General features: G+C 47.7%; 4 protein-coding genes across 11 annotated transcripts; all 4 read right to left on the bottom strand.

The window, feature by feature from the left end:
- Positions 1 to 11,469: 11,469 nt before the first annotated feature.
- On the bottom strand, positions 11,470 to 16,022 carry LOC102932250 (lymphocyte antigen 6E). Of its 2 annotated transcripts, XR_006288335.1 has the most exons (4): positions 15,916 to 16,022; positions 14,383 to 14,502; positions 11,694 to 12,919; positions 11,470 to 11,634 (listed from the first exon to the last, which is right to left on the bottom strand). XR_006288335.1 is itself a non-coding variant. In XM_043538989.1 (3 exons), exons 1-3 carry the CDS (start codon positions 15,965 to 15,967, stop codon positions 12,711 to 12,713), a joined length of 381 nt encoding a protein of 126 aa, XP_043394924.1. In that variant the 5' UTR covers positions 15,968 to 16,022; the 3' UTR covers positions 11,470 to 12,710. The 2 variants fall into 2 exon arrangements, 1 of the variants encoding a protein (XP_043394924.1); XM_043538989.1 differs by having other exon boundaries at positions 11,470 to 12,919.
- A 7,911-nt stretch (positions 16,023 to 23,933) lies between these two features.
- On the bottom strand, positions 23,934 to 30,136 carry LOC102932472 (lymphocyte antigen 6E). Its single transcript, XM_007069486.4, has 3 exons — positions 29,941 to 30,136; positions 26,051 to 26,170; positions 23,934 to 25,137 (listed from the first exon to the last, which is right to left on the bottom strand). Exons 1-3 carry the CDS (start codon positions 29,990 to 29,992, stop codon positions 24,929 to 24,931), a joined length of 381 nt encoding a protein of 126 aa, XP_007069548.2. The 5' UTR covers positions 29,993 to 30,136; the 3' UTR covers positions 23,934 to 24,928.
- Positions 30,137 to 57,794: 27,658 nt separating this feature from the next.
- On the bottom strand, positions 57,795 to 62,563 carry LOC102933981 (lymphocyte antigen 6E). The gene is made up of 3 exons (XM_007069493.4): positions 62,484 to 62,563; positions 60,364 to 60,483; positions 57,795 to 59,854 (listed from the first exon to the last, which is right to left on the bottom strand). Exons 1-3 carry the CDS (start codon positions 62,533 to 62,535, stop codon positions 59,697 to 59,699), a joined length of 330 nt encoding a protein of 109 aa, XP_007069555.1. The 5' UTR covers positions 62,536 to 62,563; the 3' UTR covers positions 57,795 to 59,696.
- A 23,171-nt stretch (positions 62,564 to 85,734) lies between these two features.
- On the bottom strand, positions 85,735 to 139,043 carry TOP1MT (DNA topoisomerase I mitochondrial). Of its 7 annotated transcripts, XM_043538984.1 has the most exons (22): positions 138,938 to 139,043; positions 136,108 to 136,226; positions 134,222 to 134,324; positions 132,902 to 132,975; positions 131,837 to 131,939; positions 126,747 to 126,805; positions 119,189 to 119,296; positions 117,397 to 117,469; positions 110,493 to 111,982; positions 107,021 to 107,136; positions 106,378 to 106,499; positions 104,510 to 104,632; positions 102,962 to 103,149; positions 101,862 to 102,006; positions 99,655 to 99,798; positions 98,641 to 98,826; positions 96,855 to 96,923; positions 95,342 to 95,456; positions 94,370 to 94,497; positions 93,097 to 93,191; positions 89,159 to 89,308; positions 85,755 to 87,271 (listed from the first exon to the last, which is right to left on the bottom strand). In XM_043538984.1, exons 2-22 carry the CDS (start codon positions 136,209 to 136,211, stop codon positions 87,169 to 87,171), a joined length of 3,798 nt encoding a protein of 1,265 aa, XP_043394919.1. In that variant the 5' UTR covers positions 136,212 to 136,226; positions 138,938 to 139,043; the 3' UTR covers positions 85,755 to 87,168. The 7 variants fall into 7 exon arrangements, with proteins under 7 accessions (XP_027687421.1, XP_043394919.1, XP_043394920.1 ...); XM_043538985.1 differs by lacking the exon at positions 119,189 to 119,296 and having other exon boundaries at positions 134,222 to 134,345; XM_043538987.1 differs by lacking the exon at positions 119,189 to 119,296.
- Positions 139,044 to 142,505: the final 3,462 nt, after the last annotated feature.

The following is a 142,505-nucleotide window of genomic DNA, read 5'->3' as shown; positions in this document are numbered from 1 at the left end:
GAGACCATCTCCTAGAAGCATTTCCCGGTAAGGGCTGTCACAGCGTGACACATACTCTGTCTTTAACAGCTCCCGCAGCTCAGTGTTCTCCCTAACATAGAATCACAGAATCATAGAACTGGCAGGGACCTCGAGAGGTCATCTAGTCCAGTCCCCTGCACTCATGGCAGGACTAAATATTATCTAGACCATCCCTGACAGGTGTTTGTCTAACATGCTCTTTAAAATCTCCAATGATGGAGATTTCACAACCTCCCTAGGCAATTTATTCCAGTGCTTAACCACCCTGACAAGAAGTTTTTCCTGATGTCCAACCTAAACCTCCCCCGCTGCAATTTAAGCCCATTGCTTCTTGTCCTGTCCTCAAAGGTTAAGAAGAACAATTCTTCTCCCTCCTCCTTGTAACAACCTTTTATGTTCTTGAAAACTGTTCTCATGTCCCCTCTCAGTCTTCTCTTCTCCAGACTAAACAAGCCCAATGTTTTCAATCTTCCCTCATGGCTCATGTTTTCTAGATCTTTAATCATTTTTGTCACTCTGGACTCTCTCCAATTTGTCCACATCGTTCCTGAAATGTGGCACCCAGAACTGGACACAGTACTCCAGATGAGGCCTAATCAGCATGGAGTAGAGCAGAAGAATTACTTCTCGTGTCTTGCTTACAACACTCCTGCTAATACAGCCCAGAATGACGTTTGCTTTTTTTGCAACAGCGTTACACTGTTGACTCATATTTAGCTGTGGTCTACTATGACCCCCAGATCCCTTTCTGCAGTACTCCTTCCTAGGCAGTCATTTCCCACTTTGTATGTGTGCAACTGATTGTTCCTTCCTAAGTGGAGTACTTTTGCATTTGTCCTTCTTGAATTTCATCCTATTTACTTCAGACCATTTCTCCAGTTTGTCCAGATCATTTTGAATTCTAATCCTAACCTCCAAAGCACTTGCAACCCCTCCCAGCTTGGTATCATCTGCAGACTTTATAAGTGTACTCTCTATGCCATTATCTAAACCACTGATGAAGATTGATTCACAGGAAAGGGCTGATGTCACTGCTCCCAGCTGTTTGAACTCTGCACCAGCCTCCGCTTTGTACATGCTAGTGCGCACAGCTCCGTCAGACCTGTGATGAGATGCCATTGCTGTTAAGTCAGCCTGGACAGATGGAACCAACCTATTCTCTCTTCCGTTGACTGAGGTCCCATTCTTAGTCAGGCAACAACAGGCAGCTCCAACTCGAAGGTCTGCTTGTATTCAGGGGAAGAGTCCCACTCCTGCAGACCGAGTGGGACACCACAGCTGAGCTCGCGACACCATTTAGCTGTGGCAGCTAATGTACCCCCTGGACAAGTGCGCTTCTGGCCCTTTCCTGTGCATAGATGATCAGCACCTCCAAGGAGCTGAAAATAACGTCCTTGTAGAATGGAAGCATCCTGGGAATGAAAGTCTAACACACGGGGTAAATTCAGGAGTCCATCGCTGCACCTGCCTCCTTGTCTACTTGATCACAGATCCCGGACCAGGCTCAACAGGCTACTCTCTGGCTCATCCAGAGTTGCTGCAGCTATGCGCTAGGTTGGCATGGTTGTCATCGCCATGTTGTGACTATGAAGCAGCATTCCAGACAACGACTCATGGGGTGGAAGAATGTGCAGGAGTGCAGAGCAGGTTACAAGGCCTAGCCGCACTTGCTACAGAGATTGTCCCCTGCCTACAGAGGCTGGACGTCGAGCTCTGATATCTGCATGCAAGAAGATTAGGGTCCAGACACAGCTGCAGGCCCTGTTCCTGTCCACTGCCTCCTCCTCGCCCCTTAGAAAGAACTGTGACCTCCAAGCTTCCATTAAGAAAACATTCAGGAGATCAAGAGACCGCTGGATCCCCCCCACTTGCTGTATCTTCATAGAATCATAGAACATCAGGGTAGGAAGGGACCTCAGGAGGTCATCTAGTCCAACCCCCTGCTCAAAGCAGGACCAATCTCCAATTTTTGCCCCAGATCCCTAAATGCCCCCCTCAAGGGTTGAGCTCAAAACCCTGGGTTTAGTAGGCTAATGCTCAAACCACTGAGCTATCCCTCCCCCATCTTGGCACCCTTTGATCAATCCTGGAGGTTTTCTCCTGCGGGGTCTGAGTTTGGCCACAGACTCCTCCAGCCCCGCTTTGGAGAGGACACTCTACGAAAAGCCCATCTCTGACTCCCATCTCCCCACTCTCATCACTTCAGTCCAGTCCTTGGGTTCACATCCCCTCCTCTGGGATAGCCACGCTGTTAGAAGTTGCGCCCTATAAACAAGGGCCCATAAACTGTATGGCAAGGAACTCTGGCTTCTGTCCACTCTGGGAATATTCTGCAGCCAGGAAATTAAGACACGGATCTTGGCTTTTCCTGAATTTGATACGAAAATGATTTGTGCGGTTTATTGTCCTTCTCATTTTGTTTATTTTGGTAATAAGTTCTCTTTAGTTTAGTCTACCCATAATTATCTATCTTCATTGGGTCTTAAATTCTTTCAGTGGCAATGCACACCATACCACAGCCAGTGTAGATGTTGTAGGGGTTAGGGGAAGGTTTGTCAGCTGTATAAAATGGAATGAGGATTTCTGACTCCAGAAGAGACCCGGGCAGTGGGCAGGGGTTGGGGGATAAGCACATTAGTTGGCTGTTTCTTCTAAAATCACCAGCAGTGAAATAGTTAACAATGTTATCTTTAAAACTGCCCTCATTAAGCTGCAAGAGTTCACACTCAACAGAGATGAATGGGGCAGTTTGAGACATTGTTTCCGGCTGCCTGCAGACTCAGGAAGAATAGACAGGCAGTTCAGGTTTTCAGGGTTATCTGTGGCACAGGAACTAAGACATTAAGGCTTGGATTTTCAACAGCACAAGGCCCGTCAAAAAGCACCGAGGTGGGTTAGGAGCACAATTCCCACGGGAAATCAAAGGCATGCGTGCTCCTCACTCACTCAGGGGCCATGTGCGCCTCACTAAGGTGCTTTTTTTGCACCTTTTTTTAAATGAAAGATTATATTTTGGAGACTAGGAATAGATTCTGTGGCAAATTCCATGGCCAGTGAATATACAGCGCAAGCTAAAAAGCACACGCAACCTCTCCTGGCTGCTTTCCCTTTAAGAAGAGGCACTTCTTCATGCCCCTAATAACTTGTTTGTCACCTAGAGCAACTTCCGTCAGAGGATCGCAAATTACTGTACAGCCGTTACTGAACTGAGCCTTCCCCGTGAGGTACAGATAGGTAATGGGAGGACACCGAGGTTAAGAAGTTTGCAAAGGTTCAAGCAGGATGTGTGTGGAGAGATGGGGACAGAACCAGTCCTGCCTCTTAATTAAAATCATCCTTCCTGTTTCCACCTGTGGCGTGTAGGATCTGAACCGCTGCTGAGTGCAGACACCCTTTTCCATGGATGCTGCTCCTGATCACAGTGATTCAAAGTGGCCTGGGCAAATTTTAGACAATACAGTGGGGTTTGAAAGTATGGGCTCCAGATTTTACATTGTTATGTACTGAGGCTGGAACAAAGGAACCAGAGAGAAATTTTCCTGGAGCTAATAAAAAGAATGTCCCCCTAGGGCATTGATTCAAAGTGGCTTTATTGTTCCCCACCTGGTAGGGCTGGCATCTACAGCTAGTCCTGGAATGGGCACGTTTTGCTCTTACACAATGGAAGACAGTCAAACTTTATTTGTCCAACATCTGTCAAACCAACTGTATCCAAAGGGCTTTCCCGATTTCAGTGCCCCTTTGTTAGTACTCTGCAATTCATCCGACTGGGCACATCCCAGGCCAGGCGGCAGCACTTAGAGGTTGAGCTTCTCTGGTTCTCAGCCCCCCACCCCACCCCCCCGCCCGCCCGAGACAGGAGGCAATGCTGTAAATCAGCTGAGAGCTGGAGGGTTGCACCTAGCAAAGCACAGAACCGCGGCGTGAAAGGCAACAGAGAAACCCTTTGCTAAGGGATCTGAGACGCCTCTTGGAAAAAGGGGTGTTGTAGAACTTTGCCGAGTGGGGCCTGTTCCCCCAATAGGGAAGCCTGAGCAGAAGTCAAGTTCTCTTGTCTCAGCCCAACACAGCCCAGCTCAGAGGACACAGACAAAACTGGCAACCCTCCCCCCACCCCTCCCCCGGGCTACTGCCCTGTGGCTGGGTTCATCCTGATTGCAGACTGAGAGCAGGAAGTGGAAATGGATTCTCCACCTACATTCTCTGGACAATCCCCGGAACATTTTTTGGTGATGAGGATCAGACACTCATCATCTGACCCAGGACCGGAAAACAAAGGGCAGCATTATTACAAAAGTTCCCTATTTTCCGATAACCGAAAGGAGATCATTGTATTGCAGTAGCAAAGCAGCAGGGACTGATGGGGAGGGCATTTCTTAGCAATTAATAACAAAAGAGGGGGAAGTTCTAGCTCAGGTTTCATATTTGCCAGGAAATGCACCAACCGTGCTGTGTTCACTGCTTACATGCAGAGAAGTTAGATAAAAATGTAACTTTATTTCATAGAATTCAGAACACAAGAACCCACAAAACCGAGAGAGGCAAAGCTCCCTAGAATAGAGCTGCACAAGTCACTCCACCTGGCTGGGAGTGTGCCTCTTAGGCCAGGTACCATAGAATACCAGGACTGGAAGGGATCTCAGGAGATCATCTAGTCCAACCCCCTGCTCAAAGCAGGGCCAATCCCCAATTAAATCATCCAACAGATTTTTGCCCCATATCCCTAAATGGCCCCCTCAAGGATTGAGATCACAACCCTGGGTTGAGCAGGCCAATGCTCAAACCACTGAGCTATCCCTCCCCCCCACACAGGTACACAGCTTGGCTTGAGCGACCGCACTAAAGAACAGCAGCATGGACGTTACAGCACGGCAGTGGCTTGGGCTAGCCACCTGAGCTCAGATGCAGGGGGTAGAAAATATGCTACCGGTCCCAGTATCTGCCGTCCTTTTTCCCCATTCCATCGCGCCACCATAATTTTGAATGGACACCATTTGCCATAGGCAGAAAACCCTGGGAGGTTTGTATGGTGAGGTTTTTGCAGTTTGCTGTCTTTCATCTTGTGCTCTCGGTGATTCTGGTCTAAATAAACCAAATCTGGTACGTAGCCGATGTCTTAAAAAGCACTTTGCTGGACTCTTTGAAGTGGCAGACGATGCAGTAAACTTATATGTGAACAGAAACTTTGCAATGCAGCGTGGCAGGGTCTCTCATCATTTCCGATTTAAGCCTGTGTCCGTGTCTACCCAAAACGCTCTGCCGATCCATTTGAGGCTGGGTGGCAAGGAGCCAAGCTCGTATGTTTCACAGAGTTTTGCCATAGTCATGTCTGAAAAGCCTCCCAAATAAATTGTGGGCCGTTACCTGAAACGAATGCCTCAGGTAACCCACAGGTGGCAAACGTACTGTGAAGTACTTCGGCTCTTTCGACAGAAGAGGTTGTTGTCACCTGCACCGCCTCTGCACACCCGGAACAAGCATCAACCACCACTGAACACATTGCCATGGCCCACATCCATGTGTGACCTGGTACCTTTTCTGGCATGTTTCAATGCCTTTTACAGGAGTCACACTGGCTACTTTCCATTTCTATATCTCGATCTAACACTGGCCACCAGAAATAACTTCTGGCCACCCCCTTCATTTTTACTACTCCGGGGTGCTACTCAGGTCATTCTGCTAGCATTCTTCTCTGTAAGCCTTTAGGTACTAGTGCTTATAGTCCCTATAGAAAACCACCATCTTCCATGGAGAACTCCAGATTCCTGTAAGGGCCATGTGGCTTCTTGGTTATGAGAAATGGCCACTCTGGAAGCATAATCAAAGTTGGCTCATTTCTTGTTTCCAGAGCAATTTCCTTAGCTGTAATAGGGAGGTCATCTAGGAAAGAGATTCTATACACAGAATTTCCCTCTCTCTGTTTCCCTGTGTAAAGGGGCAAACCACAAAGCAGTCTCCACAGCTCCACATAATTGCAGTGCCATGTCATGGACACCATTCAAAAGCCTCTCCCATGTATAAGTCCGAAACCAAATTAATCTCTGAGAGCCTCTTTCAGAAAATTCCCAAAGCAAGGAGTGGCAGACAGGTTTTTCAGGCTTGCCAAAAATTCAGAGATTCTTTCTCCTTCTGTTGGCTTTCTTCGATGAAACTTACATCGCTCTGTTAAAAAAAATGGTAGAAGACACATAATGTATCCTTCTAATCTCTGTTACATCCTTAATTTCCATTTTACCATGTTCTTGTGGCAAACCTGTGGCTTTAGGCACTTCCTCTTAGCCTCAGGTGGCAGGTGACCAGGGTTCATCGCCGAATTTGGTCTGATGGTTGGCTCATTAGCTTTCCCGGGCCGGGTATTGCTGGGGAGCGTGACATGAATACTGATCCGTGCTCCCCGCTTTTGGCACTGCAGATGTGGTTTAACCCACCAATGTTAGGAAGCCAGCCCTCTGTGTAGCAGTATCTTCTAGAACATTGGTCTAAAACCACTGGTTAAGTCTTTGAGGACAGAACAGGTTGCAAAATTGTCCTCTGTTTCATTAAATTGGAACTGTGCATCTTTAGTCCATGCAGCCATTTTATCCTTGCTCTCCCTCTTCTTTATTTTTGTATAATCCCGTCCTTGGCACTGGTTTCTTTGTTGTGCTCTCAGCATTCACACAGAGAAGTTAGGTACCAACGCAAATTGATTTCTCAGAAGTCAGAACATGCAAACCCCAAAACAGAGAGAAAACAATGGGCTGCTCCCTAAAACAGAGAGGCACAACTCACCACACTTTGCTTTACACTGGCTGGCTGCAAACAAACTGTTATCTCAGGCTTTGGTGGGGAGCCCCTACCTTGCACTCCGCCAATAGCTTGGAATTCCACCACAGTCCTCAATACACAACCCAGAGGTCATTACTGGTACTAGGAACCCCTGAAACCATTGAGCATGGCATTCACTTTACAGCACTGGCAGGTACCGGGCAGTAGTTAATGTCCAGAGAATCTCTGCTCCCAGATTCCTGGCTAGGATCTTCAAACAGCCAAGCAGGCATGTTAGAGAATCCATTCTGGGTTTTACACTTAGCCCTGTACATAGAAGGATGGGACCATGGCAGTTTGGGGAGTTCAGTGTGGAAACCCATGTGGTACAGATGTGCATTTCTCTACAGGGCTGTTCATGATCGGGGGAAACAACACGGGCCATTAACTAATCCGGGGAGCCGGAATTTGTTCTTGACATGTCAGACCAACTGAAAAAAACATGTTAGCTATAGTTAAGGTTGCTAAGGGGAAATAATGCCCAACTGAAACTGACAAAAGTCAGGCAATATAGAGTAGAGCCATAGCACCACAAGAAATCAACAAGGCACATGGGATTTTGTACCCCACGCAGGCAAGGGATGAGGGCCTGAGAGGCCAATTAAGCCCCCAGGCTGCACCTATGGGGTGCCCCAGATTTAATTACAGATGAAGCCCAGCTAGAGAAGGAGCTGGGTGGTATAAAGGCAGGAGGTCTGGAGCAGAAGGGGGCTGGGCTGGCTTGAGAGAGCTGGGAGGGAAGAGGCTGGCTGGGAGGAGTTGTGACAGGGCTGGGGCTGCTGAAATAGGGTTCAGAAGGCTGCCGGCCTGCTGAGCTGTAGCTGGCTGAGAAGCCAGGCAGAGTGAGATGGAAGAGACAACAAACAACACTGACACCAGGACAGACGCTGAGGCTAGGGAAAGCATGAAGGAAGACTGGAGGCAAACGAGGAAAAAGAAAAGGGTAGATTCTCTGGCACCAGAAGAAGGACCTGCAAGGAGGAGGGCAAGGAAGGGAAATGGCAAAAATTACAGAATTGTAAATTCCTTAGATGAGGACATAAGGACAGGGGATATCAACCCCCTGAGGATGGCAGTGTGGATCAGAACAAGTGCTGGAGATATGGTAAGAGCTAAGAAACTACCTGGAGGAAACTGGTTAGTGGAATGTAAAAACAAAGAATAAGTAGGGAACTCCGTAAGACAAAGGGACTAGGTAAAATGAAAAAAAGCTGTCAGCTTGTCATAAATATAAAGGGAAGGGTAAACCCCTTTAAAATCCCTCCTGGCCAGAGGAAGAATCCTCTCACCTGTAAAGGGTTAAGAAGCTAAAGGTAACCTCGCTGGCACCTGACCAAAATGACCAATGAGGAAACAAGATATTTTCAAAAGCTGGGAGGAGGGAGAGAAACAAAGGGTCTGTGTCTGTCTGTATGCTGCTTTTGCCAGGGACAGAACAGGAATGGAGTCTTAGAACTTTTTGTAAGTAATCTAGCTAGATATGTGTTAGATTACGATTTCTTTAAATGGCTGAGAAAAGAACTGTGCTGAATAGAATGACTATCCCTGTCTGTGTGTCTTTTTTGTAACTTAAGGTTTTGCCTAGAGGGATTCTCTATGTTTTGAATCTAATTACCCTGTAAGGTATCTACCATCCTGATTTTACAGAGGTGATTCCTTTACTTCTATTAAAAGTCTTCTTGTAAGAAAACTGAATGCTTTTTCATTGTTCTAAGATCCAAGGGTTTGGGTCTGTGGTCACCTATGCAAATTGATGAGGATTTTTACCAAACCTTCCCCAGGAAGTGGGGTGCAAGGGTTGGGAGGATTTTGGGGGGAAAGACGTGTCCAAACTACGTTTCCCGGTAAACCCAGTTAACGTTTAGTGGTGGCAGTGGAAATCTAGGGGCAAAGGATAAAATTAATTTGTACCTTGGGGAAGTTTTAACCTAAGCTGGTGAAAGTAAGCTTAGGAGGTTTTCATGCAGAGTACCCTAGAGTTCAGAGTGGGGAAGGAACCTTGACACAGCTACCCAAATTCCTTACAGGAGCAAGAGGGGTAGAATACAGTGTGCCAACTGAACAGTCATCAAAGAGGAAATAAAGCAAGGAAGAGGTGAAGGTCGGGTGGTAACAGCTAAGTGGCTAGTTAGCAGATGTGGGGAGTGATACAGCAAGCCCTGGACAGCTTTGTTGGTCACCTTGAATAGAAGGATGCTACCAGATAGAGTAACTTTAGGGTATCAGCCAACGACTATACTCCAGAGTTCACAGCACACAGCTGCACCAGTGCTGCTGTAACGCTGCTAATGCAGACTCTCTAAACTGCTGGGATAGTGCTCACCCATCGACTGAATTACTCCAGCCCCCACGAGCGGCGGTCGCTGTTGGCTGGAGAATCTCTCCCACTGACATAGCACCGTCCACCCCAGTGCTTAGGTCAGTCTAACGTATGTCACTCAGGGCAATGGCCTATTCACACCCCTGAGCGACATAACTTATACTGACGTAAGCTGTAGTGTGTACATAGCCTCAGAGACACAAGGTGGGAGAGGTAACATCTTTTATTGGACCAACTTCTGTTGATGAAAAAGAGACAAGCTTTTGATGAAGAAGAGCACAGAAGCTCTTCAGGTTTGGGAAAGGGGCTCCCAGAATCTGAGCAAAATGCAAGGTGGAACAGATTGTTTAGCACATATTCTAAGGGACCATTCACGGTAGAGTGGCCCATTAACACCTTTGCAGTCATGGGACAAAACTTGGGGGTTAGTAAATTATAGGATGTAATAAGCCATAAATCCAGTGTCTCTGGTCAGTCCGAGATTTTTGGTGTCTAGCAGAGTGATGAATTCAAGCTCCCAAGGTCATCTTTTGAAAGTATTGTGCAGGTTTCCTTTGAGGATGAGGACTGAGAGGTCAGCTATGGAGTGATCGCTTTGGGAAAAATGCTCACCTACAGGTGATGTCATGGGGTGTTTTCGTCTTTCATCATTTTCCTGTGTGAGTTCACTCTAGAGCGTAGTGATTGTCTGGTTTCACCCACATAGTTATTAGTGGGGCATTTAGTGCACTCGATGAGACATACCACATGTCATGATAGGCATGTGCAGGATCCTGAAAGGTGTGTTGTCAAGGGCATTGGTTATTGTAGCAGTGGAGATATGTCTGCAGGTTTTGCATCTGCTGTTCTGGCAGGGTCTGGTGCCGCTTTGAGTTGGTGGGTCCTGGTCTGTGGGGAGCTCACTTCTGATGATGAGGTTGGGTGGAGGGGGAGGGTTTGAAGGCCAGAAGAGGGGGTTCAGGAAAGATTTCTTTCAGGATGTGGTCCCCATTGAGTATGTGTTGTAGTTTGATGACACCCCAGTTGGGTTCCAATGTGGGGTGGTAGATGACAACTAGCAGTGTGCAGTCAGAGGGGTTTTATTTTGTGTTGAAGCAGGTTCTCTCGGGGTATTTCCATGATGTGATCTACTTCTCTAGTGGAGACTCCTTATTTGGTGAAGGTGGTTTTAAGTGAGTTAAGGTGTAGACCCCTACTTGTCACCTACCACGCAACAGACCAGGACACGTTGTAGTGTAGACATACCCTTTAGGCACTACTGCAATAAGCGTCACTAATAAGTAAGACATCCCTGCCTTACCTTACATTCACTCAGCTGATATTTTCAAGGCTGTCATAGAATCATAGAATATCAGGGTTGGAAGGGACCTCAGGAGGTCATCTAGTCCAACCCCCTGCTCAAAGCAGGACCATCCCCAACTAAATCATCCCAGCCAGGGCCTTGTCAAGCCAGGCCTTAAAAACCTCTAAGGATGGAGATACCACTACCTCCCTAGGGAACCTATTCTAGTGCTTCCCCACCCTCCTGGTGAAATAGTGTTTCCTGATATCCAACCTAGACCTCCCCCAGTGCAACTTGAGACCATTGCTCCTTGTCCTGTCCTCTGCCACCACTGCCACAGCAACCAAGGGGTCTAGAACGTTTAGATTTTATCTGAATGGAAGCTTAGTTTCCAGAAAAAAATTCTGCTGGACAGAGTGGGTTCTGTGGCTGATTGCCTGACCCCAGTATGCACAAGGCACTCAGACATTCCTGACTACTTTCCCTTTAAGTGCAAGAAGGGGCCTTTCTTCCCCTTTATAATAGTCCTTGCTGCTTATAGAGCCCCTTCCACTGGAAGCTCTTAAATCACTTCATACCCCCCGATGATGGATTAAACCTCACTACCCCTGATGACGGGGCAGGGAAGTCTCATTATCCCATTCCTTGCAGATGGGGAGATGGAGGTACAGAAATGCGACATGATTTTCCTGAGCGCGCACCCCTCCCCTCCGTGTGGCATCCCATTGCCACCTGTGGGCTTGTGACACCTTGCTGGGAGCAGCACCCCACTTCTGGGCACCCCTTAAAAGGCCACTTCACCTCATGGCACTGCCTCTGCGGCATGAGATCAAACGGAGGCAGATTTTTATATATAAACACACTAGACAGCCCCAGCTAGTGTGTGCCATGGAATAGAGCAATCTGGAGTAAATACTGGCACCGATAACTATAGTTTCAGTACCATACAGACTCAGACCTCCCGTCTTCTTGTTCCCAATTTGGCAGGGCTGTTTTCTCCAGCTAGCCCAGAGTTGACACATCAGACGCGTACGCAATGGAATAAAATGACACTTTATTTTGTCCAGCATCTGTCCGACAGAGTGTTTCGAAAAGGGCTTTTCACAGAGTGAAACAATACAAGCCAGCAACTGGTATATGGCCAAACTTACTGACCCTCTGAGCTGCATATGATAATCTTCAGAAGTTCGAGAGCCCAGGGTGCCTGCCGGGGCTCGGAGCTTCAGCCCCACTCCTGCTGAAGCCCCGAGCCCCAGCAGGCACCTCCCGTGGGGCTGAAGGCCCAAGACCCCCCTCCCAGCAGGGCAGAAGCCTGTAGCCCGACCACTCTGCCGCAGGACACAAGCCCTGAGCTCCCCCACCCCAGGCTGGTAGGTGGAGAATGGGGTGGGGGTGCTCCCTGAGCCACACTTTAACTGTAAAAGAGCCGCATGTGGGTGACAAGCCATGGTTTGGCCATGCCTGGTATATGGGGAAAAAAGACAGAAATCAGTGGTGGGAACAAAATATAGGTGAATAAACTCAACTCTTCTTTCATTCACCAGGGCTGATGTTAGCGGGGCAGAAGGGGGACAGACCTGGGAGTAAAGGTCTGTTCAGAAACACAGGGAGGCTGCTGGTGAGTGAGCCGGGGAGGAGAAGGCTCTCTTGCTGTCAGTGGTGAAGGGAGGCAGAGAGGAGACTGGCGCCAGGAGAATTACACAGGGCCTGGGGCAGAGGTTGGAACAAGTAACTCTAACAGTGTTAGTACTTTGCGCGATATGGCGCCCTTCTCATCAGGCAGCGCCGTTCAGCTGAGCGTCCCAGGTCACCAACGCCAAGCATGGAGGTGTGGTTGTGTCAGAGACAGAACCACGGTGCGAAAACGGAGAGCGGAATGACTTGCTGATGGAATCTGAAGTGACTCTGAGGCCAAGTCTAGCTAGTGGTATGACTCCCAGCCCATGTAGACGTACTAGCACCAACTCTCATCGAGCAGGATGCTAACAATAGAAGTGTAGTCACGGCAACGCGGGCAGCGGACGCGCACTTGGGGCAACTAGGCCCTGCTGCTGCTTGCTGCGGCTCCATGTTACCATGGCTACACTCGTACTTTTAGCGTGCTCGCTCAGTGAGAGCTAGAGCGCGAGGACATCTATGTGAGCTGGGGTAGACATAGCCTTGACGGGCATAGGGCAGTGTTAACCCGGGTGAAACCTTTGCACAGAGGATGTTTGGTGTCTCACTGGGGAAGCTCAAGCTGGTTCTTTGGGACGTCACGTCCTCCTTTTCCTGGCCCCTTCACAGCCCGGATCTGAGGACATAGATGAGACTGGCCAGGATCCCCACGGCCATCACTGTGTAGCTGGTTTTCACGCTGCTGGCCCCGCTGATGTTGCACAAGGAATGCTGACAGCAGGAAGTAGACATGGCTGCTATGCCTAGGTTCCACTTTGTTTGAGGACACTCAGCAGAACATGCCTTGGTGATGCGGTACTCAGCTTTCTCACCTTCATGGGGAAAGAGAAACAGAGCCAAGAATCCTTATTCAGGAGTCCCCCTGAGTTCTGGCAACTCTGCTTATCAAGGAGATAATGGTACTAAAGCAGCTAATCAACAAGAGCCAAAGGGAAGGGCATTTCTCAGCATTTATGACTGGTTGATTTGCCTCAGGCTTTTAACCCAGCCAGTCCATCTGCTAGGCAGTGCCCGACCTAACACTCATTGTTGCTAATCCATACTCTGGAGACACTCAGCACAGCAATCATGTCACAGCACCGGTCTCTTGATAGCAGTTACGGACCAGTATGCAGCAGCATGGGAATGTTTAGGTATGTTTTCTAATTCCTTTAATCATTATAGTGATAGACTAAAGGAGCTCAATCTATGTATTTAAGTTAGTTGGGGATTGGTCCTGCTTTGAGCAGGGGAGTGGACTAGATGACCTCCTGAGGTCTCTTCCAACCCTAATCTTCTATGATTCTATGTAGTTTAGCAAAGAGACGGTTAAGGGGTGACTTTTGATCACAATCTATAAGAACGTACATGAGGAACAAATATTTGATAATGGGCTCTTCGATCTAGCAGAAAAAGGTCTAATATCATCCAGTGGCTGGAAGCTGAATCTAGACAAATTCCGACCGGAAAGAAGCGTGGTTACATTTTTAACACAGAGGGTAGTTAACCATTGAAAGAATTTAGCAGGGGTCATGGTGGATTCTCCATCACTGGCAATTTTTCGGTCAAGATTGGATGGGTTTTTTCTAAAAAAAATCTGCTCTAGGAATTGTTCTGGGGCAGTTCTCTGGCCTGTGCTATACAGGAGGTCAGACTAGATCACCCCCATGGTCCCTTCTGGCCTTGGAGTCTAGGAAGCGATGAACATCCTCTCCAGATTCCTGACCATGGCTTTGGAACAGCCAAAGGAGAGACCACACCCTAGAGAATCCTTCCCAGGATTCAAACGGAGCCCATGGAATGTGGCGGGAGGAGGATTGGGGAGTTTGAGGCTTTTGCGGAGACCGGTGCAGTGCAGATACTATCGATATGGTTCACAGCTATGCGCCCCACTCCCACTAGGAACCTGGGTCAGTGCCCACACCTCGAGCAGTAGGAGATGCACAGCACAATGCAGATATATTTTTGAGCATCAAGATCAGGTAATGGGATTTTGCACGTAAATTCTATTTCTCCAAATAGGTCCCTCCCTGGAGTGTGATTAGTGAGGATCTATCCCCGGTGAGAAGGGATACAGGTCACTTGAAGTGTCTTACTGCTGTGCAGTTTGCTCTTCATACGCTATGCTCATGACTCCTGAGTAATTATTCATCCTCCCAGGAGAGGGAAGAAAGAGTCCAGCTCCCTGGCACAGGGGTGAGGCAGAGGACCTATTGTGTCGTCAATAAACTGATACCCAGAGATCCTGGTGATCACAGCCTTAGACAAACCTTACTGAGATATTGTGCGTACTCACCAAGCCCTGTTTTCGTGTAGGTTGTTAGACAGTATTTGTCGTTCTCTGCACAGCTAGTTATTTTAATACAATTCCAGTTGGAGGGCTCATCGTTACAAGTGAAGCACTGCAGTGAGTAAACTGCAAAAGGAAGACGCAACACAGTTTAGACCCTGGCAGAACACTCCTCTTTGGAACAGCACTGAGAAAACCGGCTGATCCTACTCGGGAAATAGTGTAAAGTGCTATCAAATGTACGGAGTTGAACAGACTGGAAAAATAGGGACAGATGCTTTTTCTCTAATCTCAGGCACAGTAACCACAGATGTTATGTCTAACAGCAGTAGAAACGTTTCAGACAATGATTGTTGATGTCCTTTTACATGACAATTGAACAGTAATGCTCACTGGTTAATAGCCAGAACTTCTCCATCATAGACGGCTCCAGACAGGGAACAAAAGATAAACATATAGCACACACAGCTTTTCTCTCTGAAGGTCTCCCCACAATGCACTGAGCAAACTCAGACCTATCTTGGCTCCAATGCTTCAAATACTTTGTCTAACCTGACACATGTAAATCGTCCCAGTGAGTTCGACAGGATTACTTATATGCAGACCATGACTCACCTGTGCAGTTGTTTACAAGGTCAGGGAGGTAGTTTTGAAAAGCAGATTGAGATCAGGAATCCTTGGAGAAGAACAACTATCTCCTTGAAAGGATCCAGCCGCTGGCCTTTCAGCTAGAACTTATCGCTCTGATTGCGTATCGTTAGATCCTCTAGCAAATATCTGCTATATCGTTGTACAAATTTATTTTGTATTTGATCACATTTGTTAAACTCTTGCCCAAGGGCTCCACCCAGCATGGTGCTGAGCACGCCGGTCCCCAGCCAGCAAAACACTTTATCACCTGCTGAACTTTCTACATGGGAGTAATCCTATTGACTTCAATGAGAGTATTCACATGCGTACCACTAAGAATGTGATTACGTGCTTTGCTGGATAGGAAGCAGCATGAACAGCACTGGGCAGGATCAAACCCCATGCGACAGGATAGTTATGGAAGGTTATTTCTGTAAGGAAATGGTACTGGCCAGCACTGGTCATCTGAGTAAAAGGCTCAAGATTGCAGAGTGTATAAATGATCTTTGTCCAATGTCTAGGTAGGTCTCCAGAACTAGCTTTGTCCTGTATTGTCCTCTCCCTCGGGCCCTCATAATATGCAGCTGGTAGACCGGGCACCTAGTTTAGGGGCATGGGACTGTGGTCCTTTGTATAGCCCAGTATTCAAGAGTACAAAGCTTTGCACCTGGCATGGCTCTCTGAATGGAATGGAATGAAACTAACTCCCTGAAGGCGCTTTGAAATACCCCAGTCACAAGCTGGGGCTCAAAGACAGCAAAGGGGACAGCACCAGTGTCAATTCACTGTTGACTGTCACATATTCACCACTGAGGCTGTAAAATCTCCCTGTGTCCCTGCCATTTCTAGGCTGGTTCTCTCTCATCTGCACATTCTTTGTCTAGCAGAGAAGAATCATGAGCATCTCACCTTGCTCCGCGCACAGGACTGCAGCCAACAGGGCGAAAAGCAAAGCCTTCATCTTCGCTACGTCTTCGCAGCCTTTGCAATCAGGGCAGTTCCATCCAGGGCAGGTTTTATAGCTGTGTGGTGTTTGCATTTCCTTCCTAGGATGATGGTGATTTGAGGGGGTGGGGTGTGAGCCATAGCATAGGACACAAGATTGATGGGTGTGTGTCTGTGTGAGAGACAGCGAAATAACCTCTCCCTACGGAAAGTTTCTGCCTGATTCTTTCAGTTAGTGTTTGGCTTATGCCCCACGAAAGAGTAGGGAATGCCTGTGAGAAAGTTTCTTCCTTATGCTTTGTTTTAGAAGGTGCCTTTGGGGGAAATGGCTAGTTTTGTTTTTTGCATTTTCTTCAAAGCTTTCTGCTGATAGCATCCACACCACACAGCCAGTGAGGGAAATGCAAGGGGGAAAGAGAGAATTAGGTTTAAAACCACCAGGAAAGAAAACTTTTCTGAAATGTTGTCTGATCTAAAAGCATTTATTGTCCCATGGTCTCACTTTCATCAACAAAATTTTTCAGTTTCAAAACTGGTCATTTTGAAGATACAATTGGTTTGATTTTTAAAGCATCCTGCCATGTGATTAAGCTGACCAATCAACATGAAAATAAAGACAACGTTTAGAAGAATAATTACACAGGAAAAATATTTGTGACAGGGTAAATGGAAGCACCTGACTGACCGTCTATGAGTAGTTCAATATTGTGTTCACCCCTGTTATAGCCCCTCTTGTCTCTCTTCTCTCTAAACTAAAACATCCGAATCTTTCTGGGCCTTTAATGATTTTCTTTGCTTGCCCCTTCACTCTTCTGATTCTCTTATCTCTTCTTTGAGGTGGAGTCATGGCCCCATGGTCGAAATGCCAATGCACATACAACCCAAAACTGCACTGGAAATTTTTCATGCCCTATCCCTTTGCAAAGGACTGTCTAACTTGCTGTTCTCCATCATCCCCAATGTCTCTATTAAGTCTTGACCTCAGGTTTCTCTCTCCCACTGAATATTCATGTTTCTGAATATTTTCCACCTACAGCCATGAGCTCACTTGCAGAATATGTGAGTGAGCCATTTAGCAGTGATGCCCTTTTTCCAGCACACACTCTTACATTAATTAATAATGCCAAATTTGGGCCCTGTGTGACTCAGGCATGGACATCTCTTGTTTCCCAACAGTTCCAACTGTGAAACTTGGAGCAAGGACAGGCACCAATTAAATAACCAAACCTCAAAAGAGTATGTGTGTTGGGAAACTTTCCAGGCCTTCAGGGTGGTACCAGGCACGAGGCAGAAGGTAGCAGAACCTCTGACCCAGCATGCCATGTCCTGTCTTGTTTTGTTGGGATTATAAAACAGCCCCATGTCAATATTATTGGGGGTGGGGATCCAAAAAAAAAAAGAGTCTTTATTGGGTATTTTCCTGATGATCAGTGTTAGGGGGCTTATTCCTTCACCCATTTACTTCCCTGGTCCTTCTCGCATGAACAGAGAGCAACAATACCCGAAGTCCAAAGGTGCAAACAATTCGATGTTTATTGGGGTGAACTTCCAGCAAGCATGATTCCAGTTTCCTTCCTTAGTATCCTCCTTCCCAGCTCTGACACCACAGAGCCTTACACCTGTGTCCCTGTTCCCATTCCTGCCCTTAGCAAAACATGATTCCAATTTCCTTACTCCCATTCCCTGTTCCCATTTCCCCCTTTAGCAAAACATGGTTCCAATTTCCTTACCCCCATTCCCTGTTCCCATCTCCCCCACCCACATACCCATCCCCTCCCACCCACGCCCACTCACTTCCTCATTGACTACAGATTATACAGTAAAACTTGAGTTCTGCTTAGCTATACCTTAACCAATCATTTTCCTGAAATTTAACTAACCAATCCTAACATATTGTAACATGATTATGTAACCAATTATATCCCACCACCTTAATTAGTTTACACCCAGCAAAATTAATTATACAGCAGACAGGAACAATCACAGAACCAGACAGAGATTATACAGACAAACAATAGCAAAGTGGGAACTATAATGACAAAACAATACAGAAGTGAGGATTTCACATCCCAGTATTGATAAGTGAGTTCTTGCCAGACAGGATGCTGTTTCCTTTTACATTTTCTAGGCACTTCCCTTTCTCTGGAGGTGATAGGCATTATCAGGACAGGATTGTATTCCTAACAGCCCAATAGCACCTTCTTTCAATGTGACTAGTTTGGAATGTGAGGAGGTGACCGGCCGCTTCCTAGCTTATGGCTGCCTCTGCTGCTTAGCCAAAGGCCTTAGCCTAAGCACAGGGCCTCAGACTGTCACAGTAAGAAAAGGCCCTTACACCAGCAGACAGTGATTTTGATTCTTTCTTTTATACCTCTAGAACTAGCCAAGTGATAAGAATACACCTAAATTCTTAAAGTACAGACCTTTGCAGACAGGCCTGAATATCTATATCCTAACAATCAGAAACATATTACACCAAGAAAAATAGTTCCCGATGGAAAGCTATTTAAATTAAACTAAATATTCGCTGAAAAATAATAATCGTACTTTTGGTTGGTGAGTGTGAACCAGTGGCTTTTGGGGACATGGCAGCGAGGCTGCTTGTGCTCCTCAGACCCACATCTGTCTCAAGGGAGAAGCATCTATCATACTCCAAAGAATGATGCTTGTGGTTGGCTGTGGCCCAGTGCTGGGCTCTGGGAGGGTTTTCAAGCCTTTCATGCCCATCCATAAGAACATAAGAACAGTCATACTGGGTCAGACCAAAGATCCATCTAGCCCAGTATCCTGTCTTCCGACTGTGGCCAATGCCAGGTGCCCCAGAGGGAATGAACAGAACAGGGAATCATCAAGTGATCCATCCCCTGTCACCCATTCCCAGCTTCTGGCAAACAGAGGCCAGGGACACCATCCCTGCCCATCCTGGCTAATAGCCATTGATGGACCTATCCTCCATGAACTTATCTAGTTCTTTTTTAAACCCTGTTATAGTCTCGGCCTTCACAACATCCTCTGGCAAGGAGTTCCACAGGTTGACTGTGCATTGTGTGAAGAAATACTTCCTTTTGTTTGTTTTAAACCTGCTGCCTATTATTTAATTCCAATCCAAGCTGCCTTCTGCTCCTTTCTAGGCTGTTTCACCTCTTGTTTGGTCAGGCATTTCTTGGGGATAAATGTGTTCAAATTTGCTGCAAGATTGGAGTGGGGAGGAAACACACAAGCGGAAAGAACCAAACTGCACAGTGATCTGGGGACATGAGGGGTGAGGGCTGCAGGTAGCAAAGGGACAGTTAATGTCAATGAATGCAGATTCCTCCACCCAGTGTCGGTATATTTGGGATCACCTAAGACAAAGCCCTCGGGCCTCCACACCGACAACAAATTAAATTCTACTTTTATTGCTCGCTATTCAGAGCAAGAAATCAAAAAAGAAGGTCAAATCGCCACCCACTGCCATTCTCCAGTCCATATGTTGCCCTGCAAAACCAGCCAACACTCTGATGATGGAGCATTTCACATTTCATTCAGTTAGCATCATCCATTGGCAGTTACAGAAATAGCAGGTGCCATTTCGGCAAAAGCGTCTTATTGCCTGACTCAGCTCAGGTGTTAAAACTTAAAATACCCATTAGACAGCTTTTCTCTCCTGCACACTGTGGGAGTTTAGAGATGACAACTTTGCTGTGTGTAAATGATTCTTAGCTGGATTTCGGGCAGACACAGGATATATACAGTTAAATTGGTCTGGACTCATCTGGCAATTCTTGTATGTTTCTGTGATCTTAATATTATCTTCACTTTTCCAACACCAGAACGATGTAGATAAATTGGAAGGCATTCAGAAAAGAGGGACACAAATGATCGGGGGGAGTGGGATTGACCAAGGAAGAAAGATCGAAAAGACTAATGAGGCTAGTTAAAGAGACGAGGGGATCTATGAGCGGAAGGGGTGGGAATGATACCAGTCTACAAATATTTGGAAGATATGTTCGTCCAGGAGTGTGGGATTAATTAGGGAGAAAAACGGGATTTAAATAGGGAAAATGGGAGGAGGTAGAGAAAGGGGGAAGCTATTTATGGATCTGTTTCATTGTAGACACAGTGAGTAGAAAGAAGTGCCCATCACTTGCTCTAGGTGCCCCTTGACTCTAGAGCTGTTTAAAATATATCAGCTGAAACTTTATCAACTGGATTTTTGGATGTATCACCTGTAGGCCACCTGGTCCCTCTCTCTAGCCCATTCTGGTCAGGACACCTCTCAGGATCAGGCTGAGGAAGGCCCAGGAGATGGTGGGGGTGGCAGCCATGATGGTGAATCTGGCTTCAATAGTCTCCATCTCCTCTTCCATATTCCCCCCCTCCATCCCCACCAAAGTCTCTTTCTTTATGGACCCAGAAAGGGAGTGATGGGAGGCAGAGACCACCCCCCCACTATTTTGTCCACCAATTAGGCCTCATATCTGACACAGCTCTTTTGGTTCATTAATTTCCAGTTCCACTTTCTGTTCTGAACAAACGTAATTTCAACATTTCTTGGATTAGATCAATGTGGCCTTTTTGGTTTAGGCTAATCCAGTTTCTCTGCCTGGTTTTCTTGCCCCTGTTCCCATCCACACTTGTTGTTATAGCTTATTGTGATGTTTTGTGCATTTACACTCACTTTTCACAGTTAAGCTCACAATTAGGGTAATATTCATAGGCCCAATTGCCACAACATACCCCTTGTCCTCCTCCTTGAGCCATAGTGTGTCCCTATCAGACTCTTGAGGCCATGTTCTGGGGGCAGGGAGTTGGGGAACTAGCAGGTCACTCCCTGGCTTCAGCCTGGATTGCCCTTTCTGCACCTGGATAAAGGCCTGGACATAGAAACCAGCTCCTCCATTGCCCTGAAACACGCCAAGGAAAGGGCTGTTACAACAGCAGATACCATGGTCCTCTAATGTTTCATTAAGCACTCCTCTGTAGGAATACTGACCCTCATCCTAAAAGATCTTTTGGGGCCTAACTCCCATTGATTTCATCGGACCGTTGTCTCTAGTGCACAGGAAGGTGGAGCTGCGGTGCTCAGTGGCTTTGATGCAAGGGGAGGCTTGATGGTTAAAAGTTTGGGAGCTGCCGCTCTAGACGCTGCATCAGGGCTGAGACGTCTCTTGCTGAAAGCAGAAGTGTCTCCAAAGAGAGCCCGTTTCACCCATCACCGCTAGGGGGCCACATCTAAGCTCCCCCTGCCTCTGAGCCGTGACTCTCACACCAGCTATCACGTTTTTGTTGCTATATTTTATGCATTGCTTAAAACCCCAGCTCCTGGAGTCAGGGGATTACAAGAGAATCTCAGCTCGGGAAGGTTTTCTTTGTCTGTTTGTTGTTCAGGGAAGTTTCCAGCCCTCATGGCTGCGGAGAGAAGTTTGAAAACATAACCCCTACAGACTCAAAACCAGAATATAAATAAAAAGAATCCAACATTTATTATTATTTTTAAGCCCTTTTCATTATCTCGTGGGACTGAGTCATGAGTTTCCAGCGCTTGGGGTTGACAATGCTGCTCACATTGCTCTTGTTTTTGGGGAAGTCTTCTGGTCTGTGTTTTGGGAGTGGAAGGGGGGGTTGTAATGGCTTCTTCTGCCCATCCCCCATGTTGCTGCTGCTGCTTGTGAACTCAAAGAGCCAGTAAGGGCAGCACCAAGAGTAGAACCCATGATGGGAAGCACTCGACCCCTTCTTCTGTTCGTGGGCCACAGCTCCTCCTTCATTAAGGCCCAGAGACTTCTGTAGGCCCAACTCCTGTGCACTGCCTCCAAATACCCGATCTAGGCTTCCAGTAAGAAAACTTCTCATTCAAGAAATCAAGAGACCCCGATCTCTTGCTGCGTCCCCCCTCCCCCGTCCCGATCCACACAGGAGATTTTCTTCGTTGGGGTGAATTTGGCCACAAACTCCTCCCACACCCCCAGTTCGGACAGGATCTCACCTCAGGGGCGCACAAGCATTTGGGGAAACGTGAGGAAGTAACAGAGACCAGCAAAGGAAAAACAGCACTGTGCCCTGTTTACTGTTTTATGAAGCAAAAAGGCGGCCTGAACGGTATGTGTGTGTATATATCCTCTGCAGTAGGAGAGCGTTTACCATCCACTGCTGTATAGAACTGGGGGCCGGTTACCTCCTACCCGGCCCTGTAATAGGAGCTGGGCCATGTCCCTGCAGCGCCTTGGGAGGTTTCCCCAGTGAGAGGCGAGTGAGTCAGCTCTCAGCAAGAAGCTAGGTAGGAGGCAGTTGTCAGGGAACCTGGCACTTGGTGGGGTGGGGGGTGGATAAGCACATTAGCTGGATGTTCCTGGTAAAGTCATCAGCAGTGAAAGCATTAACAGCGTTGACATTTACACAGTGATTCCTACATTTCCGAGTCCACACCCTGAAACTCATATCCTCCACGAGCAGGTTTTTTCAGGCTGTCTGCAGACTCAGGCAGACCTCCCTCCAGCAATTCACATTCACTCAGTTCATGCTTTCAAGACCTTCTCCATCACAATGTAGCCTAGAATGTTAATTATTTTTGATGGAAGCTTAAAGCTCTGGAGCAAACTTCTGCTGCAAGGGATGGGTCCTGTGGGTAATTCCATTGCCACTGAAAACACAGGGCAGCCTACAAGGTGCACTCAAACACTCCGGACTATTTGTCCTTTAAGTGCAAGGACAGGCCCTTCTTCCTCCTTATAATGAGCCTTTCTGTTTATTCAGCAACTTCCACTGGAGGCTCTGAACTCCCTTTACACACAGTGATGAACTAGGCGTCACTGCCCCCTTGTGAGGTAGGGAAGTAGCAATATCCCCATTTTGCAGATGGGGAAACAGAGGCTCGGCGCGGTTCATTGATTTGCCGGAGGTCACAGAGGGAGGTTGTGGCAGAGCCAGGAATAGCGCCTAGATCTGCAGACTCCCAGGCCTGTGCTTCAGTCACAAAGCCATACTTCCACCTGTGACTCTTAGGCCATGGCTTCGCTGCAAGCGAACGTGTGATTGCCGCTCAGCTCGGCAGACCTGCACTAGATTGACTCTAGCCAAGCTAAAAAATAGCAGTGAAGATGTGCTATCCCAGGCATCAGCACAAATTGTACTAGCCTGCCCAGAGCCTGTGGGTACGAACCCATGTGCTGCTGCGTCTTCTCTGCTGTTTTTAGTCCGGCTACCTAGAATCAAGCGGCAATCAGACCTCCCAATGCACTGGAGTCAAACCTATGGAGTCTGAACTCCTTCAGGCCTCAACACTCTACTTCTTGGATGGCTCGGGAAGAGCCTGGGAGGCTGTGTTCCTTCTGACATCACTTTTGAACGGTCAGAAAAACCAGTTTTTAAAAATATAGCTATGCGATACCACCTCAGCTGGCACCCAGGGGCTCACCGAATCCGAGACAAGTCGCTGTTCAGCTAATTCAAAAGAGTTTCAATATAACTAGGCTGGGCGGCACTGGATTTGTGTTTTTTATCATTTGGATGGATGATATCAACGTTTATTTTTAAGCATTTCCCCCCCCCCCCCCGATTTTTATCTATTTACATGTTCACAGTTGCAGGGAATTATGGGGGGAGGGTCAGGTAATGGGACGGGTTCAGAGAACAATTATTTAACGACAGGAGATGCTGAGATTCAAAAACAATTAAAGCTTTATAACCATTAGAACACAAATCGTCAACATCCCCTGTCAAAATATACAACCTAAATAGCCCGAATTCAAAAATTAAGTTCTCAAGCAGCATTTGTCTTGATTTGCCTGTCTGTAAATGTCTATTATTATCAATGGAAATCATTTTTGTCGGTTTGTGTATGGACAGTGCAATAGATGTTTACCCACATTGCTCAATAAAAATGGAATCCTTCCAAGCCTAAATGTCATGCACAGACTTAGACCACGGATCTTTTTGCTCCCAACCGGGCAGGGCTGTTTTCTTCAGCTATCCCAGAGTTAACACAACTGATGCTTCCACGATAGAATAAAAAAAACACTTTATTTTGTCCAGCATTTGTCCTACAAAATGTATCGAAATGGGCTTTCACAGGGTGAAGCAATACAAGACAGTAAATGCTTATATGGGAAAAATTACAGGAACAAGAAATGGGAACAAAGTGTAGGTGAATACAGCCAAGCATGCATTCATTCACTCATTCATTCATTGGGGCTAATATTAGAAGGGTAGTAAGGGGACAGACGTGGGAGTAAAGGTCTGTTCAGAGACACAGAGAGGCTGCTCTGGTGAGTGAGCTGCGGAGGAGAAGGCTCTCGAGCTGTCCGTGGTGTGAGTGTGAGGAGAGGCAGAGAAGAGACAGTGCTGGGGGAATGAGGAGGGGAATGACACAGGGCCTGTGACAGAGGGTGGCACAAGTGTTCGTACTTTGCGCTATATGGTGCCTTTCCCCTGAGCCGGCACATCCATCCAGGCAGCACCATTCTGCTGAGCATCCCAAGTCATCAACACCAAGCGTGTGGGAGGTGACTCTGGCTCTGCTAAACCAAAGGAGGAGGCGGAGCTACTAACTATAGATAGATAGATAAAATCTTCGGTGCGTATCTAGCCTCCATCAGTGTAACCTCTTTAATGCACTTATCCTCACAACCCCCTGGTGAGGGAGGGCAGTGCTCTTATCCCCAGGGTACAGCTCCTGTCCCGCAGAGAAAGAACAACACTGTAGAAAATTAGACAGAAACTACTTGCTGAGGTAGGGTGACCAGATAGCAACTGTGAAAAAACAGGATAGGGGGTGGGGGGTAATAGGCGCCTATATAAGAAAAAGTCCCAAAAAACGGGACTGTCCGTATAAAAACGGGACATCTGGTCACCCTATGCTGAGGGGATCTGAGGTGACACAGAAGAGACAGGGCAGTGTTAACTCGGATGGCAACTTTGCACAGAAGGCTTTTGGTATCTCTCTGAGGAAGCCCAAGTTGGTTCTTTGGGATGGCAAGTCCTCTTTTTTCTGGCCCCATCACAGTCCTGTTCTGAGGACGTAGATGAGACTGGCCAGGATGCCCGTGGCCATCACTGTGTAGCTAGTTTTCACGCTGCTGGCCCCGCTGATGTTGCACAAGGAATGCTCACAGCAGGAGGTAGAGATGGCGGCTACCCCGAGGTTCAGGTTTGTTTGGGGACACACCGGGGAGCATTTCTTGGTGATGCGCTGCCCCTTTTTATCGCCTGAAGGGGGAAAGAAAACCAGAGAAGAGAATTGTTATCAAAGAGCCCCCCCAGAGTTCCAGCAGAGGAGAGAATGGTCTTAAAGTAGCTACGCAACAAGGGCCAATGGAGAGGGCATGATTGGTAGTTTTGCCTCCAGCTTTTAACCCAACCAGTGTTTATCTGCTAGGAAGCGCCTGACCTCGCGCTCATTGTTGCTCTTCCGTGCCCGGGGGCAGTCAGCACAGCAATCACCCCTCTCTGGCTAGCAGTCACAGACCTGCCTGGGAACATCCTCTCCAGAGCCCTGACTCTGGCTGCGGAACAGCCAAAAGAAAGGCCACCCCCAAGGCAGAGACTCCTTCCCGGGATTCAAACTGAGCCCACTGCATGCGGGGGGAGCAGGGGTTTGAGGCCTGTTGTGTGGATACCCGTGTAGGGCAGAGCTGGTCAGTAGAGCTGACCTGTCATGTGCTTCACCCCCATAGGTTTGACCTGTAGCTGAGACAAGGCACAGCACCTGTAGCAGACCAGGGAGCAAGGATTCGTTGGCAACGTCCCAGCCGGATTAAAGGGACACCAGCCCTCAAGGCTTTTGTGCATGCACCATACAGTCACTTCTTTCTCTTGAGCACCAAGATAAGGGGATGGGAGTTTTGCCTGTTCTCCAAATCGGTCCCTCCCCTGAGTGCACGTAAGTGAGAAATTAGCTTCTTGGATCATTTACAGTTTCCTAAGGCCCAGCCCATGTGCTATGCTCATCGCTCCTGAGTGATTATTCATCCTTTCAGAAGGAGGACGAAAGAATCCAGCTCGCTGGCATGGGGGTGAGACAGAGTGACCTGCATCCTAAATAAACTGATAACCTGTCACTCAGACACCGTGGTGAGCAGAGACTGAGGAAAACAGCATTGAGGTAATTCCGGGTACTCACCAATCCCTCCACTTGCGTATATTGTGAGACAGTATTTGTCAGTGTCTGCACACTTAGTCGGTTTAACACAATTCCAGTTGGAGGGCTCGTCATTACATGTGTAGCACAAGAAGGAGGCCGCTGAAAAAGGAGCACACAACCCAGCTTAGCCGCTTGCGGAAACGTCCTCTTCAGAGGAGAGGATCCAAAATGTTTCCATTTTTGGAAAAGGGAAAGAAAAAAGGTGGGGGAAGGAGGAGGGGGGGAGAGGGACCAAAACAGAGCAAACATTTTCTATTTGAAATTAAAAGCACGAGAACTTTTAGTTTTAATTTGTCTGGTCAGGGAATTCTAGGAACAATTTCAACCAGAAGGAAAATTTGCAAATATATGCCGCAATTACTTACCATGTTTCTACCCGCCCTGCCTTCTCCATCTACGTCCTTGACTCACACAAGCCAGTGATCTAACTCTGCATCTCAGGTGACCCTCTTTTCAGACCCATCTCTGCCTCCATCCCACAACAATCTCTCTTTCTCTGCCAGGAACGACTGACCTCCCAAGTGCAGCTCCCAAGTCTGTAGAAAGCAGAGCTCAGTGAGGCCCTTATTTCCCAGCTCCTTGCCGATTATTAATTGTCTTTCCTCGGGGAAAGCTAATTAGCTTTGTCCTCCTGTGAGAGCATCACGGTTAGTATTATATAGGGCGGTGCATCTGCAAAGCATTGTACAGACATGAATGACTCTTAAGACAGCCCAGAAAATTAGATGTGTGATTAGAGAGTCAAACTGAAGGGAGTTCCTTGGGAGAGGTGTCGCTAGAGCAGGGGTGGGCAAACTATGGCCCGTGGGCCAGATCCGGCCCATCAGGGCTTTGGATCCAGTCCCCGGGCCCACCACCCCCTGCGTGCCATGGGCCCCGCGCCGCTCCCTGCGGGCCCTGGGGGAGGAGGGGAGGCAGAGGGCTCTGCACGCTGCCCTCGCCACGGCCAATGGGAACTTTGGGGGAGGTACCCAACCCCTTGCCCTGAGCCCCTTCCTGCACACTGCACCCCCTCCCACACCCCGCACTCCCTCCCGCACCCCAAACCCCTGCCCCAACCCTAAGTTCATGACCTGCATGCAATTTCCCCACTCAGATGTGGCCCTCGGGCCAAAAAGTTTGCCCACCCCTGTGCTAGAGGATAAAAGGAATATTCCTGGTGCTGTCTGGAACAAGGCAGTCTTGCAACACTCCCATTAAAAAGATTAAGGGAGACTTAAAGTGAGGTCAAAGGGCATTTGCAGTGTGTGTGGCCAAGCAAGGGTAACAACCAGGGCTTAAAATTCTCATAGAGCAGCGGTTCTCAAACTTTAGCAACCCAAAGACTCCCATTTTGATTTAAAAATTTTTGGGGACCCCCAAGCTCCCCGCTCAGCCCCAGACCCTACCCCCACCCTACCCTTTCCCCCAAGGTCCCACCCTGCCCCATCTCTTCCCATCCCCCCTCCGCCCCTGTCCCTCCTCTTCCCCGCCTCTTTCCGCCCCCTCCCCTAAGCGCGTCCTCAACCTGCTCCTCCCCCTCCCTCCCAGTGCCTCCTGCATGCTGCTGAACAGCTGTTGCCCGGCATGCAGGAGGCACTGGGAGGGAGGGGGAGGAGTTGATCAGTGGGGCCCACGGGGCCCCTGGAGTAACCTCGTGGACCCCCAGGGGTCCGTCGGCCCCAGTTTGAGAAACGCTGCCATAGCGTATTTTCCGGAGCCCATCATGCCCCCACCCCATTCTCCACAAAGCACGCCGGGGCTTGGGACTTCTGCCCTGTGGGGTGTGCTGGAGCTTGGGGCTCCGGGCTTCAGCCACAGGGCCCCTTCAATCCCCTGAAACTGTCTCACGGACCAGCAGAGGGATGCAGACCTCTGGTTGAGAATCGCAACAGCATCAGGCTGGAGTCAATATTTGAAAATATTTACTGGATCTCTGCTCCGGACAGCTCTGGCTGAATTTAAGCCCTGGTAACAACACATTCAACTCACAGCCTGGCCAGGAATCTGCTGAAATAGACACTGGGGCTTGGTTAAGAGCAACCTGTTTGCCGGCAAGTGAATTCCTACTTGAGAGACACCACCTGGCTTCCTCCCACTGAGGTTCCCAAGAGACTGGAACTGCTCCTGATGTCTGGGCCAGAACCTCAGCTGACTGAGAGCAACTTGAGGGACTGTTTGTCTTAGCCTGTTCTGCTTTCTCATCTCATCAGGTGAAGGGCTGGGGGCAAGAATGGTAAGACGTTTTCTAAACATTTGCTACCATGTGCGAGTAGAGGCATTTGTAGTGATACATCTGTGTGACCCATAGAGGATCATCTGCTATACCTGAGACAATACACATGATGTGCTTAGTAAGTTAGTTTAAGGGGCAATCATTAACCTGAACCTTAGTGGCTTGTCTACATGAGAAAGCTGCACCAGTTTAACTTAAATTGGTTTTAAACTGAATTATTTAAGCCAGTTGCAAACCCCTGAGTGGATGCTTTTATTTTGGTTTAAGAGGGGCTTATTTCAGGGTAGTTTAAACCTGTTCCTAATCAACCTAAGCTGCATTGAAATATAAGTTTTTCTTATACCAAAATGAAGGCAGCCACATAGGGGTTTGCAGCAGTTTAAATAAATTGGTAGAAATTCACACCTTCAATTAAAGCAATGCAGCTTCCTCTGAAGACAAGCCCAGAGTCCATTTTTAAAAGGGAGTTAAAATTCATTTCTGGTCCTATCCCTGTACCTGAATCCAGTCTATCAAAATCTGTGGGTTTATAATGACATTTTGCTACCTTTTCTCTCCCCGTAGATGTGAAAGACTCACAATAGAACAGGGCAAACTGGCTGACCCCAGTAGTGAAAGTGTGAATCTGGCGCTACATAAAGTGCTGTCAAAGGTGCAAAGTAAACAAACTGAAAAACACAGGGACAGTTTTTTTTCTCTCTAATCGCAGCTACAGTAACCCCCGGGGTCACCGATAACAGCTGTAGAAACAGGTCAGACCATTTTCGTTGATGACGTCCCTTTAAATTGCAACACTCTTGGGTTAGCAGCCGCCAGAGCATCTTCTTCACAGGTTGCTCCAGATGGGCTATAACATATAAACATGTTGCAGAGGCCCCTTTCCCCCCTGAGGTCTCCTATCCAGGCATTGAGCAGACTCAGCCCAGCCTTGGTTCCCATTCTGCAAATACACTACGTTGAGGACTCGTGGCACCTTAGAGACTAACAAATTTATTTGAGCATAAGCTTTCGTGGGCTAAAACCCACTTCATTGGAGGCATGCAGTGGAAAATACAGTAGGAAGATAGATATATACACACAGAGAACACGAAAAAGTGAGTGTTGCCATACACACTAGAATGAGAGTGATCAATTACGGTGAGCGATTATCAGCAGGAGAACTAGGTGGAGTAACCTTAGGGTGTAAATAGTCCTGACGATTGCAATGGGTTGACTCACAAGCATACAGCGTCTCACATGTGCACTTGTTTGCAGGGTCAGGGCTTTAGCTTTTAAAAGCAGATGAGATCAGAACAGCTGGTGCAGAACAACGGTCCCCTTGAAAGCATCCAACCTTTAGCCAGGCAGCTAGAACTTATAGCTGATTGTGTAAATTACTCATCTTCAACTGCTTAATCATTGCATGCATTTATTTTTTGGTTTATTAAATTTGATAAGTTACTGTGTAATGGCTCAGTCCTGCAAGCGGGGGAGTGGACGGAACGCCTTGGGATATAGGAGGGATCCAACCCAAGAGATAAGGCAGTGTCAGTGCATTAACTGTAGAATCTTTACCACCGATACTGTAAAATCTCCCTGTGTCCCTGCCATGTCTAAACTGGGTTCTCTCTCATCTGCATATTCTTTCTCTAGCATAGAAGAATGATTAGCTCACCTCGCTCCACGCACAGGACTGCAGCCAGCAGGGTGAAAAGAAAAGCCTTCATCTTCACTACAGTCTTCGCACAAGGGCAGCTGCAGCATCAGCACCAGGGCAGGTTTTATAGCTCGGTGGTGTTTGTTTTAGGTTACTATGGCGATGGTAATTTTAGGGTTTGGGGTGTCACATGGAGCACAACACAAGGCTGATGAGTGTGGGTGTGTGGGAGGGAGTCTGGTCATGTTAAGAATCCAGCTGGAATTTCCCCTCCCTGATTTTCCTGTTTTGCAAAGGAGCATGTGAATTGTCAGACTAGCTCTGCCCCAGTGGTGTAGCCAACATCCTCCTGCGTCCAACAGTGGTCACTTCTCACTGCTTCAGAGGAAAGTGCAAATAAACCTGTAGCAGACAAAAATAACCTCCCCCTAAGGGAAGTTTCTGCCTGATCTCTTCAGTTAGTGTTTGGCTTATGTCCTACAACATGAAAGGTTTGGATCTCAGACTAGGGAAGGCCCATGAGAATTTGTTTTTAATTAGGCAGGAAGTTTAGGGTTTCATTCTTTTGTTACATTTTCTTCAAAACATTCTTGTGTCAGCATGCTCACAGCCATTGAGGGAAATGCAAGGAGTGAAGGAATTAAGTTGAAAATATAGATTTTTTTTTAAAGAAATGTGGACAATTTGAAAGCATGCATTTTCCCATTGGGTATCTGACAATCTGGTTTTTGCATTTTCTGACTTTTCAGTGACTTTTGTTTTTAATGAAAAACTTTGCTTTCACAATCAGACATTTCCAAACACTACCTGTTTCTCTTTCAACTTTTGAAGACTAAATTGTGTTGATTAAAGAAAGAAAAATCCTGCCATGTGACCGAACTGACCAATCAAAACTGAGTGCCAACAATTTGAAATCAAAAGAAAACACTTCTGGAGAACAGTGAATGGATACATTTTTGTTTGCAAATTTCAAAAAAATGAAACGTGTTTGCAGAAAAAAGGACCAAATTTAGACAAAACACATTTTTATTGGCAAAATATTCGCCAGCTCTGAGTATGTCAGACGGTACATAGAAGTTCTTCACTGACCTTCTATGTCTTAGTTATTCTTTTGTATAACTCTGTCATATCAGCTCTTCTCAATGAACTGCAATGCCCAAGGGCCAGATCCTCAATAGGTGTAAATTGTCATAACTTCAGTAAAGTCAGTGGAGCTACCCCCGTTTACGCCAGCTGAGGAGCAGCTACTCAGTCATCACAAGCCTCTAATAATTTTCTTGGCCTGTCCCTTCACTCTTCTGTTTCTGCTCTATCTTTCTGAGATGGAATCATGGTCTCAGCAGTAGTTTCTCCAGATGCCAATGCACATACAGCCCAAAAATGCTCTGGCAAATTTTCATGCCCTATTCCTTTGCAAATGACCATCTAACTTGCTGTTCTCCATCATCGCCTATTTCTCTCTCCCACTGAATATCCATGTTTCTGATGATTTTCCACATAGAGCCATTAGTTCACTTGCAAAAATATGCTTGTCACTTAAAGGCGACTAAAGAGATAAGGTGGGTGAGGTAATATCTTTCATGGGACCAATTTCTTTTTCTGGGTAAATTCTGGTATGGAGTCGTCTCTGAGTTCTTTATAGTCGGTGGTGTTGGAGGGTTGTCGGTTGGCCTCATTAACGTAGTCATCACAATTGAGGATTACAATGGCGCCCCCTTTGTCTGCTGATGTGATGGCTGTCTGGTCCTTAGATTTCCAAGACTGTACAGCTGTCCTCTCGGCAGTGGAGAGATTGTGGTGGATGTGATGTTTGTTAAGGGTTTCACAGTCAATTTTTTCCCTGAAGCAATCAATGTAATGACCAAGAAGAGCATGGTTTTGCATGCTCTGTGGTGTCCAGTCAGATGTCATGCAAAGGCAATGTCATTTTTCCAGCACCCACTCTTCTTAGGCACATAAATCTTGCTAATTTGGAGCCCTGTGTGACTCAAGCATGGGCGTCTCTGCTTTCTCATCGGGTCGAGTGATGAAACTTGAAGCAAACAGCGGCAAGAATTAAACAACCAAACCTCACAAGGGTGTGTCAGTCTGAAAACCTTCCAGGCCTTCAGCGTGATATCAAGTGCAAGGCAGAAGGCAGCAAGTTGATATGGCATGCCATGTCCTGTCTTGTCTTGCTGGGATTACAAAACAGCACCACGTCGATATTATTGGAGGTGTGGGTAGAATCAGAAGAAAGGTGTTCTTTACTGGGTGTCTTACTGCTGATCAGAACATATCATATCAGTGCTGTTCAACATACTCATAAATGATCTAGAAAAAGGTGTAAACAGTGAGGTGGCAAAATTTGCAGATGATACAAAACCACTCAATATAGTTAAGTCTCAGGCAGACTGCGAAGAGCTACAAAAGGATCTCTCAAAACTGGGTGACTGGGCAACAAAATGGCAGCTGAAATTCAATGTTGATAAATGCAAAGTAATGCACATTGGAAAATATAATCCCAACCATACATATTAAATGATGGGATCTAAATTAGCTGCTACCACTCAAGAAAGAGATCTTGGAGTCACTGTGGATAGTTCTCTGAAAACATCTACTCAATGTGCAGTCAAAATAGCAGTCAAAAAGGTGAACAGAATGTTGGGCATCATTAAGAAGGGGATAGATAATCAGACAGAAAATATCATAATGCCTCTATATAAATCCATGGTACGCCCACACCTTGAATATTGCATGCAGATGTGGTCGCCCCATCTCAAACAAGATATATTGGAATTGGAAAAGGTTCAGAAAAGGGCAACAAAAATTATTAGGGATATGGAACGGCTGCCGTATGAGGAGAGAGAAATAAAATTGGGACTTTTCAGTTTGGAAAAGAGACGACTAAGGGGTATATGACTGAGGTCTATAAAATCATGACTGGTGTGGAGAAAGTAAATATGGAAGTGTTATGTACTCCTTCTCAAAACACAAGAACTAGGGGTTACCAAATGAAATTAATAGGCAGCAGGTTTAAAACAAATAAAAGGAAGTATTTCTTCACACAATGCACAGTCAACCTGTGGAACTCCTTGCCAGAGGATGTTGTGAAGGCCAAGACTATAACAGGCTTAAAAAACAAACTGAATAAGTTCATGGAGGATAGGTCCATCAATGGCTATTAGCCAGGATGGGCAGGGACGGTGTCCCTAGCCTCTGTTTGCCAGAAGCTGGGATTGGGCAACAGAGGATGGATCACTTGATAATTCCCTGTTCTGTTCATTCCCTCTAGGGGACCTGGCATTGGCCACTGTTGGAAGACAGGACACTGAGCTAGATAGACCTTTGGTCTGACCCAGTATGGTTGTTCTTATTTTCATATCATTACTCCAAGAAAAATAGTTCCTGACTGAAAGTGGTTTAAATTAAACATGCGCTGAAAAATTATAATCCTACTTTTGGTTGCTGAGTGTGAACCTGTGGGACTGGGCAGTGAGGCTGTTTGTGCTCCCCAGACCTGCATCTGTCTCAAGGGAGAAGCATCTATCATGCTCCAAAGTATGGTGCTTGTGGTTGGCTGTGGCCCAGCGCTGGGCTCTGGGAGGGTTTTCCAGCCTTTCATGCCCATCCAAGCCGCCCTTGGCTCCCTGAGTAGCTGCTTCGCCTCTGGCTTGGTCAGATGTTTCATGGGCAAGAATTCAAACATGATCAGATTTGCTGCTGAAGCCCAGACTGGCATGGGGAGGAACCGTACAAGAGGAGGGAACCGAACGGCGCAGGGACCTGGGGAGATGAGAGTGGAGGGGCAGCGGGGACAATCTGCACCAATGGAAGCAAATCACACCATTCAAGGAGAGGAAGGGAACCACCCAGCACTGGTGGAAGCCCAGCAGCTCTGCTGACGCAAGTGGATTTCATGTAACCGAGCCTCTAATTGCTGCAGGAAGGGAGCTGAGTTGCAGTTGGGATGTGCCCATGAGAGGATCTCCTATTCCCAGCCACTGCTTCTACCAGCCTCCAGGGAAGCCAGCAGACCGCCCCGCTGCCTCCTTTAGGGTGGCCAGATGTTCTGATTTTATAGGGACAGTCCCGATTTTTGGGTCTTTTTCTCACATAGGCATCTCCTGTCCCGATTTTTGACACTTGCTCTCTGGTCAGCCTAGCCTCCTTCCTCCTGCCCCATAGAGGGCTCATCCCTGCTGCTCCCCACTTCCCTTCCTAGGGCCTGCAGGCTGCCCTCCACATCCCTTTGGCTCCTGCCGTGCTCTGGAGGAAAGAGGTGCCCTCCCTGTTGATCCCCTGTTCCCCTCAGTGGCTGTTTGTAGGGGTCAGTGAGGGAGGGTCTGTTGCTCCTGTTCCTTTTCCCTACCTCATTCTAGAAATAAGGGCCGACGGAGGGCTTGGGCCCCACCGTTTCACCCGCATCACCGTGCCCTGCCGCAGTTCTCTCCCCTCCCCCTCTGCCCATCACCCTGGCTTCCTTCCTGCCACGTTCCTCCCAGCCGCCTTCCTTCCTACTGCCTGCCTCCACCCTCGGCCCATGACCAGAGATCTCCCACCTGTTTCCTTCCATCACTCCGTCCCCAGAGACCATGCACCTGCTCCCAGCACCCACACTGCTCTCAGGACTGACCCTCTCACCCACACACATTCCTTCCCAAGCCCACCTCCCCGAGCTTCCAGTTGTGGTGTATTGAAAACTGTGTTAAAATGAGAAGCTACCACTTTAAGAGTAAGAGGTTTCCTGCTCATGCTTGTAGGCTAGGGGCTCTGCAGGGAACCATAGGATCTAACAGCCAGTTTGCAAAGGGACAGATTAGTGCAAAGGGACAGATTAGTGCCTCGCTACTTTATGGAGCACCCTGCTTCATCTCTCTCTCTCTCTTTGTTTGTTTGTCTTTAGTTCTTGTGTGTCAGGGCTTTGGATTCTAAGAAATAAAGTAGTGTTGCACTGAAACAGTCCAGCAAGTGGTTTTGTGGTTTTTAATCTAACTTCTCTCCGGGTATGTCTGCACACAACACCAGAGACCCCTCACAACACCAGAGACATCCCTTCTCCCTGACAGTGGCCTGAACTCTGCCACTGTTTGCCCTCCGGGTGAATCAAGACTCTGGGGATAACTCACATCCCCTGTCTGATCAGTTTAGTTGTCTTGATCCATAACAAAGAGCGTGTGAGCTAAGTTCCCATTCCACCTAAAATCCCATTCAGGATTTTAAGAGACAAACAGGCTCCCCTCTGCAATGAATGCAGTGATCATTCGTCAAAATTACTCTGCAGAAGGGTGGCACTGTCAAAATGAGAACTAGCCCTGCAAGCAGGGCCCTGGCTGCAGTGCACAAACAACCGCGGGCAGGGCGTGTGAGCTGCCAGAGAAATGTGTGAGAAAGCTGTGAACCTTGGCTATTATTTGTTTGGATTGCAAAAATGCCCTAATCAGATCAAGGCCCCGTTGTGCCAGAGGCTTCACTGACACACAGTGACAGAGCCGCCTTGCCCTGAAGACTGGAAAGTGAAACAAACTCCCCAGTGCATCTGAGTCCAAGAAACAAAACTTTAACTTCAGTACAGAACTGAAACTGATTCTCCTGCCAGCTAATCTGAGAAATGAAATTTACTATTAGCGATGAAATAAAACTGACAAAACACAGAGAACAGCCAGAGGAAAACAAAACACAGCTGGGGGTGCAGAGGAGGGGAACCAAAGAATTTTATTGTCTTTAAGCTCCATGCAGTTGTAGGCATCAACGGTGTTGCAAAATTTAAAACAAAAAACAAAAAAACCTAACTAAATAGAGGCTTTAAAACCAGGAAATGAGAGATTGCAAATAGAATGATGAGAACAGATCTTACAAACGTAATAAGAAGGCAAGCAAAGATTAAAATGTCTAAAAATAGATGAGGGAAATTATTAAAAATCAGCCAGGGTTGCTAACCAATGGTGGTCAGAAAGAGAATGGGCAGGAGTTAAGAAATAACAAGGCAAAGGAAAAAATAAATCAAACGAGCCCAACAGGCAAAGTTGTCAAAAAATGAAAAGGGTCCATTGGGTGAGGAATAATCAGATAAGAGGCCTGATTGCCCTCTGCTCGTCACCTTGTGTTCTTGCTTATCCCTGTGCAAGAGGCGTGCAAAGAGGCTGTAGAATACAGTGGTGTTTCACACACACGTCACTCACAAGGCAAGGTTTCGGGGTCCCATTCACCAGGATGCTGCAGCTGCTTTGCACTACTCGGGTGAACCCAGTTAGGTCAGGTTTAAGGTTCATTTGCACCACAGCGAATTTGTCCCTTTGAATCTTAGGATCATGGAAATGCAGGGTTGCAAAGAACCTCGAGAGGTCATCTAGTTCAGCCCGTGGTGCTCAGGCAGGACCAAGTAAACCTAGCCCAGCCCTCACAGGTGTTTGTCCAACCTGTTCTTAAAAACCTCTAGCGATAGGGATTCCCCAACCTCCTTTGGAAGCCTCTTCCAGAGAGTAACTACCTTTAGAATGTCCTACCCCCGGTGGACATGGGGAACAATTGATCACCATCCTCTTTCTGACAGCCTTTTACATAGTGGAAGACTGTTATCATACCTTCTCACGTACATACTCACTTTAACCGTCATTATTGGGTATTCTCATACATTGGAAGGCCTCCAGGCTGCCCACAGAGCTTCTGTTACAGGGGTGAAGCCTGTATTTTCAGGCATCTACCTTCAAACAATGATGCTGGATTACTGCTCATGAATACCGGGCAGATTTTTCAAAAGAGCTCAGCACCCATTGAAACCTGGCCAGTAATTGCATTTCTCGCTCTCTTGCCTTCGGAGTAGGAACAAACGGCCCAGATACAAAATCCAGCCCCTTCAAGGCAGCATATGAAAGGAAGCTCCGATCTATCTTGTGCCCTTAATTATATCCTGAAACTCCTTTTCTCCCTGTGAATCCATGCACTATATTTAATAAGATTTATATTTGAAGGACCAATACAGTTTTATTTTTATTTTTTATTTATAATTTTTATTAATTTTCCAAATACACCAAAATACCAGATTCATCATCATGCACAAAGTAAATAAAGAGGGGTAGGACAAAGGGAGGGGAGGGAAGCGACATATCTATCTTCAGGGCCTATGTTAATCAGAGACCTCTAAAAATTGCTTTGAATTTTTCAGGAATTGCCTTTCTGCAGAACGCCAGTTGTTCGTTAGTGCCGAGGTCAGCCACATCGCTGAGCCAGGCATCAATACTTGGGGGGAATCGACTTGTCCATTTTTCAGAATTAATTTTTTAGCGAGCCCAGTTTTATTTAAATTGCTTTTTTTCATCATTCCATAGATCCCACAGCTGGCAGGTATCATTGGGATAGGGGTGGGAAAACTACGGCCTGCAGACGTTTTAATCCAGCCCTTGAGCTCCCACCAGGGAGCGGGGTTGGGAGCTTTCCCCACTGGGTTGCTTCAGCCGGGGAGCGGCGTCGGGGGCTTGCCTTGCTCTGCTCTGCACATGCAGCAGCTCCACCTGGCTCCTGGAAACAGGGGCCGCTAGGGGGCTCCGCACGCTGCCCCTGCCCCAAGTGCCAGCTCTGCAGCTTCCATTGGCCGGGAATCACGGCCAATGGGAGCTGCAGGGGCGGTGCCTGTGGACAAGGCAGTGCGCACAGTGGCGTGGCCCCGCCTCCGCATGGAAGCCGGAGGGGGGACGGGGCCGCTGATTCCAGGAGCTGCTTCAGGTAAGTGCCGCCTGGATTCTGCACCCCTGAGCTGCCCCCCACGCCCCAACCCTCTACCCCAGCCCTGATCATCCTCCAAACCGTTTGATTCCAGCCCAAAGCACCCTCCTGCTTCCCAAACCCCTCATCCCCAGCCCCACCCCAGAGACTGCACCCCCAGCCGGAGCCCTCATCCCCACCATGTGCCCCAATCCCCTGCCCCAGCCGGCCCTCCATACAATTTCCATACCGAGATGTGGCCCTCAGGCCAAAAAGTTTGCCCACCCCTGCATTGGGATCATCTCACCTTTAACAGAACTGAGCAGATAGCACAAAAAATTGTCCAGCCCTTTTCATTCTAATCTGGCAATGAATTCCCCTTGGATCAGATCTGCCACCTTTTGGTATTCACTTTTCGTTCATGTTTCGCACTTGATGGCAGGGTCTGTCTCTTTGCTGCATGTTTGTGCAGCACCTAGCACATGGAGGGCCTGATCCCTGTGTCGAAGATCCAGGTATTACCATAATGCAAATAATCATAGAATGGTAGGACTGCAAGGGACCTCGAGAGGTCATCTAGTGCGGTCCCCTGCAATCATGGCAGGACTAAGTATTATCTAGACCATCCCTAACAGGTGTTTGTCTAACCTGCTCTTAAAAATCTCCAATGATGGAGATTCCACAACCTCCCTAGGCAATTTATTCCAGTGCTTAACCACTCTGACAGTTAAGAAGTTTTTTCTAATGTCCAATCTAAAATGCCCTTGCTGCGATTTAAGCCCATTGCTTCCTGTCCTGTCCTTAGAGGTGAAGAAGAACAATTTTTCTCTCTCCTTCTTATAACAACCTTTTATGTACTTGAAAACTGCTATCATATCCCTTCTCAGGCTTCTCTTCCCCAGACTAAACAAACCCAATTTTTTCAATCTTCCCTCATAGGTCATGTTGCTCTTCTCCGGACTTTCTCCAATTTGTCCACATCTTTCCTGAAATGTGGTGCCCAGACCTGGACACAACACTCCAGTTGAGGCCTAATCAGCGCGGACTAGAGCAGAAGAATTACTTCTTTTGTCTTGCTTACAACACTCCTGCTAATACATCCCAGAATGATGTTTGCTTTTTTTGCAACAGTGTTACACTGTTGCCTCATATTTAGCTTGTGATCCACTATGACCCCCAGATCCCTTTCCACAGTACTCCGTAGGCAGTCACTTTCCATTTTGCATGTGTGCAAGTGATTGTTCCTTTCCAAGTGGAGTACTTTGCATTCATCCTTATTGAATTTCATCTTATTTTCTTCAGACCTTTTCTCCAGTTTGTCCACATATGAATAATACCAGCATAAAGGCTCGCTAAAATCAAAATTTTAGCTTTGCCAAAAGAGGTCCTGCCCCACCTGCCCAGAAATATTCAGTGTAGCCCACACAATTTTATCATGAGTTTTGCAATGTTTGGTACTTTTCTTCAAGCCCCAGCTCCTGGAGGCATGTGATTGTGAGACAATCTCAACTTTGGTCTGGAAAAAAAGTAAGTTTCTCACCCTCATTGTTAGGGAGAAAAGCTTGAAACAGCGATTCCCTAATGTCTCAAAAAACAGAGGTCAAATGAAAACATCCCAGCATTTATTATTTGTAAAATCTCATGATTTTTAAGCCATTCTCAAGATTTGTTAGGGTGCCTGACTCATGATAGTTTTGAATGCTTGGGGTTGGCAGCACAGCTGAAACCTGTGCTATGGGATGAGACATGGTAGGTGAATTTTCAGGAGGGACAGTTGGCTTTATAATGAGAAGCTAGCTTCAACCTTTACTGTGGAGAAGTTGTGATCATTCATCTCACTAAACTATCCATTGCCATCTTTGTAGTCTCTGTGGCTGATTTTTATGAGCATGGGCTGTAATAATTATGGCCTTGTTCCTAGATGAGAGTGGGTGAAACTCACACCTGGCCATATGCCCTCTATGACTATTCCAGGCTTCCCCACCCCACCCCATCACATCCCACCGCACCCATGGCTCATGTTGGAATAACAAGCCAGAACCTGGTTTCAAATGGGAAGGGAGCTGGATGTGTCCCACTGGAACCGGGGACCAGCCCTGTTTGGATCCAGAAATCTGTCACACATACAGCAATAGACCTGAGCAATAGCATGAACAAAGTCCTCGGGAGGAGAGGAAAGGTAATGAAATCTCAATCCTGAGGTGTGGAACAAACATCCTCACAAGACATGGGTGTTAGTTTGCTCTGGTTGCATAAGACTTTGTTGTTCTTTGATGCACAAGCCCAGAGGGTGTGGAAGAGGTGGTCACTCCAGTAACTGCTAGGTTGAAACCATCCCAGCTCCACCAAACAATTTCTGATGAAGTGAGCTGTAGCTCACGAAAGCTCATGCTCAAATAAATTGGTTAGTCTCTAAGGTGCCACAAGTACTCCTTTTCTTTTTGCGAATACAAACTAACACGGCTGTTACTCTGAAACCTTTCTAGGCAGTGAATTTCCAGCAAGCCGGCAGAGTTAATGAATGAAGGAGGATCTCAGAAAGCACAATGGGACTTGGCACTGAGAATACTTTAAGGCCAGAAGTGACCATCATGATCATCTAGTCTGATCTCCTGCACATTGAATGTCACAGAACCTCACCCACCCATCCAGTCACCTCTGGCTGAGTTACTGACATCCTCAGCTCTTAATTTAAAGACTTTAAGTTACAGAGAATTCACCATTTACTCCAGTTCAAACCAGCAAGTAACCCGTGCCCCATGCTGCAGAAGAAACAAAAAAAAAACCCAGGGTCTCTGCCAACCTAACCCAAGGAAAATTTCCTTCCCAACCTCAAATATGGCGATCAGTTAGACCCTGAGCATGTGGTTGAGACCCACCAGCCAGATACCTGGGAAATAATTATCCGTAGTAACTCAGAGCCCTCCCCATCTAGTGTCCCTTCACTGGCTGTTGAGGATATTTGCTCATAGCAGATGTGGATATGCCATTGTAGACAACCTCACCATACTATTTTCTCCACCCTCCTCAAGGACAATGCAGCCATTAAACAATGTGTGACGGGGCAAGGCCAGATGGCTATGTAAAAGTAGTGGGAGATAGATATATTAGCTCCAGGTTAAACAAATCCCTGGTACCAGGATAAGTGAAATGGCAGCTGCTCCAGGTCAATTAAGACACCTGGGGCCAATTAAGAACTTTCCAGAAGGCAGGGAAAAGGCTAGGTTGATTGGGACACCTGAAGCCTATCAGGGGCTGGCTGAAACTAGTTAAAAGCCTCCCAGTTAGTCAAGTGGGTGTGTATGTCAGGAGCTGTGGGAGGAAGTTGCGCTGTTGGAGAGGCTGAGCAGTACACACCACATCAGGCACAAGGAAGGAGGCCCTGAGGTAAGGGTGAAGTGGAGCTTGAGGAAGTGAGGGCTGCTGTGGGGGAAGTAGCCCAGGGAATTGTACATGTCATGTTTCTAAAAGGTCAGCTACCATAACTGATACTATTAGGGTCCGTGGGCTGGAGCCTGGAGTAGAGGGTGGGCCTGGGCTCTCCCCCCCCACACCTTTGCCCCCTGATTAATCACTGAGACTGGGAGACAACAGAGACTGTGCAAGGAAGGATAGCTTCTCCTCACCTCCCTCACTGGCTTATGATGAAAATAGCTCAGTAGACTGTGACCCTTGTCTCTAGAGAGAGAAGGGTTACATGGAGGGTCACAGTGAGCCTCTGAGGCTAGCAAAATCCACCAGGAAACGCGGGACCCACGGAGGCAAGGACAGAGCTTTGTCACAAATGCTGGAAGGAGCACGTTGAGATCCTACTAAACCATGAATCCACAATCTCTGAAAACACTGAGTTTACTCCACAATGCTCAGCAATGGAACACCGTGCTAATCCCCCATTTTCTGAGGAAGTCTGGCATGCCATCACCGAGACAAAAAAATCAGAAGGCACCAGGCCCAGAAGGCATCCCAGCTGAGGTTTTTAAAGCTGGTGGAACAATGCTCCAGCACAAACTTTGCAAACTCCTTGACAAAATCTGGATCTGTGAAGAAATTCCACCTGACTTTAACAATGCCAACATTGTTACAATATGCAAGAAAGGGGACAAATCTTTGTGCAGTGACTACAGAGGTATTGCCCTCCTCTCCATCGCAGGGAACATCCTTGCTCGAATCCTACTAAACTGCCTTTTCACCCTTGCCGAGGAACTTTTCTCCAAATCACAGTGTGGGTTCAGGCCATCCCGAGGCACAACTGACATGATGTTCATGGCACGACAGTTTCAGGAGAAGTGCAGAGAGCAACACCAGGAACTGTTCATGGCATTCATTGATCTAACCAAGGCTTTTGACTCTATCAATCGTGATGCTCTATGGAAGGTGCTGTGAGGTTTGGCTGTCCACAGAAATTCATTTCCATCATCTGACTACTCCATGATGGGAAGACTGCCACCATTCTGTGCAACAGCTCAGGGACCAAACCACTCATCATTCGCACCGGTGTCAAGCAGGGTTGTGTCACTGGTCCAACACTCTTCTCCATTTACCTTGCCGTGATTCTGATTCTCATCCATGACCGCCTTCCTGATGGAATCGGGATTGAGTATCATATGGATGGTCAACTCCTCAATCTCTGACATCTCCAAACAAAATCTAAGTCCAAGAGAATTGGCATCGCTGACCTTCAGCATGCAGATGACTGTGTCATTCTCACAAACACAGAGGCCGACCTGCAAAGTACCCTAAATCTCTTAGCGGATGCCTATCACAGCCTGGTCTGTCTCTCAACATTGGGAAAACCAAGGTACTCTACCAGCTCTCACCTGCACAAACTACTCTTCGTACTCCACAAATCACCATCAGCAGAGAACTGTTGGAAAATGTGGACCATTTTCCATACCTTGGCAGCCACCTCTCCCAAACAGCCAGCACCGACACAGAAATTAAATACCGGATCCACTGTGCCAGCACATTCTTTGGAAGACTACTCAAAGGAGTCTTCAATGATAGGGATCTGCAAACAGGCACCAAGATCTTGGTTTACAAAGCAGTTGTCATCCCCACCTTTCTCTATAGGTGTGAGACCTGGGTAACTTACAGACGACATCTCAAGCGGCTGGAGTGGTTCCAACAGAGCTGCCTCAGGAGGATTCTCAGGATCCGCTGGGAAGACCAACACACCGACATCAGCAGTATAAAGAAGCGCAGGTCATGGAACACCAACTCCGCTGGGCTGGCCACTGTGTATGAATGCCTGACACTCGCCTCCCGAAGCAAGTGCTCTGCTCTCAGTTAAGTCAGGGAAGAAGGGCTCGCGGAGGGCAGTGAAAGCACTACAAAGGCATACTGAAAGTACATCTAAAAAAGGGAGGCATCAACCCAACAAACTGGGAGAACTCGGACCTAAACAGAACACAGCGGCGCCACCCCATACATCAAACCACAGCTCACTTTGAGGAGAACAGATGTGCTCACGAGACAGAGAAGCGACAAAGGAGGAAAGAAAGCACACAACAGTCTAGCCAACAACTATGTCTCCTCCAAGATTACACCTGTCACTTCTGTGGGGAAATCTGCAGGGCACGAATTGGGCTCCTCAGCCACTTAAAAACCTACCAATGAACCCGCTTGGCAGACCTCATCCTCGCATCGGGGGATAGCCAAAGACTATTTCCTCCATAAACCTATCCAGCTCAGTCTTGAAGTCCGTTAGGCTTTTTGCCCCTGCTGCTCCTCTTGGAAGGCTGTTCCAGAACTTCACTCCTCTGATGGTTAGAAACCTTCATCTAATTTTAAACCTAAACCTGTTGATGGCCAGTTTATATCCATTTGTTCTTGTACCAACACTGGCCCTTAATTTAAATAATTCCTGCCCTCCCCGGTATATCCCTCTGATGTATTTATATAGAGCAATCTTATCTCTCCTCAGCCTTCCTTGTGTTAGGCTAAACAAGCCAAGCTCCTTAAGTCTCCTCTCATATTGCAGGTTCTCCATTCCTCTGATCATCCTAGTAGCCCGTCTCTGCACTTGTTCCAGTTTGAATTCATATTTCTTAAACATGGGAGACCAGAATTGCACAGTTATTCCAGATGAGTTCTCACCAGTGCCTTGTATAATGGCGATAACACTTCCCTGTCTCTACTGGAAATTCCTTGCCTGATGTATCCCAGGATTACATTAGCTTTTTTCATGGCTGCATCACATTGACAGCTCTTTGTCATCCTGTGATCGACCAATACACCCGGGTCTTTCTCCTCCTCTGTCGCTTTCCACTGATACTTCCCCAGTTTATAGCAAAAAAAATGTGCTGTTAGTCCCTAAGTGCATCATCTTGCGCTTTGTACTATTACATTTCAACCCATTTCTATTCCTCCATCTTTCAACGTTGTCCACATCTTCTTGCATGATATTCTGGATCTCTTGTGTATTGGCAACTTTGTGTCATTTGCAAATTTTATTAGCACACTCCCACTTTTTGTGCCAAGGTCATCAATCAAAAATGTTAATTAAGATTGGTCCCAAGATCTACTGCATTTCCTTTGTCTAGAAAGTTGGTTATTTTCTCAAAGAAAAAGACCAGGTTGTTCTGGCACGATTTATTGTTTGTAAAGCCATGATGTATTTCATCCCAATTACCATTTAGCTCTATGTCTTTAATTACTCTCTTTTTTACAATTTGTTCTCAGACCTTGCTTACAATTGAGGTCAAACGAATGGGCCTGTAGTTTCTTGGGTCACTTTTTCCCACTTAAATATAGATGCTGTAGATGCCATTCTCCAGTCATTGGGTACAACTCCCAAGTTTATGGATTCAATAAAAATCTTTGCTTTGGGGCTTGCAATTTCATGGGCCAGGTCCTTTAATATTCTTGGATGGAGATTATCCAGTCGACCCTGATTTGGTCTCATTAAAACTGTTTGAGTTTGACTTCCACGTTGGATGTGATCATTTCCACTTCCATACCCGTGTTCCCATTAGCCACCCTGCCACAGCCCCCAGTCTCCTCATTAGCCTTATTAAAAACTGAGGCAAAGTATTCATTTAGGTGTTGGGCCATACCTAGATTATATTTAATCTCCACCCTTGTCCTCAGTATTTAGCGGTCCCACTTCTTCTTTCCCTGTTTTCTTTTATTTATATGGCCAAAGAACCTTTTACTATTGGTTTTATTTTCTTTTGCAAGGTACAGCTCTGCTTGGCTTTTGGGAGTTCTCACTTTTCCGCTACACTTTCTGACATCCAAGAGGTACCTTTTTCTGCGGATCCATCCCTTTTCCCATTCCTTGTAGGCCTTTGCTTTCTCTTAATAGCCTGTTTGAGCTGCTTGTTCATCCCGTTTGGTCTGCAACCCTTCCCTGGGAGTATTTCCCTTTGCTTCGGATCTGGGGTCCAGTTAATTTCTGTAATTTTGACTTAAAGTAATTCCAAGTCTCCTCCACTTTCAGATATTTGACTTCTTCAGTCCAGTCAGCTTCCCCTAGCTAATTCTCTTAATTTTTGAAATCAAGGACCCTAGTTTGTGACCTGTTTTTGATTATCCTTCCATTTAGTTTAAACTGAATTAGTTCATAGAATCATAGAATCATAGACTATCAGGGTTGGAAGGGACCTCAGGAGGTCATCTAGTCCAACCCCCTGCTCAAAGCAAGACCAATCCCCAATTAAATCATCCCAGCCAGGGCTTTGTCAAGCCTGACCTTAAAAACTACTAAGGAAGGAGATTCCACCACCTCCCTAGGTAACCCATTCCAGTGTTTCACCACCCTCCTAGTGAAAAAGTTTTTCCTAATATCCAACCTAAACCTCCCCCACTGCAACTTGAGTTCATGATCACTTGAACCAAGGGTGATCTCTAGAGCCAGTTCTTCTATGAGGTCTGCGCTACTTACTAATACTAAATCTGAAAAGACATCCCCTCTTGTTGATTTAGTGGCTATTTAGTGAAGAAATCTGTCAGCTATCACATCCAGGGATATTTGAGCCCTACCATTATTAGTAGAACTTGTCCTCCAGTCTATAGCTGAGAAATTAAGGTCTCCCATAAACACATAATTCCCAGCAGTATTTATTTCATTAAAAATATTAAAGAGCTCTCTATCTATATCCACATCGGACTTTGGAGGTCTGTAGCAAACCCTAAGCACTATCCCAGTGGAGCTGCTGTTACCATTCTTCCCCAAAGTGATTTTGCCCCAGACAGATTCCATTTTATCCATTCCATCACTTCTAATTTCTTTAATTTATTTCATAATTAATGTACCATGCTACTTCACCACCTTTTACCTTTATTTCTGTCTTTTCTGAACAGCACATACCCTTCAATCCCTGTACTCCAGTCAAGACTACTATTCCACCATGGTTCCATTATCCCGATAATATCTGGTTTCACCACCTCCACCAGTACTTCCAGTTCCTCCATTTTGTTACCCAGGCTCCTTGCATTGGTGTGCAGATATTTTAGTTGTTTCTGCTTGGCCTTGCCCCAGTTTCTCACCAGATTTACTGCCTGTATCACCTACCTGATGGTTACTGTCATTGGTATTGGTGCTATCTTTCCTCTCATTGTCCATTCTTCTATCCTCTGTTGTTCCTTTCTCCATTACTGTAGCCTCTTTTCCTTGGTTTTCCTCCCTCTCAATATTAGAATCAGGCATGGAAATTGCATGAGCATCTCCCAGCCGTCTCCCCCAAATTCCTAGTTTAAAGCTCTTTCAATTGGTTTTACCAACATGTATCCAAGAAGTCTATTTCGCTCCCTACTCAGGTGGAGTCCATCCCATGAGAACAGTCCTCTGTCCGTGAATGCATCCCAGCGGTCGCACATCCAAAAGCCCTCCTTATAGCACCAGGGCCTGAGTCATATATTCCCAAATATCCTGTTGAAAATTTCCCCTCAGATCTGCGCTGATGGATTTACAGCCCTTTCATTCACTTTCTGTGACTATTCATACAATTTGTTTCTCAAGAACGTTCACAGAAAGGGAAGTTGTTGCGAATATTCGTGCAGATGACTCCACATAGCATGTGGTTGTCTTGAGAGTCGGTTGCGAGCCAGAAGGCTGTCCAATCGGGGGCCGGAAATAATACAATGTGATTTTAGGTGACCAATCACTCAACACAAGCGCTGAGTTTGAATAGTAGAGGCGGACAATGTGGGACGGAGTGGTCCATGGGCTGAAATTCCCCACAGAGATTCATTGAGCCTCTGCAAGCAGCAGAAGAATGAGTTAAAAAAAATCACAGTCTGTGTGCAAACAGCTCTGAACTCACCCAACGAAGGAGGAGTTGTGACCTATTCACCTAGATCTGACCTCAGGTACGTGCAGGATGTTACATGCAGCAGGGCCGTAGTTTGACCCTGGTTGATCTGCTACAGGACTGAAATGTTTAAGCCATGTTGGAGACAACTGCATTTGTATTTGTAATGTAGATGGAGCCCTAAAAGTTTATTTCTAGAAGGAGTTTCTTACGTTTCCTATTGTCACAGGGGAGGCAGGGCGTTGGGGGGATGGACGGGGAATTTCTCTCTCTGATGGAGAGAGAAGCCCACAAAGTTCTCCTCCTCCTTCCTGGGTCCAAACTAGGCCCAAAGGAATGTCCTCTTCTTTCCATTGTGGTAAACAAGCCACTCAGCACAGTGTCAGCTGGCTGTTGTGCTTCTTCACACAGAGCAAAATCCGTCTGACTTCAGTCTGAGAAGAGTTTAAGAGTAAGGAAATCACAACAGGAAGGGCTTCTCCAGGAGAAAGCACTGTGTGCGTCACCTCTGGAATAGGCTGCAGCAACTCTGCAGACAAAATGGCTGCTGTTTCCCCTTGGGCAGGATTCTTCACATAGGAAACCAAAGGCAGCAACCTTTCAATGCACATGGCACTGGCCACTCCTTTCCATTTCTTCCTTTTATGAGCAACAGCAGGGCCCTCCAGTGTAATGAACCTGCACTGCTACCCCAGCCACTCAAAACCTTTCCAGTGTAGTTTGATTTCCCTGAAGCCCTGATGGATTAATTTGTAGACCCCGGCTGTTCCTGAGTTTCAGCTGTACCTAATTCTGATGGGTGGTAGGTGCCTTCAGAGTATTTCTATATGTGATTACGCTGGGAAGCCCTTTCCAAAGGGTGACTTCTGGCAGTTCAGGGACAACATAGGCCATCTCAGTGTTTCCCCATTGTAACCTCCCTGGCGCCTGAAACCTTTGAATACAGAAAGCTGTCATGCCATGTTGCTGTGAGTTACCATAGGCTTACACCTCTTTTGTTACCGGGATTTGAGCTGAGCATGGCTGGTTTTGGCAAAAACTTAGGCAGGAAGGGAAGGGCCCTAACAAACTACCCTGACTCTGTCCAGACAAAAATTGATTATCATAAGCAAACAGCTGGTTTAGCGGATTCTTGGAAACAGTGGGCAGAGAACAGTATCTTGAAGAGCTTCCAGAGGAACTGAAATCATAAATAACTGAATATGTTGCAAACCAACAGAGATGTTATGGGGGACTGAGGAACTAGCCAGCCAATAAATAGATAGAAGGCCATTGTCTATAATCTATGATAAGGGCAAAGGGTGCGGATCAGCACACCCAGCATAAGAGCCTGGCTTAGTATGTCCTGTTATGTGCCCCTCCAGTGTTTGGCCCTCTGGTAACAATAACTACCTGCGATTAACACAGTTGAAGGGGCTTGTACTGTGAATGCAGAGGGTCCCAGGTTCAAGTCCCCTGATAACCCTGGTGTCTATAGATGCCATACGGAGCTGTGATTCATTACACAAGTAGCTCCTTTCCAAAGTGGGATCAATTCTATACAGCCTGGGGAGTGCTTCTGTGTAGCCCATAGGACAAGCTTGCCTTCATTATATTCAGCAGTAATCCAAGGAACCTACAGGCCTGTCTCCTGTAAGATAGTAGCTTCAGCAGTTAGCTTGGGGCCCGTGACCTTTGGTGATTTCCATGGGAGCCGAGGAGACTCAGAACCTCTTAGTAAGTGTTCAGCGACACTCAGGATCAGCCCCTAAGCCAGATTCATTCAACCCCGGCCCCCCCCACGCACACACACACATGTTCAGGGGCCCAAGAGCAGGTGATCGGAAGTTCTGTCTACCGGCAGAGGGAGGGCTAATGACAGGATCGCTCCACCCCAGAAGCTGAACACAGATCATCGTCCGAGGGCGAGGGGAGCAGCATGGCTCTGGCCGGGTCACCTAGGGCCTGTGGGCAAGTCTGAGGTATCCCAGCAGGTCTGAGGGGCAGTTCAGCAGCATTGCTTCAATTGCTTTGCGTCTCTCTGCTGCCCGTAGTGCCCTCTGTGCGTCCCCTCTTGCTGCAAATAAGCCATTTGCCACAGGTACCTTGGGTCCATGACCCACTGTACTCAGCTCCCCTGGGGCTGGGCTCATCCGCCTGTGAGTTAGAGCAGCCTCAGAGCTGCTCTAGATTATGCCTGACTGTCAGTGGCCTTAAGGGGCTGTTCCACATAGCCATGTAGGCACTCTCCAGCCACACTCCTCTCTCCCTGGGATCCCCTGGAAATCAGGAGGGAAGTGCCATACAAGTCACTATGGCATCTCTGAGTCACCTGGGATCCTCCTCCCCACACCCAAAAGGAATCCTCCATGGGACAGATCCTTTCCAGCTGCTTTACACCACCCAAACAGCACAAGTCAACTGTAGCAGGGCCCAGTATCCAGTTAAGGGAGCACAACCCATTTGCTTTTGATTATTGTGTTTTCATTAGCTAACAAATTATAATTCTTCCAGGCTGAAGCCATAGCAACGAAAACAGGAACAGAAACAATTCCATACGCCCACTCTGGCTGGGTCAATATTGTGGGAGCCCCCTCAACCACCAGAATGGCCTAGATCTTACCACATCAGCATTCCATTAACACAAGTCCTTTCGTATTGCACCACAGAGGGTCCAAGGTGACACGCATTTATATTACTCAAATGCCTCGAGGCATCATTGTGTTAGATACTGTACAAATACATTGTAGTGAGCCACGGTCCCTTCCCCGAAAAGCTTATAAACGAAATCGGTACAACTGACCGAGGGTGGATTGTAATCCTCATTTTATAGATGGGGACATGAGGCACAGAGAGACTAAGACCCAGACCCTCAAAGATATTTAGGTATTTCACCCCCATTGATTTCAGTGGGACTTAGGTGCGTAAATATCTCTGAGGATCTAGACCAGAGGTCCCCAAACTGTCGGGGGGGCATGGAGGAATGTTTGAGGGGGCACAGCTAAGGCCCGAGCCAGCCGCACAGGGGGTGGGGAGGGAGCACCACCCAGCTCTGCTCCTGGCCCCAGTCCCAGCTGCCAGCCACAGGCCCAGAGCTCTGCTCCCAGACCTGGCTGCCAGCCCCACGCCAGAGGCTCCACTCCCGGGGTCCCAGATACCGGCACCGCACCTATGACTCCACTCCCGGAGCTCTGGCTGTCAACCTCAGCCCCAGTCAGGGCTCCACTCCCAGCCCTGGCCCAGCCCCCAGCTGTGGCCCCAGCGTCAGCCCCCTTACTCCTGTCCTTCCCCCCTCCCTGGAGCCACATCCCCACTCCAACCCCAGGGGAAGTGCAGACGGGGGTACGGGAGGCATGACCCTGAAAAATTTGGGGACCATTGATCTAGATCTAAGTGACTTGACCAAGGTCAGCCAGGGAGTCTGTGGCAGAGCCAGGAATTGAACCCAGGGGTCCTGAGTCCCAGCCTAGTGCTGTAATCGAAAGATCATCCTTCCCCTCTGGGTGCTTTATAGATATAAGAAAACAAAACCTCTGCCGTATTCTGGCTAAGAAAGGAAACACAGCCAGTAAATGCACCAGATCATGGGGAACCAGAGGGGATGGAGAGCAGGGATTCAACCCCAGGGGGCCAGGAGGAAATGTGCTAGGGATTCCCCCCCTTTTTTTAACTTGTCTTGTTGCATTACTCATTAACTGGCTTTTTGGTCGCTGCAATGGTCAGGTGCGGACACAGCAATGGAGGAACTGCTAAAAGCAGAGCCGGTTGGTTTTGCCGACGCTTGTGGTTTGAAATGAAAAATGTTCAAGAGATCAAATAACCAAGCTCAGTCACCGTGTTGTCTAAAGACAAAGCAGCACAATGCAGAAAAGAAAGAGTTAAAGCCATGCCAATCCTTCTGGGAAGCTTGTGTCTGCAACGTGCATTCACCTTATCTAGGTGAGCTTCGAAGTACACCCCCAAATTACCTAGATTTATATCAGCGGTTGATGAGCTAAAAGCACTCTGTACGCCACCCACGACTGACATTTATCCATCAGCTTTTTAGCTTGTTTTCCTGGTCCCACGGCAACCCAGTCCTTATCTCGGATTTGCATACTACATTCCAAACCAGTTGCCTGTGAAAGTCCCTCCCTAGCTCGTACCAGGGCAGAACATCCATGTATCTTGCCTTTGACAGGTTTCCTACCTGCCTCTGCCAAATGCTGAGTTATTCAATGCTGGGTATTAAGGGACTCACACCTTAGCCTAAGACAGCAAGCGGGAGCATATTACAATTTAGCACGGCTACCCAATGCCCATGTTCAATATAATCTAGCCCATATTAGTACCCTACCCATAACACCTATTCCTGGGTGTGAGAGTGTATATAACCTACGTGCACTGGCTGACAGAGGCCATCGCTGGAGTTAGTGGCCTTCAGCGGCTAAATGAAAGAAGTGAGTTTTAAAGAGCGAGAACTGTGGTTGCCAGGTGGCTGGGAGAGGAGAGACTCTCTCCATGTGTAAAAGCATTGGTGACAGGTGTGAAGGTATCTGGTTTGAGTCTTTGATTCTCAGGCTGGGGCAGCTAGCAGCTCCCAAGAACCCTGTGTTGGCCTGCAGCTTGGATGCAAGAAACAGGCAAGTATCCATCTTGATGGTTGCAGTGGAGAGGGTCCATGCCCCACTTTGGAGCAGCCATGTGGCTGCAATCAGGCATCTTGGGTGGAAAGCTGAGGGCCTGGAACCAGCTCTCTGGAGCAAGGCTGCAGGCGCTCTGCTCTTAAAGGGGCAGTAGCATGTTAGGGGCTTTCCCTTCACCCTCTCCCCTGGTTCTTTTCATGCAGACAGAAAGCAGACTGGAAATCCGAAGTGCAGGCAATGCAATGTTTATTGGGGTTAGTTTCAAGCAAGCATATCCATGGCTCTGACATCACAGAGCCTTTACCCATGTCCCTGTTCCCTAGTCCCACCTCGTCCTTCTTAGCAGGCCCAAATATACCTGTAGTGCACACCCCTGGTCCAATTGCTTACAGCTTATGGTCATGGTCCGTTTCGGAGGGTCGTGAGCCTGGGTCCCACCACTTTTGTATCCCAGGGGAGGGGTAAGGAGTGTGGTTATGTACTGGCCAAGGCCAGGCTTTTCTTTGGCTTTTACTGTTTCTTATGCGCACCCACCCACCCTCTTGCCTCTCCTGCCTGGTTGCTGGACATCGGCTTGAGAAAGGAGCCAGGCAGCCTTCCAGGGTATGCTCACATACTACACTCCCACCAGGCCCTGTGGCACTTTTAACTCTATCCCTTAGCTCTTCTCATTGTACTAACAAACCCGTCTGGCTGGGCAGAAGCAAGGCACTGTCTTTGTTCTTTGTTCACACAGATTAGCAGGGATGTAAGAGTCAGACCCAAAATTCTCTCTCATGCTAGCAAACAGGCCTATGTACCAACCCAGCCCCAGATTGTGCTGCTGCATGCAGAGCCCCCTAGCCCCCCAGCAGCTGGTTGGGCTAGATCAGCAAAGCTGGGGCTGTGCAGCCGGACCAAGACATTTTGCCACCCGCTGCAGCAAAAGATCCCCTTTGCTAAAAGGCATGTGAGTGCGCAGGCGGTGGAGACCCGCCCGAGCGCCAGCCTGAAGGCTGAGCCCTGCACGTTCTGCCACTCTACTTAGTGGAGTTCAGTATTTTGCTGGAATCCCGTGTTTTAGCAGCCAAATCTGCCGCCTTGCTGCCAGGTGCCTGGCTTCTGGGTCCTGGTGCAGGGCCTCAGCCACCGGCCAGCCTACCGGACTCTGCCTCAGTTGCCAGATGGCCCCAAACAGCAGAAAAAAGGGACCATTTGGCCACCTGGCCTGTAGTAAACTCCTCCTCCTGATCCACTCAGCCAGCTGTGTCCCCTGCTGCTCTACGGAAGGCCTATGCAAGGCCATGGGCTCTCCCCCAAGTGCAGCATGGGGTACCATTGTGGTCAGCAAAAAGAAAAGGAGGACTTGTGGCACCTTAGAGACTAACAAATTTATTTGAGCATAAGCTTTCGTGAGCTACAGCTCACTTCATCGGATGGTCAGGTGGCGTTTTCAAGGAGTATCAAGGGGGCAGGCACATGTTCATCATTGTGCTGTATTGAAAACCGTGTTAAAATTACAAGCAATCACTTTACATTGGAAAGGGTTTCCTGGTCCTGCTTGTAGGCTAGGGGGCTCCGAGGCAAGCATGCGATCTGGGTCCTCAACAGTCTGCAAAACAGCAGTTTGGAGCAAGGTGGGAGGAGTCGTGCCTTGCTGTCATAGGGAGCAGCCTGCTTTGTCTCTCTCTGTATTTGGTTGCAGTGTGTTAGATTTCTGGATTCTAAGAAATAAAGTCGTGTTGCATTGCAACTAGGGCTGTCAAGTGATTAAAAAAATTAATCACGATTAATCGTGCTGTTAAGAATGGAATACCGTTTATATAAATATTTTCGGATGTTTTCCACATTTTCAAATATATTGCATTTTGACAGTGCAAATATTTGTAATACAAATAATATAAAGTGAGCACTGTATACTTTGTATTCTGTGTTGTAATCAAAATCAATATATTTGAAAATACAGAAAAACATCCAAAATATTCAATAAATTTCAATTGGTATTCTATTGTTTAACAGTGTGATTAAAACTGTGATTAATCCTGATTAATTTTTTAAATCGCAATTAATTTTTTTGAGTTAATCGCATGAGTTAACTGCGATTAATCGACAGCCCTAGTTGCAACCTTTCAGGAATTCATAGATTCATAGATTCCAAGGCCAGAAGGGGCCCTAATCGTCTCTATAACACAGTCCAGAGAACTTCCCCAAAACAATTCCTGTAGCAGACCTTTTAGAAAGACATCCAAACATGATTTTAAAAAGACTTGGACTTTTCAGCTTGGAAAAGAGACGGCTAAGGGGAGATATGATTGAGGTCTATAAAATCATGACTGGGGTACAGAAAGTAGATAAGGAAGTGTTGTTTACTACTTCTCATAACACAAGAACTAGGGGTCACCAAATGAAATTAGTAGGCAGCAGGTTTAAAAAAACAAAAGAAAGTATTTCTTCACACAACGCATAGTCAACTTGTGAAACTCCTTGCCAGAGGATGTTGTAAAGGCCAAGACTATAACTGGGTTACAAAAAAACTAGATAAGTTCATGGAGGATAGGTCCATCAATGGCTATTAGCCAGGAGGGGCAGGGATGGTGTCCCTAGCCTCTGTTTGCCAGAAGCTGGGAATGAGTCACAGGGGATGGATCACTTGATGATTCCCTGTTCTGTTCATTCCCTCTGGGGCATCTGGCACTGGCCACTGTTGGAAAACAGGATACTGGGCTAGATGGACCTTTGCTCTGACCCAATATGGCCATTCTTATGTTCTTATGTAAAAATTGTCGGTGACGGGGAATCCACCAGGAAGGACCCGTGGTAAATTGTTCCAATGGTTAATTACCTCACTGTTAAAAACTTGCACCTTATTTCCAATCTGAATAGGTCAAGCTTCAATTTCCAGTCTTTGGACTGTGTTAGACCTTTCTCAGCTAGACTGAAGAGCCAATTATTAAATATTTGTTCCCCATGTAGGTACTGATAGGAAGAAGATCTTTGGGGAGAGGGGTTGTCTAACTGTCTGTGTGGATGATGTGAACACAAGGGCGCCCGGACTGGCAGGGGTGGGAAGGACAGGAGGCCATGGCCCCATCACTTTTAAAAGGGCACAAGAGCAGGGGCTCTGAGAGAAGGGGCGACATGGGAAGGCAGGGCCATGGTTCGGACGCCTATCTCCCCCCCCCCACACACACACACACACATACTTTTAGGGAGCTTCCACTGTTCCTGTGTGAACATAACAAACATCAGCCTCAGGTCTGCCACACAAATGGATCAAATGATTCTCCTAGCCTGGCAGGCCTTCTTCTGGCTGCTGCAGGTCTCTGCTGGCTTCACGCATGCTCCAGGAGCCTTTCCTTGTGCCATTTCTGCTACTCTGGTCCCTGGCTGGTCCTGCTGCCTTTGCCTTGTGGAACGCCCCGTGAGTCAAACAGCCCGTATTAACAAGCATTGTTTTACCAACCAGTCACTGTTTGGTAGCATTAGCTCCCCCCCGTGGAGTTCTGCTTGCTTTTTAGTTACACTTTGGCTCCAGCTAATCTCGATTTTCAAGGGGAAGGTTTTTCTCCTGGAACATGCCACCTTGTTGAAATCGAAACTTTCCGCGGGAACATGTCCATTTTGACCTCATTTAATTTTGAGGGGAACAATGGAAACAAAGCATTCAGGGTATGTCAAACCATTTCATGGTTGACATTTTGGGAATGGAATATTTGGCTTTTCAGTTTGAAATTTGTTTATAAAATTAGAAATGTTTTAGAAGGTCAAAATCCAGCCCTTTTGCCGGATCAAAGCAAAACCTTTCACTTGATCCCAAATGAATTTTTTTCAAATCTTGTGTTTAGTGGGACGTCTTGGTTTTTGCGCTCCAGTTCGGAATGAATTTTTTTTCAGGATATCAGGATATCCTGCAGAACACAAACTCCGGTTCCGGACCAGTTCTGCTCTGGAGGGGAAAGTCTCTCTTCCCTGCTCAGACAGGTCCTTCAATCTGCGTTCCCACTGCATGTCCCTGAGCTGTCAGATGCAGCGTGGCCCTTAAGGCCATCTTTCTCATAGACTCATAGACTTTAAGCCCACAAGGGACCATCGTGATCGGCTAGTCTGACCTCCTGCACATCGCAGGGCACACGACCTCACCCACCCGCTCCTGTAATCGGCCCAGAACCTCTGGCTGTGTTACTGACGTCCTCAAAGCTTGACTTAAAGACTTCAAGTTCCAGAGAATTCACCATTTACTCCAGTTCAAACCAGCAAGTGACCCATGTCCCATGCTGCAGAGGAAGGGAAACCCCTCTCCAGGGTGTCTAGCAAACTGACATGGGGAAAATTCCTTCCTGACCCCAAATATGGCAATCAGTAAGACCCTGAGCATGTGCGCAAGACCCACCAGCCAGACACCTGGGAAAGAATTCTCAGGTGTAACTCAGAGCCCTCAGAGCCCTCCCCATCTAGTGTCCCATCACCGGCCATTGGAGATATCTTTTGCTAGCAGTTGCAGATCGGCTCCACGCCATTGTAGGCAGTCCCATCATCCCCTCCCCTTCATAAACTTATCAAACTCAGTCTTGAAATGACATTCCTTTTTTTGCCCCTCCAGTTTCCCGTGGAAAGCTGCTCCAGAACTTCACTCCTCATATGACCCAACCTCCAGCCCAGAGGCACCGACTTTCTAATGTGCCTAGAGGTGCTTGATCTCCACTCTGTCCCAGGCCTGGCTGGCTAGAAGAACAATACCCTGTACTTTTCCGTTCAGTGGACAGCTACTTTACATCTTGTGATCTCCGAGCACTTTGCAAACATCAGGGCGAATTCAGCCTTATGCAAGAAGGCGGCAAAAAGCCTTGGCACCACTTCAGTCCCACTTAAGCCTTCAAAATAGGCATTTTATAAACGGGGAAACGGAGGCATAGAGCTTTGCCCCATAACAGAACCCAGATCTCCTGGCTCCTTCGCCTGTTCCTTGACCACCAAAGTCTCTTTGATTCCAGTTTAAATTCAGCGGTTAGAGCTAGTGTCTCTCCGAGGCTGAGAGCCACTTGTTGCAGGTGGTGGAAGGGGGGAGGGATATACTGGCAAGGAGCCAGTTACAGTTCTCTGATTTCATGGACCAATCTGCACTGGCATTAGCCTGGGCCTTTGTGTGAGCTAGAGCAGCTTAGTGGCTGCTCTAATTTATGCCAGCTAGCTGTGGTGCCTATGGGATCATACAGCAGGTGAAGATTGGTGGACTCTAGTTGCCCCTTCTTGCCCCCAACACACCAATTACACTGGTGAGGGGCAGACGATGTAAGAGCTGCCTATGATGCCCAGCTAGTTTTCAGGTGGACCATCGCAGTCAGATTCTGGCCCCTTTGAGCTGCTTAAGCGGTACATAGGAGCCAATATTCAGAAGAGATCCTGGCCTTTTGTCTTTAAATATGCCCATACCTGTTTTCTTTATGTGACACTGATGACGGCATAAAAGAATCACAGAGAAACTTCTTAACAGCAAAGCAAAAATGATTTTTAATTGCAGTCTACAGAACAAAACCTGACCAGTTATAATTCTAGGACAAGTATCCTCCAGTGCAATCAAAAGTTGGCTGCATTTATTATCTGTCACACACATGGGATTCCACAGAGCTTTTGCAGAGTTTCACAGTGCAAGGATACAAATGGTATGCTGTAAAAGGTACAGAAAACACCTGACACACGTGAGTGAATTAAAACATTCAATCACGAAGAGCAATGCCAGAGGGAGAGGGAGGTTAACTGCTTCAGGGAAGGGAGAAAAATGTGCATTATTAGATGATGTTTCAAAGAGCTAAAGGGCTGATGCACTGGTAAAAGATGGCTGTTCCACATGGCAGGAGCTGCAGAGAAGAAGGCACTCACGCCAACAGCTGTGTGAAGGTGACAAGGACCAGAAAGGCGAGGGTTAGGGGAATGGAGGGAGCCAAATGTGTAGCAGACTGATGAGGGAGCGAAATCCTGGAAGATTCCTGCTATACAGAATCACAATCCATCTTAACCAGGAGTCATGTATTAAAGTAGAGAGCTACAATCCCAGACACAAAGAAATAGGCTTCCACACAACTCAGGTCCTCTCTTTGTCTCCCTTGTTTACCAGGGGCCCACCCTCAGTTTGCAACTCTACACAACACAGAGAGACATCTAGTGGCAGAATAACATATTGGATGAAAACATGTTACAGATGGTTTCAGAGTAACAGCCGTGTTAGTCTGTATTCGCAAAAAGAAAAGGAGTACTTGTGGCACCTTAGAGACTAACCAATTTATTTGAGCATAAGCTTTCATGAGCTACAGCTCACTTCATCGCTGTAGCTCACGAAAGCTTATGCTCAGATAAATTGGTTAGTCTCTAAGGTGCCACAAGTACTCCTTTTCATGTTACAGATGGGTTTCTTTTTACCCATCAGGAGGGCAGTTTTGAACTGGGTCCTGAAATGAATGGGGAGCCCAGGGAGTTGTTTGAGAATGCAGACGGTGAGCTCACACATCTTGCAGAGGAGAAGCCAGCACATCTTGGAGTCCTGGCAGCTTGGATTTGGGGGGGAGGGGGAATTGTATGAGTCCAGGCAAAAGAGGAGGTGGAATTTCAGCAGAGGAGGGGCCAAGGCAGCAGTAGGGTGGCAGTGGGAAGATCTGCAGCTGTGGGAAGAGAAGGAGGGCCCAGGGTCCAGGATCGTGGCTACGAACAGCAGAGACAAAAGAGAGGTGTGGGTCAAAGAAGGAGCGAGAGGAGCAGAGCTTGGCTTGGCAATGCCGCTCTCGCACAGCTGTCTTGGAGGCCCCTTCAGTCCCGGACATGGTGCTGAATCTGGGAGTCTGCCCGCTCAAGGCACGCAGAGAGGGGGACGATGGAGGGGTTAAAAATGCATGCAGAGAAGTGCATCTATGTAAAGAGTGTCCCCACAGCTAAACAGGAAGTGGCTGAGAGGGAGGGGGAGCTTGGCCCAGAGGAAGAGGAGCAATGGGATTTGGTGAGAGAGGTGTGATAGCGGGCAGCGGCGTTCTGACAGAAGAGAGCCAGGGATGGCCGCCCGGCTAAGGCAATGGGGTGGGAAGAGGTCGAACGATCCACAGGGCTGGAAGCTGCCCTGAGGTGAAGTCTGAGGCCCAGCCATTTGGTTGTAATAATAATAACCCTCCCTAGTGCTTATCCCATGCTTTCCATCCGTCCATCTCAAAGCGCCTTGCAAAGGAGCTCAGTCCTATTGTCCCCTGTTTACAGGCATGGAAGCAACTTGCCCAAGGTCACCCAGCAGGCCAGGGGCAGCGCTGGGAACAGAAGCCAGGGTTTCTGAGTCCCAGCCCAGAGCCTTCTAGCAGGCCACACTGCCCCTCCTGCTACAATCAACCCGGGGCCAGGATTTCAAAATCGGGGCGGGGGGGATGCTCCCTTCACCAGCTGCAGACAGTGAAAGGATGGGGAGGGTCTTATGATTTTGCCTACGAATTTTGCTTCCTTTTTCACCATTGAGTTCACAAACCATCGCGATGGACTCAAAGAGCTCAAGCTAGGTAGCTTAACGAAGAGAAGGTTCAGGGGTGACTTGATCACAGTCTAAAAGTTCCTGCATGGGGAGCAAATATTTAATAATGGGATCATCGATCTAGAAGAGAAGGGTCTAACATGAGCCAGTGGCTGGAAGTTGAAGCTAGACCAATTCAGTCTGGAAACAAGGTGTACATTTTTAACAATGAGAGTAATTAATCATTGGATCAATTTACCAAGGGTCATGGTGGATTTTCCATCAGCGGCAAGTTTTAAATCAAGAGGGGAGGTTATTCTAAAAGATTTGTTCTAGGAATTATTTGGGGGGCAATTCTCTGGCCTGCGTTATCATAGTGTGACACTGACTAGAAATGTCTGTAGGAAAGGAAATATTATAGAAACTGGCTGGGATTGCACCAGAACCCCTTTCTGCAGAATACCACTCAGCATCCTCCTGCCCCGCCTGGCCACAGACGGCAGCTCCGTTCAGCCCAGTCCAACGCCTAGGACTGCACAATAGAAGACTCCACATCTTCCAAGAGACATGCCAGGTGACAGTGTGAAAGGCAACAGAGAAGCTATTTGTTCAGAAGTTTTGAGGCAAGGCCTGGCTGTTAGGATACATCGTTAAACCCAATGCACAGAAGGTGTCGGTCTCTTGCTGGGGAAATCTGAGCAGGTTCTTCAGGATTAAAGCCCCTCTTTTCCCAGCACATCACCGTCCAGCTCTAAGAAAGGCCCCGATCCTCTTACCCCATCACTGAGGACCTGATTTGGGTGGCGGCTTCCCACTCAGGTTGCACAAGGTGCTCTGGCAGCAGGTAGTGGAATAGGAGGCTAAGCCCAGGTTGATATTGAAGTGCGGGCAATTTGGGGAGCATTTCTTGGTGATTTGCCTCCTGGCTGCCCACATGCCTTAACCAAGGAGAAGAAAGAGAAAACTATTATTAAAAGGTCTCTCCCTGAGGTCTCAGAGCCTTTGCAGGAAAGGATTTAGATCTAATCTCCAGGAGTCTCTAGGAGACTACAGTAAAATTATCCCTCCATTCACCTCACTCTAAACCTTCCAATCCCCCTCTCTCGCCACTCCTTCCTCTTCTTCTCTTTCCAAGGCCCTGGCTTTTGCCTCTTCCTCCAATCTCTGACATCCCCTCCCTTCTCCAGACAGATTTAACAGGAAGACAAAGGGGCTGAACTGACCCCTCTGGGGATGGGTTCAAGATGTAACACTGGGATCTGGATTTCACACCCCACAAAGGTTGGGGTATTTGAACCAGGGGTGCTCCTTCAGCCCCGTAAGATTCTCCACCTTCCTAACATGCGTTTCCTGTGAGGTAAATAAATCCTGGACCCGTCCCCTAGCAAAACCCCACTGTTCTCCACGCTCCGGGAGTCATTCCCTAGTCAGCAATCCTGGCACGTACCAAACCCCAGAAAACCAACAGTCGTCAGGCAGTACTTGTCCGCATCCGAGCACTTTGTGATCTTCAGACAGTGCCAGTTGCTGGACTGGTTTTCACAAGTGAAGCACCACAGGGAGTCAGCTGTGGAAGGGAGACATGGAGGAGTTAGACATGTAAAATGGTGTGGCCACTCCAGCAGCCAAGTCCTCTCCTTTCCTGTAGTGTCAGCCCACTGACGCCAGCGCAGTGAGACACTGGGGTGAGAGGAGAACCAAGGCCATGGTTCTAAATCAATCCACCCACCCGGCAACAACTGCCCTTCGGCCATGCTTCCAAACTGTATTAAAACTACCCTCTCACACTGGATCGGGGGTGGGGAAAGCATTCAGTGCATCGTACCACCGGAGCAAAGCTTAGAGAGAAAAGATGTCCTTGTGGTTAAAGGCAGAGGAAGCCAGGAGAGTCAGGTTCTTCCATGAACTTTGTGACCATCGCTAAAGCACTAAGGGCTGATCGGAAGCTCAGTGAGGACCATGGGCGGCTTTCCGTTGACGCCCATGGGCTTTGGATCAGGCCTTTAATTTCTCTGCCTCCCAGTTGGCCAGCTGTAAAATAAGGCTAATAATGCTCATTTTCACCCACCCATTGCCTGGCTTGCCAGTTTAGATTGTAAGCTCGTCCGGGCAGGGACTGTCTCTCTGTGAGGGGGTTTATAAACCCCATCCTGCCACGGCAATAAGGGATTCAGAGATGGAGTAGACACCTCCTCAGCTGCGTCTTATTGGCGAGCCACCAACAGCTGGGCGAGAGCTTGCGGCCCAGGCAGAAGGGGTCTGCCAGGGAATCTGAGGGGACACTGTATCAACTCAAACCGGCAGGAAGCAGCTCAAGGAGTTGGTCTGCGAAAGTAGGCTGGAGGGAGGTGAGGAATATAGTGACCTGGCTGGAAGGCTGAGTCATGAGAAGGGGCAAATCACTGCAGGCTCTGAGGGGCTTTCAACGGGGGGCTCTGAATCAAAGAGGCTGCCTTACCCCCAGCTAGCCACAAGGGGGGCGCACTCTCTGGTGAGCGACCCCCTCCACGCTCTCACTATGTACCTGTGCAACGCCTGGCACAAGGGGGCCCTGACCCAGGCTGGCGCCTCTAGGTGTGACTGTATAGCAGAAATAATAAAAATACCAACACAAACTCGCTCGGACACCGAACCAAACCACTCGCAGGCATGGAGCCAAACCCCCTTAAAATCATCAAACCGACAGGACATAGAACTGATGTGAACTAACCAGACCACCGTATGTGCCCAGGGCCACACACTGAAGTCAACAGAAGATTTGCCAATGCCTTTAACAGGAAAAGAGTCAGCCTCCAAGCCAGAATTAATTATGCAGCAACTCCTGGCTTTGTGCCCCGCGCTCAGCCCACAGAAGCTTTTAAACAACGCTGGGTTTGACTTATCGGAGCCCAGAAACCTCCCTGAAAAATGCCCTTTTTGGGGATGAGGGTGGAAACTTCTTCCTCTTTTCCCCCATCAAAAACATACTCACTTCTGGGCTGAGCTCAAGCATCGGAGCCCCCGTCGGCTCGCAGGCGAATGAGTAGAGACAACTGAGAGCAGGGCTTTCCCACAGCACCTCCCGTCGCCCGCCGCATCTCTGCTGCAAACACTATGGCAGCGCTTCATACTTTTGTTGCTAGCCTAGAGGGGAAGATGCTCCCCTGATTCCCCATCTTCTGGATGAAGTCGTACAGGGGGCCACAAAATCCACGGAAACCCTTTGCTGGGCTGGGGGATGTGACCACCTGTGGGGGAGGGGATTTGGGTCCTGCCCCCCTGGAGAAGCAGCTCCTGCCCCCAGAGGTGTAATGGAGGTGCGGGGGAGATGGGTGCTGCCCCTGGGGTGTGGGAGATCACAGGAGCTTATCTTGTGCGGCTACAACCCACTGGCTCTCACCACAGCGCACCCATGGGGCCCTGCCACCATGCTGCCCTGCCCCCTTCCTTGCCCTGGTGCTGTCAGCGCCCCTAGCTGGGCCGGGCTGGGTCTGGTGGGCTGGCAGCATCCCCTGGACCCCCCGTTGCTCAGCCCCGATCTGCATCTTGTTTGTCTAGCAGCACAGGGAGCCTCTCTCGACGTCTCACCTTGCTCTGCGCACAGAATGACGGCCAACAAGACAGCCAGGACAATCTTCATCTTCCCTGGATCTTGGTAGTGTCCTGGTGTGAACAGCTTCTCCCAGGGCAGGATATAAATCTCCCTGGTCGGATTCAGTGACGAGGGAGACAGCAATTTAGAAGGCTGGGTCCCGCTGGGGCAATGCTCAGGTTGGGAGGGGTGGAATGTGTGTGGGAGGCTCAGATCCGGCTCGCCCTGTGCTGGCAGGGTGGTGTGAGGGGGCCGATGCAGAGTGAAAGGTCCTGACCCCTGATTGCTTTTGTTTCTATATGTCGCCATTCTGCCGGGAGGCATGAGCAGCAACCAGGGCTGGGTTCAGCGTGCAGGGGTTCCTTTCAGAATTACAAAAGAAAATTGGGTCGGGCCCAAACCCAGCAATCTGGGAAAACAAGCCCCACCCCTGGGCGCTTCTAGGAGGCCATGTTGCCCCACTCGCGAGCACAGAGTCTAGGTGGAATGAAAGAAAACGTATTAAAAGGCAGAGGGAATCCGGCATTAATGTGGGAAAACATCACCACCACAATTCAGAAGCATGCAAACCATAAGTAAACACCCACCCACAGTACGCTGGTCAGCGTCCTTTGCCTCAGTTTCCCACCTTGCAGTATGAAAGTCCGACAAACAAATGCCACTCCCCTTTCCCTCTGCTGCACCCCACTCCCCGTTGTTTGTCCAAAGTCAGCAAAGCCCCAGAATTCAGGCATTCACGTGGCTTCACAAAGCCCTAAATGGTTTGTACAGGGTCTGATTCAAGCCAGCAGAATTCCTTCCATTGATTTCTATGTGGCTGTGGAGCAGGCCACTCGATTGGACGCTATTGTAGGTAGGGACTGTCTCTCACTATGTGTCTGTATAGCACCTATCACTGCGGTGGCCCTAAGCTCAGCCGGAACCTCTAGACACTACCATAATACACATAAATTATGGCAATAGGAACAGTTTCTAGATTTCGCTGCTGGAGTCAGGGGATTCTCAATAGAAGCCCCTCAGCTCAGGAATTTCCACCCCGCAAAAGGTCCAGCCAGAGTCCATCTTTATTGACCGAGTGTGGGCTAGAGTTGACCGGCTAGAATTGAGGTGTGTAGAAAAAAGGGCAAGGTGGGTGTGGTCTTAGTGTTTTCTGGTGGCATTTCTTTTTCTGTCTGCGTGCGTGAATATCATGTTTCAGTAACACACATCATCTTGGGGTACATTTTAGAAGCCTTAAATATTCACAAAATCAAAATTGCCCCATTCACTAGGAAATGCAAGAAAAAATATAGAGTCTCCAACTCTAACAGTTTTATTGCACATCTAGTGCTGTTTGGTATTTTTATTAAAGCCCCTGCTCTTGGATTCATGTTATTTCATGAAAGCCTCTGCTTTCTTGGGGGGAGAAAAGGAAGCGTATAGCCGTCACAGCTGCAGAGAGAAGCGTGAAACTTGAATGAAGTTCACCCTAAAGGCTCAATCACCAAAAGGCAAATATAATGAACCCCTTATTTTTATTTTTCAAAACATATGATTTTATAAGCTGATCTCATGATCTTTGGGCCTGACTCATGATTTTTGAACACCTGGGGTGGCCAACACTCACCTGTGCAATCTGCTGTGCCAATGGACATTTGATGACTAGGACACTGAACAAGAAAACTGTGGGCCAATTCCCCACTGCTTTACTCCAGCTTTGGTAGCAATCAGTGTGGAACTTGGAGAGAGGAGCACAGATTGCTGGAGGGAAGGGTTTGGAAGAGGCACCAAGAAGTCTGTCTGTGTGCACATGGCTGGAATGCTAAGCTGCAAGTGGAGTAGCTCTGTAAATAGCTGCTTTAGTAAAGAGCAGGTTCAGTTTCATAGGAATGAAGGCCTCATGTGTTATTACCCAGAATGCAGTTCATGAAACACTTGCATCCTGGGGTCTCTCCGGTGATATCTCTGGCATGACAGAAAAGTGGTGCCAGCTCTCATGGTTTCCTCAGGAGTCACATCACTAACTGGAGCCCATCTCCAGGTGGAGGATGAAGCTCTAGCCCCCCTCAGGAATTTCAACCCCTACCTTGGCGGGGGGACGACCCTTTGATTGGTTGCCTTCCCCACTTGCCTGCCATCTTGGGAAGAGCAGCCAATCAGGGCTGCTGCAGGAAGCAGGTAGTTCCAATCCCCAGGAGCTGCAGCTATTCTTGCAGGAGTGAAGGAGAGAGCAGAACGAGCCCATCAGCTCAGGGAGGCCCCACGCCCTACTCTCCCTCCCTGCAACACCCAGCCTGGAATGGGGACCCTGCTGCAGCCCCACCCCCTGGCCTGGAAAAGGGAGATGAACCCCAGGAACTGCAGGAGAAGCAGAGTTGAGGCTATGGGGGGCTGGGCTGGGGAGATGGGATTGATTTCGAGATTGAGGCAGAATTAATTGCTGGGCAGGGGGATGGGCAGATATGGGGTGAGAGCTCCTGCAGTGGGAGGCCCGAATCCCCTTGCCCAATGAATGTGGGTGTGTTGGCAGCATTAATTGTCTCTCTCTGTCTTACACACACACACACACACACACTCATTCACTGGGGATGGACAGGGGAGTTCAAAATCAAAAGACGGACCAAACAAAAATACCAGATAGTCTTTTTGGCCCCCAAATCTCCTGATTTTGAGGGTCTGACTCATGATGTTTGAACCTTCGGTGCAGGCAGTCCAGCAGGCAGACAGCTGGGATAACACAACGGTGAATCAGGCCCTGCCAACACCATAGCAATGTGCTGCACTTCTCCACAGCACCTCTCCGTGGCCCGCCCTGGAGGTGTGGAAAGGCATGCAACATTGCGGTGAACCTCACTAACGAGCCCAGCGGGCAACGTTGTGCAAAGCAAGGGGGTGACGGTGTTACCTGCGCACATTGGGGCACCTCACCTTTTCCCAGGCTGTAGGGCTTCAGGCGTAACCCGGTTAATTTAGACACCGCCACCTTTTCTGTGTTTTTGTTTTATAGGCAGGCCAGGTTTCAATGGCTTCTACCCTTTAAGGGTTTAGGGGAAATTATCCCACTGTTCAGTTATTAAATTTATGAGGTGGGGTACCTCAGTTTTCCTTCTTATACAGCAGACCAAGTTTGTAATGTTTTTTCTGCCGTGCTAAGCTTCAAGTTTATTCACAGTTAATAGTTGAGAAGCACCATTACCATATGACCTTAAAGATTTTTTTTTTAAATTATACACACTATATGTTGTTACAGGGGTACTTATTAACATTAAATTTAACCCAATGTTTAATATTAACATCAAATCCATTAAAAGTATCTTGTTATACCATGCCTTTTATTTAGATGATTTGTTTTTAAGGCCAGTGTGTTTAATGTTCTCTTGAAATTTTTGCATAGGCTTTTTAATTTAATTATATCATTGGGGTTTTGGTGAATTAAAAGGTAGGGGTGTCATGCGTATAAGCAGACTCCTTTGGTACCTGTCTTCAGATTTCAGCACTGCATACACACACAAAAAAGTATATTTTTTTCTACTTAGGGTTAACCTGTCCCTCTCTTATTTTTAGGTTTGACTTCTTTTTCCACCTTCCTCTCGAGAGTCATAATTTGAGCCTTTTTGTTTCAGGTAGTTTGTTTGCTGACCAGGTATGTTCATTATCTGCAGCTCCTTTGTGCTGCCATTTATGGGCAGTACTCTGCTTCCTGTATCAGCTAGGTAATTTGCATCGACAGGGATGCTTTTTGGCTTGCTTTTGGATCCAAAGCGATCAGCAGATCTCAGAGACTCTGTCTTAAAAGGGACACAATCAACTTCCACCAGAGTTTTGATTTCTTTCCACTTTCAACTCCTGCTTCCAAAACACACAGCAATCTGAAAAAGAAAGCACAACCTAGTGTGGCTCCTTTTGGAGCCCTAATAGGATTTTAATTAAGTAGCATGTTTTAATAGGCAGCAGGTTTAATTAATAGGCAGCAGGTTTAAAACAAATAGAAGGAAGTATTTCTTCACACAACACAGTCAACCTGTGTGGAAAGGCATGCAAGAAAATTTTCCTTTGAAAATAAAAAAGTTGTTGGAAAATGTTACAGAAGGGAAAAAACAATTAATGGCATGGTGGAAATTGGTAAAATTTACCCTAAATAAAGATCAAATGGTTCTACAAGCATATGTAGTAACTGTACACCCCAGTCTAACTATTGCTATATATCCAGTGGAATCTGTGGGAATCCAATTAACAAAAAATTTGGTTATGTATTCCACTAATCATCACTCCTGGGCATATAAAAAAAACCAACAATGAAAAACCATGGACGTGTTTCAGTGTGTAGCCAACGAAAATTTGGGATATGTGTGTAAAAACGGGGCAATGAGGCACCACACAATGTCCTGATGGGAGGCCATCTTGCCTCACAGGGCTGCTAAGGCAGGAGGCAGGAGCTTACATGACTAGCATGACGCAATCACCCCAAATAGTCGATATTACTATGGGGAAATGAATTATTGTTCTTTATTACTTATCTCTATTGCCCTGGTCAGGAGAATGGCCCCATTGGGCTGAATGCTGCACACATGCAGAGGAAGGCATGGTCCATGCCCCATGTTGCTCACTATTTGACTATTTGACATTGGTGAGGCATCATCTGGAGTACTGTGTCCAGTTTTGGGCCCCACACTACAAGAAGGATGTGGAAAAATTGGAAAGAGTCCAGCGGAGGACACAAAAATGTTTAGGGGGCTGGAGCACATGACTTATGAGGAGAGGCTGAGGGAACTGGGATTGTTTAGTCTGCAGAAGAGAAGAGTGAGGGGGGATTTGATAGCTGCTTTCAACTACCTGAGAGGTGGTTCCAAAGAGGATGGAGCTCGGCTGTTCTCAGTGGTAGCTGATGACAGAACAAGGAGTAATGGTCTCAAGTTGCAGTGGGGGAGGTTTAGATATTAGGAAAAACTTTTTCACTAGGAGGGTGGTGAAGCACTGGAATGGGTTACCTAGGGAGGTGGTGGAATCTCCTTCCTTTGAGGTTTTTAAGGTCAGGCTTGACAGAGCCCTGGCTGGGATGATTTAGTTGGGGATTGGTCCTGCTTTGAGCAGGGGGTTGGACTAGATGACCTCCTGAGGTCCCTTCCAACCCTGATATTCTATGATTCTGTGATTCCTGGCTTGTATATTTCATGCATTAGCTTTCTAACATAATGGTCTTATTTGTATTATAAATGCTTAGCTGGAGTGGGATTTGAGTGGGCCATTTGAGGTGGAAGTGGGGCAAAGAATGGGGAGTGGTAAAGGGAGAGGGGGACAGAGAAGGCGAGGGAGGTGAGGGGTACAAAGAGCAGGGGTGCTGGGATAGACCCCCCAAAATCCTGAGATTGGCTTAAAAATCATGAGATTTTTAAAAAGCGGGCAGGGGCGTCTTTTTCTTTACCTTGAGGTTACACTTGGCTTGTGTTTTCTAGCTTTTCTGCACAGCCAGGAGAGCTAGAAACGTGACCGCCCCTGGCTGGAGAAGCAGGGGGTTAGTTGTGAAGGTGCTGCGTTCCTTAGGAAGAAAGAGCTGAATGTGTTAGGGACTGCCAGTATTCCAAGCAGATAGGCAGGTGCTGCCCGGAAACCTTTACCTCTGTGGACTCCTGCTGGTCTTACACCTGGAACATGGGCTTAGCAATGCACAAACCTCTTGTGGGTCAGATTAGGCATCTGAGAGATTTTCCCACCCATTTAAATCCGTCATATTGAGTTAGAATCCTCCCAAGAGCAAGCTGTCTCGCAATTTACCCATCCCCCAGTTTCATATTAGCTAGAGAAACAGGTGCTTATACATTGGGAGCAGCTTTGACCCCAGGACAAGCAGCAATTGAAAGGGTGGGGTAACTTGCATCCAGGCTCTGGATTCTGTGGAGAGAACAATTACACCACCAGGGAGGGACTCTTGGAAGTAATTACACAGTTCTCTAAAGATAAATTATTGCACCACCAGGAAGGAATTTTTAGTCCTAATTAAAACTGGTTGCAGCAATTGACTATTAATGTACCTAGACTTTAGCAAGGCTTGTGACACAGTCCCATATGACGTTCTGATCAGTAAACTGGAGAAATGGGGGCTCGGCAGAACTACCATTAATGGATACATAATTGCTTAAGCAAGCACAAACAAAGAGTAACTCTGAATGGAATGATGTCGGATTGGAAGGAGGTCTCGTGGGGTTCCACAGGGATCTGTTCTGGGTTCATGTTATTTACCATCTTTATTAATGACCTGGATGTAGGAACAGAGAGCACACTGATCAGATTTGCAGGTGACACAATACTGGAGCAGGGGGAGGTTGCAAACATTTTGGAGGATGGAGCTAAAAGTCAAAGGGATCTTGATAAATTGAAGAACTGGGCTACAGACAATAAAGTGGAATTCAACAAAGACTAATGTAAGGTGCTACACTTTGGGAAGAAAACCAAATGCACAAATACAGAATGGGGGATAACTGGCTTGGCAGCAGCACCGCTAAGGAGCTGGGAGTCAGCGTGACTCAACACGAGTCAGGAATGTGATGCTGTTGCAAAAAAAGAAATTGCTATTTTAGGTTGCGTTAACAGAGGCACAGCGCGCAAGTCACAGGAGATGACAGTACCACGCTACTCGGCACTGGTTAGGCCTCAGCTGGAGAACTGTGTCCAGTTGTGGTCACCAATGTACAGAAAGTATGTAGAGAAACTGGAGAGGATTCAGAGGTGAGCAACAAATATGATCAAAGGGCTGGACCACAAGGCAGATGAGCAAAGGCTGAAGGAACTGGGTATGTTTAGTTTGGAAGAGAGGAGATTAAAAGGGGACATGACAGTGCTCTTCAAATACTTGAAAGCCTGCCATAAAAAAGATGGAGAAAAGTTGTTCTCTCTTGTCAGAGAGGGCAGGCCAAGATGAGGCCATGGGTTCAAACTCCAGCAGAGCAGATTTAGATGAAATCTCAGGGAAAACTTCCTAACAATGAGAACAGCGGAACAGAGAGCTCGGGAGGTCATGGAAGCTCCTTTACTGGAAGTTTCCAAAAGGAGGCTGGAGAGCCATTTGTCTTGGATAGTTTAGACACAACAAATCCTGAATCTTGGCAGGGGTTAGACTAGATGACCCTTGCAGTCCCTTCTAACCCTATGATTCTGAGATAGTTCTCCAAAAACTTCAGCTCAGTGCACAGCTGTGTCCAAAAGGCTAACAGAATGTTAGGATCTATTAGGAAAGGGATAGAAAATCAGACAGAAAATATCATAATGCCACTATATGACTCCATGGTGCACCCACACCTTCAATACTGTGTCCATTTCTGGTGGCCTCATCTCAGAAAGGATGTAGCGGAACTGGAAAAGGTTCAGAGAAAGGCAACAAAGATGATCAAGGGTTTGGAACGGCTTCCATATGAGGAGAGACTAAAAATATTAGGGCTGTTCTGTTTAGAAAAGAGACATGCGGCAGGGGGTGGGAGGGGAATATGAAAAAGATCTACAAAATCATGAATGGTGTGGGAAAAGTGACTAGAGAAGCATTATTTCCCTTTCTCGCAATACAAAAACCGGGGGTTAACCAATTAAATTAATAGACAGCAGGTTTAATACAAACAAAAGAAAGTACTTTTTGCACAATGCACAATTATCCTGCACAATTCATTGCCAGGGGATATTGTGAAGGCCCAAACTATAACTGGGTTCAAAAAAAGAGCTAGATAAGTTCATGGAGGATAGATCCACTCGTGGCTATTAGCCAACATGGTCAAACCCTATGCTCTGGCTGACCCTAAACTTCTGACTGATAGAAGCTAGGAGTGGAAGACAGGGGTGAAGCACCCCAGAATTGACCTGTTCTGTACAGTCTCTCTGAAGCTCTGGTACTGGACACTGTCAGAGGCATGATACTGGGCTAGATGGACCAATGGTCTGACCCAATATGGCCGCTTTTATGTTCTTATGGCTTCATCCTTCAATCAGCACAAAAGCTGCAAAAAGCCAATGATTTTCATACTTTCCTTCCCCCAGATTGGATGCCTGGATGCTGGCAGTTCTCAGTGAAGCACTTGCATTTCTGGAATTTGCTTCCCTGGGTGGTCCAGCGTAATCCAAGCTTGCTGACCTCTCCCCAGTGATGTAAAGCCCATTTTCTCCCTCAGGCTTTAACCCATCAGGGTAATGGTGGGGGAGATCTGCTCCTGCTGTTTGGCTTTTGGGGTTGAGTCTGTATTTAGTTGACATTAGTGTCACTAGGATCTTTAGATTCAAGAAAGAGGAGGAAGACTGGAGGGTGCTGGTCAGATGGAGGGACGGTAAGGGAGCTCATCGGAAAACTGTAGACATTGCAGGAATGTGACTTCGAGACCACACAAAGACCTGGACAGAAGCAGGGTAACGACAGTGCTTAGTCCATATGCCCCTTATTGATGGGATAATTGAAAATCCTGCTCTTCGCATGAACACAAGGGGCTGCTCTGGGCATGGAGAAGTTTGTTAGGCAACCCAGATGCCTAAGATCTGCAGGGTGCCATTGTTCCTGGTTCAGCTGCTGGAACAATAGCGCCAGGATTGCAAGAATGGATTTTAGCCCGTTTTAACACTGCACTGGTATCTGAGCAGTGTAGGATCTGGTGCTTATCTGGGACATGCATCTATCATGCAGCATAGGGGGTGTTGTCCCTTGTGGTTTATAGTCTCAACAGATATCATCAAGAGAATAACAACATCAAAGCCAACGCCTGCATTTCACGGGCACTGCAGGAAGTTCTGCAGCGTGTTCTGATTAGTTCTTGGAACGCCCACGTAGCAGTTAGGAGATGTACTGTCCTACTTAAATACTGCAGGAGGGATCTTCTCTTGGCACACATCTCTGCAGCTTTGAGTCACCTTTTGGGCTCTCCCATGCCTGGCATGTCTCTCTCCCATCTGCAGCCTGGCTGAGCCCAGTGTTACCATATGTTCATCAGACTGATCTCAGGTCTCACAGCAAGTCCCTCTTTTAATACGTGGTCCAAGAGGACAGAGTGCTGGGTGAGGCTCCAACTCTCCTTTTCATGGGTGAACAAAAACTCCATCCATCTTGCAACTGCAGCCACCAAATATGGTTGATAGGGCAGGAATGGCCGACATGTGCTAGATGCTGGCAATTGGGAAGCTGCTATGGAAGTAGACGTACCCAGGGTGAAGACTGTGGAGGTGACTGAAGGTGGTATGATAAGAGACAAGAGCAGATAACTGACCACAACGCTGCCTTTCCCATGTAGCAGTGATTAGCCTAGCACACAGTATCCCAGATGGGCTCTGTCCTGGGCCTTATATAACCACAGTACCACCCACTCCAGGGTAATTATCTTTAGGCGAGCCGGTGACCGGTCTCTCCTCTATATTGCAGCCAGTGAGTAGGTGCAACCAAGATCAACTTCCCAGCTCTCCTGTTCCTAGCCTGGCATCCAGGGGAGGGTGGCTATGCGACAATGTTATCCATCCATCTTAGGGGTTGTCCTGCCGCCCATCACTGTGGCATCTGGGCACCTTCCATGTAAAATCAACAGCAAGAGTCAAATCCCTAGTGTGGTCCATGGAGTTGATGCCATTTCTCTTTTTTCCCCAGTAAAAACTCTGCTTTGGGTTTGATTTTGTACATTTTATTAATTTACTTATTTTTAGGTTGATTTGTTTAGGGCTTTTGGGGGATTAGTTGGGAATTTGGGGGTAGAAAGGGATGTCAGGGTTGGGAGTGTCATTCTGCTAGTGGGAAGGCCTTTTCGAAGGGGAGGGCTTTGCAGTGGTTCCTAAGAATGGCCAGGCTCTGGGGCTGCCTGATCTCCTCTGGCAGATTGGTTCATAGCCACATCCCCTCAGCTGAGAACACTTTGTTCCCAGCTCTCACGCTGGTCAACCTGGGCTTGGTGATCTGCATGGTCTCATGGTCATTAATGTAGCTCAGGCTAGAACATAAGAATGGCCATACCGGGTTAGACAAAAGTCCATCTAGCCCAGTATCCTGTCTTCTGGCGGTGGCCAATATCAGATGCCTCAAAGAGAATAAGCAGAACGGTAATTGTGGAGTGATCCATCCTCTGTCATCCAGTGCCAGCTTCTGGCAGTCAGAGGTTTGGGGACACTTGGAACATGGGGTTGCATCCCTGCCCATCCTGGCTAATAGCCATTGATGGACCTATCCTCCAGGAATTTATCTAGTTTTTTTCTGAACCTAGTTATACTTTTGGCCTTCACAACATCCCATGTCAATGAGTTCCACAAGTTGACAGTTCATTGTGTGAAGTACTTCCTTCTGTTCGTTTTAAACCTGCTGCCTATTAATTTAATTAATTTAATTTAATTTTAATTAATTTAAATGGCCCCTGGTTCTTATGTTATGAGAAAGAGTAAATAACACTTCCCCATTCACTTTCTCCACAGCAGTCATGATTTTATAGACCTCGATCGTATCCCCCCCCCTTAGTCTCCTCTTTTCCAAGCTGAAAATTCCCAGTCTTATTAAATCTCTCCTCACATATTCCATACCCTTAATAATTTTCATTGCCCTTCTCCACACCTTTCCCAGTTCTAATATATCTTTCTTGAGATGGGGCAACCAGAATTACACACAGTATATTCAAGGTGTGGGCATACCATGGATTTATAAAATTTAAAGGTGCAGCAGCAAACAGCCTTTGCAAGGGCTTGTCCAGGATCCTCCAATTCCTTGGAGGGCTCTACCCAGCTGCCCTCCACTCAGGGGTAGCCTTAGTTTCTTCATTCCCATGGTGCATTTGGAATAGACAATGAGGAAAGATAACTCATTCGAGGTGTTTGTTTCCTATGTAAAGCCAGAGACTACCTGTTGGGTAAGGGTGGGGTCTCAGGATCCACACAAATCTCATCCTGAGGAATGGAAAACCTCTGCTCTCCTGACATAATTCCTCCCTAGAGAGCCCCTGACCTCCATGGCACCCGCACGTTCAGCGGGAAATACAGGGGCACGCCGCAATCCCCAGTCTACAGAACGTCCGTCAATGTGTGTTGGCATCTCCGGCCAGAACGGGCATTGTGATGATTTATTACTAGGGTAGCACCAGTGGGCCCCATTCAGGGATCAAGGCCCCACTCTGCTAGGCACTATAGAGATAAATAAAACGGAGTCCCTGCTCCAGAGAGCTCACAAGCTAGAGCCCAGGCAGGCTTGTCCGGAGAGGGCGGCACTATTCAGCTGGGCTTGTTGTGCTTTCAACCCCACGAACATGGCAGTGAACGTACTGGACATGCCGAGCTGCAGCTGGGAACAGAACCATGGCGGGAAGGGTGATGCATACGACAGCTAGTGCTTAGGGCGCCAGCATGGGTTCTTCAAGACAAACCCCTGATTTCCCAACACATCACAGTCTGGTCCAGACAAGGAGACAGACAAAACTGGCCAAAATCCCAACCCCCAGCGTTGCGTAGCTGATTCTCAAGCCGGCCGCCCCGCTGCGGTTGCAATAGTCCCTCTGGCAGCAGGAGGTAGACACGTCTCCCTGGCCGGCGTGCTGGCTGGCTGCTGTACACATAGGCAGGCACAGCTTGGTGATGCGCACTGCACCGGAAGAGCCTAAATCGAAAGAGAAACGAAGGGTACTGCAGCCTTCTCCTCAGGGCACTCAGCCTGGCCCAGAGGGGAGAGCAGCCTCATGGACTAGCTCATCTGGCAATCAAGGGCTGAGAAATCTTCATGATCTACAGCCATCCCACTGGTAGTGGCCACCTCTCTGAACAGGGAGCTCATGTGATCATTCCCCTCTATTTGGCACTGGTGAGGCCACTCCTGGAGTACTGCGTCCAGTTTTGGTCCCCCCACTACAGAAGGGATGTGGACAAATTGGAGAGAGTCCAGCGGAGGGCAACGAAAATAATCAGGGGGCTGGGGCACATGACTTACGAGGAGAGGCTGAGGGAACTGGGGTTATTTAGTCTGCGGAAGAGAAGAGTGAGGGGGGATTTGATAGCAGCCTTCAACTACCTGAAGGGGGCTTCCAAAGAGGATGGAGCTCGGCTGTTCTCAGTGGTGGCAGATGACAGAACAAGGAGTAATGGTTTCAAGTTGCAGTGGGGGAGGTCTAGGTTGGATGTTAGGAAAAACTTTTTCACTAGGAGGGGGGCGAAGCACTGGAATGGGTTCCCTAGGGAGGTGGTGGAATCTCCTTCCTTAGTGGTTTTTAAGGCCCGCCTTGACAAAGCCCTGGCTGGGATGATTTAGTTGGGGATGGGTCCTGCTTTGAGCAGGGGGTTGGACTGGATGACCTCCTGAGGTCTCTTCCAACCCTGATAGTCTATTCTATTCTAATGTGGAATGCTGCATGTAGAGTTAAGTCAAACCCACATGTCCACTTGCTAGAGAGGACAAGGATGTGGTGTTCGGGGTGGGGGGTCTCAGTAAAGCGAGGGAGCTCCAGCATTGCGGCATAGCCAAGTAGTCAGGGCATTGCTCTAAGGCTTGAGAGAGGACAGTCAATTCTCTGCTCTGCCACAGCCTTCCTGTGGGACCTTGGGCAGGTTGCTTAGGCCCAGATTTAAGAATCATTGAAATCAGTGGGAGCTAGGCACTTAAATACCTTTGAGGATCAGTGCCTCAGTTCCCCATCTGTACAATGGGGACAATGGCACTGCCTATCTCACCGGGGTGAGGCCAGGTTAAAGACTGGGAGATGCTCAGGTACGACAGCAGTGGGGGCCAGATAAGCACCACCTGCAGGAGTATTTAGCGCCCTACTGAAGCACACGGAGCTGGTGTCTGTTCTGCCACCGCTGTAATAACAAGGAGTGACCAAGAGCCGGGTCATAACCGTAACAGGACTCCCAGTGCTTGCAGAGGACCCGGGTTTCACCGCAAAGGGCTCTGGGCTGGCTCTTGATACCTCTGGCTGGTGGGGCTAGCAGGGAGAAAGCGCTGTCCTACTGGCCTCGGGGAAGTTCCTGGAGCCACTTCTGCCTGTTCGGGTTCTTACGTCTGCTTCAGAAATGAGCAGAATCTAGTTTTCCCCAAGCACCTGCCTCTGGAGACCACCAGGTGCCAGGGACTGGGTGGGTGGTGCCTGGCTATCTCACCCCCCCAGCTGGCCATTCAACCTTGGGGGTTGGAAAACACCACCAGGTATGTCAGCCAGCCTCCCATCCCCCTATCTCCTGCGTGAGTACACTGGGAAGGGTGGAACTCCATTTCTTCTTCCCCGGTTTCAAACACAGCCCGGCGCGGGCAGCCAGAACTCAGAGCTAAAACCAGACTTACTGCGTCCGCTGCTTGGAACATGCACTTACTTTCATGAATTGCGGGGACTTCATAGGGCTCTAGGTGGGCCCCAGCACTGCCGGTGACAAACTAAGATCCGTGCAGACTGTTTGGTGTGAGAGGTGGGGGATTGGCTTTGAAGACCACACTGCATCTATAGACAATTGAGATCCATAGAGCTGTCTCTGGCGAGGTGTTTCTAATGCCCCCCAGCCCTATGGCACCTTGGCTCATTTTCAGGGTTTTCCGACAACAAACTTGCATATAGTTCTTACTTGTTCCCTTTTGGGGGGCGGGGAGTGTGGGGGGGGAAGAGAGAGAGAGAGAGAATGTGCGTGTGTGTGTGTTTTCCACAAAAGACTCATGTACACCCAACTATTGTTTCATGGGGGGGGAGAGATAGCTTAGTGGTTTGAGCATTGGCTTGCTAAACCCAGGGCTGTGAGCTCAATCCTCAAGAGGGCCATTTAGGGATCTGGGCCAAAAATTGGGGATTGGTCCTGCTTTGAGCAGGGGGTTGGACTAGATGACCTCCTGAGGTCCCTTCCAACCCTGATATTCTATGATATCCTTGGTAAGAAGAAGGTGAGCACTTTTTAAAGTCCCAGGCTGCCATGGCTGAGCCAAATGAGTGCAGTGACCTTTTAATAATGTGTTCACTGGTCATTAATAAGGAGAATAATTAGCAATTATATGGGGCTATACCTGTGAACAACATTAATTAAGCCTCACAATATCCCAGTGAGGTAGGTTGAGTGAATTTGATTATCTCCATTTCAAAGCTGGAGAAAGTGGAGCAGAGTGAGTGTAAGTGATGTGGCCAAGGTCAGAGAAAGAGTCAGTGTCATGTAGCATGTGGCATTAGAAAGCAGGAGTTCTCTGTTCTCAGTGATGTGCCCAGACTAGTAGACAGACTCTCTCTGCTAGTCACTAATGCTGAAACTTACTAGATTTGTCAGTCCCGACTATTGTTGCACAGTATTTGTCACCATCGGTACAGTCAGTGGGGATCAGGCACTGGTCGTTGCTGGACTGGGCGATGCAGGTGTAGCACTTCAGCGAGTGAGCTAAGGAAGGGAAACACCATGCAGATCACAGAGATGTTTGCAATACATGACACCAAGGTTTGCAATACATGACACCACCACCCTGTCCCTCCATCCCCCAATCCATCTGCTGATAAACACCTAACCCCCATTACAATAGTAAAAAACACTTTCTAATAGATTTGTCTCACTTTTCAACATACATCAGAAAATAATTAAGATGACATAGGGATTTCTAAGCCAGATCCCTCTACTTCATTTACTGCCAATAGTGATCAACACTAATGCTTCCTACCAGGAAACCCCTCCCACAACTAAAGCACTGGGATACTTATGCAATTCTATACCTGCGAGATTGGCTTTAATAATACTCTGCACATTTAGAGCACTCTGCAAACAGTAACATGGCAGTAGTCTCTCCAGAGCGAAGCTTGCAATCTCTGTTTACGGCTGAATTTTGCACCCTCTCTATACTCCCCCAAGAAACGACAGATTGGCCTGAAAATTGGTAGGTCAAGCCAGGGACCAGGGTAGAGTTTGTGGGTAAAATTTGAAGAATTTGAGTGAGGGGTTTCCCAGATAGCGCACCCTCAGCTAGTTCAGGCTGAAGGCACCCCATTGAGATGGGGAAATGTAATTGCCCTCCGTTTGGCCAATTACATTTCCATTTACTTACATTGGGCAAAGTGAAGCACGCTGATGTTTGAAAACCCATCTTTAGGGATTAGGATAGGTTGGCGACAATGCAAGAAATGGGTGAAATAAATTATACAGAAAGGATCCTCTGATAAATAAAGTGGGGGGATAGCTCCCTTTGATGGACAGCCAGCCAGCCAGTTAGCTGTAAAATCCCTCTTGGTAGCTGTTCTCTGCTTGATTTCCCTGTAAAGAGTTAACAAGCCCCCAGGTAAAAGAAAAGGAGTGGGCACCTGACCAAAAGAGCCAATGGGAAGGCAAGAAATTTTAAAATTTGGAAAGAAACTTTCCCTTTGTCTGTTGTTCTCTGGGCTGCAGAGACACGGAGCAGCAATGCTGTAGGCAAGAATGCTGTGTAAGGTTTGAACCAGGTATGAAAAATTACCTTCCATACCTAGAAGAAATAATTTGGATCAGGAATGTTTAGTTAGATGCGATCAGGTTTATTTCTTATTTTGGCTTGTGGATCTCTTCTGTGCTAACCCCAGATGCTTTTGTTTGCTTGTAACCTTTAAGCTGTAACCTTGAGCGTTTAATACAAGCCTGGAGTGGCCAGTAATTTTTAGAATCCTTGCGGGCCCCCACCTCCTGCACTCGAAGTGCCAGAGTGGGGATTCAGCCACAAAGAATAATTTCACTTTCAGCTGAGAGACATCACGGGGTGGGGTGGGGGGGACTCTGGGATTCCCACCTTCTGATGCTTAATAGCTCCGACCATCGTGCCCTCTACAGAAATGCTGGCCTCCAAACCACAAGGCAGGTCATTTCAGAATAACGTCAGCTACCTCCCCATGTCCCCCTCCTTTCTGAGTATGTTGTAATACCAAGCAGCCCAAGAGAATCACTGGGAACCTCACCTTGTTCAGCACACAGGACAGCAGCCAGCAATATAGTCAGGCAGGTCCTCATCTTGCTTTGCATTCCTCAGCCTGCACCGCAGGGGTGGGTTATATACCTCCCCGGGGTTCTTGTGACTACGAAGGCTGGAATTTTAAAGGTCCATTTCTGACGTGGGCTGGGTCACTCATGACAACACACTGATTCACGTGGCAGCTGTGCGGAAGAGCTGCCGCATGGTTTACTGGGCACTGAATCCGCATGGGAACCGAGTACTGGCTTTTCATGCCCAGCCTTGTCCCCAGCTTGCATTGGTCTTGGATTCTAGGGGGCTGACTGTCTGGGGGCAGTTGGGAGAGGTTAGGGATTAGGTCACGTCACTGACAGTAAACCTAGGGCCTCTTCTAAGGAAGCATCATCATAGTCAGCCCCGTAGGGTTATTGTTCATGATCCGTATTATGAATCTTTGTCTCCTCCTCTGATTCCAAGTGAGGGGTAAAAAGAATAGAGTTTCATCTGGGGCACAGAACAGTGTCTGGTGGTGACTCAACTGTCCAGATCAAACCTCACCAATCAAGTGCTGGGTGCAGAGCCGCTGTGTGTGGGACCAGACCAGGGCATCCCCGGGGTATCCCACAAAGCCCAGGCACACGGGAAGACCTTCTGCCAAGGCAGGTCAGCAATGCATGAGAGTCTGGCAGAGCAAACAGAGGAGAAGGAGGCACCTGTAAGATTGAGTCCAATGCATATGGCACGAGGGGGTGGACGTCACTTCCTGAGCAGCGACCTTGTAATAGCTGTAGATGGCCTCCCCTCCCCCAACTATGCTAGGACTCTGAAGTTGTCACGATACCAGAGTCAGGGAAATTTGCCTGAGCAACAAGAAGATACTGTCCACCAGTGAGGTGTTCAAGATCTTTGAGCTCTCCACAGCTCGGGGACGGATAGGTGACTTTTTTTTAAAAATAGGCAGCAGGTTTAAAACAAACAAAAGGAAGTATTTCTTCACACAACGCACAGTCAACCTGTGGAACTCCTTGCCAGAGGATGTTGTGAAGGCCGAGACTATAACGGGGTTCAAAAAAGAACTGAATAAGTTCATGGAGGGTAGGTCCATCAATGGCTATTAGCCAGGATGGGCAGGGATGGTGCCTCTAACCTCTGTTTGCCAGAAGCTGGGAATGGGCGACAGGGGATGGATCACTTGATGATTCCCTGTTCTGTTCATTCCCTCTGGGGCAGCTGGCATTGGCCACTGTCGGCAGACAGGATACCGGGCTGGATGGACCTTCGGTCTGACCAGTGTGGCCGTTCCTATGTTCTTGTGACAATGGTGTAACTACCGTAGCTGACGCAGGCAGGGACACGTATGGTTCATTTCCAGATGGCTGTGTCAGATGGTAACTGAGACAACAAGGCAGATCTAGTGCCTAGCGTTTCACAGCTGGCAACCAACGAAATGAGGGGCTAATGCACACGACTGGGAGTCACAGGAGCTGGGCCGTGTTTGCAATCTCCACATGTGACCCTGGAAAAGCCATTTACCTCTTGGTGCCTCCTTTTCTATCTTTGCAAAACAGGGAGGCTGTAGAACTGAGTGAGTCGAGCCGCACTACACGTGGGAAGAGCCTGGGAGGGGACGCGGCTGGTGGAGTGCAGAAAATCGCTCTGAGAAACGGGAGCAGAGATTGTTTGAGGGAGTAGAATGACATCCAGATCCGTGCATCCTGTCAATCAATTCCATCCAAATCCTACGACCACTGACCCCTGAAGAGCCAAGCTACATCCCTCCAGAATCTGGAGTGTCATTTTGATGGCTCTGTACAGACAGCTCCACGGCACTCGGTCCCTGTATGGAAGTTGCGACTGCCTCAGGGCGAGCACACTATTAAAAGCAAGAAACACGACATCTCTGCAGACAGCGAGGAGAGGCAAATGACTGGAGTAACGTGGCCTACCACGTGCTGTGGGTAAGAAAATGCATGTTCCTACCTGGTGCGATCTCACGCTGCGGAGAGCGTGTGGGTGTAGCTGGTAATAGGTAAAACATCATGTAAGCCACGAGGGACAGCCTTCTAATTAAGCGCTGTCCGTAGGCAGTTTTCTATGCACTGCAATTAATACACACCCAGCCACACATGGTCAGCAAGGGGCAGATGTTCTGGCATTGCATCAGAACACCAGCACGGAGCAATAGTTATCGAGCCCAAATTCTCAAAGCAAAACAAATGACCACCCATGTCAACTGACAGGGTCCCCTGGGAGGGAAGCATCAGCATTGCTTTGCACAGGGCATGGCTGCTGGGGCAACAGAGGGGATAGAATTCCCTTTGGGAAGATCAGGGTCTCCACCCCGGGTCACAGAACTGGGTTGAGCCCCAAGTCGAGGTGTTCTGGTGACTCTTGGTTGCCGCTTCTCTGAATTTATCTTGATTTCTCGATGCAAACATTACCCCTTGAGCCAGAGACCTTGCAGACTGTGACTGTCTTTGTGTGTTTCTGCCAAGCCCTTGCACCTTCGTTGCAGTGACCTGGGCAAGGCTCTAAGACATGTTCACTTGAAATAACTCCCTGAAGAAGTTTGCTCCCAGGCTCATTGCGTGCGAGGATAGCAAGAGATGCAACCCACCAAATTGTGTCTGCTCACGTTAGCTAGTAGTTCTCGAACTCTTCCACAGTGCAACCCACATCTTAGATATAAGGAACAAACTTAGGGTAGTTACGCTCTGGAATAGGCTGCCAAGGGAGGTTGGGGAATCCCCATCATAGGTGTTTTGAAGAACAGGTTGGACAAAACCCTGTTAGGGATGGTCTAGATTTACTTGGTCCTGCCTCACCTGCACTAGGTGACCTCTCGAGGTCCCTTCCATCCTATGATCTTTATGCCGAGATTGCCCCAGACACCTCCTCTTTTATTCGCAGGCATTGCGCCAATGCTCATGATTGAAGGATCTGAGCCCGTTACCTTTGCTCATGAATTTACCCTCTCAACCCCCCTGTGAGGCAGGACAGGGTTACCAGTCACACTCTGCAGATGCAGAGAGGTTAAGTGATTTACCCAAGGTCATACCGCAAGTCTGTGTCAGACCGAAGACTGAATCCCGGTCTCCTGAGGCCTGGGCCTGCCCTTTAACCACAAGACCCTCCTCTCCTGTTTGCATCTAGCTAATATCCCTCTGGCAAGTATGGCAATTGCTGAAGTGGCAAGGTGATACTAGGAAAGTATTAAGTGTAGTTTTAGCTTCTATTAATGTGTTTTAGCAGGTGACACGGGGGGATAAGCCAGAACCAGCAAGTGCCCCACAGACCACAATATGGGAATGATCAATGATTAAAGGCGCTCACCTAAGGCTTGGGAGAAGTCCTCACTTCTCCCACAGGCTGCCTGTGTGCCCTTGGGCAAGTCACTTAGCAGGTCTGTGCCTCAGTTTCCCATCTCAGCAATGAAGTTAATAGTCCTGCCCTGCCTCACAGGAGGGTCATTGGGGTTAATACACTCAAGACAATGAGGCACTCAGGTAATGCAGAGAAAAGAGCCACGTAAGTACTATGGGCACAAGAACCGTTTCTGAACATTAGATTGAGAATGCCAAGGGGAATGTTAGGTTTCAGAGTAACAGCCGTGTTAGTCTGTATTCGCAAAAAGAAAAGGAGTACTTGTGGCACCTTAGAGACTAACCAATTTATTTGAGCATAAGCTTTCGTAAGGAGAGTGGTCACTTTAGATAAGCTATTACCAGCAGGAGAGTGGGTTTGTGGTGGGGGGGGGGGGTGTGAGAAAACCTGGATTTGTGCTGGAAATGGCCCAACTTGATTATCATACACGTTGTAAGGAGAGTGATCACTTTAGATAAGCTATTACCAGCAGGAGAGTGGGGTGGGAGGAGATATTTTTTCATGCTTTGTGTGTATATAAAAAGATCTTCTATACTTTCCACAGTATGCATCCGATGAAGTGAGCTGTAGCTCACGAAAGCTTATGCTCAAATAAATTGGTTAGTCTCTAAGGTGCCACAAGTACTCCTTTTCTTCAAGGGGAATGTTGGCATTTGCCAATGTGGGGGCACTTCAGGCCCACGCCCCCGAGCTGTGAGGAATTATTTTGCGTCTGTACACACTGGGCTTCACAGCCCGCCTGGCTTCACATGTTAGTACCTTCCAAAAGAAAAACACATGGACTGCTTAAAGGAGTAACACACCCTAACCCCACTGCAAGGCCTGCATAGGGCATTTATAACTATTGATTATTTGTATTGCCGTAGAGCCTCGCGGCCCCAGTCAGGGACTGAGGCCCCATTGTGCTAGGCACTGTACACACATGTAGCTAAAAAGACAGCCCCTGTTCCGAAGAGCTCACAGGCCCAGCCTATGATGAGAGAACAACAGGTGGACATAAAAGGGGCGGAGGACAAGCTAACAGGGAGACAAGCCAGTTTGCCGGGAGGGGCAGCTACCGCACAACTGCCTAGCCGTTGTCGAGGGGGTTTGGGCGTCGCCACAGAGGTGAGTTTGAAGGAGGATAGTGGAGGCTTTGGAGGTTTGTACAGGCTTGCCTCTCATGCACAAGGGGTGGCCCAGGAGAACGTGCCATGTATATCACCATCCTCTGACTGTGAACAGCCAGGGCAAGAGGGCTGAGATTTTCAGCATTCCAGAATGAAACCAACTTGCCTGTTATTATTTAGATTGTGGTAGCAGCTAGCAGCTCCAATCATAAACCAGGAACCGCACCGTGCAAGGTGCTGTACAAACACAAACTGCCCCCAAGGGGCTTACAGTTGACGTATTGCAGCCCATCATGACTGAAATCACTTCTTAGCCCCACCCCAAACAGGTTCTAGCTGGAGAACAAACACATGAATTAGCCACGGCTGTTTTCCCAGGGCAACAGCTTCACTTCAGCCACGTCAAAGGAGAAACCTCACCCTACAGTTCCAGTTCTCTATTTAGAAAGTTATTAGGAAGTGCAATAGGTGTCTCAAGAGACCTCTCTCCTGTGGCTTAGGTACAGGGAAGTTCCCATGGCCGGGTAATAATGAAGCAATCGCTAGCTATTTTTAACAGGCTTTGGATTGGAAAATGACTGATGGTAAAGCCACTCTCTACTCACAACTTAAATTCCATTCACTCGTGATGCCAGAGTGAGGTGCCACTCAGCACGTTGACTCTGAAACCTAATGATGAGTGTGTAAAATGTCAGTCTTGTCAATTATTTCACTGCTAATCAAAGCACACAAGAAAGATGATTGACATATGTGACTGAAGGCCCTCAGAATGCCAGCTGGCAGAGGGCTGCATAAGAGTTACAGGGATCCCCTGAGTCTGGTACTATATCTTCATACTAGGTCACCAAAGAGTGTCATGTAAGGTGTCTACCAAACGCCTGTGTCACAGTGGGCATCATACGCATTGCCAGATGTGTGCACAGATAATATGGAAGGAGCTATGTACATATTCTGGAAATCATGTTCTTAGAGCCTTGAAGTAAAGGGCAGGTCTGCCAGAGGTACATGCCTTAAGACAGGTCCCACCAGGCAGGAGGTGGGACACACACAGCTCCCTGGCTGTCCACTGTGTACCGTGTGGCTTACAATGGAAATCTACTCGAACGCGGAGTCAAGTGACGCAATTGTGGGGACTCCTGGAGAAGACATTAACAGGGAGAGGTGAGCAGCGGGGGAAGGTGGGGCAAGCCTACAGAAGAACAAAGGACTGGTCTAAGGGCATGTCTACACTACTGCTTATGCTGGCAAAACTTGTGTCACTCAGGGGTGTAAAAAAACACCCCCCTGAGCAACATACGTTTCACTGGCATAAGCGCTCCTCTGCACAGCTCTCACACGGACATAGCTACCGCCACTCATTGGCGGTGGTTTAATTCTGCCGGTGGGAGAGCTCTCTCCCACCGGCACAGAGCGGCTACTTGCATTGGTACAGCCATGCGCTTGCTAGTGTAGACATGGCCTGACATACCTAGGGGTGCAGAGGAATGCCCTGGCATGCTGCATCTGAGAAGACAAGCTGCTGGCAGGCTTGGTCTCATGAAAGGAGGGTCTGAGTCATAGGCGCCGACCCCACGGGTGCTCCAGGGCTTAGCACCCACCATCAGCCCCTCCTGCCCACCCACGCAGGAGGCATTGGGGGGGGAAGAGCAAGGTCGGGAAGAGGTGGGGTGGGGCCTTGGGGGAAGGGGCGGAGTCGGGGCAGGGCCTGGGGCAGAGCTGGGGGGAGCCCCCCTCCCACCTCCCGGCACATTCGAGAGTTGGCTCTTCTGGTCTGAGCCAGCCTGGGTGAAAAGCCCCCCGAGGAGCACTTTGGGGAAGCAGCCTGTATTAGACGAGAAGGCAGCTTGTTTGCGGCGTTTCGGCTCTAGCATGCGTGTTCTGGTTTGACTTTGTCTGTAACCCTCTGAGGCCACTAGTTCCCTTTGCGTCTTCTCCAGTTTCTTCCTTTGTTACACAAACGTCGTCAGGGCTTTTACCATGAGCCAATCTACGTGCTGCGGGTTCAGGGCTGCGGGGTCCCGCCATGCCACTGGTCAGCGGCGTGTGCTGCTCCTTTGGGTGCTGGGAATTCTGGGAGCGTCCAGCGGCTCTGAGGCTGGACCTGCAGGCGGATGCTCAGAGGGCTCGGGGGTTGGCGTGTGCCTATTGCTAACCTGCCGCGGGACAGCGGAGCCTGCGTAGGCTGAGGGGGGAGGAGTGCGTGTCTGTGGCTGGGGGTGTCAGCGAGCTGACCCCTGGCAGGCACAGACAAGACTCCCTCACGCTGAGGGCAGGTGGTAGCGAGGTGCATCCCAGCCCTTGGCGCGCCCAGGAATTGTCACGACATAAACAGCTGACGCCTCCCTTTATTTCTGGCCGCCCAGCTCTGAAGGCAGCGTTGCCGCCAGCCGCAGAAGTAAGGGTAGCAGCACCGCAACCCCCCCTATAATAACACTGCAAGCCTCCCCCTACAACTCCTTTTTGGGTCAGGACCCCTACAATTACAACACTGTGAAATTTCAGATTTAAATATCTGAAATCATGAAATTTACGATTTTTTAAACAAAGACATTGACCAAAATGGACTGTGAATTTGGTAAGGTCCTATTTATATTACTAGGAGAGTATCCACCAGACACGAACTAGCAAAATCACTTTGGGACCCATCCAACGATCAGATTAGAAACCCAAAGTCCCTGCTTCCTAATAGATGGCGGTCAATTGCACACAACTCCTCTCTCCTGCTTTTACCGCTGTCCAACGCCCTCTCTTAAAATTAACATTTTAGAGCCCTATTTCCAAATATGTCCTCACAAAAACTTGCATGTGCATCGCTTTTGCAGGCAGCCCTTTCATCACCACCCCAGAGACCAACTACCAGTTCAGGTTTCTCCTGACCTAGGGCTGGGTTCTGTGACTGGATTATCTGGATAAACGAGAGGACCAATGTACCCAAAAATATTTCAGATTTTAATGAAATGTTTCAAGCACCTAACTTCAAACAGAAATGAGAACTTAAATAAGTTAACACATGAGCGATGGTCTGAAAATCAACATGCAGAAAAGGACCTCCAGACCGCAGTGACATGGACTTTATCCACTGAGTGGTAGAAGGGTTAACCCTTAATGTGCATACAAAGGTTTACTGACAAAAGTATTTTCAGGCTTATTGCTTGCAAGATCCATAAAAAACTTTGTGCTTTGTATCAAAACAAGTGATCAATAGTGATATGGCAAATATGTTCATTTTACTGTACTTTGCCTACAGTAGATCCCCATCCGGTTTGTGGCGAGGGCAGCTTGCTGCCCTATGTCACCAGAGCAGTGAGAAACATGGACTCAGTCAGTGAAGTCACATGCCACTTACTGTCGTTTCTACAGCAAAACCATGACCCCTACTAACATTTCCAACCTCTACCATGGACCTGACACCTTTCCACAATATGAAAGTGAATGGGTGCGGTGAGATTTGCATCAACTGATATGGTGTCTAAAGATACCTGCGGCTTGATCCCAAGCCCACTGAAGTCAATGGGAAAACATCTATTGACTTCAGTGGGTTTTGGATCAGGGCCACAGAGAACGGTTCTGCTAGACCAAGGTTATACAGTGAAGGTGCATTTGAGCAGGCTTTGCTCAAATCAATAGGATTTTCACTTTGGGTTTCAACCATCTATTGTATAACAACCCTAAGTGCTGGTTGGCCTTTTCAATCATTTCCTCCCTCCATAAACCGAATGTTTCCTATAGATCACCATGACTATTTGTGTGCATCTGAACCAGTTTCCCCTTCCAAAGAATAGAGAAAATAAAATATCCTGTAATTCTTACTCCAGCTCAGACAGGGTTAGAAATCTGTAGACTATTCCTTCTTGCAGTGTACCCAGGACTCCTGCTACAGCCCTTCGGTCATGTTACAGCTGCTTTCAGTGTCCCCAGTCGCTTGGTTCCAGCACTATCATTCCTTAGTGTTTCTTGTCAAGCTAATTCTCAGGCAGAGTGCAAGGGTAGAGACACCCTGATACAGAGAATGGAGATGGGATTAGATAATCTAATGTAGTTTTATACTGCATACTTAAGACTCGTACCTAACCTCCGTCATCTCAGAACTGAAGGGGAAAGAAGACATGAAGCACTTGGCAGCAGAGAGAAGGAACTAAAAGTTCATATATAAGGCCACTATAGTCAGGATTAGTACCACTGGGAGTGGTACCTGTGTTTCCGATTTAAACTCGGGGGTTCTTTTTATACAAAAGAAGACATGATATACATGTATCAAATTCTTCCATTACACGTATTTTCCCCAATACATAAAAACTTCCAAAGCTGCCAGAAGAACAAGAGGTAACACGGGTTTCCGTTCCTCAGTGGGAAGCCCCATTCTCAGAACTCAAAGTCTTCGTCAGCCATGTCAATCGCCCAGGCAAACTTCTCTCTCTGGGTCTTATTGTAAATCTTCTCGATGGGCACCCCAAACTTCTTACACCTGCGGGCAAGCACAGGGCAGACGCTGAATGGTAGCAGAAGGCGGCGGCGGCAGCAGGCAGTTGCTATTAGATCCGCCAGTTCAACACCCTGTCAGGGAAGGACTCTTACCTACTGGGCATTTGCTAATGTTGTCAGATTCTGTGGGTTTTCTCTAGCTTTACATAAATGCTTTGAGATAACAGAGGTATGGAACCGCAGTTTTGTGAGTGACATGCATCACTTCCCCACTCACAGCACTATACAGCATACTAGGCTTTTTAGTCTTCTGTTACACACTGTAATGGAGGGAGGAAGGGTGGCCAGTGGATAAGACTGAGCTTGATAAATCTATGGAGGGGATGGTACGAGGGGACAGCCTACAATGCCATGAAGCCGATCTGCAACTGCCAGGAGCAAAAATCCCCAACGGCTGGAGACAAGAACTGGGTGGGAAGGGCTCTGAGTTACTACAGAGAATTCTTTCCTGGGTGTCTGGCTGGTGGGTCTCACCCACATGCTCAGGGTCTAAGTGACCGCCATATTTGAGGGTGGGAAGGAATTTTCCCCAGGGTCACTTGCTGGTATGAATTAGTGTAAATGGTGGATTCTCTGTAACGTGAAGTCTTTAAACCATGAGGACATCAATAACTCAGCAGGGGCCTATTGCGGGAGAGGGCCGGTGAGGGTCTGTGGCCTAAAATGTGCAGGAGCTCAGACTAAATGATCATGATCGTCCCTTCTGGCCTATGAGAGACTGGCTTGGGATTCAAAAGATGTGGGTTCAATTCCCAGTTCAGCCTGGTTCCTTGTCTGACTTTGGCCACATCACTGTCTAACCATCTGTAGAAGGGGGATACCCCTTCCCTACCTCTCAGGGGTGCTGGGAGGAATAAAACCATTAACGACTGTGAAGTGCTCAGATACCACAGGGCTAGAAAGATAAGGGAAGCCAAGTTTCCCAATAGCAGTGCAAGACAACAGGTGCCCTGGGATCCGCACTAGCTTCCAAAGGGTGCAACGCAAGGTGTTGGTTTTAACTTAGGGCAGGCCGCTGCACACTGACCATTCGGTAGGGACCCCGGTGCCACGCTACACAACTTCTAGCGCACGGGAGCAGGTCCATAAGGCCAGTCAGGGGGCTGCAGGCTACAGCGCTGCAGATTCCCACCCCAGTTTGCCGCACGCTGGCTCGCCGTACAGACGAGCCCTCAGAGGCCGGTTTGGGACCCAGTTTCCTGAGGGATCGCCTTTGTGCCCGGGGCCATCCTGCCACAGCGGGGGAGAGCAGAGCTGCCTGAGCTGAAGCTCCCTTGTCATACACAAGAAGAGCTGCTTGCAGGACATTCCCTGTGAGGGATGTGCAGCTTTGCAACTCGGCCCCTCTCCCGGCAGCCTTGGCCCTGCCGAGCCTGGTTTTGTCTGCAAAACGCCCCCTTTCCCTCCGACCCAGAGACTTGAGGCCAGAGGCGCCGACTTTGTCGTTTCCCGGGGGATGCTCCGCCCCAGGCCCCGCCCCCACGCCACCCCTTCCCCGCCCCTGTTCTGCCTCTGCCCCTGCCCCTCCCCATTCCCCGAATGCACCCAGCTGTCTCCCCCCCAGCGCCTCCTGCTCGCTGCTGAACAGCTGATCGTGGCAGGTGGGAGGGGCTGGGAGGGAGGGGAAGGAGCTGATTGGCGGGAGGGCTGGGGGGGGGCAGAAGCTGATTAGTGGGGCTGCCAGTGGGTTCTGAGTGCTCACTTTTTCCCCCCGTGGGTGGCTCCAGCCCCAGAGCACTCGCGGAGTCGGCGCCTATGTGTGAGGGGGCAAGTGGATATTTCATTCGGCGTGGGCAGCGCTTGCTCCGCGTCGATGGGATAGGCACATAGGAGGGTAAAGGAACAGCTCTGAAGAGAGCCAGCAGCCTACCAGGCCACACTAATCCTGGGATCCAGATAGTTCAGCTTGGATGTGCCCAGAGCAATCTGCTTGTTTTCCTCTTTGTCCGTGGCTTGAACGTTCAGCTTCAGCAGCTGTTCTTGGATCTTCTCCAGCAGCTTCTTTTTCTTCTCCACGGCGCTGGCGGAAGAGCAGGGACAAGGCAGACGGGACGTTAAAAAAGGGAAACAAAGCAGGGCTGAAATACAGAGCGATACGCTGCAGTGCAGCCCCTCGGCGCTCTAGCCGTCCTACGTACGGCACGGCAAGCAAATATGCCGTACACCTAGCTTCAACAACAGAGACGGAGCCTGCCGCTCTGACCAAGCCAGGAGAAGGAGCCAAGACCCCCGGTTTGCCACAGCCACGAGGGTCGAGTCCCAGAGGTTTTGTTTAACAGTCACTAAGACCTAAGGCGCTGATCCATTAAAGTGAGTGGAAAGGCTCACATTGCGTTCAACTATAAATGCTAGGGATTGTAGCCAATGATTTTAGTTTATTGTTCATTTATTGTGTGATGTTATAATTAACTAACGTTATCATAGAATCATAGGATATCCGGGTTGGAAGGGACCTCAGAAGGTCATCTAGTCCAATCCCCTGCAGGACCCATCCCCAACTAAATCATCCCAGCCAGGGCTTTGTCAAGCTTGACCTTAAAAACTTCAAAGGAAGGAGATTCCACCACCTCCCTAGGTAACCCCTTCCAGTGTTTCACCACCCTCCTAGTGAAAAAGTGTTTCCTAATATCCAACCTAGACCTCCCCCACTGCAACTTGAGACCATTACTCCTTGTTCTGTCACCTGCTACCCCTGAGAACAGTCTAGATCCATCCTCTTTGGAACCCCCTTTCAGGTAGTTGAAAGCAGCTATCAAATCCCCCCTCATTCTGCAGACTAAACAATCCCAGTTCCCTCAGCCTCTCCTCATAAGTCGTGTGCTCCAGCCTCCTAATTATCTTATATATAATCAATGTATGCTAAATAGAATTACGTTGTAAGATTCTTGAAGTATAAGATTGATCAGTAGTTAGAAGGGAATAATCATGCATTAGGCATCTAAGTAAGTACAGCTGAAACGCAAGGCCTACAGGTTGAGGCCTGTAAGATTTTAGCTTAGCCATACTAGGCCTTTCGATAAGATATGCTGACATAAATAAGTGACTGAAGAATGATCCGATGCCCTAAAATTAAGGGAAAAGATGCACCAATGGGTGATATTGCAAAAAATTAACAGTAAAAGTTTTTTTGCTTACAAGATACCCGGTAATCACATTGTTCTAACACATGCCCTAACCGCAGGGGGCATCAGTGCTAATGAGAATAAAGAGAATCTACACAACCTATAGAAATTGGGGTCCCTTAAGTTTCATGGGGACATCAGACCAATAAGGAAAAAGAGGGTTGACCCTTTTATGGACATGCGCAGAATGTAGGTTTATACAGAATCACATTATACAAAAGGGGTGGCCAGACTGGGAAAATTGAGCTCCCTATGGGAAACTCCAGCAGGAACCATTCCTCTACTGATGATCAAGCCATGAGAGACCCATCAGACCCTAACATTAAGGATGTGAGTATAACTATAGTTGTAACTTGTGCATAGGTCTGTATAGCATTTCTACATGCTTGGGTAATCATAACTTTAATAAAACTTGTAAAACAGACTAGACCTTGTACTTGAATGTCTGTGTGGTCACTATCCTGGGTCTTTATGTGTCCTAGAGACTCTATATCTGAAGCAAGTAGCAGAGGTGACTTGCACTCTATTGAACTTGAAACTAGCCGCCAGAGCCAAACCCACGGTGGTGTAATACCCCATTACTACATTCACTTTAAATAAAATAAAAGGCTACAGGATAAAGGTGGCACAAGGTTATGGATATATGGGATTCGTTTGATGGAGAGTGTTCCATCATCTGCAAGGAAATTTGGTAACAATGATGTGGGAGACAGTGTAAAGATTAATGTTGGAGAAGTAGACTGAAAGACTCGACTGCTTGGAAAGAGTCTTTGGCTTCAGCATTGTGCACAAGCCTGTTAGACCTACACAGCATCCAATCTGCTAGTCCATGAAGCAACCAATAACCCATTTTAGGGCCAATCGCTGCATAGATTAGCATCGACAGGATGAGACCGCATGGCATGAAGCCTAGAGATGTTCCTAAGATAGCGACGAGGAGGACTTGGTTAGGGCACTAAGGTGGATCTCAAAAGACAGAGCTCAACAGACCAAAACACCTGGGTTTTTATGTGATCTTCGAGAGTAGGGTCACCATCACAACCAGTCCCCTATGCAAGGTAGCCTGTCTCCCCTTGTTTTTTTTCCTGCAAACCCCCCCCCCCCCCCAGACGTTCTGGTTAAACTTGGATTATTGCTGTGCACATTGTAAGATGAGCTGTTGCCAGCAGGAGAATGAGTTTGTGTGTGTGGTTTTTGGAAAAGGGGGGGGTGTGGGGGGGGGTGAGAAAACCTGGATTAGTGCTGGAGGTGACCCTCCTTGATTATCATGCGCATTATAAAGAGGGGTTTCAAAGGGGGATGGGCTGTTGCCAGCAGGAGAGTGAGTTTGTATGTGTGTGGGGGGGGGGGGGGGGAAGGGTGAGAAAACCTGGATTTGTGCTGGAAATGGCTCTACTTGAGGATCACTTTAGATAAGCTGTTGCCAGCGGGGGAGTGAGGTGGGAGGAAGTTTTGTTTCATGGTCTCTGTGTGTATATAATGTCTTCTGCAGTTTCCACGATATGCTATGCATCCGATGAAGTGAGCTGTAGCTCACGAAAGCTCATGCTCAAATAAACTGGTTAGTCTCTAAGGTGCCACAAGTACTCCTTTTCTTTTTAGTCCCCAGAAGGGAAATCAGTGAAGCGATTAAGAGCTCTGAAACCATTGCTGGATGGCAAAGGTGCCTTCTATCAATGCCAGTGCTCCTCCTCCTCCTCACCCCCTATTCCAGCCAAGGGCACAGCTTTGTGCCGGATCAAATGTCTCTATCCACAAGAAGCTTGAAGCATGTGCCACTTGTCTGGGCAGTACTTTAGCAGGAGCATCCATAAAGGTGGGCGGCTCGCGGTGTCCAAAACCTGCCTTTATACAGGATGATTTCCCATAAAGAAACCCCCTCACCCTCCACTCTTGCAGGCTCCAGGCCTACGAGCCAGGTCAGAAGCTCATTTTTAACCAGCAGGCCATGCTAGTAAGGAACATCCTCAAAGTCATGATGGCCCCCAGTGACTCCCACACTGATGCTTCACAGCAAGGGTTTTCTAAGTTCGGAGTGGCAGGAGAAACTGAAAACAAGGCTAAGAAAAACTACCAAGCCCGATCCCTCTCCCCAGTCCATGGATCCCGTATCACCCAGGCCTGGTGTACACTACAGAGTTAGGTCGCCATAAGGCAGCTGACCTCGATCTAACTCTGCAAGCATCTACACTAAAACGTCGCTCCCGCTGATGTAACTCTCCCGCTACACGGACTTCACTCCACTGCCGCGAGAGGCATAGCGCTCAGGTCGATGTAGTTAGATCAACGCAATGTCCGGGCAGACACTGTGTGGTGCTTACATTGACTGTTGCCACCCGGGGCTGACAGCCGGAGCCCCACTGCGTGGTGAGGGATTGGTGGGGGTGGGGGGCAAAAGAGAGAGGAGAGCCTGAGCCTGGGTAGTGGGGCTCCGGCTGTCAGGCCCAGGCAGCGGGGCTCCGGCTGCAAGGGCCCCAAAATGCCAGTTAAAATGCTGCAAGTGCTCTTGGTCAGGATGCTCACCGCCGACAGAAAGAGCATAGTGTGGACATTAAAAATCAACTTAATTACTGCGGTGGCTGTATGTCGACTTAACTTAAGTCAGCTGAATCGTATAGTCTAGCCATGCCCCCAGTCCTGCCCGCTTCCCTCTGCCTACAAAGACTGTGATAAACGAGATCCTCACGCTTTAGATTTCACATCCTTTTTGGCTTTGAGATCAGCCTTGGCTCTTTTCAACTCGATCTGCGCTTCGGCCAGCTGGTCCTTCTTGGCGTCGATCTGGGAAAACAAACACAAACTACCCTGAACTTCCCTTCTTCCCGGAGAAGGCCTGACGTCGTTTCCACCCCAACGGCGACCCAGTGCCACCATCTCGTCTCCATCTGGGTTTCCTTGTCACCTCCACCCTGGGTTTCCTATCACACCTTCTCCAGAGTGTTGCATCTCCCACAGGCCAGTCCCTTTTTGCTGGCCTGGTTTTAGGCATTTCGCATGGTAAAAAGATGGACAGAGCTGGTCTCAGAAAGCAGCCTCGCTGCTCAGAGAGCTCACGACTCCTGCTGTGGCCACTGCAGGAGCTTCGGGCACTGGTGCACCTCAGTCCCTCCTGTTCTCTGCTTGTGACATGCACTAGTTGGCTTTCCTGAGGGCTGTGATACTTTGGTCTAATTCTGGTTGTTGGGTTTGGTGTGTGGGTGCCGGGTGCTGCTGGCGGCCTGCGAGATACAGGAGGTTGGACTGAATGATCTGGTGGTTCCTTTTGGCCTTAAACTCTAATCTACGGCAGTGTAACAAGTAAAGACAGCTGATCATGAGCTCAGACACTGAAATAATTAAGCGATAGAAATGTAAGGGATACATCAATAGGACTGTCCGGCGGGGCTAAGGAAAAGCACCCTGAATTCACAGATCTAATCCAACCTCCTGCACAATAGGCCATAGAATTTCAGCCAGTTACCCCCCGTACCAAATCCAATCGCTCGTGCGTGGCCAAAGCATCCAGAAAAGCAGCCAGTCTGGATCTGAAGACATCAAGAGATGGAGAACCCAGCGCTTCCCCTGGGAGTTTGCTCCAGTGTTTGAGTTCCGTCATCCTCACTGGTCAAAATGTGTGTCCAGTTTTTAATTTGAATTGGGCTGGCTTCAGCTTCCTGCCACCGGCTCTTGTTCTGATTAAAGAGCTGGTTAGTACCCAGGATTTTCCTGCCATTACGCTGTAATCAAGCACCTCTTGACTTCCTTTCTCATAAGCTAAACAGAATGACTCCTTAAGTCTCTCCGCGAGGCATTTTTTCCAGCCCTCAAATCATTTTTGATGCCCGGTAAGTAATTTCAAAACAAAAACTCCCCCAGACCACACAGCACCTGGTCAAAGTCCGGATTAGCAACCCTGAAACACATCTGATACACAGAAGCAATAACTCTTCGGGCTGTTATCAGCATCCTTCCTCTGTTACCTTGGCCTGGAGGTTCTGCATCGACTTCTCAAAGCTCTTGGGTGTGGCTCTCTGATGGTTACACAGAATGGCCACGGCTCGGTTGGCTCGGTTGTAGGAGAGGAGTTTTGCTGCTACGTTGTCCTCAGCTGGAAAAACACAATGTAATTGTTAAGCACCCGGTAAAGGAATTGGAAGGAGGGTAAAAATTACAGGCTTTCAAGACGGGAAAAAATTTAACTGATTTACAGGATATACCTATTTATCTGCAGCCTTTATTTTTATTGCAGGTTCATTTTAGCAGTGTTATGTGACACCATTGAGGGTTAAGCTCTGGTAGCTACAGCCTCAAGTTAAACAGAATTATCTCCGCTTGTTTTAGATCTAGAGCTCATCGGAACAGATGAAACCACAGGCAAGTAACACAGACAATCGCAAGGCCCACTATCTTCTATCCACTGTATTGAAGTTGCCAACAAAGTTATGAATGTCACAGCATACCCGACTCCTATATACATCCATGCACCAGTTATAACTACAGAAATCAATCAACGACACACTGCTCAATCTTATACCTCTATAATCCTACAACTTAACTCTATTTAACATACAATAATTATATAAAATATGACATGTTAATCATAACATCACATAATAAATGAACAATAAACTAAAATCACGGGCTACCCTATGATGTATCAGAGGTCAGAAGAAGGAAAGAGGGCCCGGGGGTGCATAGGGTTTGCCCAGTATCTTGCCTCCAGAGATAGCTAACAACTCATGTTCCAGAGCAAGGCAAAACAATAGGCCCAAGATAATACCGCTAATCCACTGTGCAGCAAAGGCAAAAAAATATTCCCTTCCTGACTATTACTACACTCATTTGGTATCTCAGAGGCTTTGATAACTTTCAGCCTAACTCACATTAACTGCATGTTGCTATGGGCATGTGGCCATGAGTTCCACAAGCTGCCGAAGGAAACGTTCTCTTACCGTTCGTGAGTGCTTTCAGCTGCGCCTGCAGAGTGATGGAAGCGTTGTATGTTCTGAACACCTTGGCTGTCAGCCCGTCCATCAAATCCTGAAGATGTTTGTTCAAGACCGTTGTCTGAAAAAAGAGACAAGGCAGAGGGGAAAATTAGTAAAAAGCGGGAAAATAAAGTGCTTGGTTTTCAATTTCCCTTTTATTTGTAAGCGGGCAGACTTTAGGCACAAAAAACTACAGTGATGAGGAGCAGAGAAGTGCATAGATTTCTTGTCATTTTGCACATCAGCTCTGAAATTGGTGAGTATACGGGATGGAGTATACTGGCATAGCTCCATTGAACTCAATGGATCTGCACTAGCTAATGATCAGATCCAACATCGGCTTGAATTTATACTGCTGAGCCACATGGAGTCACAGTCCCATCAAAAGAAGCAGATACTAAACACCAAGACCACTGGTGTTTGTGCCTGGGGGGGGTCAAAAACTGTCACAGGACCCAGTTACTTAGCTAGGCATCCTTGGCCTCACAGATAAGAGCCCTCCCATAGAAACAACACGCATCTGAAGACACAATGTTTTGGGGGGTGTGAATGCAGCGTAGGGGAGCAGACTGGGTACAAAAGCTGAGGTGGCCTGGGAGAGGGCGGCTCACAAGTCTTTGAAGTGCCCACAGAAATGGAAATGATTCGTTAGCGTGTATTTATGGGCTGGTGGCTAACACAACTCGGCAGGAGGCCAGATTCCAGGAGAGAAACCACAGAAGGCTCTGGGCCAGGCTCTAAATTGCCCTGCACCTTGAGAGGTGTTAAAACCTCTCACACGTCAGAAAGGTCAGGTTAAACCCCCACTCTGCACAGGTGGAGGGCACCAGAGAAGCAGGCCCTCAGTCTCAAGGCCCAGCCTTACTTAGCCTCTTTTCTGAAGGGTGGCTCAGGCTACCCCCACAGAAACTGGTGGATGTAGGCCATTTCTGACAGCATGACTGCCCTCAGGAAATAGCACTTGCCCTGTCGGCGAGGGAAAGGTTTGGCTCTGTCTAAATACGGCCTCAAGACTGTGGGTCCTCTGCAGACTTTGAACCCCTGGACCGTTTGGAGCTGTCCTAAGCTGCTGCAGGCAGTTTTATAACCTGCTGGAGACAGCGGGTCTGCCATCGTGGCGCGGGGTCCAGAAAGCCCAGCTGCCGAGTTACTACTCACGCAGCAACTGGATTGAGAAATCAAAGATTACAGTGGGGTGCTGGGGGACACAGCGGGTTGCACTAGCTAATCATGGGAGAAGACGGGCATTAAAAATCAAGGTCATGGGTAAAAATGAAACGAGGGGCCTCACCCAACTGACCCCCTTATGCAAACACCGTATTGCCGGGTCTGGCAGCCTCTCTGCTCAAGGGAAGTATGGAACTGAACTAGCTTGGGGTGCTGCAGGCAAGACTGGGGCAACTGTTTGCACTATCTGCCTAGCTCAAGTCGGCACGACTGGCCCCTCGGTTTCAAGAGCAAGACGAATCCAGCTTACATTCAGCCTGTCAAAGAGGTCGTCCCCTGGGTCTTTGTTCTCCATGAATAACTGTAAGTTCTTGAACACCTGCAACGACACGAAGAATTACATCAAAGGGCCATGCAAAAGTGCGGTGGCAGCTCTCATGGATGCTACCCTCCACTGGATTCTTCATCCCAGAATCCCAAAGCAACGTTAGCTAAGCCTCAATACTCTCGTGATGGATATATCGCACCATCTTCCATCTGAAGGCTGGGGCTCCTAGATTTAATCCCCAGGTTATCCACTGTCTTCTTGTGACCTTGGGCAAATGTTTTTACCTCGGACACAAGATTACCCACCTGCATTTAGCCTTACCACTCTTGTGAGGTGCGTATCACACTATGTTATAGATCAGGAAAAGGGACACAGAGATAACGCTCTTGCCAATTGACAGCGTGGCAGCATAGGGTGTAGACCCCAGGTGCCTCTCTGCCGTCACTAGATAATGATGCATTTGAATCATTTGCTAATTTAGGCTGAAGTCAATGAGGACAGAAAAGCATTACCCTAAATACACAGAGGCCAGTGACATATGGCCCAGTACACTTTTTCCCTCTATACTGTAACTTGTGATTTAAAAAGCTTGTCACTCAAGTGTATTTCAGCATCTTTCACCAACTTACAAGTGCAAACCCAATGACGTTGGATGGTCTGAGGAAACTAACATCCGCATGTACATGGTACAAATAACTACACTGACTCCACCCAGTATGGTGACAATAACTACAAAGCAGAGGGGGGGAGAAGGTGTGGCGACCGAAAATAAAGCCTCTGAGCTCAGAAGTGTTAAGACACAGAAGAGCTCGAGTCCATTTTCCTAGGAGAAAAGTTGGACCAGGTCTCCAGCGGGTGTGAATCTCAAGTCAACAGAACTACATTGATTTCCACCAGCTGAGGGCCCGGCCCTTGATGGCGGCACACGACAGGCTGGAGTTGACAATCAGACCAGTGTCAATATTTCGTTTCAATTTTCTTGAGGAAATGAGACCATAATAAGATAGAAAATATCATAATGCCACTATATAAATCCCTGGTATGTCCACGCCTGGAATACTGTGTGCAGTTCTGGTCGTCCCATCTCAAAAAAGATATATTGGTATCGGAAAAGGTACAGAAAAGGGCAACAAAAATGATGAGGGGTATGGAATGGCTTCCGTATGAGGAGAGATTAATAAGACTGGGACCGTTCAGCTTGGAAAAGGGATGACCAAGGGGGCATATGACAGAGGTCTATAAAACCATGAAGGGGGGAGGGGGGGGTTAACAGGGAAGTGTTTTTTACCCCTTCAAATAATACAAGACTTAGGGGTCATCCAATGAAATTAATAGGCAGCAGGATCACTTGATAAACTGCCTGGTTCTGTTCATTCCGCAGAAGCACCTGGCACTGACCACTGTCAGAAGACAGGATGCTGGGCTAGATGGACCATTGGTCTGACCCAGCACAGGCGTTCTTATGCTCTTATAGGAAGGATGGCCAAGTGGTTAGGGCACTAGTCTGGGAGTTGAGAGACCTGGGTTCATGTCTCTGCGTTGACACAGCCTCCCTGTGCATTCAGGGGTGAGTCACTTAGTCCCACCTTGACTCAGTTTCCCCATTTGTACAATGGAGATAATAACCCTATCCTACCTCACATGGGGGTTGGGAGAATACATGCATTAAAGATTGTGAGACGCTTAGGTACTAGGGAGATGGACAGGCACTGTGGATCGATTAGCTACCTGTGGGAGTGCGTGCGAACCTCCCTCCAGCCCTGCTCACCGGTTTCTCCACAGGCACTTTGTTGTAATACCGGATCGAGTCTTTCCCCAGGAAGTCAAACTCCACAACGTGCTCCTGCCCGTCCAGCTCTGGGTGCAGCTTAATGTGCTCAACACGCAGGGAGCAGCAGCCAACCGTGTCCGCAGTCTCCCCTTCTTCCTTCTCGTTACCGGCTCTCAGGGCCAGCTGGGAGGGACACAGCAGAGGAGGGATGGAAACCCCTAATCTTCCATTATACACCTCCTCCCCCCAAAAACAGCGCTAAAGAGGCCACGATGCTGTGAGAAACACACTGTATACTTCTTTCCACCGCGGGGTCGGCACAGCCCCAATCACCACAGACTCTAAATGCCCCATTAGCATCTTGAGTTTCTTTGCTCCATCATTCATCTTTATGCTCATGTTTACAGCCCTTCGAACAGCTGGGCAGAAATGCCCTGGCAGGAAAGCATCTCAAGGGCCCTTGCTACGGATGTATCATTATGCTTACGCCTTCAGCTAGGCCGGAGAGAGGCAGGAAATAGTTCAGGAATTAGATGGCCCAGGGGAGGGATATCAGAAGAGGACACAGACTCAGTTGCATTTACATGCAGCAAGGATAATACAGCCCTATTTTCAGTCGGAGAATTCCCTGCAACAAGCAGCAGCATTGAAATAACCCTCACAACACAGAACTCTGTTGTCAGCGGATGCAGTGTCCCTTATTCGTCTGTGCAGGTTTGACAAGCATCGCACGCACGCTGGAAATCAGTGTGTGCTGGGGGGTAGCAAAGGCAGGGCTGTTTTTTCTAGGAAATGTGTGTAACAGTCCATATGATGCTGTATCACCAGCATGCTTTCACGGACAGCTCTAGACACTTCCCATCACAATGCACTCCCACGCTCTCTGTGACCACGAGTGGCTTCCACTCGTGGGCTAACCCATGACTCACAGCTACCAGCAAGTGTGAATGCACCTCAGATAAAGTAATTTTACAAGCAACAGCCCAACAAGACAGAGAAGCAAGCCGGCACCTTGTCAATGAAGTAAAGGGCCACAGATCTTTGCCGTTTCTTCATCTCCCTGGATTTCCAGTCTGCACGATACTGAGAGCGGATCTTGTCGACTACATCTTTTAAACGTCTGGCTACTTCATATTTCTGCCAGTCCTTCTCCCCCTGGAAGGAAAAATGAATGTTTCCACTTGCCCTGAACACCATCCACTGCCACCCGGCCACTGTCACAGGTAATAAACAGAGCCAGGCAAGATACTGCTTTCCCATCCTGCAAAACATTTCGAGATCATTCAAAAAATTTCCCATCCTGGATTTGGGGCAAAAAGTCGACATCTAAAATTTTCACCAATCAAACATCTTAAAAAATAACTGGTTCAGGTCAATCGAACCGCTTCATTTCAATCATTTGAAAACATTTTGTCTGGATTTTGACCATTGTTTCCCCAGCTAGAGTTAGCTTAAATTTCTAAGTGAAAAGTTATTTTGAGCCCGAAAACCAGAGTTTTTCATTTCAACAATTAAAAAAAAATGATTTATTTAAAAAATTTTTGGTGTAGGAAAATCAACCAAAGCAGACCCTTTCCCATGGAAACTGTTTGACTTTGACAAAGCGGCCTTTCCAGCCAAAACCGTTGTGTCAAACAATTCCTAATCTGCTCCAGGAATAAAACCCTGTACAAGGAAAGTGCCTGGTTCCAGATTGGACCTACTTTGAAGATAGAAAATCATTAAGAACGCTGTCCAGGTTCCAAATACTGTTCAGTGTTCGGCTGATTTTTTTTAAAAAAATCACCTATCCATGTCACTCAAGTTAAAGAGGAATAACGACAATTTTTGGAAGAATGGTTTGGGCGCCCCCTGATGGCTGTGCAGAAGCACTGAACCAGCACTGACTTCACCGCACTTATTGTAAGAAGATCATGCTAACGCGCGGCTCATTGTTAGAAGATTAAGAATATAAATCAAGCAATGATAAAGCACTAACTCTCCATTTTTGCACATCTATAATATTTGATTACTAACAGATTGTTCAATGTGAACCGAAATGCAACGTAGCTGAGTTAACTCTACAATGAAAGCTGTGACATTGTGCCCTGACTTTTGCACGTTTATTAACCACCCTGTTGTATTTGTAGAACATTTCTGGATTTAAACTGCCTTTTTTAAAGTAAAAAGGGAGAACAAAGCATGTTGCTAATATTAAGCCCAATACAGGCCCATTCAGACTATCAAAACCACCATCGCCTGGGTTACTGTAAAACAGAACAGTCTCCCCAGCCATGTTCTACCCATCTTAGTGAATCATTATAACAGGGCCCTATCAAATTCACGGTCCATTTTGGTCAATTTAACGGTCACAGGATTTAAAAATGGTAAATTTCATGATTTCAGCTATTTAAATCTGAAATTTCATGGTATTGTGATTGTAGGGGGTCCTAATCCAAAAAGAAGTTGTGTGGAGGGGGGGTGCAAGGTTATTGTAGGGGGGGTTGCAGTACGGCTACCCTTATTCTGCACTGCTCCTGGTGGCAATGCTGCCTTCAGAGCTGGGCAGCTGGAGAGCGGCGGCTGCTGGTCGGGAGCCCAGCGCTGAAGGAAGGGTGGCCTGGTATGGTATTTCCACCCTTACTTCTGCGCTGCTGCCGGCAGAGCTGGGCCCTCAGTCAGCAGCTGCCGCTCTCCAGCTGCCCAGCTCAGAAGGCAGCGCAGAAATAAGGGTGGCAATACTGCGAGCCCCCTAAAATAACTGTGTGACCTCCCTCGCAACTCCCTTTTGGGTCAGGACCCTCGATTTGAGAAACACTGGTCTCCCCCGTGAAATCAGTATAGTATAGGGTAAAAGCACACAAAGGAACAGATTTCACAGGGGCTTACCCGCAGAGACGGGGATAGAACCCGTGTCTCCTGAGACCCATCCAATGCTCTATCCATTAGGCCACCTGGCCTCTCTTTAAGCCAGAAAGGTTTTTCCGTACAAATCCAAAATCAGAGGCATAACTGCAAAAGCCTCCAATTTCACGAGTCTCTAGCTTCTCTCGCAAGGCTTGTGATGTTACTGGGGTAGCCGTACGACGCACTGACAGTCCCACCGGACAAATACACAAAGACGCGGCACACAGAAGATTGTGCCAACTGCTCCTCTATGGGCATGTTCGTGGACTGTGGCATAAAAGGGGTCAATCAAATGGCAAACAGATGGTCTGACAGGGAACAGCACACCCCACCTTTAGCTTGGAACTAGGGTTCAGCATGATGTACTTAATCGAGTTCTGGATGTTCTCAGTCCACGAAGCCAGCCACGTGACAGTGTTGTCACAGCGCACTTCCTTCCACTTGTGACCTGATGGGGGCTTGGGGGTTTCAGAGTCCCTGGTGGGTGGAGAGGATACAAAGCAAAATTACAACCATTCCCCTGGGCCCTTCTGTTCAAAGACCAACCGAAACCAACCCAATGCTAATGACACAAAACGCCAACCAAGGGGAAAAAATGGACTAGAGCCCCGATGGTTTCTTTTTGGATGGGCCAGGTTTGTTCTTGTAAAGGAGTAAAGAGACTTTCTGCTGAGTTATAATATTAAACATCCAAGTCTTTTACTGGAGAAGTAGTGGGTTTGATATTACTGGGTACGCCAAGCAATTGAAACTCATTGAGCAGGGACGTGACCTTTTTACCCAAACTTCATAATATCGGATTAACACTTATTTGACTCAAATCCAAGGAAGAAACGCTCTTTGCTAACCCTGCCCTCTTTAACGAAGGGCTCAGAAAGTTTCCAAGCCGCAGCTCACAGCCCTCCATGCAGTCCTCCAACAAGCAAAACGTTGACAACTGCGTCCCTGATATTTCTGAGGTAGAAACAAGCAGGATTCGGGGCAGGAGGGGCAGGGTAGGGAGAGAATCTCTTGGGCTTTCTTCAGGCCTCCCAAAGCAGCAATGAGGGCATCGCAACACGTGTTTCTCCTTTGCAAAGCTTTAATAAGAAACCCCTGGTCAGATGTGAAATTGGAGTTGACTGGCTACTCCTGGGCCACTCCATCTGTATCTACGAAGGATCTGACTGTGAAATGTACCTGTCGTGTAGAAAGGGGAAAACTCCTCAGAAGGAGGCTCACGATGTCCCATGTGAATTTAAATCTCAGGAGTAACAGTAGAGCAAAGCAGTGATTTAGCCCTGCTGGAAGCAGGCGGGCTGCAGAGTGACTTGAATAAAGCCAGGGATAACGCCGGGGAGAAAATGTTGGCCTTTAATGGAGCAAAGTCCATTGACGCCAGCTGAGGAGCTGGCCAGAAGAGCTACGTTCTAGCTAATGGAAACTCACTCACTTGCTGCAGTTTATGATGACGTCCTCCGGCATGATCCTCTTCTTCAGCATGCCCATTTTAGGGTGGTCCCCGCGCCCACGGAACAGCCCGGGGGGCTCGGTTTTGAAGTTGCCTATTTTCTCCCGGTGCCCGTCGAGGATGCAGTACCCATACTCCTCCTGGATCTTATCTGCCTCCTCCTTCAGTTTCTGATTTAAAAAACAATCCATGGAGAAAACACCAGTCCAAAGTGCTACCCCGGGTACTGCGCCTACCACTGCCCACGGGTCTTCCAGGAGAAAGCTGGTTCACAAATTCAAGAGCTTTAAGAATCAGAAACCTAAGCCCCTTCCTATGGCGTTTCAAACCGACTGCCAGCAATCACCAGCACTGGCCGTGAGTGGACACCCAATGGCTGGAAATAAGTCAACCCTCTCTTTTCGGAAGCAGGGGGACTGGAAGAGGCAGAACCAGTATTAATCGGTACATTGTTAAATGATCCCTGGCTGTATAGATACAGAAGGTAGGCGCCGACTCCGTGGGTGCTCCAGGGTTCAAGCAACCACAGACCAAAAAATAGAGGGTGCACTGCACCCACCAGCCACAGCTGTTCGGCAGGGCCAACAATCAGCTGTTTGGCGGCCGGCAGGAGGCACTCTGGGAAGGGCGGAGAGCAGCGAGCGAACTCAGGGGCGTAATGGGGGCGGGAAGAGGCGGGGCATGGGTGGAGCCTCGGGGAAGGGGTAGGGACGGGGCCTCCAGGCAGAGCATGGGTGGAGCACCCACCGGGAGAAATAAAAGTCAGCACCTGTGATCACGGATCAAGCCTGGACAGGAAAAGCACAAGCCCCAGTGCACTGGAGCTAAACAAGCAATTTCACGGATTGCCCGTAATTAGCGTGGATTTTATCATTGCTGGTAGAGCCATTAGGAGAGAGACAGGATTACATCCTCTAAAGCCAGTACATTACACACACACACACACAGGTAGCCCAAGTACGCTCAGTGATAAGGACGTGACGAATGGCTTAATGTGTCCTCACAGAATTCGAACAGTCACGACCCTGCCAGATGATCCACACTCGCAGAACTTGATGCTTGTGTGGAGTCACAGTGAAGTCAACAGGACAGGAGCCTAAGTCTGAGCAGTTGCATCAGAAACAAATTCTTTCTTCTGGAGAATTGGCCAGTAACTCCACAGACACAAATCCAAAAAGGCAAATGTTATGGGCGTTTGAGGGATGAGAATTGAAACCTACTGGAGTCTGACTTTGCTTCCATGTCTCTACCCAGAAAGGTTTGAAAAATAAGTTTTCCCCTGCCCTATTTTAAGACAAGATGCAGCAAATGAGTGTGAGAAATGGGCAGGGATGAAGGAGGGTAACAGGAAGAGGTTATCGATGACTACCCGGGCACAGAGAAAAGATTCAGGATTTTGAATCAGAAGTATTAATTTTCCAATCACCCAGAGTGAAGCACACCAGCTGGCATAAGGGAAATTAAGCCCCCCACACCCAGACTAAATTTCTACCAACCATCCACAGGAGTCATTAGAAACAGCCTCCTAACCTGTTTCTCCTCTTTGGACAAAGCTTTCCGGGCCTCATTTTTGTCCACAAAGTACTTGTGCATCTCTTTGAAGTCGCACTTCTCCAGGTGCTTTATCTTCTTCCGCTCCTCTGAGGTCATTTCCTGAGCAAAAGCCAGAAGAGACTTGGAGAACAGGCAGGCAAATCTCATTTTCGACGGGGGATAAGCCACACGGGGGGGAAATAATCTTGCTGTCCGGAGGGTCTGCCGATCAGCAGGTTGGCAGCTGTGCTAGGCTAGGCTTCGCTGCATCGGAAACGTTTATTTTTCTAAACTAGTGGCCGCTTTTGAAAGCCTGGGCCTGTGTACAGGCAGGGTTGACAGAATTCAATGTTTATTTGTTTATAATTTCAGTGGATAATATCCTTGTTTATTTGCAATCATTCTGTCCAATTTTTTCTTGATTTAAACTTTCACAGTTGTGTGTGTGTCGGGGGGGGGGGGGGGGGGAGTCAAACAATGTTTATTTAATGACAGCTGCTGCTGAGGTTCAAAAAGTTGAAGCTTTATAACCGTTCAAACAAAACCTGTCAACACTCCATGTCAAAACTTACCAAGTGAATATCCTTAAACCAAACTCTACTAAGTTCTCAAACACCATTTTTCTTACTTTGCCTATCTGTAAATTTCAATTACTGGTGGGAACCTTTTTTGCTTTGGATCGCACGTGTTTGGTGAAATCCACATTTACCGATCAAAACTGAATACTTCGAAGTCTGTGTATGGGGATCACTTCATACAGCCATGCAATGCAACCACCTCTGGGGTGGAACAGCAGCACTAAACCACAGCTCAGAGCAGACAGGGAAGAAATTCCAAGCCAGGCACAGACAAGCCCCATCTACATGGGGTTGCTGGGCATGGATGTGTTATCGCCAGTGGCCAGGTGCACATAAAACCTGCTCTGAGAGGAGTCACTGTTCTGTGAGATTTTCTCCTGCAACATAGAAGTGCTCACGTGTAGCTGCTGAATGATAAAATACGGTTGCCCCTGAGCGGCTAGTCAGAGTTCAGAGACCTGGTGGTGTTCCAGCTGAGAGCAGAAACTGTGGATGGAGTCTGGTATTTTATTTGATGCCATCTGGTTTATTGACAAGGAATGCTGAAAGGCTAGCTTCTCTGCTTACAGCCCTACACCTCTTTAGCCAGCACCAGACCCCCAAACTCTCTCTCTATGCTTCTCCCAGGGTTACACTGAGCTTATAGGCTCTTGCTAAGCTTTCTTTCTCTGCCTCATTCGATCTGGTCCTCGTCTGCCCCCAGCTCGACGTTTTCCCGCACTCACAGACACGCAACTAGGCAGAACAAAACCCAGTGAACCCCCTGCCCACATGGTGCGAGCTTCTGGGCAGACTATTAAGCCTTGTTTTAGGCATGGCCCCTTAACTGTCTCTTAAGTGAAGGACACATTCACACACCAGTTCCAATGAGGTTTAACTCAACCCATGACAAGGCTTAACCCAGCTCATACCCCCACCACCGCTCTCTCGCTCTCTCACTCACTCACACCCCTGCCCTCCCCCTTCTCATCTAACCCCACCTCCTATTAAACATTTTTAAAAAAAACCTAGGCAATTAATACCCAAAAACTAACGTGAAGCAGTCCGGGACGGGATGCTTCAAAACACCTCTTGACTCAAACCCACAAAAGCAATGACGTGAAAATGCTAAGCCTCCTCACGGTACATCCCCTCTCCTGCTCCACCCATAAACACACCCCTTACCGTTCCCAGCACAGGCCATGCACCGCAAGCTCAGCTCCGCCCCCTAGAGACGTAGCCTTCCGCCCCCCACACGTGCGTTCTTATGGCCAAGGAGCAGTGACTACGGGCCCACAAAGCAGGTACCTTTCTCCAGTCGTGGAAGAAATTGTTCTGGAAAATCTCCTTGGTTGTATATTCGTGATCTAGCATTTTTGCATAGAAGGTGGCAATCTCCTCCGTGGCCACATTCAGCTTCATGGGTTTGCCTGTACAGGAACACAGTGTGCTTTATCATCGGTCACCCGCCTGCTTGAATCCCCCCTCCATCCAAGCTGGCTGCGGAGAAACACTTGAAAGCGTGAAGCGAATTAACCCTAAAGGCTCGCGTACCGTAAGGCAATTACCCCTCCCCCAACCCCATCATTTATTATTTTCTTTCAAAGAAATTTTTTTCTTCCACAATTTGCAAACCAATGGGGGGGGGGGGGGGGGGGAGGACACGACACGACAATCTCATGATTTCTGAATGCCCGGGATTACTCTAAATGCATTGGCTTTTAAAAAACAGTCAATGTTTAACACCACGTTCTGCAATCAGAGAGGCTGCAAAATTAGCCTCTTGCCAGGCCCGTGGACCTGAACTGACTGGTTAACGTAGGCTCTCATCTCAGAGCGAGCGACAGTCTGCTTCAGACGAACCGTATTCTTTGTTCGGCCCATTTTACGAGCTGCGCCGTGTCATGAATATTGCTACGTTTTGCAGCATCAGTGATAAAACAGGACGCACCGTCGTAATAGAACTTGACATCGTCAGGGAGTGGCTCGTAGAGAGGGGCGAAGTAGGGGCCTTTGTGCTCCAGCTGTTTCCATTTCACCCCATCGTCTGTCTTTTCCTCTTCCCACCTTATAGAGAAAAACATCGGGAATGGTTGGGGAGCATCTCAGCACTTGCATTACTCAGATCCTCAATTCCCTACTGCTCCGTTTGGGATACCACCAGCCCAGGACACAGTGGGGACCGAGTCGGTGAGCTTCCTGTAGGCATCGTGGGAGAAATGGGTCTTAGGAAAAGATTTGGAGCAGAGGGCTTGTGGATCAGCTGAGGAGGGTACCCCATGGGTAGGGGGATGGTGTGGAAGGAACCAGGCTAGGGAGGATGGTCTAGCTCTAGTGGACAGGGTGCTGCACTGGTACTCAGGAGACTTGAGTCCAAATCCCAGCTCAGCCACTGACTCCCTATATGACCTTGGGCAAGTCACTTAAGCCACCCCGTGCCTCAGTTTCCCCATCTGCACAATGGGGATAATACTGCCCTCCTTCACAGGGGTGTGGTGAGTCTAAAATCCGTTAGTAATGGTGACATGCTCCGACACCACGGTGACACAAGCATCTGGACAGAAGGCATGGAGATGGGAGAAGCAGTCGAATGGAGGGTGAGTGGAGTGAAGCAGGTGCCTGGTAGGAGGCAAGGGCGGATAAGCAGTGTGGGGCTTGACCACAATACGGTGGAGAGTGTCAGACAACCCAGCTGTGTTATAATCACTTCTAGATCCCACATTTAACAATTAAAAACCAGAGCCACAGTGTTGGTTTTATGCAGAGTCCCTAAATGCCTGCTCCTCCTCTTCCCCATGAGGCCTCACCCCTGGCCAGGCCAGAAGCTGGAGCCGGGCATGGTAAGAGCCGCCTAAGGAGCCCGGGCTGCTGTGGGGGAGCCCCAGACCCTCCACCTGCCCTGGGCGGCACATCCGCGAGTCAGGGACACAGGCTGGGGGCTGCTCTCGGGCCCCCGGAGTCCCCTCCCAGGGCAGGTGGAGGGTCCAGGGCTCCCCATATTGGCCCAGGCACCCTTCGCGGCTCTTATCTCTGCCTGGTTTGGCTAGGAGGGCAGGGTCACCGTTCCGGTGCCGGCGGCCCCCCACTTCTGCCCAGGTTTCAGCGCTCCTGCAGGGCCCCCCAAATTGGCACGGACCCAAATAGCAACTATGTGGGTGAAACCAGACAATCGCTACGCTTTCGAATGAACGCCCACAGGCAAATGATAGAAGGCAAATATACCACATCACCTGTGGGGGAACACTTTTCCCAAAGCGATCAGTCCACATCTGACCCGTCAGTCCCTCATCCTCCAAGGAAACCTGCATTCATAACTTTGCTAAACACTAAAAATCATGGAGCGAACAGAGACACTCGATTTATTACAACAATCTATAACCCCAGCTGTTTCTCGCCACCTCCTGCCCCCCTATGACTGGAGGGGTGTGAACAGGCCATTTCACCTTGAATGGTCCCTGGAAATACATATTTATGCTAAACAATCTGTCCCACACTTTGTATTTAGCAGTGACACGCTGAGGACGGTGCCCAGACCTGGAGCAGAGCTCGGGGTAGCTCGAAAGCTGGCCTCTCTCACCAACAGAAACTTGGTCCAGTGAAAGATCTCACCTCACCCACCTTACCTGGCTTTGCCACTCACCACTCCCTTGCGAGCGGCACTGACCTGCAAGCGTATCAAAGACTGGAGGCTGCTGAGCCACCCCCGGCCAGGACTGGGGTGAAAATGACCCAGGGCTTGTCTAACCAGCCCCCCACCACGCTGGAACATGCCCGAAATCCAGTCATGTCACATGGCAGAAGCTGCTATGACACCTCCATGGTAAGAGCGACCACATGCAAGAGCCAGGCACTCTGCAGCCAGCCACATGCTAACAGCAGTCTCAGCTCGGTTGCATCCCATGACCTTTCACGTGGAAGTGTTTCATCACCTTCCTCCACAGCTCCCCCAGGGCTGAGCTGCAAAGGCCGGTCACTCCAGCGTGGCATGGCTTTTGAGAGAATGGCACTTGTTATAAAAAAAAGTTAAGAAATGCAATTCCTATCCAAACAATTTGCAGGTCGCTGGACTTCATTCAATGCCAGGGCAGCACAGCATCCTGGGAAATGTAGTCACAGACGTGTGTCAGTGTGGGGACCACATGGTGCAAGCTAACTAGTTACTATGCAACCACCTCATTCAGCCAAGCCACACTTGTCCAGCGAGTAATCAAAAGATACCCTCCGCTCAAGGAGGTAGGATCATTAAATAAGATTCCCCATACCAAGGGGGAATGCAAATTATAGCATTTAAAACAGGGTTGGACTCCAGATAATTTAAGAACTGCAGCAAAATTATTGCTGAGGGAAGTACTGGTCAGCTCTGCAAGGAAAGCAATGGACCATCATGCAGATGGGACTTGTTAAAAATTCCTTGACAATATCCAACTGATGGCTCTATCTTCTAACCCAGCGGTTTTCTCATTTGCCGACCCCTAAATGTTTTCAAATGGAGGTGCGGACCCCTTTGGAAATCTTAGACAGTGTCTGTGGACCCATGCCACAGATTGAAAATCCCTGTTCTATGGTAACCACCACCTTTCGTGGGACCCCTTAGACATGCTCTGCGGACCCCCGGTTGAAAACCACTGATCTACCACCTGAATGCTAGCCACCTGTGACAAAACTCCAGCACACAGTGACATCTGCTGGCTACACCAATAATAGCAGGTGCTTTTTAAACATACTGTATATGGTACAAAGAAAAGGAGGACTTGTGGCACCTTAGAGACTAACAAATTTATCTGAGCATAAGCTTTCGTGAGCTACAGCTCACTTAAGCTTATGCTCAAATAAATTGGTTAGTCTCTAAGGTGCCACAAGTCCTCCTGTTCTTTTTGCGAATACAGACTAACACAGCTGATACTCTGAAATTAGTCTCTAAGGTGCCACAAATCCTCCTTTTCTTTTTGCGAATACAGACTAACACGGCTGCTATTCTGAAACCTGTGTATATGGTACAGTATAAGGATCTCTCTATCTTGCACGCGCCCTTTTATTTTTAACCATTTTCTTTTCCCTTAAAGCAGTGAGGCAAACACGCCAGCATTAATAAATGAGATGATGCCCATGCACTGAAATTACACCCACTGCTCTATAATGCACATGCATGGGTATATTTTGCTAAAGCTGGTTAGAAAAAAGGAAAAATGTAGCAAAAAAATTCCATGCATTTTTCCTGTTTTGTCCCCCCCCACCCCAAAAAGTTATATGTGACCTCCTCTGTAGCTGGTTGGAAAACGGGAAAAATTCCACAAAAAAAGTTCATAAGATTTGATATTTTGACATTTTAAAATATCAGTATAAAATTCCATTGGCTCTATAATCCCTGACATCTCCCCCCAGGTCAAACACCAACACACTCTGGTAACCCACAGAAAGCTTACCACTTCCACTTGTTTTCCTCTTTCTTCTTTTCCTTCTCATCTTCCTCCTTCTTTAATTTCTTGTGTTTCTTCTTGTCTCCTTCCTCTTTGCTTTTCCTTTTCCTTGATCCCCCCTCATTCTCCACCTCCTTGGATTTCTCTTTGCTCTTTCTTCCCTTCTCTTCTGTGCCTTTATTTTTATCTTTCGCTGTTCTCTCCTTGTTTTTTTTCTTGGCCTGGTTCGTCTCATTTCCTTGTTTCTCCTTTGTTTCCCTCATCTCATCTTTCTCCATCTGATCTTCCTTTTCTTCTCTAATGCTATTTTCCTCCATTTCCTGTTCACTTCCCATTCTTTCATTCCTTTCCCATCCTTCTCCCTCTTGTTCCTCCTCCTCCTCCTCTTCCTTAATTTCTTTTTCATCTTTCATTCTTTTGTCCTCTCTTTTCCTCTCTTCTTCCACATCATCTCTATTCTCAGTCTCTTTCTCATCCCTTCCCTCTTGTTCGTCAATTGCCCCATCTTCTGCCTTTTCCATTTCTTTCTCATCTTCCACCTTTTTATCCTTCTGTGTTTTTTTCCTTCCTGTCTTTTCTTCACTCTCTTTGTTCTTCTCTCCTTCCCTTTTCTCCCTCTTGTTTTTTGCTTCCTTTATCTTTTCTTCCCTCTTTTCCTGCCTTTTCTCTTTCTGGTTTTTTCCCGCCTTCACTTCCTTATTTGCTTTGACATTCTTTTTCTCTCCCTCTATGTCTTTACCTTCCCTTTTCTCCTCATCCTCTGCTGCTCTTGCTGGCCGTTGTGCAGGCTTTTCTTCTCCCTCTGCCCTTTCTCTCTCTTCCATTCTGTTCTTTCCTCTTTCTGTCTGTATTTCATCCTCCCCTGTATTGGCCCTGTTCTCCACCTCCCCTGCTGTCTCACTCCCTCGCTTTTCCTTTTCCCTTAGATCACCAGCACCCCCATCCAATCCCTCTGCATCATCCTCACTCTTCATCTGCTTGGACTCCTTTGCTCTTTCCAACCAAGGGTGACCCTCTTGCCTTCCCATCTCTTTTGGCCCTTCGCCCTTTCCAGAGATGGCTTCAGTGATGCCCTTCTCCCTCTTGGCTTTACTGGGCTCTGAACCATCTCTCTTCTCCTCATCCTTTCCCTCCCCATAAGCACTTTCCTTCTTAGGTTTCTCTTTCTTACTCATACCCCCTTTACTTTCCTTTAGTTCATGTTTCCCCTGCTCTCTGATCTCTTTCTTCCTCCGCTCAGTTTCCTTCTGCTCCCTGCTCCCTCTCTCCTTTTCCTCTTCCCTTTTTCTTTTCCTGTCTGTGACTCGTTTCTCCCCTCTTTGCCCCTCAGGCATGAATGAACTTGGCTCCCTCTCAGTGTTTTTCTCCCCCTCTTCCCCTTTTGTTCTGCCTTTGGCTATAATGTCCACTTCCTCAGCTGAACCATCCAGCTCTCCAGAGAAGGCCGCGTTCTCATCACCAACCCCATTGGTTTTTGTTCCATGGTGTCTTGGAACCTTACCAACAAAAAAAGGGTGGGGGGGTTAAAATTAGCAGACAGAAGCCTAGATTTTGTAAGTGCATCTTCACGGGCATGCTCTGGTACCCACACACATGGCAGGTGCTTCTCAGTCTAACCACAGATAACCAGGCGCATGCACTGGTGACTCAGGGAAGTTTTATATGAAGATCAGGTTCAAAGAGACCAGGTGACAAAAGCACACCGGGTAGCACTGCCGAGCCTTAGGGCTCTGTACTGGGACCAGTCCTATTCAACATATTTATAAATGATCTGGGAAAAGGGGTAAACAGGAAGGTGATACAAAACTACTCAAGATAGTTAAGTCCCAGGCAGACTGCAAAGAGCTATAAAAGGGTCTCTCAAAACTGGGTGACTGGGCAACAAAATGACAGATGAAATTCAATGTTGATAAATACAAAGTAATGCACCTTGGGAAACATAATCCCAACTATACATATAAAATGATGGGGTCTAAATTAGCTGTTACCACTCCAGAGAGAGATCTTGGAGTCATTCTCTGAAAACATCCACTCAATGTGCAGCGGCAGTCAAAAAAGCGAAGAGAATGTTGGGAACCATTAAGAAAGGGATAGATCAGAACAGAGAAAATATCCTATTGCCTCGATATAAATCCATGGTACACCCACATCTTGAATACTGCATGCAGATGTGGTCACCCCATCTCAAAAGAGATATATTGGAATTGGAAAAGGTTCAGAAAAGGGCAACAAAAATGATTAGGGGTATGGAATGGCTTCCGTATGAGGAGAGATTAATACGATTAGGACTTTTCATCTTGGCTAAGGGGGGATATGATAGAGTTCTGTAAAATCATGACTGATGTGGAGAAAGTAAATAAGGAAGTGTGTTTACTCCTTCTCATAACACAAGATGTAGGGGGTCACCAAATGAACCATTAATAGGCAGCAGGTTTAAAACAAACAAAAGGAAGTATTTCTTCACACAACGCACAGTCAACCTGTGAAACTCTTTGCCAGAGGATGTTGAGAAGGCCAAGACTATAACATGGTTCAAAAAAGAACTAGATAAATTCATGGAGGATAGATCCATCAATGGCTATTAGCCAGGATGGGCAGGGATGGTGTCCCTAGCCTCTGTTTGCCAGAAGCTAAGGAAGAGAGAAAGGGGATGGATCACTTGACGATTCCCTGTTCTGTTCATTCCCTCTGGGGCACCTGGCATTGGCCACTGTCAGAAGACAGGATACTGGGCTAGACGGACCTTTGGTTTGACCCAGTAGGGCCGTTCCTATATTCTTGTGAGGGACCACTGCAAGATTCTGTAAAATGGGAGGGTTTTGGGGGGTTGCAGTTAGGTTCCTAGGCAATTAGACTGCACTGACACATAAGAATTAAGAAAGATTGAGGCAGTATTGACGTGGTTTGTTAATATTAATGATTATGGTTAATTATGGACACCCAGAATGTCACAGATGGAACGGGAGCAGGCACCGACCTTATGGTAATTGGGGTACCAAAACAAATATGGATATACATCCCTGACATCTGCATAATGTGCGGTATAAGATACCACCAAGTATTTCCATTTTCTCAGAATCTCTTTGGCTCTGCACTGGGTGTCAACTGATCTGTGACCTTCTGAGGTTCTCCACTCACTAATTCTTCATCCCTGAATTCTTCTAATCTTTTAGAGCGTAAGTACAAAATGCATCTATTAGCCTGGCCCTAATGGGTGCATGGGCTGTCTATTTGGATAGGTTTAAGCTGTTTAATGATTACGGGTATTACAATTATTCATTTTCTTTGTAAGGTTACAGTGGAATCTACACTATCTACTGCCAGTCACTTCAATCCCAGGGAGACAGAGACGAGTTTCTAAGGGAAACTTGTGTGGAGCCCGTTTTGGGAAAGAACCTGTGACTGATTATTCAGAATAAATATCGTCAGAGTGGCAAATCAGTTGTGTCATTATTTGCAAGGACCATAGAGGCGTATAGCTTGTCAGGCAGGGAAAAAAGGGAGGAGATGTTGCATTAGACATGAAGAATAGATACTCGTTTTGAGGTCCATAAACAGGTGAGAGGCAGAGCAGATGAAAATCGCTGGGCGAAGCCAAAAAGGGGGAAAACACGAGACACGATGTCATAGTAGACCACCAAGTCAGGAAGAGGGATGGTCTAGATAATACTTAGTCCTACCATGAGTGCAGGAGACTGGACTAGACAACTTCTCGAGGTCCCCTCCAGTCCTATGATTCTGAGGCCTTTCTAGAACAAACAGAAATATTCAAGACACAGGAGCTGTTAGTAACGGGGGACTTCAAAGACAGAGAGATCTATGGGAATATAATATGGCAAAACATAAAATGTCCCGTAAGTTCTTGGAAGGTACTGAGGACAACTTTTTGTTTTGGAAAGTGGAAGAAGCAACCAGTGGGCAACCATTTTAGACTGGATTCGACTAAGAGGGAGGAACTGGTTGTAATTCTGAAGGTTAAAGGCAATTTAGGTGACAGTGCTCATGAAATGATAAATTTCATGCTTCTTAGGGAAGGAAGAAGTGAGAGGAGCGTTATAAGGACAACGGATTTCAAAAAAGCAGACTTAAACTCAAATAACTAGTAACCCCCTGGGTAGAAAATGTAAGGGAAAAAGAAGTTCAGAAAAGCTGGCAGTTTCCCATAGACAATAGTAAAGGTGCAACAGCAAACTATTCTGCTGCGAAAGAAAAAGGAAGAATAGTAAGAGGCCCATGTGGCTTCATCAGGAACTCTTTAATGACCTGCAAAATCTAAAAGGAATCCTACAAAAAGTGGACACCTGGACAAATTGCTAAGGAGGAGTACAAAAGAATAGCACAAGCATATAGGCTGAGGCACACAATGAGTTACACAGAACAAGGGATGTAAAAGGCAAGAAGAAGAGGTTCTTTAAACACATTAGGAGCAAGAGAAAGATGAAGGGAAGTGTAGGTCCCTCTACTTAGCAGGGAGGGAGAGCTAATAATGGATGACATCAAGAAGGCTGAGGTGTTTAATGCCTATTTTGCATCAGTCTTTGCTAAAAAGGCAAATTGTGACCAAATACTTAACACAATTAATATTAAGAAGAGGGAAGGAATGCAAGCCAAAATAGGGAAAGAACAGGTTAAAAATATTTAAATAGATGTATTCAAGTCAGCCGGGCCTGATGAAATGCACCCTAAGGTACTTAAGGAACTAGCTGAAACAATCTCAGAACCATTAGCAATTATCTTTGAGAACTTATGTAGGACAGGGGTCTGGAGAAGGGCAAACCTAGTACCCATCTTTCAAAAGGGGCACAAAGAGAATCTGGGGAATTATAGACCAGTCAGCTTAACTTTAATGCCCAGAAAGACACTGGAATAAATAACTAAACAATCAATTTGTAGGCATCTAGAAGATAGTAGGGAGATAAGTAATAGCCAACATGGATTTATCAAGAACAAATCATGCCAAACTCACCTAATTTCCTTTTTAGTTAGGGTTACTGGCCTAGTGGATGGGGAGAATCTGTAGACATGATATAGCTTGATTTTTAGTAAGGCCTTTGACACAGTCCCACAAGACAGTCTCAATCAAAATATGGAAATGTGGTCTAGATGAAATTACTACAAAGTGGGCGTACAACTGGTTGAAAGACCGTACTCATAGCATAGTTATCAATGGTTCACTGTCAAACTGGGGGCGTGTATCCAGTGGAGTCCTGCAGGGGTCAGTCCTAGGTCTGGTATTATTCAATATATTTATTAATGACTTGGATAACGGCGTGGAGAGTGTGCTTATAAAATTTGTCGATGACACAAAACTGGGAGGGGTTGCAAGCACTTTGGAGGATAAGATCAGGATTCAAAACAACCTTGACAAATTGGAGAATCGGTCTGAAATCAACAAGATGAAATAATAAAGACAAGTGCAAACTACTGCACTTCAAAAGGAAAAATCAAACGCACAACTACAAAATAGGGAATAACTGGCTAGGTGGCAGTATTGCTGAACAGGATTTAGGAGTTATAGTGGCTCACAAACTGGATAGGAGTCAATAATGTGATGCAATGGTATTAACAGGAGTGTCATATGTTAAGACGTGGGTGGTCATTGTCCTACTATACTCGGCACTGGTGAGGCCCCAGCTGGAGTACTGTGCCCAGTTCTGGGTGCCACATTTTGAGAATATGGAAAAACTGGAGAGAGTCCACAGGACAGCAACAAGAATGATAAAAAGGTTTAGAAAAATCTGACCAATGAGAAAAGCTGAACAAAACTGGGTATGTTTAGGCTTGAGAAAAGAAGATGAAGGGGGCACCTGATAACAGTCTTCAAATATGTTAAGGGCTGTTAAAAGGAGGATAGGGATCAATTGTTCTCCATGACCACAGCAGACAGAACAAGAAGTTAACAGGCTTAATCTGCAGCAAGGGAGGTTTAGGTTAGATATTAGGAAAAACTTTTGAACTATAAAGGGAGTTAAGCTCTGGACTAGGTTTCCAAGGGCGGCTGCGGAATCCCCATCACTTGAGGTTTGTAAGAACAAGTTGGACAAACACCCATCAGTGATGGTCTATTTATAGTTGGTTCTGCCTCAGCACAGGGGGCCAGACTAGATGACCTCTGGAGGTCCTTTCCAACCCTACATTTCCATGATTCCGAGTAACTGACTCGCTCATTGTGGGTGTCACAGCAGAATGGCCTGGGGGTCCCAGGCACAGGGGTGGCATGAAAAATGAGACAGAGATGCTTGTGGGAGAAATGGATGAATGGGGCAGGCAGGGTGGCATCAGTGGCAGATGAAGTGGTTAGAAACTAAGCTAGGTAAGCAGAAAGGGATGGGATTACATTTGGCCTTGGCGATGAGGGCAAGAAGTTGTGTGATACACAGAAGGAAGTCAGTGGAGAGGCTGAGAAAGGGGACAGGGCACGGGCCACTTGCTGGTTTGAAATAGAGTGACTGGCAGATTCTCTGTAACGAAGTCTTTAAACCAAGAATTGAGGGTGTCAGTAACTCAGTCAGAGGTTATAGGCCTATTACAGAGGTGGGCAGGTGAGGTTCTGTGGTCTGCGATGTGCAGGAGTTCAGACTAGATGGTCCCTTCAAGTCCTTGAATCTATGGTGAGAGTCAAAGGGGACTGCACCAATACCAGGCTCGCTCCGGAGCTAAGGTAGATCAGCACAGCTTCACCGATAACAGTAGAACTACATGGATTTATACCAGCTGAAAGTCTGGCCCATTTTTTCCAATCCCTCAAGACTTGCTGGATAGGCCATAACTGCCTTATAACGAGTTCGCCTTCCAGGAACACGTAACTCTTAGAAACTGAAGTGCCCAGGCATCTCCTCTCACAACCATTTAAACACTGAATCATTTACAGAGGCTACAGCAGCTCCAGGTACTTCAGGATGCTTCTTACCAGGTCTCTGTCGTCGGTCACCAGGAGTTTCCCTTCAGGGCCAGTTCTCACTTTCTTCGGGGCGTGCTCTGGTCTAGAACAAACAGCACCTTTTATTACTTATCAATGTGCACGACAAGGATCAGCGCCAGATCCTGCCTAGCTCTCCTCAGACAACCACCACATTCCCTTTAAACACACCAGCCTATGTGATGACCGGCCCTATTTAGCTGGGCCTTTGAACATGCTCCCAGACAGCGCGGGAGTCCTCCGTTTGGGGAGCGCCAGCAGCAACCTAGAAGTGGGGAGGCCCACCAGTGCCTGAACCGTGGCCCCAACCCCGCTCCGTCTCTTCCTGCCCCCTCCCCAAGACCCCACTCGCTCATCTCCGCCTCTTCCTCGGGTTGCCAACCCTCCAGGCTTGTCCTGGAGTCTCCAGGAATTGAAGGTTAATCTTCAATTAAAGATTATGTCAGGTGATGAAACCTCCAAGAATACGTCCAACCCAAAATGGCAACCCTATCTCTTCCCCCAAGGCCCACCCTGCTTCTCCCTGCCCCCTTCCCGGAACGGGGGTGCAGGGGCGGAATGTGGCGCCATGGCCCCATCACTTTTTCCTGCCTTAGGCGAGCAACGGGGCGGAGGGGGCAGAGAGAAACAAGCGGCGGACGGGGAAGTGGCGGGGTGAGGGTGGGGCAGAGTGAGGGCATGGCCTCGGGGAAGAGGCCGAGTGGGGGTTGGGCAGGGCACAGGCGGGGCCATGATCTGGGTGCCAGCTGCCCTCCCCTTCCATGGAGCTTTGCTTCCGGTGCTTCAAAGGGGGTGACGGGCAACCTATCTGATGACTGGGATCGGTGAGCAGAGCCCATCAAAGTGATGGAGACTCCGCCCCCATCAGGTGAGGGAGGAGCCACAGAACCCAGACAGCAACCGAGTGCGGAGGACAAAAACATGAACCAAAGGGACAGGGGTGCAGGTCACAGGATGAAAACAAGGGATTCAGGTGGTGACACCGAGCAGAGAATCCCAGACAGTGCCCACAGCTCCGAGAAGGAGTCACTGGACGCTGCCCGAGGGAACTCTGCCCGGGGACCAGAGACTAGAAAGAGGCCCCACAGTCAGAGAATCTCCCATCTAGCATCGTCCTGAACTGCCTCACGGCCACCTCGGCCAGGGCTAGGAAGAAGTTGGTGAGATGGTCTCTGGGCTGCGTGCGGCCATGAGCAGGGAGTGGGTAGAGGAACGGGTGTGGGGAGAAGTGCAGCGAGAACCTCAGTAAGAGGTTCTGCAAGCTGGTGCAAAGCAGACAGGGTCCGCTTGGAGACCACAGTCCTCTGGTTTCTCCACTCAAACACTACAGCAGCAACCCAAGCTTCCCCACTGCAGCCCAGGCCTCTGCTTCCACCCTGACGCTACAAGCTCACTGAGAAAGACATGCAGGTGGCTTCGTCCACACAGGGACCATCCTGGGCCTTTCCAGCCATTTCAACGAGGCTGTCGCACTGCTACAAAGTGGACCAGCGAGACGTGGAACCAAGCTGCGGGTGCAGGGGCGGATGTGGCTGGGACCAAGCACTGGTCACCTGGATTAGAGATGTCTGAAGAACACCGATTCCTCCCCCACACTTCTAATAGGAGTTGAAATGACGGGGTATGAATCTTAAACCCAAGACTCACGTAAAATCCTCCTATCTCTGTAGCCAGCTGAGGTTGCAAGACAACCCTGATGCAAATTGAGAGCAAGGGCAAGACAATGCCCTCCATGAAAATTAACATGCTGCTCCAAATGCTACAAAACCTGCAGCGTATAAACCTTTCAGTGCTCCCCTCCCTGGGCTGGCCCTCTTCACCCTCCTGCTCCCCCGGATGAGAAGCTTCCTGGCTGTTGCAGTCCGGACTGTCGGCAGCCGACTCTAGGACTCTGAAACAAAGAGAGTCGGCGTGGCCAATTTGAATCTCAGTCAGGATGCGTTATAAACTGATCCCTTGCCAAAGCAACAAGCGGAGGGCTAACCCCTTTTCAACGCAGCAAGAGACTATATGCCACAATCTCACGGCTTCACACTGCAGCTTCAGCGCTGGTGCAGACCCACTACCTGTGTCTCTGCTTTTAAAGGGCTAGACAAAAACTGCATACCTGCACTGCTGAATCTCACCTTATGAGAATGGATTTGCTTACGGCAGCTACAGAGGGAAGTGGGGGTGGGACAGACTGATGTGTGCAATTAGAAAAGAGAAATATAATTTACTTGTATGATGGCATTGGCTAGAAACCCAGCTGAGACCGGGGCCCCGCAGTGCTCGGTACTGTATTCACACTAGTAAGAGGCAGTCCCTGCCCTAAGAGCTCACAGTCTAAATAGACAAAGGGCTGGCGAGAAAACAGGCACAGAGAGGGGAAGTGACTTGCCCAAGGTCACTCAGAAAATCAGTGGCAGACCCAGGAACAGAGTCCAGTTCTCCTGAGTCCCAGTCCAGTGCTCATCTATTAGATCACCATGGCATGAGAGATGGAGGGTGTAGACACAGAGAGAAAGAGGAGATGAGACAGACGCTCGAGACAGTGCAGGAAAGATGCACCGTTATCCACAACGCAAAAGAAAGGAGTGAAGCCAGGAAAGATAAAGAGGTGTAACAGAAGCAAGAGAGATTAAGTGTAATCACTGTCAAGTTGATTGACAATATGTTGTAATTAAATACAGCAGCTAGTAAAGCTTGCACTGCTGGCTTATTCCGGAAACCGCCGGGAGTGAGTTTGTGGGAGCTGGGGAGCAGTTATTTTTCATTCTGGCTTGCAGGCTGGTGATTTTTTAAAGCTGTGCTCATTACATTAGAGGCAGGTAAATAGACTCAAATGCTTTCCTAAGACTGCTTTGCCCTAGAGCCTATCGCTGCACTTGCCCCAAGGATGCAGAGTGATCACAGATGGGAAGGGAGATGGGCCCGTTGGAATCTCGGGAGACTGAAGGACCAGCTTAAAACCAGCGAGGGGCTGCAGCAGCAGTCTGCTGATCCAGCTCGTTGGGGCGTATCAACAGCGAGGCTCCCAGCAATGGGATAGACCCAAGGGCCGTAAACTCAGGACCCAGCTCACCCCCCAAACTCTGATCCAGCCCCTCAAAACAAGAGAACCTGATGGTGTAGGACACAGGGCCTGTGACAGGAAACAGACTCATCCAGGCCCACAGGTCTGGGCAGCTGGCCAAGCAGCAACAGATCAACATTCTTTTGGTGTGCACAGAATGACACCAGATCAGCTCCTCCGAAACGTGACGGGGCCATCGCACTGCCATCTGGCCTTCTAACCCCACAGCTCCGGGCGTGTGGCTTTCCAGGGGAGTGAGCCACGCAACGCCCGTTAATTTCAATGGAAGTCATGTAGATGAATCCCCTGCTCGGCTTTGATTTACCCACCTGGGGCGGGAGTGGGGATACTTTACAGCAACGAGTGCTTCCGAAGGTTCACTGCTGCAACTGGTACTGGAAGCACGTTAGAAGTGGAGGGAACAGGGTTAACCTAGAGCTGGCCGCTCTTAAGATTTGTTAGGACTAATCATAGAATCATAGAATATCAGGGTTGGAAGGGACCTCAGGAGGTCATCTAGTCCAACCCCCTGCTCAAAGCAGGACCGATCCCTGACTAAATCATCCCAGCCAGGGCTTTGTCAAGCCTGACCTTAAAAACTTCTAGGGAAGGAGATTCCACCACCTTCCTAGGTAACGCATTCCAGTGTTTCACCACCCTCATAGTGAAAAAGTTTTTCCTAATATCCAACCTAAATCTCCCCCACTGCAACTTGAGACCATTACGCCTTGTCCTGTCCTCCTCTACCACTGAGAACAGTCTAGATCCATCCTCTTTGGAACCCCCTTTCAGGTAATTGAAAGCAGCTATCAAATCCCCCCTCATTCTTCTCTTCTGTAGACTAAACATCCCCAGTTCCCTCAGCCTCTCCTCATAACTCATGTGTTCCAGTCCCCTAATCATTTTTGTTGCCCTCCGCTGGACTCTTTCCAATTTATCCACATCCTTCTTGTAGTGTGGGGCCCAAAACTGGACACAGTACTCCAGATGAGGCCTCACCAATGTCGAATAGAGGGAATGATCACGTCCCTCGATCTGCTGGCAATGCCCCTACGTATACATCCCAAAATGCCATTGGCCTTCTTGGCAATAAGGGCACACTGCTGACTCATATCCAGCTTCTCGTCCACTGTCACCCCTAGGTCCTTTTCTGCAGAACTGCTGCCGAGCCATTCGGTCCCTAGGCTGTAGTCTAATATTAGATCAGATACATTAGTCACTAGAGTTAACTACCGTACCTGCAAAAAAAGGGAGTCACTCCCAAACGGGCAGGGGGGGAAGAAGATGTGATATAGCTTTAAGGAGTAAGCATGCCATATTCCTGGCCTGCAGGTGTCACTGGGGAGCTACCATCCGGACAATGGGTCTTTAACCCGCTTGACTGTGCCTACAGCAACTCTCGATGGGATCTCACTACAGATATATACCCAGCATGCCCCAGGGCTGATCTCGTTCTAACCTTGCCCTAAAGGCAAGCAACCGGTCTGTAATTAAGTTACAAACCCAAAAGCAAGCAACATCTGCCTGCCTCACTAACTCCAGTATGCCAAGAAGCACTGTGGATCTCAATGCAGTCTTCTTAAAGTCCGCTCTCCATCCAGAAAATCATCGGCAGGACTTCACCGTATGAGAAAAGGAATCGGCAGAGAAACAATAAAGTGTCTTCATTCAAATTCCTTATCATTGCAGTTTCACAGAATCCCCGCTGCCAACAGGGTCTGCTGCATGCAGGGGAGAAGATTTCAAGAGTGATGACTGATTTGCAGGGGGCACATTAAGAGGTCTGGTTTTTGGAATGTCCCAAGCTCCTGCCCTCTGGAAATCAGCCTCTTTAAGGTGTCAGGCTGGGCACCAAGTAATTAAATACTAGTCACTTTGGAAAGAGCCAAAGGTTCTTGCATGAGGTTAACCTGCAGCACGTGCCTCACTGAAATGTCAGAGAGCAGACAACCGTCCCCTGCTGCTTAAGTCTTGATGCAATTTCATCCCCAGTATTGAAAGAGATGCAAGCACAACTTCAGATGCAATTATCCTCCAGCAATTATTTAGCTTCTCTTAGGACACAGGATAAGAGCTTATAACTGTGCTTAGCGGAGCTGTTTCCCTTTGGATTGGTTCCCCTCTGCTTATTTGATACAGTGACTGCCACTTCTCTCTCTGACATCAATTCCCAGAGCACATACAGGTCAAATACAGATTAGTGGGATCTGTTAAATCTGAACTCTCACCAGGGAGGGCAGGGAGAAAGCTTTACAAACATCCACACTGAATATTAGCAGCCTTTGCAGCAACCACAAACAAATTAAGTAGGGTCACAAGCGGAGATATCCCGGGCCAGAATTCCAGTCTCGGAACAAACTGCTTTCCAAAGCGAGGAGGTTGGATGCAAGGGGGTTGGGTGCAAGGGGGTTGTGAAGTGTTGCCAGGTTACCTGATGCCACCAAAATTTTGGAAAAACAAATACAGAAGCAGCTCTGAAAATAGATCAGTTCCACTCAAGGGGTTTCAATTACAGCTGGCTATTCAAAGGGACAAAGCCAGTGTTGCTGGACATTACTCACGCTGGCATAATCGTGTGCTGCGGGAGAACAGAAAATGCTCGGTCTTTAACAAAAGCCCCATTGGCCTGGATGTTTTCTGCCTGGAACAAGGGATTTTAGGCATCTTACTAAAAGATATGCTCTAATTGGTCATATGCATTATTGGGCTCACTGGCATCACATGAGCAGGTATAATTGAGTTAGTCATGAGTTACTGGGTTCAATATTGTCCCATAACAAGGAGAACGCCGCCCCCTACAGGAATCACCGGGTGAGGCTCTATTGCCTGTGTTACGCAAGAGGGTCAAATTAGACGATCATAACAAAATCCATCAGTGACACGCTTGATTCTCTCAAGCAAAGGAAGCAAGGCGGTCACGTGTCTGCTATCTCCGTATATTGACTAATGCTTAGAGACCGCAAGCAAAGTTCCAATTGGTACATGTTAACATTGACACCCAAGGCAATAGGTCTACCCAGTTTGGTTCGGGATTTCACTCTGCCTGCGTGCTGGGTTTGGGGAGGATAACAGCAAAGAACTTGTTGAACTGGTCCTGGCAACTCCAAGGTCTAGCTCGTATAGACAAGCTAGAGGCGGGGAGGATGACAACACATTGGTAACTGCTCTCTTTCTCCTCCAGAAACGCAGCAGGGAGTGTGACCTGAAGAGCCCAGAACACGGGCTTAGGGCTTAATTTTCTATTTAACAGCTGTTCACGGCGTGGGAGGCACTGGGAGTCACACAGGCTTTGTCTACGCTGGCAACTGAACGACAAAACTTTTGTCTTTCAGAGGTGTTTCCCCCCCCCCAAGACAAAAGTTTTGCCTCGACAAATGCCGGTGTGAACAGCGCGCTGTCGGCAGGAGCGCTCTCCTGCTGACCACACAAACGCCGCTCCTTGGGGGTGGAAGTTTTTTGTCAGCAGGAGCGGCGACAAACAGCGGCTGGACGGCACGACGTTTAGCAGCACGGCTGTGGCGACCCAGGTGCGTCGCTGAAAGCTGCGTAGTGTAGACAAAGCCACACTGACATCCTTCAGTGACGTCTGTGCTTCCAGAGGCGGGCTTTCAGTGTCCCCTGAAAGCTCCCAGCTAATAATGTCTGATGTGGTCAGGAAGGAAAAGGCCATTGATACAGTGCTGAAAAGGACCTAGGGGCGACAGTGGACGAGAAGCTGGATATAAGTCAACAGTGTGCCCTTGTTGCCAAGAAGGCTAACGGCATTTTGGGATGTATAAGTAGGAGCATTGCCAGCAGATCAAGGGACGTGATCATTCCCCTCTATTAGGCATTGGCGAAGCCTCATCTGGAGTACTGTGTCCAGTTTTGGGCCCCACACTACAAGAAGGATGTGGAGAAATTGGAAAGAGTCCAGCGAAGGGCAAGAAAAATTATTAGGGGGCTGGAGCACATGACTTATGAGGAGAGGATGAGGGAACTGGGGATGTTTAGTCTACAGAAGAGAAGAATGAGGGGGGATTTGATAGCTGCTTTCAACTACCTGAAAGGGGGTTCCAAAGGGGATGATCTAGACTGTTCTCAGTGGTGGCAGATGACAGAACAAGGAACAATGGTCTCAAGTTGCAGTGAGGGAGGTTTAGGTTGGATATTAGGAAAAACTTTTTCACTAGGAGGGTGGTGAAACACTGGAAAGCGTTACCTAGGGAGGTGGTGGAATCTCCTTCCTTTGAGGTTTTTAAGGTCAGGCTTGACAAAGCCCTGGCTGGGATGATTTAGTTGGGGATTGGTCCTGCTTTGAGCAGGAGGTTGGACTAGATGACCTCCTGAGGTCCCTTCCAACCCTGATATTATGTAATTCATTGCGCATCATTTCCCTCCCCACTCCCACCCCCCGGCCTCTCCCCACACCACAGACAGAACAGAGACAAATACTTGTAGTAAGTAAAACCTAGGATTAATACTCAGAAGAGGAATGGGCTGGTGGTTAAGGAAATGGATTGCGATTCTCAAGAGAGCTGGTTTCAAACTCTTGCTCTGTGACTGACTTCCTGTGTGATCTTGGGGAAGTCACTCTGCTCTCATTTCTCCATATGTAAAAAGAGGATAATTCTTCCTTGCCGTGTCTGTTTAGACTATAAGCTCTTTGGGACAGGGACCGTCTCTTCTTAAATGTGCGTGCAGTGCCAAGCACAACAGAGCCTCAATTTCAGTTGGAACCTATCGGCCCTGGGGTAATATAAACAAATTATTCACAATTGACTTTCCCTCAGCACCACCACTGGGTTCAGAGTTCCCTGCTCCCTTATGGTCTTCAGCATATTCTGCAGATCAAGACAGGGGAAATGTATTGGATTTTTTCCCAAGAGTTACACAATTTCAGCTAAACTCATTAAGCAAGTAACCGACATACTCCGTAAAATATGTCAAATTCCTAAAATCTGATTAAGTCTAAAGGGAGCTGGGGTCTGTGTAAATCAACACGTGAGAGGCTGAGAGTTGACTCATTACCCAACCTCCTCTTAAAATAAGAGCACGCTGGGGTAGAGAAAATCATTTTGACTCCCCTGCAAACATTTAGGGGTTTAACTCCCCCTCCACCAGCTCTCTCATTCCCAACAAGAGGCATTGGAGAAGTCACTGACCCTAAAATGAGGGAAGTGAAAATTAGCCAAGTTCACATTAACTCCTTCCTTTCAGATCACGGTGCAACCTCAATATGTAGCAATGTATAGAAAATACAAACCTATTGGACTTCAGATGCGTATTGTCTTATCTTAGTGTTTTCTATAAAGCCCATCACTGTAATTACTAAGTACGTGTAATCAATCAACAGTCCCCTTCAATATTTACTCCTCGCTGCTCTGAAGCAAAGGATTAAGGGCTTGATCAAATGCCCACTGAAATCAAGTGGATACTAAAGTGGGTGCTGGATCTGGTCCCAAGCTGGATGTAAAGATTACATTGAAAATTGATGTCTTAGCCCTGCTTTCCTAGGTAAAGGAGAGGTGATAATTTAGTAGCCAGGTCCCTGCTTTGCTCAGAGTAATGCCACAGTGAGTTTCTTATCATAGGGAGGAAAAAAATCAATTCAGTACAGTCGCAATTTGTATAAAAATTGCAGAGCAGCAAAGTTCCAACATTTCCCTGGTAAATCTGAGGCCACAAACAATATGAAAAATCTCCCAGTGCAGAAAACATAGGAAAGGAAATAATATACAGAGATTATGGAAAGCTTAAGTCTCATCAGAAGCCTGGGTAAGTGAAACCCAGGTTACAAACCAGAATATTGTCAAAGGGTAAGTTGCTTTCAATGTTCCTCTAGGAATCAACACTTAGGTTTTGTCTCCACTAGAGTCCTCCCCACCCACTCAAATCTCCCATCATTGTTACCACTGGTGCAAGCTCTAGTAGCGAGTCGCATTTTTACCACCGTTTTATCCAGTGCTGCTCTGAGTGGTGGTTAAATCAGTGTCTGATCTACACCAGCATTTCCCTGCATACCACTGGAAGAAATCTTCAAGGAAAGTCAGGAGGATCTGAGCTCAGGTGGCTAGCCCGAGCCACTGCCATAACGACACATTGCTATTTTTAGCGAGATAGCTCGGCTTGAGCTAGCGTGAGTCTGACTACCCAGGCTGGGCGGTGCACTCCCAGCAGCAGTGTAGACATCTGTGGCAAACAGTTGCTCCGTGAGTTTAGTGTGTTTGCACATACGGCCTCTCCTGTCCACTTGCGCAATGGTCTATTCCCCACCCCTCCACATGCCGAACCATTCATTTCTCACCTGGGAGCGCTTGCTGGCCCTGAAGCTGGAGTTTTGGTTGGGATGAGCTCAGTCTCCACCTGAAAGAGATTTTATTACCTTGGGATCCAAGCAATGCACATTCTTTGAGCTGGAAAAGGAGACCATTAGCTACAATGTTCCCAGCACCAGAGATGCCACTCAGCTAAAGCCTGGGGCACAGAACCCAGTATACTCCCCGCACCCTGTAGCCAAGTTTACCCAATTCAACTCTCAGGCAGGCCAACATTTTCAAGCAAAGGGACCTAAAAAGTCCACATTTAGGTGCCTACATAAATGACCTGATTTTCAAAAGGGCAGAGGCACCTGCAGTGTGTGGGAGTTTCTGCCTGGAATGTAGATTGTTTTGGCTAATACAGACTTTGGAAGTGTGCTGGATGCTTTCCAGAACAAATACATGGGGCCCTGCCCCAAAGAACTTACAATCCAATGTCAGAGGTGATGCAACGAGTCGGAGGGACAGACGATCAAGAATGGAATGAGCTACATTCCAGGGCTACAGAAATACGAAAATGTAGCAACCGAGTTATGGTCCACGTATATCTTAAGACATTCCATTAAGGGCAGGCAAACCCTTCTTGTAGGCAACAGAGATGAAGCGAGCTTCTAGGCGGGATCTGGATGAGAGCAGGGCGATAGCCTGGGGAACAGGGATTGGGAGACTGAGCTGTGGTTTTGGTGAGAGCTTGGAAACAGATTATGAAAAGCGATTGACACGGTCAACGCAGGAGCTAGAGAGGACAGAGGTAGAGGTGGAGGAAGATGCAAAAGGAGACAAATAGATACATAAGCCAGGGCACAGCAGCCTAGGGCCTTGAATACAAAAACTTGATGATGCTCAGCTTGAATGTGGCCCTAAATGTTTATCCCCTGGGGTAAAATGAAGCTTTGTTGTATTTTCACATTCAACATTTCAGTGAGAGAAACTGGTCTTTCATTTGTCTCAAGCCGATTTCTGCACAATGTGCCATAGCAAAACACACACCTTGGCACTGTCATGCAAGCACTCCCGTTGACACACCACCTGCCAAAGGTGAAGTCTTTAATTACAAAATTCAACTCTTCCACGTTTTTCTTTTAAGACTTGAACAGGCTGCCAAACTCTGATGTTTCTGAACATGGTTTTGCTTAGAAACAGCTCTGCTCATTGGCCATATTTTTAATTTCTGCCTATTAGTTAAGATACCTGTAGGCAAACAAGATCAGTCATTCCCTACAAACACACTGACTCTTGAATTCACACTCCTCAGTCTGTAATATCACAATCAGATGGTGGTAAATTCAGGAGGAATGAACAGCTGAGATCTCTGCTCTTTGGGGCAGGGACCGTCTGTTAGTCCTGTGTTTGTACAGCACCTAACACCATGGTGTCCTGATCCAGGACTGGGTACCCTAGGCATTATGGTCATACAGATATTTGCAACTGACACAGATATGCATCGGTCAAGGTTCCTTCCCCACTCTGAACTCTAGGGTACAGATGTGGGGACCTGCATGAAAACCCTCTAAGCTTATTTTTACCATCTTAGGTTAAAACTTCCCCAAGGTACAAACTATTTTACCTTTTGCCCCTGGACTTTTTTGCTGCCACCACCAAGCGCCTAACAAATATAACAGGGAAAGAGCTCACATGGAAACGTCTTTTCCCCCAAAATCCCCCCCAAGCCCTACACCCCCTTTCCTGGGGAAGGCTTGATAAAAATCCTAACCAATTTGCATAGGTGAACACAGACCCAAACCCTTGGATCTTAAGAACAAGGAAAAAGCAATCAGGTTCTTAAAAGAAGAATTTTAATTGAAGAAAAAGTAAAAAAATCACCTCTGTAAAATCAGGATGGTAAATACCTTACAGGGTAATCAGATTCAAAACACAGAGAATCCCTCTAGGCAATACCTTAAGTTACAAAAAGACACAAAAACAGGAATATACATTCCATTCAGCACAGCTTATTTTATCAGCCATTTAAACAAAACAGAATCTGATGCATATCTAACTAGATTGCTTATTAACCCTTTACAGGAGTTCTGACCTGCATTCCTGCTGCGGTCTGGGCAAAGGCAACACACAGACAGAGAGAACCCTTTGTTTCCCCCCCCCTCCACCCCACCTCCAGCTTTGAAAGTATCTTTGAAAGTATCTCCTCATTGGTCATTTTGGCCAGGTGCCAGCAAGGTTATCTTTAGCTTCTTAACCCTTTACAGGTGAAAGGGTTTTTTCCTCTGGCCAGGAGGGATTTAAAGGTGATTAGCCTTCCCTTTATATTTATGACAGCATCGATACAATAACGTTATCGGTGAATGTTCATAAGGGGAAAATGAACTACCATGCTTCAGAGACTGTAGCCCAGCTCCTGGTGCGAACAGTGAGTCAAACACATTGACTGAGGAGAGATCTTAGACATTTTGACGTACCGTGGCAATCCTGCAAACATCACAACCTGTGGTTGCACTGAGGAAGGGAATGAAAAGCAACACCAGAAAGCTGACAGCGCCACATGTCTCTGAAGCAATGGGCTGCACCTCCGAGGCCCTGCCGTGGGAAACACCACCATTACGAACCAGACTCCAGTCTTCTCCACACAAAGTCCTACTGACATCAACAGGACTCTGCATGGGCACAAGGCTCTCCCAGCACTGATCCAACTGCAGGATCAGAGCTGTAGCTGTCAGCTCCTCAGGGCAGGGGCCCCGTCCACCGTGTACTCTGTACAAGGTTGAGCGTGCTGACGACAAGCAGCAACTAACGCAATTGTGAGTGTAGCTATTAACACTATCAGTATCCATCTTCATACCGCTAGGGGGAGAAAAACGGGGTGGGAAGGCAAAGGCTGGGTGACTTGACAAGTGGCACTGTATAGATCAAATTATCATAACATTGCATTAGCCTAGTACAGACACTCCCCGACTTACGCAATCACTCCGTTCCAGAACGCCCTGCGTAATTCGAGTTTTGCGTACGTCGGAAACGTATACCCGACCATTACGCAAAAAAACCCCAAAAACAAACCAAAAAAACCCTCCTATTTCTAGCTTACGGAGCTTTTTCCGTAAGTGCGAATTTGCATAAGTCAGGTCTTGCGTAACCCAGAGCGCGTCTGGATTCTCCTGCTTAAAAATAGTGATCAAGGCCTGGGCTGCAGTAAAAGATTAGGTTGGTTTAACTACGTTGGTCAGGGGTGCGAAAAATCCACCCCCCTGAACAGCACTGTTAAGCCGACCTAAGTCCCCATGTAGACAGAATTCCTCCGTCAACCTAGCTACAGCCTCCCGGGGAGGTGGCTTACCTAGGCTGATGGGAGAACCCCTCACATCAGCATAGGCACTATCTACGCTGCAGTCGCTGAACTGGGCCTCTGTAGCATGTTAAGGGTAGACAAGCCCCAAGTGATCACGCTTTCAGATGAACACACTGTGTCCACTGGACACAGAGACTCAGGAAACCTTTATCCGATTGGCTTCGGAACCACACCCCGAACCAGATGCAGCTCCGTTTATCTCACCACGCACAGCTCATCCTCTTGCAAGCACAGGGCACATTTACAATACGTGAGTTACCCCAGTTTGGAATGCGGGTAGGGTGTTGGAGGGCACTCTAATGCAACAGGAAAAGTTTCATGGCACAAGCGGTCAGGATCCTAGGTTTAGCTATTAGTTGCAAGATGGCACGTCCAGCAGCACAGCTCTTCTTATCACTACCCGCTCTGTGGCGCAGTGCAAACTGTCAGGCACATCACTGACGACTGCCCAATCTATGCTCATCCTGGAGGTGTTGCAGCCGTTCAAATGGCTCCCCCGCCCCCGCTCTGGACTGGATCAGAGACCTTAAGATCCAACTGCTGTCATGTTGCCTTCACCATTCCACTACTGCCATATGACAGAAGAGGATCACCACCGTTCCCGCTAAGCTGTGCGCGTGTACCCAGATCCTAAACCCCGCGCACAAGGCGAAACACCGCGGGCACAAAAATTTGCACAGAAGAAATTTTTTGCACACACGGCCTGTCAAAAATGAGAGGGAACACTGATCACTACACTGGGGCCATGGGGCAGTACTAGCAGAAGGTAGTGTGTGTTAGTGATGGGAATATAAGCATTCAGGCCTGCCTGAGACAGAATTGTGGGTTTTGTTTGCCCATTTGACTTTTGATATTCTTACATCCTTACTAACATGTCTGAACAAAGACACTGGGTGTTCCATCTGTCACAGCCAGATAGGGCTTATAGCATAATGAGGAAAGATAAGGAATAGCGCTAACGTGTTGCTGGATATGGTTGCAGTTTGACATCTGAATGTACAACTCCTCTCCCAAGACAAGGTCAAGCAACCAGCTGGGAGGCGCAAGAGGGATGGGGGAGAGGTATAAGAAACACTAAAAGCCAAAGAAAAGGTGGCCTTGGCCAGTACACAACCTCACTCCCTACCCCTCGCCTGGGACACAAAAGAGGTGGGACCGAAGCCCCCAGACTCAACACTCCAAACCAGAACATGACCATAAATTGTCAGGGGTGGGAGCAGGGGCCTGCACGACAGGTATAATTAGGCCTGATATGGAGGAGGAAGTGGGGAAAAGGCTCTACTGGTGTACAGAGCTATAGCTCTGCTCGCTTGATTAGACACCCCATTGCCTGCCCTTTGGACTCTGGCCTTCTGCTTTCTGTCTGCACGACAAGAACCAAGAGACGGCGAGGGGAAGCCCTCCCAGAGTGCTCTCCTCTCTAGCGCCTAATATCACTTCCTATATTTTCCATGCAGGTCTCCCTCCAAGTACGGACCAGGCTCAGCCTAACCCTGCCAAGCATCTATGATCTGCCAAGATCCCAGCGCGGGTGATACAACTCCATACACTTCATTAACATACTCATTCCGCTGTGTATTGTGGACTTACTGTATATTTATATCAATGTACACACATCACGTCCTCCAGCGGCTGCCAGCTTTGCACTGGGAACGTCACTCTTCTCCCCTGAATCTCATACTGCCGGTTTCCCTAGAGCAGCATTTAGAATCAGAGAAATGTAGGGCAGGAAGAGATGTCAAGAGGCGTGGGGTTCCCAAAGTCTTTGAGACATACCTGTCTGTGCTTGACCTTCTCCTCCTCTGGAGCTTTGGACTTTTCTTCCAGTTTTTGGCTGGAGGCTTCATTCTCAGCAGCCTCTTCTTGCTTTAGAGAGCTTCTTAGCAAAAAGAGAGACAGAATGACGGGAAAGCAGGTTTTACCAGCAGGCCATTTTGCATTTGAATAAATGAAGAAGAGAAATTGAAAGAGACATTTTTATTCTCCTAGGCAACTCCCCAACTATCTGTCATCTTTTCTGCTGATCCACCAGATTAAAGGTTAGGACCCTCTGGAGCTGTGCTAGCATCCACCTCCCATCGCTAACCTGCAGATTCATTAATAGAACAACCTCGCCTATAAGCCAAACAAAGACATTTTCTGAATCTGGCAGCGCTTGTTAAGCTGAGCAGATCGCTCCTTGACGCAAACAATGAGAGGGAAAAAGCTGGCGGCATCCCCAGTGCTAGAGGGCTCAAATCCAGCGGAGATCACAAATAGAAATGAAGTCGTTTCCATCCTAGCCCCTTGTGGAAAAGTAATTCACATCTCGGAATCCACCGTAAAATTCAGCACAACTTGTAGCCTTCTGCTCAAGAGAAAGCAAGGAAAGAACTGCAGGGTTGGAGAACGCTAGAGGTTCCCAGTGGTTCTCAAGCTTCATTGCACTGCAACCCCTTTCTGACAATAAAACTTACTATATGACCACAAGAGGGGGGACCGAAGCCTGAGCCCACCTGCTCTGGGCGGGGGAAGGGCAAAGCCAAAGCCCAAGCCCGAGCCCCAAAGTCGAAGCCCTCGAGCGTCAGCTTCAGCCCCGGGCCCCAGCAAGTCTAACACCAGACCTGGTGACCCCAATAAAATGGGGTCGCAACCCACTTTGGGGTCTCGACCCACAGTTTGAGAACTGCTGGGTTAGGCCTTGGACACTGGAACTGCAGCGGGTGGAGAGGATATGACAAGGGCAAGAACTGATGAGCGCTGAGGCAGCTTCAGAGCAAATCTAGCATTCTATTGGTCTAAGTGCTCCATCTCCCGCCCACAGAGGAGGTCGGGACAAGTTAATTAAAAGAAAAAAGTTACCTGCTTATGACGTTTTCTTGCAACGGCTTCTCCTTGGATCTCGGCGGTCTCATCTTCTCTTTTAACGCAGAGGGCTACATGTTGGAACAAAAGAGCATGAAAACAACTTGGTACAACACCCAGGTTAGAAGGGCAAAATGTGTCCAGAGCTAAACATTGCCCCTGTCCCACAAGGAGATGCTGTGAAGAGGCAGAACAGAATGGCCTTATTCTCCATCCAGACTACACAAGGTGTTCCAGCTCTTTAGCTCATCAAGGAGAAGGGTAAGGGGTGACACGTTCACAGTCTATACGGATCTACATGGCGAACAGAAATGTGGTAACAGAGGTCTCTTCAATCTGGCAGACAAAGGTAAACCAAGTTCCAACCTCCAGAAGTTGAAGCTAGACAAATTCACACTAGAAATAAGGCACACATTTTTAAGTACTTAACCACTGGAACAACTTACCAAGGACTGTGGTGGATTCTCCCTCACTAGCAATTTTTTAATCAAGATTCGTCGTGCCTCTAAAAGATCTGCTCACATTCAAACAGGAATTAATTGGGAGAAATCCTACAGCCCGTGCTGTACAGGTCAGACCGGCTGATCACTGAGCTCCCTTCTGCCCTTACAATTTATGAATTTGCACCAGGAGGCCACAGCAGGCTGAGCGGAGGGTAACGCTCGCATGCTGAGGATCTCAAAGCCCTCTACAGAAAGCAATGCAACGCCTCAGCGCCGCTGGGTTTAAGGTGTATCCACATTTTACAGAGTGGGAAACTGACCCACCAATGGGTTAGGGCCCATTTTTCAGAAGCGTTGTGCATCCAAAACTCTCACTGAAGTCAACGGGAGCTGACACCAAACTCCCCATAACCCTCTCACAGTCACACTGCTGGGGTCAGAGTCAGATCCTATCTCCAAGTCTCCCTGCGCTAACCAATAAGCCGCACTCCCTCCCATGGCTGGGAGGGTGAGTTTTTGGAATCCACCGTTTAATGCTCCCTACCCTGTTCTAAGTCGGGGAAAAAACAAACAGAACAAAGGTAACTATCTGGACTCCCCACCCACACAGTGCCCCTGTGAGGCACGGCAATGCTGTTACACCCATATGACAGATGGGGAACTGAGGCACAGAGAGACTAAGTGACTTGCTTAAGTCTAACGGCAACAAATATAGTTTGGGAGAAATCACCTCTCTTATAAAGATGAGTAAACAAAGAGCAGAAGGTGCAGCACAGCTGAGAAGCTGTAAGCGGTCACGATCTCGGGCTGCCCATTTCTCGCATAAAAACAAAACACGCATCAGTTCTTGTTTGAAAGGCCAGTTCCCTCCTACCTGGTCCTTTCGCTGAGCTTCCTCCCACTGGCTGTTCAGAGCTTCTGCTCTTGGTTTCTTCTCTTGTTCTTGTCCCTTCTGCTCAGAGACGTTCTTCCTTTTCCTTAGAAAAGGAAGACAAATCCTCCATGTGATGGGGAAGGGACAAATCAAAGTAGCCAGTTAGGTTTCTTGTAGTTAAGGCGACCAGCTAGCTTCCTAACAAAGACCAAACGCACCTTTGCCCCATGTTATTCTCCTTCCTAAGTTGTAGCGAGCTAGATACCCTCCCAGAAAATGAAATGACCCTATTTATTGCAATCAATGTGGATGGCTGCTAAACTCACCTGGGGCTATTTTCTACAGCACACTGAAGATGACAATTGTTAGGAATATCAAGTTCAACCTCACAGCATTACATGTAATAGTAAAAACTGAAATAAAACCACGATGTTCTTTTCTAAGCTATGCTAAGCTACAGGCTCAATGCGTTTGCACAGGCTACGGTCAGGAGTCCAGCCCTAGAGTGCATTTCCTCCTTCTCCTCCCGTTGACTTCACGGTGCCTTTGGATCAGGCCCCACTCCTGGTAAACGCAGAAGCATTTCAAGAGAGGGTAGTACCTCGGAGGTCACAACCCTTGAAGGAATTCATTTCAACAGTTCTGGCATGAATTCTATCTTCTTGGAAAGCAGAAGTGAAACTCAGACATGCCAGCCAGGCCAACACAGCCAGAATGCAAGAAAACAGTAAATAACCAGAGCTTCTCTGAGCCATTTTAGCAACACGCCTTGGGGAAAAATTTGTTATCCATCTTGGATGGCTCCATTACCATAGTAGCTGAACCCGTCACAGTCTTTAATCCTCACAAAACCCCTGGAATTCTGGAGGGAATATTATCCCTGAAGCACCTGGAATTGGCCACTGTCAGAAGACATGAGACTGGGCTGGAGGGACCATTGGTTTGATCCAGTATGGCCATTCTTATGTTCTATTTTAACAGATGGGTTACTGACACACATACCTGCTAAAAATTGCAGGCTAGCCAGAGAGCGGCATGGGTGGTGGGACAGGCTAGTATCTGAGTATATACCTAGGGTCTCGGATGGCATTATAGTTGGGGCAGCTAGTCCCGCCCGCCACCCACACCACATTGCTATTTTTAGCACACTAGCTCGATCAAAGCTAGCACACGTACGTCGAGCTGAGTGGAAATTTTAGCTGCAGCTGCAACAAAGACATACCCTAAGTGACTTCCCCAAGGTCACACGAAGAGTCTGTGTCATGGCAGGAAATGGAGCCTTCTGAATCCCAGGCTGGTCCTGGAACCACCAGACCATCCTTCTGTGCTGGTGACCCTCTCAACCTTCTACACTATTTGTTGCTGGAAAGACCCTTACATACTACATATTGTTGATAACAGCAGAGACACTTCACTGGCTGGTAAGATGTTAGCAGCCTCATCCCTGTTACCTATATGAAGTACAGGGTTTCTCTCATGCTAGTAGAACCTTTCAAATGGCCAGAAAATGCTTTTTCCAGGCAACACCTGTATGTGAGGAACAATGCATGATCACAGCATTAAGGACCACCGCACAGATGCACAAAGGGGTAGCGTCAAGGTGGCACATTCGATGTTAATTTTTTTGCATTTCCTACTTTTTGAGCATTTACATTCTTAAGCAGAAGGTGACAGTAGCACGAGCTAGGGTATTTTATACTAGTGACGCTGGAAATCACAGACCTACGATTAATAATAGTTAAATGAACATACGACACCATCAAAAAGGTCGAGAGGGCCAATGAGACGTTGGACAGCTGATGTCCATAGCTCTAACACCATCAATTCGATGCACACATTTTTCACGAAGTTATGGTGTATTTTTGCTGTCGCTGGAAACCACCTACCTGTTACTGTCATTCTTAGTCTTCACTGATGAAGATGATGTCTGGTCAGTTTCGTGATGGCTCCCAATGTCCCTCTCCTCTGCCAACTCTTCGTTATCCATCATGGTGCAAATTCACATCTGCAAAGAAAAGAGCTGCACAAACCAAATGTATAAAGCAGAAGCACTGCTGTTAAGAAGAAGAGCTGGCTGGCTGCATAAAGGTTGCAAAGACAACGCCCAGGTGAACTTGCATCACTGCATCTTTAAGTCAGGTACCATGCATGGGACACAAGCTCAGTATTTAGTTCAACAAGGAACACGGTGAAGCACTGCAAACAAAATGCATTTTTATCCTCAAATACCGGACCAAGCAATAAAAGAAAAACTCTGTGCACATCTAGAATATCAAGCAGCAACACACAGCGCGGGTTCCTACAGAACAAAGCCTGCCAGTCAAACAGGACTGTTAATGTTTTTCTTATCAGGCTATAAAATTAGTGGACACAGAGAACAGATTAGACATGCTACTGGTATTTTAATTATTGATTGTTTTCATTATAGTAGCCCACAGAGGCCTGCCCCAGGTCCGGGGCCTTATTGTGCCAGGCACTGAGTTTGCAATCTATATAGGCAAGACAAAGAAAGAGTGGTGGGGGAAACTGAGGCATAAAAAGCTGTAGTGACTTGCCCAAAGTCACACTGCAGAGCAGTGGTGGAGATGGGAATAGAACCCGGATCTTCCAGCTTCGTGCTCTATCCACTAGACTATGAAACCTCCAGTGCTTCACGAAATTTCATTAGACTAGATCGTTCCAATGGGCTTGAATAAAAGCATTGTCCCATGGACTGACACACGGGGTTTATAATAAAGACACCTTGGAATTCTATACTACTGGCCATCAGAGGATCTTGAAGTCCTTTCTAGTGTTAATGAACTGAGCTTCACAACACTGCAGGAAGGGAGGCACCAAGAGGCTAACCCCAAATTCTCAAACCTGGTATCCAGTCATGGGGGCCTAACGTTAGACATCTGAGGCCAGCTTTTCCTAAGAGCTTTTCTGCATGTTGGGTGCTGAGCACTTTTGCAAATCTGGCTCTTATTCAGGTGACTAGTTGGGAACTCAGCTGATCTGGCCCTTACACATACCTAAGGCCCTTTGTTTTCCATTTTTATTTTACTTAATTTTCAGTGTTTATTACTACAACAACAAAAACCAGGTAAAAATAGGTGGAAAAAAAAGCTATTAATAATTTGTCTGGATAAATATTGGGGTTTATTCTGGTGGATGGAAGGACAGGGCGGAAAAGTATTTAATAGATTGAATTCCATTCATCAGAACATTAATGCGGTTTGCTGCAGAACTAAAACAGAACTCAAAACACAACGCCACCTCTGAGTTTAAGAAAACAGTACATCTCTAATCCCTAAATAAAACTTTGCATTTGAATAAACAGTTTACTGTCGTAGACTTAGAACTATTAGCCAATAAATATTTACATTTAATAATTGGGCCACACCATTTGCAGAGCATACACTCAATTTCACTCTTTTCTCCTGTTTTTTAAAACTTTCAAACACTTCCTTGCGTTCTGAAACATATTCTGACACCGATTTTTGTTTTCTTTCCATTTTAGTGTGTCAGATCTTTAAACTGTTATCTGCTAACAGCTTGGAATGTGTTTGTGGTGGGCGTGAGATTCATCAGTATGTTCCGATGCGCACACACTTCAGAGCTTGCGTGCCTGTTTATTCTGCGTATCTTCCACTAATACATAGCCTTACTTCAACAGGCAATTTTGCATCTACACAGGCTAATGTATTGTATTTTGCTAATAAAACAAGTTATTTTTTGTATATTCAAATGACACAAAAGTAGGGTGAAAATCAGAAAAAAACGAGTAATACTTTCTGTAAAACTGAGGATTTCTTTTTTTTTTTTGTAAAAATCAATTTAAACTGAAAACTAAGGGGCTTACACATACCCTACCTTCAGCTCACAGCTCTTAGTGACATCTGAGCACCTCCAGCTTCCACTGAAAATCAGGCCTTCAGGGCCACATCCTCAAAGGTATTTATTCCCTTCTGTAACTCCCATTGAAACAAGGGGTAAATAATTCTGAGGCTCCTGGCCTTAGACTCTAAAGTAAAGTACTAAAAAATGGAGGCAACTAAAATTATAGGCTCCTTTGAAAGTGTGCTCAAATTCACAAAGGAAATCTATGCAGAATTGGGAATAAAATCTAGATTCCCCTCCTCCCCCAGCTTCTAGTTCTGCCCCTTAACAAAATCACCTTTCACACCTAAGCAGGAATGTAGCAGGTTGCAGAAAGGGGCACAGTGGGCATTCACGACTGATTATGCTTTTATTGTATTACTAACCCCAGGTGCAGAATTAGCAGCAAATTCATTACAGCACTTTATCAATTACTGGACAACCAGGAAGTGAGTGAACACCAGACAGGGGCAGAAAAATAAAACAAAGCACACTGAGAAAACAGACCCCTCTAGAGGGAAAGAGAGAGTTTGACAAACTCCATCTGCCCATGAAAGCCCTAAGAACTTTAGGCAGAACAGGACTGGAAAAAATCAAGTCCATACTGGATGCAAATAATGCAACCAAAGTGTGAATGGAATGACATTGGGTCGCTTCCTTTCTCTGAAGGAAGTTAACCCCTTTCCTACAGAAACTTGGCTCTTTCATCTCAAGAAACAAATGGGAGGGAAAATGAGGGGCTTGCAAACTTTTGGAGGAAATAAGACAATTCTTTCTGTTAAAAGCCTCATGCTTTGCAAGCCCTTTCCTTGTATGATCTTAAATGCTACTGGATATTTGCTGGCGGTAGCTCACCTGGTTGGGGTAACACCCGGCTAAATAACATTGGTTAAGAAGAGATTCCCTCATGAATAGCTTCCTTGCTTTCCTCTCTAGGGGAAGTGCCCCCTTGCAGGAGCTTGATTTAAAGCCCCCATTCATCCCTGATTGGAAGATACTCAGCCCAGAGAGCATTCTGGGAAATGTAGTCTTAAAATCAAAGTTAAACCAGCAGAAAGAGGCTGTCTAAGCCTTGGCGGGGTTCTGGGAAAATTCACCTATATAAAAGGGTCCTCAGTTTACCTATATTAACTTTACTAGTCCTGGGCTAGCTAGTGGATGGAGTAACTGTTATCATGGGTGGGGAGATGTAAGTGCAGTATTTTGTCAGTGCTACTACATCTGTTTCTTGAGCTGTGGTTTTGATTTTTACCAGTTTTGTAATAAGAGAGTATTGTGTTTTTCCACGAAGCTGGTGGTAAAGTGACTTTTTTATGACTAGATAGCCAAGAAATAAATAAGGTCTTAGGAATTTTCCAGTGCTGTAGATATTGCCTTTGGGGGGCTTCACTGGTTTTTCCCAGGAGCTTGGCTCCAACCTTAGTTAGTTGCTCCTAAAAACTTCCCTGCTTCTCCTGCCCTCATTTATAAGAGTTCTGTTTTTAATGTGCATGACTTTTAGTTAAAAGCTGGCCTAGAGAGAGTTCTCTTGTGCCAAGCTCTGCAGGCCCCTGGTCCCTTCTGCCCAAAGCTGTGAAACAAACCATTCTCCCCAAACTCTTTGAATTCTTCTTAGTTCCCAGTCCCTCTTTTGCTTGTCTGTATCACTCCCACTTCCTTCCCAGCGCCTTTTCAATAAACCAGTAAGGAGTATACTGGTAGCACATTCTACCCATATTTTGCAGCATGCCTCTGCTGTACCTTCCAGCGAGCGAGTTAAAGGGAGCAGCTTTCTATGCACATACTTAACCAGGAGTTATTACTTAATAAACCCTGCTTCTGAATGTCCTTCCAGGTTTCATGCTGTTCCAGGGGGTGTGAGGTGGCCCTTGTTACACACATTCAGTAGAAGGGAGGTGGCCCCCAGAAAGAAATGAGCATGCGACCTGGAAAGAATGCAAGCTAGTATTTCTAGGGAAAGCAACACCAGACAACTCTCTGCTGTAAAAACGGGGAGAGATCTCCAAGGGGGCAAACAGGCTCTCTGCTACACTGCTCCTTGCAAGCGTCTAGTGCTTTGCAAACATGTTTGCATAGCCGACCTTCTCTACCTTAGGCATCGCTTCTAGGAACAGTTAAACAACTGAACCCAGCTACCAACGGAGGCTGTGGGAGGGTGGGAATGTACTTTGAGCCCATCGATCCTTCCTTTACCTGGCAAGCCTGAGAGGGTGAGGTAGTAGTTTCCTCCCCCTGGCTTGATGCAGACGGTGTGGCTCTCTGTTTTCCTGGACCACCATCCACACCCTGCAACTGGCTGTAATTAGACACAACAAACTAGCCCACGGACTGGCACTGCTCCAGCCGGAGGCCTGCTAAATAACCGGAGATACACAGAAAACCTGGAGCAACAATGTAGAGTGACCTCAGCTGGCACGTTCCATGCCTAACATTACTTCCAATGAAGTTAAAGGCAAGTCTGATGGGAAGCAATATTGGGCCCAGAGATTGTAACTAGCAGGACTGGGTCAGCGTGTTCCTAGATTTCTTCCTTCGAGGTGAAACACGTTGTCAGCTCTTGAACATTAACTAAACTCTTAAGAAATAGGTTTCAGAGTAGCAGCCGTGTTAGTCTGTATCCGCAAAAAGAACAGGAGGACTTGTGGCACCTTAGAGACTAACCCATTTATTTGAGCATAAGCTTTCGTGAGCTACAGCTACAGCTCACTGTAGCTCACGAAAGCTTATGCTCAAATAAATTGGTTAGTCTCTAAGGTGCCACAAGTCCTCCTTTTCTTTTTAAGAAATAGGGTTGGTTCCTCCTGGACAACTTCCCTGGGGGAACTGTTTGATTCTGGTTGCAGCAGGCTCGCAAAATCTCACCCACAGCCGGAGTGACTGTTCTTGCTAGGTGAGTATAATCACTGAATCCATTCCCCCCCCATGAACAGCAATCACCAGGGTAAAGGGCCGGCAAGGAGGCTTCCTGGGTCTTGGCTAGTAAACTTTCAGGCTTATTCTGCAAGTCAGAGTTATAGCAAGAAGCTGTAAAAACTAGTGTTATGGGGCATTCCATATGCTTGTTTTGTTTATCCACCCCCAGCTGCATTTGCCTGGGCTCCCATCTAGATAAACCTAATCCTGTCGTCCAGCTGGTGACCCCGTCACTGGAGATATTCCAGGCTAGTCAAGACACCCGTGTATTATTAGGAATGACTTGGGGATAATGCATCAAATGAGACTAGATGAGCCACGAAAGATCCCTCCTAACCCAAACTGGATTTAGCCAGAGTAAGTCTCATCATAACATAACTCTCTGGGCACTATTCTGCCCTTCTGTTATTGCCAGGGCTACTGAAGGAATAGCAAGCAGCAGTGCTCTACTAATCACTAATATCTAGCTTCTTTCATAGACCTCAAACCACTTTACAAAGAAGGTCAGTACTGGGCAAAACAGCTCTTGATATTCCTAGCTAGGGTAAGACCATCTCTGGGTAGCACACTGGCTGGTCACTAATCCCCTAGCCAGAACTCCAAAGTCGTTTAATGAATCCAGATCTCTCAGTGCAGTTCGGATAGTGTATGAAGCACTAGTGGATGAAATAAAGCAAACGAGAGTGCAGCCTGTCTAGCAGCATCAGTGTTTGCCTTAAGTGCTCTGGTTTGTAATGTTGGTGATTGTGATGAATGCTACTCAGACTATCAGTTTTAACAGAGCTTCCTAATCGGCATAAAGTGAACCAGGAGCAGCAGGAGTCTCTGCATTAAAGCACCCAGAATAGCTGGAGCTTCATGCAGGTGTAGACAAGACATTTAGGGTTCCTTGTTCCTAGATGTACTCTGCCATGGCTGCAGGTATTGCAGAACATAGTGATACATAAATCCTGCACTTGCTCATTAGACCGCTTCAAGAGATAGGCAGAAAGAGAACTACCACCATCCCCAATACTTAAAGCAACTTTGTCCTTTCAGTACAATGGCTCCATTTGGATAGTCTCGATGAGAGAATACAGTGTAGGATTTCTTTGTAACACGGGCTATATCAATCAACTCTGCCTGAAAAAAATGGCAGCAGCCCCAGAACAACAGCAGACTCCTGGAAATGTAAAGGATCTAGGGAAAGCTGGGACTGGACATGTGATGCAAATAATAAATTAGGTATGAGCTTGCAGCTCACAATGGATTATCTATAAATCTGGTCAAGTGGTCAGACAGTTAAACCTGTCCCCAAGGAAGCTGTGGGATCTCTGGACTGTCAGAGCAAAGAGCTAGGAACCAATAGTGCTCTAGCTCTGAATGGATCTATGTGAGCCAAGGAAAGTTGCTTTTGAGCCCTTTGTGCCACACCCAACCCTGTCCTAAACCTAGGTTTAAAAAAAGAAACAGACCAAATAGCAAATAAGCTACTACGTCTGAGTTAAGATACTGAATAAATGTTAGTGCA

Source organism: Chelonia mydas, chromosome 2 (genome assembly GCF_015237465.2).
Source record: "Chelonia mydas isolate rCheMyd1 chromosome 2, rCheMyd1.pri.v2, whole genome shotgun sequence".
NCBI classification, from domain to species: Eukaryota; Metazoa; Chordata; order Testudines; family Cheloniidae; genus Chelonia; species Chelonia mydas.
The sequence above is the reverse complement of the archived record's forward strand: the minus strand, read 5'-3'. Positions and strand labels throughout refer to the sequence as shown.

Coding starts and splice junctions, on each gene's coding strand:
- LOC102932250 (XM_043538989.1), bottom strand. CDS start 15,967: ATGAAGGCTTTGCTTTTCGCCCTGTTGGCTGCAGTCCTGTGCGCGGAG. Junction 14,503..15,915: donor AGTCCTGTGCGCGGAGCAAG/GTGAGATGCTCA, acceptor TTCCTTTTGCAG/TTTACTCACTGCAGTGCTTC. Junction 12,920..14,382: donor CTACACGAAAACAGGGCTTG/GTGAGTACGCAC, acceptor TTCCCCATGAAG/GTGAGAAAGCTGAGTACCGC.
- LOC102932472 (XM_007069486.4), bottom strand. CDS start 29,992: ATGAAGGCTTTTCTTTTCACCCTGCTGGCTGCAGTCCTGTGCGTGGAG. Junction 26,171..29,940: donor AGTCCTGTGCGTGGAGCGAG/GTGAGCTAATCA, acceptor CTCCTTTTTCAG/CGGCCTCCTTCTTGTGCTAC. Junction 25,138..26,050: donor ATACGCAAGTGGAGGGATTG/GTGAGTACCCGG, acceptor TTCCCCCTTCAG/GCGATAAAAAGGGGCAGCGC.
- LOC102933981 (XM_007069493.4), bottom strand. CDS start 62,535: ATGAAGATTGTCCTGGCTGTCTTGTTGGCCGTCATTCTGTGCGCAGAG. Junction 60,484..62,483: donor CATTCTGTGCGCAGAGCAAG/GTGAGACGTCGA, acceptor TCCCTTCCACAG/CTGACTCCCTGTGGTGCTTC. Junction 59,855..60,363: donor TGTTGGTTTTCTGGGGTTTG/GTACGTGCCAGG, acceptor TCCTTGGTTAAG/GCATGTGGGCAGCCAGGAGG.
- TOP1MT (XM_043538984.1), bottom strand. CDS start 136,211: ATGATGGATAACGAAGAGTTGGCAGAGGAGAGGGACATTGGGAGCCAT. Junction 134,325..136,107: donor ACTAAGAATGACAGTAACAG/GTAGGTGGTTTC, acceptor TCCTTTTCTAAG/GAAAAGGAAGAACGTCTCTG. Junction 96,924..98,640: donor AAGTGCCTGTGGAGAAACCG/GTGAGCAGGGCT, acceptor GTGTCGTTGCAG/GTGTTCAAGAACTTACAGTT.